This window comes from Ornithorhynchus anatinus, chromosome 3 (assembly GCF_004115215.2).
Source record: "Ornithorhynchus anatinus isolate Pmale09 chromosome 3, mOrnAna1.pri.v4, whole genome shotgun sequence".
NCBI classification, from domain to species: domain Eukaryota; kingdom Metazoa; phylum Chordata; class Mammalia; order Monotremata; family Ornithorhynchidae; genus Ornithorhynchus; species Ornithorhynchus anatinus.
Window position 1 is genome coordinate 132,822,716 of NC_041730.1, and position 144,179 is coordinate 132,966,894.

Consider the following 144,179-nt stretch of genomic DNA (forward strand, 5'->3'; position numbering starts at 1 on the left):
ATACTCTAATAATAATTATGGTACTTGTTAAGCACTTTATATGCGCCTAGCACCATTCTAAACGCTGGGGTAGCTGCAAGGTAATCAGGTTGGACACAATCCCTGTTCCATTTGGGGCTCACACTCTTAATCCCCATTTCACAGGTGAGATAATTGAGGTCCAGAGAAGGGAAGCGATTTGCAGACACTGTGGCATATGGTGAAGCCTGGTTTAGCAACCAGGTCCTCGTTATTATTATGGTACTTGTGAAGCGCATACTATGTGCTAAGCACTGGGGTAGATGCAAGTTAATCAGGTTGGACACAGTCCCTCTCCTATATAGGATTTACACTCTCATCTCCTTTTTAAAGATGAGGTAACTGAGGCCCGGAGAAGTGAAGTGATTTGCCCAAAGGCACCCAGCAGACACATAATAATAATAATAGTTCAGTAGTATTTATTGAGCGCTTACTATGTGCAGAGCACTGTACTAAGTGCTTGGAATGAACAAGTCGGCAACAGATAGGGACAGTTCCTGCCATTTGACAGGCTTACGGTCTAATGGGGGGAGACGGACAGACGAGAACAATGGCAATAAATAGAGTCAAGGGAAGAACATCTCGTAAAAACAATGGCAACTAAATAGAATCAAGGCGATGTACATTTCATTAACAAAATAAATAGGGTAATAAATATATACAATTGAGCAGATGAGTACAGTGCTGAGGGGATGGCAAGGGAGAGGAGGAGGAGCAGAGGGAAATGGGGGGAAAAGAGGGTTAAGCCGCGGAGAGGTGAAGGGGGGGTGGTAGACGGAGTAGAGGGAGAAGAGGAGCTCAGTCTGGGCAGGCCTCTCGGAGGAGGTGAGTTTCAAGTAGGGTTTTGAAGAGGGGAAGAGAATCAGTTCGGCAGAGGTGAGGAGGGAGGGCGTTCCAGGACTGCAGGAGGACATGGCCCAGGGGACAATAGTAATAATAATGTTGGTATTTATTAAGCGCTTAGTATGTGCAGAGCACTGTTCTAAGCGCTGGGGTATACAGGGTAATTAGGTTGTCCCACATGGGGCTCACACTTTTAATCCCCATTTTACAGATGAGGTAACTGAGGCACAGAGAAGTGAAGTGACTTGCCCACAGTCACACAGCTGACGAGTGGTAGAGCCGGGATTCGAACCCATGACATGGCAGTGCTGGGATTAGAACCCAGATCCTTCTGACTCCCAGACCTGAGCTCTAACCATTAAGCCACGCTACTTCTGACATCCAGGCCCATGCTCTAACCACTAAACTACTCTGTTTCTATGTACTTGTAATTAACTTTAAATGTCTATCTCCCCCACTAGAATATAAGCTCCTTGTGGGTGGGTAGTGTGTCTATCTATCAATCAATCCATCAATCATTTTTATTGAGCGCTTACTGTGTGCAGGGCACTGTATTAAGTGCTCGGGAAAGTTCAACACACCAACATAACAGACACGTTCTCTGCCCACAGTGAGCTTATAGTCTAGAGGGGGAAGACAGACATTAATAGAAATAAATACATTGTGGATATATAAGTGCTGTGGGACTGGGGCGGGGTGGGTGGTGAATAAAGGGAGCAACTCAGGCCAATGCAGAAGGGAGTGGTGAGAAAAGAGGAAATGAGGGCTTAGTCAGGGAAGGCCTCTCGGAGGAGATGTGCTTTCAATAAGCTTTGAAGGAGGGGAGAGGAATCGTCTGTCTGATTTAGAAAGGGAGGCCGTTCCAGACCAGAGACAAGAGCAGCAAAGTGTGTGGGCTGGGTTGTAGTAGGAGAGTAGCAAGGTGAGGTAGGAGCGGGCAAGGTGATTGACTGTTTTAAAGCTGATGGTGAGGAGTGTCTGTTTCATGTGGAAGTGGATGGGCAACAACTGGTGGTTCTTGAGGAGTGGGGAAACATGGGCTGAGCGTTTTTGTAGAAAAATGAACCAGGCAGCAGAGTAAAGTATGAATGGGACTGGGGAGAGACAAGAAGCCGGGAGGGCAGCAAGGAGGCTGATACGGTAATCAAGGCAGGAGAGGATAAGTGATCGGATTAACATGGCAGCAGTTTGGATGGAGAGGAAGGAGCAGATTTTAGTGATGCTGTGAAGGTAGAACTGACAGGATTTAGTGATAGATTGAATATATGGGTTGAATGAGAGAGACAAGTCAAGGATAACACCGAGGTTTCGGGTTTGTGAGACAGGAAGGATGGTGGTGCTGTCTACAGTGATGGGAAAGTCACAGGGAGGACAGGGTTTGTATGGGAAGATAAGGATTCTGTTTGGATGTGTTAAGTTTGAAGTGACAAGAGGACATCCAAGTAGAGATGTCTTGAAGGCAGGAGGAAATGCGAGAATGCAGAGGAGAGAGAGATCAGGACCGGAGATGTAGATTTGGGAATAATCCTCGTAGAGGTGGGAGTTGAAGCCGTGGGAGTGAAAGAATTCTAAAAGGGAGTCGGAGTGGATGAAGAAGAGAAGGGGACCCAGAACTGAACCCTGAGGGACCCTCACGGTTACGGGGTGGGAGGCGGAGGAGGAGCCCATGAAGGAGACTGAGAATGAACAGCCAGAGAGATGAGGAGAACACGAGATGACAGAGTGAGCGAAGCCACGGTTGGATAGCGGATCCAGGAGAAGCGTCCACAGCGTCGAAGGCAGCTGAGCGGTCGAGTCAGATTAGAATGCAATAGAGGCTGTTGGATTTGGCAAGAAATGAGATCACTGGTGACCTTTGAGAAGATAGTTTCTGTGGAGTGGCGGGGCTGGAAGCCAGATTGGAAGGGGTTGAGGAGAGAATTGGAGGAGAGGAACTTGAGACAATGGGTGTAGGCAACTCACTCAAAGAATTTGGAGAGGAATGATAGGAGAGAGATGAGGCGATAACTGGAGGGAGCCATGTACTCTCCCAAGTACAGTGCTTAGTACAGTGCTCCGCAATCAGCCACAAAACTTAACATTCATTCAATTCAATAGCATTTATTCAGCACTTACTGTGTGCAGAGCACTGGACTAAGCGCTTGGAAAGTACAGTTCGGCAACAATTGTACTAGGCTTTGAAGGGGGGGATTTCCCTGAGCTCATGAACGAGTGGCAGAACCAGGTTTAGAATCCAGGTCCATTTGACTCCCAAGCCCATGCTCTATCCCCTAGGCCACGCTGCTATTTTTAATAAGCACTGTACTAAGTGCTTATTATGTTCCAGCATTGTATTAACCACTGCCGTTAAGTACAAGATAAATCAGGTTGGCGTAATCCCTGTCCCTCAGAAGATTCAAAGTAGGAAAGTAGGAGGGAGGACAGTTTTTTTTTTTTTAAATGGCATCTTTTACGTGCTTACTACTAAGCCTGGGGTAGATACAAGTGAATCAGGTTAGACACAATGCCTGTCCCACATGGGGCTCACAGTCTTAATCTCTATTTTACAGATGAGGTAACTGAGGCACAGAGAAGTGATTCACTCCATGTCACACACAGCAGCCAAGTGGCAGAGCCAGGATTAGAACCAGATCTCCTGACTCCCAGAACCATGCTCTTTTGAGACTGTAAGCTCGTTATAGGTAGGCAATGTGTCTGTTTACCGTTCTTTCGTCCTCTCCCAGGCCCTTAGTCCAGTGCTCTGCAAAGAGTAAGCGCTCAATAAATATGATTGAATGAATGAATAAATTTGAATGAGTGAAAGAATGAAATTCTAGGCCCATCCTGACCTCACGGACTAAGCTCTTGAAGAGCTGAGCAAGACATCCTTCCTTGATACCAACCGCAAGTAAACATGTTGTTATCCTCACCAAGACTGCAGTTGCTACAGAAGGCCAATTGCATCAGAGGCTACGATTTGCTTTAAAGAGGAAATCTTACCCAAACCCACATTCCGACACCTTGTTGCCTTGAAATTCGATCTACCTGGGGGAGTCTCTCTTCTAGTGGAGCGGCCCAGAGCTGGAAAGGGTCAGGCAACTCACCTCCATGGGCTGTCCATTAAAGCATTCATTCAATCGGATTTACTGAGCACTTACTTTCATTCATTCATTCAATCGGATTTATAGAGCGCTTACTGTGTGCAGAGCACTGGACTAAGCGCTTGGAAAGTACAATTGGGCAACAGATAGAGACAAGCCCTGCCCAACAATGGGCTCACGGTCTAAAGGGGGGAGACTCGCTCCCTCTGCTCTTCCCCCCTCCCTGCCCCACAGCACTTGTGTCTATATGTACTTATCTATAATTCTATTCATCTATATTAATGATGTGTACATATCTAAAAATCTATTTATTTAATTGATGCTATTGATGTGTGGACAGACCACTGGACAATGCAACAATAAACAGACACGTTCCCTGCCCTCAGTGAGTTTACAGTCTAGAGGATGAGCTTAAGTCCAGATCCCCGGGAGGTAGAAACCAGATGAAAAGTCAGCAGGAGCAATTTAGCCTAGATGGAAGGGTTTTTGTGCTGGAAGATGATGCTAGTGAAGATGATGGTTATGATGTGATGATGATGGCATTTGTTTTAAGCACTTACTATGTTCATTCATTCATTCAATCGTATTTATTGAGCACTTACTATGTCACGAGCACTGTACCAAGCACTTGGAATGTACAATTCGGCAACAGATAGAGACAGTCCCTGCCCCGTGACGGGCTCACAGTCTAAAAAGGGGAGACGGACAACGAAGCAAAAAAGAACAAAACCAAAACAAGACAACACCATCAAGATAAATAGAATCAAGGAGATATACACCTACTCTGTGCCATGCACTGTTTTAAGGGCTGGGGTAGATACAAGGTAGTCGGGCTGTCCCAAGTGAGGCTCACAGTCTTCATCCCCATTCTAGAGATGAGATAACTGAGGCACAGAGAAGCCAAGTGACTTGCCCGAAGGCACACAGGAGGAAAGTGGTGGAGCCGGGATTAGAACCCAGATCTTTCTGACTCCCAGGCCTATGCTCTATCCCCTAGACCATGCTGCTTCATCATCATCATCATCATCATCATCATCATCTATGATATTTATTGAGGCCTTACTCTGTGCAGAGCGCTGTACTAAGTGTTTGGGAGAGTGCCTGGCACATAGCTTAACAAATACCATAAAAAAAGGGAGACAGGCTCTCCTCCTGACATAGGATATTTATTAGGCATTTTCGATGTGTAGAATACTGTAGTAAATGGTAGTTAAAGAGTATCTATTGACATCTCTGGAATGCAATACACTCTACTAAGGGCTTGGTTACTACACCAGATGCACAAGGCACATCCCCCGCCCACAGCAGTTTTGACTCAAATGGAGTGACTTATACTTTTAAGGGCTGGTGTGAATACAGAATAAACACATTGGAATACGGTTCCTGTCCTCAGATGGATTCACTTGCTTGGTGGGGGTCATTCACCAAGGGAAGCAGCAAGACGCAGGGGATAGAGCATGGGCCTGGGAGTCAGAAGGTCATGGGTTCTAATCCTTGCTCTGCCACTTTCATTCATTCAATTGTATTTATTCAATTCAATTCAACTGTATTTATTCAATTTCATTCATTCAATTGTATTTCTTGAGCGCTTGCAGAACACTGTACTAATCGCTTGAGAAAGAACAATACAACACTAAAGAGTGACAATCCCTGCCCACAATGAGCTCGCAGACTAGAGTGGGGGAGAGAGACATCAATATTCATTCATTCAATAGAATTTACTGAGCGTTTACTATGTGCAGAGCACTGTACTAAGCTCTTGGAATGTACAGTTCGGCAACAGATAGAGACAATCCCTGCCCAACAATGGGCTCACAGTCTAAACGGGGGAGAAAGACAGCAAAGCAAAACGGAACAAAACAAGTTGTCTGGGACAGACATCATCAAGATAAATAGAATCATAGATATAAACACATCGTTAACAAAATAAATAGAGTAATAAATAATATATACAAATATGCACTGTACTGAGGAGAGGGGAAGGGGGAAGAGCAGAGGGAGGGAGTCGGGGCGATGGGGACGGGAGGAGGAAAAGGGGAAGCTCAGTGTGGGAAGGCCTCCTGGAGGAGGTGAGCTCTCAGTAGGGCTTTGAAGGGGGAAAGAGAGTTAGTCTGGTGGAGGTGAGGAGGGAGGGCGTTCCAGGATAGCGGGAGGACGTGGCCCAGGGGTCGACGGCGGGATAGTCCAGAACGGGGAACGGTGAGGAGGTGGGCGGCAGAGGAGTGGAGCGTGCCGGGTGGGCAGTGGAAAGAGAGAAGGGAGGAGAGTTAGGAGGGGGCAAGGGGATGGACAGCCTCGAAGCCCAGAGTGAGAAGTTTTTGTTTCGTGCGGAGGTCGATAGGCAACCACTGGAGGTTTTTAAGAAGGGGAGTGACAGGCCCAGAGCGTTTCTGCAGGAGGATGAGCCGGGCAGCGGAGTGAAGAATAGACTGGAGCGGGGAGAGACTGGAGGAAGAGAGATCAGAGAGGAGGCTGACACAATTATCTAGTCGGGAAATGATGAGAGCTTGTACCAGCATGGTAGCAGTTTGGATGGAGAGGAAAGGGGTGGATCTTGGTGATATTGTGAAGGTGATATTGTGAAATGTGCTGTAGGGCTGGGGGCGAGGGGGAAGAGCAAAGGGAGCAGGTTAGGGTGATGGAGAAGGGAGTGGGAGATGAGGAAAAGCAAGGCTTAGTCTGAGAAGGCCTCTTGGAGGAGATGTGCCTTCAGTAGGGCTTTAATAAGAATAATAATAATAATAGTGATGGTATTTGTTAAGTGCTTACTATGTGCAAAGCACTGTTCTAAGCACTGGGGGGCATACGAGGTGATCAGGTTGTACCACATGGGGCTCACTGCCTTAATCCCCATTTTACAAATGAGGTAACTGAGGCACAGAGAAGTTAAGTGACTTGCCCAAACTCACACAGCTGACAAGTGACAGAGCAAGAATTAAAGCCCATGACCTCTCACTCCCAAGCCCGGGCTCTTTCCAGTGATCCACGCTGCTTCTCAATAATTATGCTATTTGTTAAGTGCTTACTATGTGCTGAGCACTGTTCTATTCACTGGGGTAACTACAGGGTAATCAAGTTGTCCCACGTGGGGCTCACACTTTTTCCCCATTTTACAGATGAGGCAACTGAGGCACAGAGAAGTTAAGTGACTTGCCAAGGTCGCACAGCAGACAAGTGGTGGAACCTGGATTAGAACCCACATCCTCTGACTCCCAAGCCCGGGCTCTTTCCACTGAGCCACACTATTGGAGGGCCTGAGGGGGGAGGAGGACCGTGCTGGGGGGTGTGTGATTTTCTGGCAGATTTAGGAGGGAGGACAGAGACAGGACGTGGGCCAGTGGTCAGTGGCGAGACAGGCGAGATGGAGGCCCAGTTAGAAAGTTTGCGGCACCAGAGGAGCCTGTCTGCTGGGTTGTCTTGGGCAGGTCACTTCGTTTCTCTGTGCCTCAGTTACCTCATCTGTAGAATGGGGACTGTGACTGCGAGACACATGCGGGACAGGGACTGTGTCCAACCCCATTTGTTTGCATCCACCTCAGCACTTAGTATCATAGTAAGTGCTTAACAAATACCATTATTACTATTATTACTTAGAAAAGAGCAGTAACTACGGAATGATAATAATAATAATGATGATGGCATTTGTTAAGCGCTTACTATGTGCAGAGCACTGCTCTAGGCACTGGGGAGGATATAAGGTGATCAGGTTGTCCCACGTGGGGCTCACGGTCTTCATGCCCATTTTTCAGATGAGGGAACTGAGGCCCAGAGAAGTGAAGTGACTTGCCCAAAGTCACACAGCTGACAAGAGGAGGAGTCCGGATTTGAACCCATGATCTCTGACTCCCTGGCCCGTGTTCTTTCCACTGAGCCACGAATGAGCCTCATCCTGGCACTACAGGACCAACAACCTGTGAGGAGAAGTTTGTTGATTTTGTGGGGTTTTTTAATGGTATTTGTTAAGCACTTACTATGTGCCAGGCACTGTATTAAGAAGTGGGGTAGATACAAGCTAATCAGGTTGGATACAGTCTAAGCTCCCCTTCCCCCATCTCCCACTCCCTTCTGAGTCATCCTGACTTGTTCCCTTTATTCATCCCCCCTTCCAACCCCACACCACATATGTCCATATCTCTCATTTATGTATTTATATTAATGTCTGTCTCCCCCTCTAGACTGTAAGCTCATTGTGAGCAAGGAATGTGTCTGTTCATTGTAGAGAAGCACCGTGGCTCAGTGGAAAGAGCCCGGGGTTAGGAGTCAGAGGTCATGGGTTCGAATCCGGCCTCTGCCACTTGTCAGCTGTGTGACTGTGGGCAAGTCACTTAACTTCTCTGTGCCTCAGTTACCTCATCTGTAAAATGGGGATTAACTGTGAGCCTCAGGTGGGACAACCTGATTACCCTGTATCTACCCCAGCGCTTAGAACAATGCTCTGCACATAGTAAGCGCTTACCAAATGCCAACGTTATTATTATAATATGGAAGATAAAGATGGGGAGAGGCAGATGTTATTATCCCCATTTTACAGAGGAGGAAACTCAGGCACAGAGCACTTGAGAAGCAGTGTGGCTTAGTGGAAAGAGCACAGGTTTGGGAGTCAAAGGTCGTGGGTTCTAATTCCGTCTCCGCCACGTATCAGCTGCGTGACTTTGGTCAAGTCACTTTTCTTCTCTGTGCCTCAATTACCTCATCTGTACATGGGGATTAAGACAGTGAGCCCCGTGTGGGACAACCTGATGACTTTGTACCTACCCCAGTCTTAGAACAGTGCTTGGCACTGTGGAAGAAAAATTTTACAGACTCTGCATTGTGTTCAGAAAAAGGTATGTCAGAGACAAGTTCTATTACTACTAGCAGTTCATCCGGCACTAGTAGGGAGAGGCGTTGAGCGGCAGAGATTCCCCTGCTAGTCAAGGCCAGCTCCACTTCAACCAATACAGACCTTCTTTATATACTATAAATACATTAATTTGTAATGATCAGAACAATACAGTAGGAGAAATACTTTAGGTTAGAAAGCAGTGAGTCCCTGGGGCGTTTTCCGTTTAGTCCTGGACCTCCTTTGATAAGGTGATGATAATAATAGTGTTGGTATTTGTTAAGCGCTTACTATGTGCAGAGCACTGTTCTAAGCGCCGGGGTAGATACAGGGTGATCAGGTAATCAGGTTGTCCCACGTGAGGCTCACATTTAATCTCCATTTTACAGATGAGGTAACTGAGGCCCAGAGAAGTGAAGTGACTTGCCCACAGTCACACAGCTGACAAGTGGCAGAGCCGGGAGTCGAACCCAGGACCTCTGACTCCCAAGCCCAGGCTCTTTCCACTGAGCCACGCCGCTTCCCAGTAGGGCCAGGGGCTTGATAAGTAGGGCCAGGGGCTTGATTGGTTGAAGGAAGTGGTTTTACCTTGTTATAATTTGCTGGACTGAGATGGAGCTTGGAAACTCAATTTGAGTCAATCAACCCATCAGGAACATCCAATGGTCAAGCGGGCCTTAGGCAGAGGGAAAGGTCAGAGAGAAAGGTGAACAAAACTAGGACCTTAACCGTTGTGCTTCCGCAGCGCATAGTAAGCGCTTCACAAATACCATCATCATCATCACTATTATTTAAGTGGTTTTCCCAGGGTTACAGAGCAGCAGGTGAGAGGCCGAGCTAGGATTAAATCCAGGTCCTCTGATCCGGACCAGATCTCTTTTCCCTGGGCCATCTCCCTGGGTGACAAGGCCTTGCCTGATAAATCTGACGTCTTCTCGTCCTGTTTCCCTCCCTATTGCCGCTTAAGCGCTGCTGGGTCACTTCTGCTCAGCACTCCCCTCAGCGCTCATCCACACACCGTTAATGATGGGCTTCCTGAGAAGTAGCCGCCTAATGGAATAATAGTACTAATAATTATGGTATTTGTTAAGCGCTTACAATATGCTAAACACTGTTGAAAGAACAAAGGACTGGGAGTCAGGAGACCTGAGTTCTAATCCTATACATGCCCACTTGCCGGCTGTATGGTCTTGAACAAGTCACTATACTTCTCTGGGCCTCAGTTTTCCTCATCTGTAAAATGGGGGTTCGGTACCTGTTATCAATATTCATCCATTCATTCATTCAATCGTATTTATTGAGCGCTTATTGTGTGCAGAGCACTGTACTAAGTGCTTGGAGTGTACAATTCGGTACCTGTTATCAATATTCATTCATTCACTCATTCAATCGTATTTATTGAGCACTTATTGTGTGCAGAGCACTGTACTAAGTGCTTGGAGTGTACAATTGGGCAACAGATAGAGGCAATCCTTGCCCAGCAACTGGCTCACAGTCTAAAAGGAGGAACTCAATAGGCAATCGATAATGGAGAAGCAGCATGGCTTAGTGGTAAGAGCACGGGTTTGGGAGTCAAAAGAAGTGGGTTCTAATCCCGGCTCTGCTGCCTGCCTGCTATGTGACCCTGGACAAGCCACTTCACTTCTCTGGGCTTTATTACCTCAACTGTAAAATGGGGATTAAGACTGTGAACCCCTCTTGGGACAAACTGGTTACCTTGTATCTACCCCTGTTCTTAGAACAGTGCTCAACACATAGTAAGCGTTTAACAAATGCCATAATTATTGTAATCAATCCTATATATTGAGCGATTACTGTGTGCAGAGCCTGTACTAGTCATTCATTCATTCAATCGGATTTACTGAGCGCTTACTATGTGCAGAGCAATGTAGTAAGCGCTTGCAAAGTACAGTTCAGCAACAAATAGAGACAATCCCTACCCAACAATGGGCTCACAGTCTAGAAAGAGGGAGACAGACAAGAAAACAAAACAAAACAAGTAGACAGGCATCAATAACATCAATATAAATAAATAGAATTATAGATCTACACACATCATTAATGAAAGAAATAGAATAATAAATATGTACATATATGCACAAGTGCTGTGGGGCAGGGAGGGGGTAAAAATAATCATTATTATTACAGTATTTGTTAAGCACTTACTATGTGCCAGGGACTATACTAAGTGCTGGGGTGGCTACAAGCAAATTGGGTTGGACACAGTCACAGTCATAGGGCTCACGGTCTCAATCCCCATTTTCCAGAAGAGGGAACTGAGGCACCAGGAAGAGAAGTGACTTGCCCAAGGTCACACAGGAGACAAGGGGCAGAGCTGGGATTAGAACCCATGACTTTCTGACTCCCAGGCCCGGGCTCTAGCCACTAAACCACGCTGCTTCTACTGGTTAGAGCAGAGGGAGGGAGTCGGGGCGATGGGGAGGGGAGGAGGAAAGGGGGAAGCTCAGTGTGGGAAGGCCTCCTGGAGGAGGTGAGCTCTCAGCAGGGCTTTGAAGGGGGGAAGAGAATGAGTTTGGAGGAGGTGAGGAGGGAGGGCGTTCCGGGACCGCGGGAGGACGCGGCCCGGGGGTCGACGGCGGGATAGGCGAGGACGGGGGACGGTGAGGAGGTGGGCGGCGGAGGAGTGGAGCGTGCGGGGTGGGCGATGGCAAGAGAGAAGGGAGGAGAGGTGGGAAGGGGCAAGGGGATGGGCGGACTTGAAGCCAAGTTCTCCCTCCCTCTTAGGCCGTGGACCCCATGTGGGACAGGGACTGCATCTGGTCCGATTGTCTTGTATCTGTCCCTGCACTTAGCACGGTGCTTAGCGTGTAGCAAGCCCTTAACAAATACCACAAGTATCATTATTATTAATTATGCTATTAATGCTTAATGCATTGGGAAGATTTCTCAAAATGGATGGATTGATAATTGGGGTGTTCTCTGTCACTTCTAGGAGGAAGAAAGTGCATTGGGGGGGGTTGTCAGATGAGAAATATTTTTGATTGATTGATGAATCAACCAAAACTAATTCTTCAGTAGCTACTGGGTGCAGAGTACTGAATTAGTACACTAGAGGGAGACAAGGTCATGGGTTCTAATCCCACCTACCCCACTAGTCTGCCGAGTGCCCTTGGCCAAGTCACTTCACTTCTCTGGGCCTCAATTCCCTCATCTGTAAAACGGGGATCGAAACTGTGAGCCCCACGTGGGCTTGTATTCATTTGCTTGTATTCATCCCAGCGCTTAGTAGTGCCTGGCACATAGTAAGCGTTTAGGAAAACACCACAATTATTATTATTATTCTTACGAAAGTGCTTAGAGAGTCAGTGGTATTTATTGTGGCTTACTCTGTGCACAAACAGATGGATTTTAGAGTAAATTAAACTCAAGTGGTCTTTGGCAGGCCAAATGACTCGATTTAGATGAGCATCTTTTGGACACATCATCGGGAGGACCGATTCTTTGGAGAAGACACTGATGCTAGGAAAACTCCAGGGAAAACGTGGAAGAGGCAGGCTGGCAGCTAGATGGACGGAGACCGGAACAAGGATAACGGAAGAACCATTGGCAAGCTCGCAGATTAAGGCAGAGGACAGGACGTTCTGGAGAAAGTAGATCCCTGGAGTGGCTCTGAATAATAATACTAATAATGTTGGTATTTGTTAAGCGCTTACTAGGTGCCAGGCACTCTTCTAAGCGCTGGGGTAGATACAAGGGAATCAGGTTGTCCCACGACGGGTTCACAGTCTTCAACCCCGTTTTACAGATGAGGGAACTGAAGCACAGAGGAAGTTAAGGGACTTGCCCAAGGTCACACAGCTGACAAGCGGCCGAGCGGAATTAGAACCCATGACGTCTGACTCCCAAGCCCGGGCTCTTTCCACTGGGCCACACTGCTTCTCAATCAGAAACGACTCGACTGCGCTTACTATTTGTTGCTGAGTTGTACTTTCCAAGCGCGTAGGACAGGGCTCTGCACCCATTAAGCGCTCAGTAAATAGGATTGAGTGAATCGTAATACTAATAGTGAGTGCAGAGCCCTGTCCTAAGCGCTTGGGAGAGTACGCTGTCAGTGAAAGTGTGTGGGAAATCTCCCCCTGGTGTTGCTCCACTGGGCAGTCCTGGGGATTAGGGGTGGCCGGGGGGTGGGGGGTGGGGGTGGGGAGAGAAGCAGCGTGGTTTAGTGGAAAGAGCCCGGGCTTGGGAGTCAGAGGTCGTGGGTTCTAATCCCACTCCGCCACCTGTCTGCTGTGTGACCTTGGGCAAGTCACTTAACGTCTCTTTGCCTCGGTTGCCTCATCTGTAAAAATGGGGATTAAAAAATGTGAGCCCCACGGGGGACAACCCGATTACCCTGTATCTACCCCAGCTCTTAGACCCTGTATCTACCCCAGCTCTTAGAATAGTGCTCTGCACATAGTAAGCGCTTAACAAATGCCATCATTATTATTATTATTATCTTCCCTCTCGTCCGGGGGGGGGGGGGGGGTCTCCCTCCTTCCCTCCATCTCCCCGTGGGCTGTTTGGGAGGGAACCCCGAGGGCGGAGCGGCGGGGCCGGGCCAGGGGAGGGAAGGGGAGGGAAGGGAAGGGAGGGGAGGGAAGGGGAGGGACCCGAGGGATTGAGTCACCGGGGCTTGGGCTGGGCCGGGAGCGCACAGAGGACCAGCGGGGCGCAGAGCGCAGAGTGCAGAGCCCACGGCGCAGGGAGCGGCCCCGGGGCGCAGAGCGCAGAGCGCAAAGTGTAGACCCCGGGGCGGAAGCTTTAAGGCGCAAAGTGCAGACCCCAGGGCCTAAGGTTTAGGGCGCAAAGTGCAGACCCCAGGGCGCAGGGAACAGAGCGCAGATCTCAGGGCTCAAGACGCAGAGTGCAGAGCTCAGAGGTGTAGAGAGCAGACCCCAGGGCGCAGAGTCCAGGGCTCAGGGTTGAAGACTCAGAGTGCAGAGCTCAGGGTTTAGGGCGCAGAGCCCAGGGCTCAGGGGTTGAAGACTCAGAGTGCAGAGCTCAGGGTTTAGGGCGCAGAGCCCAGGGCTCAGGGGTTGAAGACTCAGAGTGCAGAGCTCAGGGTTTAGGGCGCAGAGCCCAGGGCTCAGGGGTTGAAGACTCAGAGTGCAGAGCTCAGGGTTTAGGGCGCAGAGCCCAGGGCTCAGGGGTTGAAGACTCAGAGTGCAGAGCTCAGGGTTTAGGGCGCAGAGCCCAGGGCTCAGGGTTTAGGGCGCAGAGTGCAGAACTCAGAGTGCAGAGCCCAGGGCTTAGGGCTTAGAGCGCAGAGAGCAGGTCCCGGTGCCCCAGCCCCGCGGGCCGATGTCCGGGGTGGCCCCGGGCCCGTTGCGGTGGCCCTGCCTGTGGCCTTGCCTGTGGCCCTGCCTGTGGTCCTCCTGCTGGCTCGGAGGTAGGTGGAGCGGGCCGCTCTGTCCCCAACGGCCGGGACCCTCCCTCCCAACCGCTTACTACACTGTCCGGCGCCCAGCTAGCTGTCCATGCGGCCGGGGGGCTGGCCATCCGTCCGTCCGTCCGTCCGTCCTGTGTCTGTGTGTGATGGGGGGCAGAGGGGCCCGAGGCGCAGAGATCTCTCTCTCCCTCCCCATGGCCTAGGGGACGGTCTGGGAGTCAGAAGGACCTGGGTTCGAATCCCCCCTCCGTGACCTTGGACCAAGTCACCGCCCTTCTCTGGGCCTCCGTGACCTCACCTGGAAAATGGGGATGGAGACGGGGAGCCCCGTGCGGGGCAGGGACTGGGCCCAACCTCGTGACCTTGTAATAATAATGATGGTGGCATTTGTTCAGTCAGTCGTTCAGTAGTATTTATTGAGCGCTTACTATGTGCGGAGCACTGTACTGAGCACTTGGAATGAACAATTCGGCGACAGAGACAATCCCTGCCCAACAGGCTCACAGCCTGAACCGGGGAGACAGACCGCAAAGCAAAACAGAACCAAACCGAACAAGTAGTCTGGCGCTTGTTAAGTGCTTACTATGTGCCAAGCACTGTTCTAAGCGCTGGGGAGGATACAAGGTGATCAGGTTGTGCCACGTGGGGCTCACGGTCTTAATGTCCATTTTCCAGATGAGGTCATCGAAGCCCAGAGAAGTTACGTGACTTGCCCAAAGTCACACAGCTGACGAGTGGCGGAGCGGGGATTTGAACCCATGACCTCCGACTCCCCAGCCCGTGCTCTTTCTACTGAACCCAGAGCTTGACACCTAATAAGCATGTAACAAATATCATTATTATTATTATCTCTACTCTACTTTAATAATAATGGTATTAAGCACTTACTATGTGCCAAGCACTCTTCTAAGCACTGGGGTAGATACAGGATAATCGGGTTGTCCCACGTGGGGCAAACAGTCTTCATCCCCATTTTAAGGACGAGAGAACTGAGGCCCAGAGAAGTGAAGTGACTTGCCTAAAGTCACACAGCTGATAAGTGGCAGAGCCGGGTTTTCCCAGCCATTTAGTACAGCGCATTACTCTCAGTAATAGTAATAATAACGGTATTCATTCATTCTATCGTATTTATTGAGTGCTTTCCGGGTGCAGAGCACTGTACTGAGTGCTTGGGAGAGTGCAATAGAATAGACACACTCCCTGACCATAACGAGCTTACAGTTAAGCACTTATTGTGTGCCAGGTACTGTACTAAGCGCTGGGGTGGGCCCAAGCAAATCAGGTAGGACACAGACCCTGCCCCACTTGGGGTTCACTGTCTCAATCCCCATGTTGCAGATGAGCAAATTGAGGTACAGAGAAGTGAAGTAACTTCCTCAAGGTCATATCTTGTAACTATCTCAACACTTAGAGCAGTGCTTGGCACATTGTAAGTGCTTAATACCACAATCATTATTACAACAGACAAGTGGTGGAGGCAGGATTAGAACCCACACCCTTTTGACTCTCAGGCCCGAGCTCTACTACGACGAGCCAGTAGCCATGCGACAGAGGTCGTTACTACTACTACTGCTAATAATAATGGACTTGCTGTGTTAAGCACTGTTCTAAGCGCTGGGGAAGATGCAAGATAATCGGGTTGGTCACAGTCCCCGTCACAGTCTTAGTCCCCATTTTACAGATGAGGGAACGGAGGCACGGAGAAGCGATGTGACTTAGCCAAGGTCACACGGTAGGTCCGGAGCGGGTATGGGATTAGAACCCAGGTCTCCCGGCCCCCGGTCCCATGCTTGAGGATGAAGGACCCATAAGTTTTCGGAGACGAACGGAGATCTTTTCCCTGGAAGGTTCCAATCCCTCCAAACGACTTGATTTCTTCTTCTTCTCTTCTCCTTGGGTGTGAGCGGGGGAGACAGGGAAGCAGGGAGGGAAGGAGAGGAGAAACTGGACCAGGAGGAAGAGAAAGGTGATGGATGAATCCCTTGGGTGACCTGAGGTTCTGTCCCTCCCCAGTGAGGTCTGGTTCCTAGAGCCCGGGTCTGAGAGTCAGAAGGTCATGGGTTCTAATTCCGACTCTGCCACTTTTCTGCTGTGTGACCTTGGGCAAGTCACTGCATTTCTCTGGGCCTCGTTACCTCATCTGTAAAGTGGGGATTTGAGACTGTGAGCCCCAGGTGGGACAGAGACTGTGTCCAACCTGGTTTTCTTAGATCCACCCCAGAGCTTAATACAGTGTCTGGTAAATAGTAAACGCTTAACAAATACCATGATTATTACCATTATTATTATTATTATTATCCCCCTGGCCTGTGGGAGCCGGGAGAGCGGGGAGGGTCCTGTGCTGAACACCCGGAGAGGGGGGGTTGTGAATTCAAACCCCAAGTCCACTCCCCTGGCTCTATGGCTTGAGATGGAATCACCCCGAATGGGCCTTCATCAAATACCCAGAGGAGAGTAAACAAGTGTCACTGCACACCCAGGTGAAAAAAGCAGAAATCAGAAACGGGTGGTTCCCTATGATCCGAAAAGTCATCTCAGGGCAGGGGAGACAAGGGAGGGGCGACAATGGCCCAGCCTGAGGCCAGGGATCCCCAGGGAGCCGGTCTCCAGGAGGCTCTGCTTGCCCTGACCCCATTCCCAGCCTGTAATGGATAGCAATTATCATTATTATTACTATTATTATTATTATTAGAGCATGGGCCTGCAAATCAGAAGGTCACGGGGTCTAATCCCGGCTCTACCATTTGTCTTCTGTATGACCTTAGGCAAATCACTTCACTTCTCTGGGCCTCCGTTACCTCTTCTGTAAAATTAATTTTGTTAATGAGGTGTAGATCTCCTTGATTCTATTTATCTTGATGATGTTCTCTTGTTTTTGTTTTGTTCTGTTTTGTTTTGTTGTCTGTCTCCCCGGTTTAGACTGTGAGCCCGTCACTGGGCAGGGACTGTCTCTATCTGTTGCCGAATTGTACATTCCAAGCGTGTAGTACAGTGCTCTGCACATGGTAAGCGCTCAATAAATACTATTGAATGAATGACTGCGAGTCTTTTCTGGGACGGGGACTGTGTCCAGCTTGATTTCCTTGTATTCACTCCAGCTCTTAGTACAGTGCCTGGCATATGGTAAGCGCTTAACAAAAACCACGGTTATTATTATTGGAACGAGAGAGCTCTCCTCCTTCCTCTTGCTTCTCCTTCTTCATCATCCCCTGGAGTTCCCCCCCCCCCCCCGGTAACCTTTGCGGTCTGGAGGGTGGAAAGCTTGGGTGGCTGAAAGGCGAAGTTGGTGCTCTACATTCATTCATTCAATAGTATTTATTGAGCGCTTACTATGTACCAGGCACTGTACTAAGCGCTTGGAATGTACAATTGAAGGTACATGTGAGAAGCAGCGTGGCTCAGGGGAAAGAGCCCGGGCTTGGGAGTCAGAGGTCATGGGTTCCAATCCCGGCTCTGCCACTTGTCAGCTGTGTGACTGTGGGCAAGTCACTTAACTTATCGGTGCCTCACTTACCTCATCTGTAAAATGGGGATCAAGTGTGAGCCTCACATGGGTCAACCTGATTGCCCTGTATCTACCCCAGCGCTTAGAACAGTGCTCTGCACATAGTAAGAGCTTAACAAATACCAACGTTATTAATACAATTCGGCAACAGATAGAGACAATCCCTGCCCAGTAACGGGCTCACAGTCTCTTCTGTCCCAGCTCCTGCCTGGCTGAGGGGACGGTGGGTGGCTTCGGAAGGTCACTGAGCGACCTGTGGGAAGGAGGGGGAATGGCTACGTAGGAGACTGTCAGCACCCTCTGTTGTGGCCTGAGAGTCTGGGAGCTGCCTAGACGGCCTCCCCCAGAGTGGGGTCATCCTGCGGCCCCCGGGTCCGGCCAAGATCTGTGACCCCGGAGGAGGGCGGAGGTTGGATCAGCCCCTCCGGCCTGTTCTAGCTCTGGGCTTTTCACCCTGACCGCACCTCCCACCTTCTAGCAGCTGCCCACTAGCCTGTCCTGCCCCGGACTCTCCTTCCCCTGCTCCTTCCCCTGCTTCCACCCCCGTCGGACGGGACTCTTTTTCTTTACTTTTCTGTACTAAGCGCCGGTGTAGACGAAAGCTAATCACGTTGGATACAGTCCCTGTCCCACAAGGGGCTTAATCTCACGGTGAAGCAACGTGGCTTAGTGGAACGAGCCCGGGCTTGGGAGTCAGAGGTCGTGGGCTCTAATCTCGTCTCCGCCACTTGTCAGCTGTGTGACTTGGGGCAAATCACTTCACTTCTTTGTGCCTCAGTTATCTAAATATCTAAGACTGTGAGCCCCACGGGGGACAACCTGAAAACCTTGTATCTATCCCAGCGCTTAGAACAGTGCTTGGAACAAAATAAGCGCTTAACAAATACCATAACTATTATTATTATTATCCCCATTCTACAGATGAGATAACTGAGGCACAGAAAAGAGAAGTGACTTGCCCAAGGTCACACAGGAGGAACGTGGTAGAGCCGGGATTAGAACCCAGATCTTTCTGACTCCCTGGCCTATGCCCTACCCACTAGACCATGCTGCTTTTCCTTGTGTCTCATTGCCAGGCTCTGTCCTCCAAGGGAGGTTGGAATGATGAATAATTTGCTTATATTGCACCTATCCCAGCTCTTCCGTCCTGTCCTCTTAGGAGACAATAGAATTTAGTGAGATCTGCCTATTGTGTGCAGATCACTGGGCCAAGGGCTTGGACAGTGCAATAGACTTGTCTGCTGTATGATCGCTTCTCTAGGCCTCAGTTACCTTATCTATAAAATGGGTATTAAGGCTGTGAGCCCACGTGGGACTCCCTGATTACTTTGTCTCCACCCCAGGGCTTAGAACAGTGCTTGGCGCATAAGAAGCGCTTAACAAATATTATTATAATTAGAAGACACTATCCCGATTCTTTCCCTCATGGAGCTTCCAATCTAAGAGTGAAGGGGAGAGGAAAGGCAGGGAGCTGGAGAGTGCTGTGACAGGTTGTGATATTGCACTCACTGGTAACAGCATGGCCTAGTGGCAAGAGCATGGGCTTGGAAGTCAGAGGTCATGGATTCTAATCCTCTCCGCCCCTTTTCTGCTGTGTGACCTTGAGCAAGTCACCTCAATTCTCTGAGCCTCAGTTATCTCATCTGTAAAATGAGGATTTGAGACTGTGAGCCCCCATGTGGGACAGGGACTGGGCCCGACCCTATTTGCTTGTAACCACCCCAGAGCTTAATACAGTGCTTTGCACGTAGTAAGCACTTAACAAATACTATAATAATAATTATTATTATTATTATTATTATTAACTCTGATATAGTGTACTCTCCCAAGCACTTAGTACAGTGCTCTGCTCACAGTAAGCTCTCAATATATGCGATTGATTGATCAAGCTTCATTAACATTTCCTAAAGCAAAGTAAGCCAAACTGATGCGGAGCCCTGGCATGCTCTGCTGCTCTAAGGCATCTTCCCAGCTGTAAAGCTTCTTTTTTTATGATATTTGTTGAGAGCTTTTCATGTGCCAGATACTGTACTAGGTGCTGGGGTAAATACAAGATGATCGGGTTGGACCCAATCCCTGTCCCACGTGGGGCTTATGGTCTTCAGTGGCTTAGTGGAGAGAGCACAGGCTTCGGAGTCAGAGGTCGTGGGTTCGAATGCCGCCTCTGCCACTTGTCAGCTGTGTGGATTTGGGGAAGTCACTTAACTTCTCTGTGCCTCAGTTACCTCATCTGTAAAATGGGGATGAGTCATTCATCCTGTTGTATTTATTGAGCACTTACTGTTTGCAGAGCGCTGTACTAAGTGCTTGGAAAGTACAACTCCAGGCCTGAGGGCACAGAGACCCATCTATTGATATCTGTCCTCCCCCCCACCCCGGTCTGTCACCTGGTTGTGGACAGGGATTGTTGTATTGGACTTTCCCAAGCATTTAGTACAGTGTTCTGCACACAGTAAGCGCTTCATAAATAGGACTGAAACAAGACAGACCCTGCCCCCATTTCCCCTCTATCTACTCTAGTGCTTAGAACCGTGCTTGGCACATAGTAAGCACTTACCAAATGCCATCATTATCCAGCACTTAGAACAGTGCTTGGCACATACTATAATTGTTATTATTATTTTACAGATATTTATGATATTTGTTAACGCTTTTTATGTGCCAGGTACTGTACTAGGTGCTGGGGTAAATACAAGATTATTCATTCAATAGTATTTATTGAGCGATTACTATGTGCAGAGCACTGTACTAAGCGCTTGGAATGTACAAATCGGCAACCAATAGAGACGGTCCCTGCCCTTTGACAGGCTTACAGTCTAATCGGGGAGACAGATGGACAAAACAATACGAATAGCATTAACACATGTGGAGCTAATGATAATGATAATAGTGTTAGCAACTAATGATGATAATAATAATGATAATAGAATGGTTCCTCGGGGAGATGTTGAGAAGAAGAAGGCCGGCTCGGAGCCGAGAAGACAGATGAGCCAGAAGACAGAAGAGACAGATGATCAGGTTGGGCCAAGTCCCTGTCCCACATGGGACTCAGAGTCTTCATCCCCATTTTACAGATGAGGTAACTGAGGCCCAGAGAAGTGAAGTGACTTGCCCACGGTCACCCAGCAGACAAGGGGCAGAATCGGCATTAGGATCCAATTCCTTCGGACTCTCGGGGCCGGGCTCCATCTCACTGAGGACAGGTCATCCCCGCCCCTCCCCTTTCCCAGCCCATAGCCCATTACCCTATTTATTCATTACCCTATTTATTTTGTTAATGAGATGTACATCACCCTGATTCTATTTATTTGCCATTGTTTTAATGAGATGTTCTTCCCCTTGATTCTATTTATTGCCTTTGTTCTCGTCTGTCCGTCTCCCCCGATTGGGCTTAGACTGTAAGCCCGTCAAAGGGCAGGGACTGTCTCTATCTGTAACCGATTTGCACATTCCAAGCGCTTAGTACAGTGCTCTGCACATAGTAAGCGCTCAATAAATACTATTGAATGAATGAATGTACCTAGCTGGGTAGAGTCAGAGCTGTAGGAAATGATTTTCTCTCTGCAACCACGCAAAGGAATGTGATTCACAATGTGTGTGGGGCGAGGCCCTGGGCGAAGGGCCAGCTGTCCCGGGGCCAGCTCGCTGGATACCAGGCTCACTGGGTACCAGGTTCCCCGGGCAGGGGCCTTGGGGCAGGGAAGCAGCTGCGAGGATGCCGGGCAGGGTCATCTGGGTTGGTCGGGGGCGGAGGGCATCTCTCAGCATGGAAGGAACTCTGGGTCCAGGGGAGGGGGGCGGGAAAGGGTTGTGGGCAAGGATGTTGGCAAGTAGCCTTCCTCCTGCCCGCTCTGCTCATGTTACTCAGAGGGAAGGGGGTTTTGAGCAGTAGTAATAATAATAATAATGTTGGTATTTGTTAAGCACTTACTGTGTGCAGAGTACTGTTCTAAGCGCTGGGGTAGATATAGGGTAATCAGGTTGTCCCTCGTAAGGCTCACAGTCTTAATCCCCATTTTACAGATGAGGGAACTGAGGCACAGAGAAGTTAAGTGACCTTCCCACAGTTACACATCTGACAGGTGGCAGAGCCGGAATTCAAACCCATGACCTCTGACTCCCAAGCCCGTGCTCTCTCCACTGAACCACACATCCAGAGATGTGTGTGGAGAGGGACAGGGACCCAGAAATGCAGACACTGACCACCCTGAGATGGTGGTCATTCATTCATTCATTCATTCATTCAATCATGTTGCCTGTTTAGTTGTTTTGTTGTCTGTGTCACCCCCTCTAGACTGTAAGCCCATTGTGGGCAGGGCTTGTCTCTCTTCATTGCTATATTGTACTTTCCAACTGCTTAGGACAGAGCTCTGCCCACAGTAAATGCTCAATTAATGTGATTGAATAAATGAATGAGTGCAGAGCACTGTCCTAAGCGCTTAAGAGAGTACATATAAAAATAAACGAGTACATTCCTTGCCCACACAGTCTCGAATGGGGGGACACAGACACGAATAGAAATAAATGAGTGTCAGGTATGGACAAAAGTGCCGTGGGGCTGGGAAGGGAGATGAACAAAGGGAGCAAGTCAGGGTGACGCAGAAGGGAGTGGGAGAAGAGGTCAGTCAGTCAAATATATTTATTGAGCACCTACTGTTTGCAGAGCACTGTCCTAAGTGCTTGGGAGAGGGCAGTACAGTCCTTCACCAGGGCTCCTAGCAGTGGGCCAGGAAGAATGCCAGGCTGTGATGATGATGATGAGGATGATGGCATTTGTTAAGTGCTTACTAGGTGCAAAGCACTGTTCTAAGTACTGGAGAGGATACAAGGTGATCAGCCTGTCCCACATGGGGCTCACAATCTTAATCCCCATTTTACAGATGAGGTAACTGAGGCTCAGAGAGTGAAGTGACTTTCCCAGAGTCACACAGCTGACAAGTGGCTGAGCTGGGATTTGAACCCATGACCTCCGACTCCCAAGCCCGTGCTCTTTAATGCTGTGGATTCCATGCTGCAGAGCCAGGACCGGCCTGGACTGGACAAGCCATGGGGTCCCTTCAGGGCAGCCGCTGTCAGCCAGCTCCTGTCGGGCCTATCTTGCTTTTAGGTTGGGAGATGGGGGGACCCAGGCTGGGCCAGCCAGTGGCAGGGGGGTCTGGGCTGAGGTCACAGGGGTGGAGAATGGGGTCGGCAGAGCCACAGGGGCAGGGACAGCATCTGAGCGTGTGGTTGCTCTCATCGGAGCGCTTGCAGGAAGCAATGTGGCCTAGTGGCAAGAGCACGGGCTTGGGAGCCAGAGGACCTGGGTTCTAATCCTGCCTCCGTCGCTTGTCTGCTGGGTGACCTTGGGCAAGTCACTTTGCTTTCCTGTGCCTCAGTTCCCTCATCTGAAAAATGGGAATTATGACTATGAGCCCCAAGTGGGACAGGGACTGTGTCCACCCTGACTACCTTATATCTACCTCAATGCTTAGAACAGTGCTTGGCACAGAGTAAGCATTTAACAAATATTATTATTATTTTTATTGCCTCGGCCTCCTAAGGCCCAGAGCTGGCTCTGTGATATGAAACCTGAAACCTGATTTGCTTGTATCCACCCCAGTGCTTAGTACAGAGCCTGGCACACAGTAAACACATAACAAATATCATTATGATTATTATTGTATGACAGATTCATTCCATGCCCACAGCGAGCTGACAGTCAAGAGGTGGAGATGGACATTAATAGAAATAAATAAAATTACAGATGTGGATATAAGCTCTGTGGGGCCAGGACCCTCTCCCGTCCCATCCCCTCAGCACTGTACTCGTCCGCTCAACTGTATATATCTTCATTACCCTATTTATTTTGTTAATGAGATGTACATCACCTTGATTCTATTTATTTGCTATTGTTTTAATGAGATGTTCTTCCCCTCGATTCTATTTATTGCCATTGTTCTTGTCTGTCCGTCTCCCCCGATTAGACTGTAAGCCCGTCAAAGGGCAGGGACTGTCTCTATCTGTTACCGATTTGTACATTCCAAGCGCTTAGTACAGTGCTCTGCACATAGTAAGCGCTCAATATATACTATTGAATGAATGAATGAATGAATGAATGAATAAAGGGAGCAAGTCAAGGTGACGCACAAGTGGGTGGGAGAAGAGGAAAGGAGGGCTTAGTCAGGGAAGGCCTCTTGGTGGAAATGTGTCTTCAATAAGGTTTTGAAGAAGGAGAGAGTAATTTCCCATCAGATATGAAGAGGGAGGGCGTTCCAGGCCAGAGGCAGAACTTGGGCCAGAGGTCGGCAGTAAGATAGATGAGATTGAGGTAGAGAGAGAAAGTTGGCAAAGTGTGCAGGCACCGGCTGAGACCCTCTGGCGTAGGGGCCACGTGGCCCCCGGACAGGCTGCCGTGCCAGGGGGCCATCTGCCAACGTGAGGAAGGGGAGGTGATGCACGGCGGAAGTTGGCAAGGGGAAGACTTGCCGAGTGGCTGCCTGCCTGGCAACGTCAGTGATGAAGGAGGGGTCGAAGAGGGGCTCATTCAGCAGCTGATTTCCTACAATGGACACTGGTTCCCCTCCCTCCCCCACCAGCCCTTCCCTGCTTCCCATCCCTGATCGATGTCCTGACCAGCTTTCTTCTCTCTCCAGCGAGCATGGCTCATTCCTCTCGCCTCCTACCTCACGTGGACCAGTACGAGGTGGTGTTACCCCATCGACTGCCTCCCTTCCGGGCCAGGAGAGATCTCGCCTTGAAATCTGTAAGACTTGGCCACTGAAGTTCTCTGAAACAGTCCTCCTTCTCCCACAGTAGTCAGTCAATAAATCAGCTCTGTGCTAAGTGCTTGGGGGCAGGATCTCTGCCCTAAAGAAGTTTACAATCTAACAAAATAATAATAATATTCATTAAGCAGACACCATGCTCCAAAGCACTAATAAATACAAGATAGATTGGACACAGACCTTGTTCCAAGCAAAGAGGTAGGGAGAGCAGGTATCTTATCTAAATGGGAGGAAGCTGACTAATAATAATATTTGTGGTATTTGTTAAGCACTTATTATGTGCCAGGCCCTGTTCAAAGTGCTGGGGTTGATACAAGCAAGTAGGGCTGGGCACAGTCCCTGTCCCACTTGGGGCTCATTGTCTCCATCCCCATTTTATAGATGAGGTAACTGAGGCCCAGAGAAGTAAAGTGCCTTGCCCAGGGTCACACAGCAGACAAGTCACAGAGCTGGGATTAAAACCCAGGACCTTCTCACTCCCAGGCCTGGGCTCTCTCCACTACGCCACAGAGGGCTAATGACTTGCCCAAGGCCACTCAGGTGGAGTTGGAACTAGAACCTAGGTCTTCTGACTCCCAGGCCCGGGCTCTTTCCATCAGGTCAGGGGGACTTCCTGGGCAGAACTGGGGATGACTTGATTTCCCTGGATCTTATTTTCAGGCACATCCACTCGAGCTTGGTCAAAGAGGAGCCGATGAATGGTAGCCTTGTGACAATGGATTTGTGGTGGTCAAGGGGTCACAGGTGGACTCACGAGAGCCCCACCAGAGCTAAGCTCTGGTCATTCACCCAGATTGGGGGCTACTCCTTTATGGAATTGATTTTGCCCCCAGCCACCAAGAACTGGGGACCTCTTTCCGGGTGCGCCGGGCCGGGCCGGGCTGAGCCGGGCCAAGACAGGCCAGGGCCACCGTGGAGTCGACTTGGGCTGAGGCTCCGGGGCCAGGAAGCCAGTGGCCACCGCTGTTGAGGAACAGGGCTCCGGGGATAGGGAGTAGGGGAGCTCTGCCTGCCTTTCCCTCATGTTTAAGAAAACCCTACATCCATGCCTCCATTGTTCCTTGCCGTGAAATGAAGCAGACTTGGGCTCTCCCGTTGCAGGCATGTGCTTCATCAGTCTGGTCAATCTTTAAACCAAAGGGGCCGTCATTCTGGGGGGATCTCTCTGAGGATCTGTGCTGACACTTTCCTAAGACAGTGGGCTGTTTATCCATTTTATCTGCTCCTCCTTTTTATCCGTTTTCTCCTCCTGCTCCTTCTCTCTCCTCTTCCTCCTTCCTCCTCCTCTTCCCCCTCCCTTTCCCCTCTTCCTCTTTCTCCTCCTCCTCTTCCCCCTCCCTTTCCCCCTCCTCTTCCTTCTCTAGCCTCCTCTCCACCCTCCTTTCCCCCTCCATCCTTCTCCTTTTCCCCTTTCTCTTACACTGTCCCGGAACCTCCTCCCACTCCTCTTCCCCCACCTTCCTTTCCTCTGCCCACCATTAGATCACTTTTCTGCTAATCAGAGAGTAGGTGGGTGATGGCAAGGAAATGAAACTCAAAGCAGCCCAGATGTGTGCTTGGTTACCAACGGTGCTGCTTGAGGAAGGAAGGAAGCAGCAAAGATGAATTGATTTTTATCTGCTCCAGGAAGCCTTCCCTGGTTCTAATCTCTAGCCCTTCTGTGTCACAGTGACCTCAGGGAAACACAGGGAGAGGAGGAAATGAGGGCTTAGTCGGGGAAGGCCTCTTGGAGGAGATGTGCTTCTAATAAGGCGCTGAAGAGTACGAAGCGGGTGGCAGTTCCAGGAAAGAGGCAGTATGTGGGCGAGGGCTCTGTGGTGAGGCCGATGAGATCGAGGTTTAGGGAAGTAAGCAGGCTGGGTTGCAGTTCGAAAGAGATGAGGTAAAGTATAGGTGGGAGAGCGGACTGAGGGCTTTAAAGCCTTTGGTGACGAGTTTCTGTTGGACACAGAGGTGGTTGGACAGCCACTGGAGGTTCTTGAGTAGCGGGGAAACCTGGACTGAATCACTCTGCAGAAAAATGATCTGGGCAGCAGGGTGAAGTGTGGACTGGAGTGGGATGAGACAGGAGGCAGGGAGGTCAGGAAGGAGGTTGAGGCAGTAATCAAAGCGGGATAAAGATGAGTGCTTTATAACGTGGTTATTGTTTAAAGTGGAGAGGAAAGGGCGGACTTTAGTGACGTTGCAAAAGTTGAATGGGCAGGATTTGGTGACAGGTTGACTATCATCAGTGGTATTTCTTGAGTGCTTACTGCGTGCAGAACCCTATACTACAGACTAGGAAGAGTATAATACGACATAGTTGGTAGACATGTTCCCTGTCCACAGTAAGCTTACAGTCTAGTGGGGAAGACAAACTTTTTAAATGATTTTCGTTAAACGCTTACTATAAATCAAGCATTGTTCTAAGCACTGGGGTAGATACAAGTTAATTATCATCATCATGAGGGGTATTTAGTGAGCGCTTACTATGTACAGAGTACTGTACTAAGCACTTGGGAGAGTGCAATACAACAACAAAAAGACACATTCCCTGCCCACAAGGAGCTTACAGTCTAGAGGTGGAGGCAGACATTAATATAAATAATTTATAGTCTATAATCAAGTCCAACACAGTCCCTGTCCCACATGGGGTTCACAGCCTGAGTAAGAGGGAGAACAGCTATCGAATTCCCATTTTGCAGATGAAGGAACTGAGGCACAGAGCAGTGATTAAGATTGTGAGCCTCAGGTGGGACAGGGACTGTGTCCAAACTGATCAAGTTGTATCTACCCCAGCTCTTAGAAGAGTGTTATACACATAAAAAGCACTTAACAAATGCCATCATTATTTTTAAGTGGTTCACTTGTGATCACACAGAGCCGGAAAATGATGGACCTAGGATAGAATTCAGGACCTTTCCTAAGGTTCAGTGTGGCCTAGTGGATAGAGCATGAGCCTGGGAGGCAGAAGGTCAAGGGTTCTAATCCTGCTTGTCTGCTGTGAGACCTTGGGCAAGTCACTTCACTTCTCTGGGCCTCAGCTATCTCATCTGTAAAATGGGGGTTGAGACTATGAGCCCAACATGGGACAGGGACTGTGTCCAACTCGATTTGCTTGCACTCACCCCAGCGCTTAGTACAGTGCCTAAAAAAAATCATCATCACCATTGTCATCATCAACTGGAAGCAAAAATAGCATCAACTCCTAACCTGTTAGACTGTGAGCCACATGTGGGACAGGGATTTTGTCTGATCTTTTTATATGCTATCTACCCAGTGCTTAGTACAATGCTTGACACATAATCAGTGCTCAACAAATACTGTGATTGTTACTACTATTATGATGAGATAATATTCTATCCTATATAATTACTATGTAGTGTTATACAGTGATTGTAATAATAAAAAGGGGAAGAGATGTGTGGCAGGATTCCCTTGGAGAAATCCAATTCATACAGGGAATATGTGGGATTTATACCCTTTAAGCATTTTATATTCATCCCATCTCACCTCACCCTCAGCCCCACAAGCAGGGACTGTCTCTATCTGTTGCCGACTTGTTCATTCCAAGCGCTTAGTACAGTGCTCTGCACATAGTAAGCGCTCAATAAATACTATTGAATGAAAAGCACTTATGTACTTATCTGGAATTGCTTTCAGTATCGATCTCCCCTCTAGACTGTAAGCTCTTCATAGGCAGGGACCATGCCTACCATCTTTGTTTTCCTGTATTTTCCCAGGTGCTTAGAGTACGGTGCTCTGCACCCCGTAAGGGCTCAATAATAATAATAATAATAATAATGTTGGTATTTGTTAAGCGCTTACTATGTGCCGAGCACTGTTCTAAGCGCTGGGGTAGACATAGGGGAATCAGGTTGTCCCACGTGGGGCTCACAGTCTTAATCCCCATTTTACAGATGAGGGAACTGAGGCACAGAGAAGTTAAGTGACTTGCCCACAGTCACACAGCCGACAAGTGGCAGAGCTGGAATTCGAACTCAATACATATGATTAATTGATTGATTGGTGAGGCCGATCAAGTGAGGGGAAGGAGACTGTGACTTTGAGCTCAGTCTCACTAGACTCATACCCTCTAGAATGTGCGCTTGTAGTGGGCAGGGATTGTCTCTCTTTATTGCTGCACTGTACTTTCCAAGCCCTTAGTACGGTACCCTGCACACAGTAAGCACTCAATAAATACGATCGAATGAATGAATGAGAGGGGATCCATAGTCTACTTGTCCACTGAGGTCTTTGGGCAGATGCGAAAGTGTTTGAAGAGTCCACCCTCGCCTCCCCCACCACCCTCAAATTCTTTTCTGGTTTCATTCAGTCATGATACATATGTAATCATGTATTCCCCACCTCTATGGGGATCCTTAAGGCCTTGACTACACCCTTACAGTGGGGCAGTGCCGCCAGCTGGGCAACTCCCTGGGCAAAGTCCTGAGCCAAGAGTTCCCCGTCCCCCCATACCAGAGCCTCGCTGACCATCTGGCTCAGCCTCTGCCCTTTGGATAGAAGCTAGAACTCTCATGGAGCTTGACCCCTGAGTCTCAGAAAGTCATCTAGATGCTGCTGCTGCTTTTGTTGCTTTAGCTGCAGGGCACCAAATCAGCGCTCTGATGCCTAGATGCTGATGCTATGCTGCATTAATAATCCTAACAATAATTAGGGTATTTCGTAAGCTCCTATTAGGTGCCAGGCATTGTACTGAGTGCTGGGCTGGATCCAAGCAAATCGGGTTGGATCCAGTCCCTCTACCACATGGGGCTTCCAGTCTCAATCTCTATTTTAGAGATGAGGGAACTGAGGCCCAGAGAAGTGAAGCGACTTGCCCAAGGTCACACAGCAGACAGTTGGTGGAGCCCGGATTAGAACCCATGACTTTCTGATTCCCAGGACCCTGGTCTTTCCACTACATCATTCTGCTTCTCCCTTCCAATATGCATCATCATCATCATAATCATGCCCACTAAGCACTTACTATGTGCCAAGCACTGTTCTAAATGCTGGGACAGATACAAGTTATTGTTATTATTATTAATAATAGTAATCATTCATTCAATCGGTATTTATTGAGAGCTTACTGTGTGCAAAGGACTGTACTAAGCACTAGGGAAAATACAAAAAAATAACAGACACATTCCCTACCCACAACAAGCTCACATTCTATGGGGGGAGGCAGACATTAATATAAATAAATAAATAAATCACAGATACGTACATATGATATTTGTTAAGTGCTTACTGTGTGCCAGGCTCTTTCCACTAGGCCATGCTGTAAGCTCCATGTGTCTACCAACTCATTTGTAGTATCTCTCCTAAATTCTTAGTACAGTGTTCTGCACACAGTAAATGCTCAATAAATACCATTGATGGTGAAGATGATGATGATGATGATGATAACGGAGGGGACCGGATTTAGGAAGGTTCTAGCTTCCTGATGTTGTCGTCTGGGATTTTTTCCCTTGTTGTCCCAGATCTGGGTTTTAATCTCAGGTCATAAATTCTATCCCATCGCTGCAATTTGTCAACTGTGTAACTTTGGTCAAGTCACTTAACTTCTCTGTGCCTCAGTCACCTCGTCTGTAAAATGGGGATTAAGATTGTGAGCCCCAAGTGGGGTGATGTGATAAACTTGTATCTACACCAGTGCTCAGAACAGTGCTTGGCACATAGTAAGTACTTAGCAAATACCATAATTGTTTTCTGAGGGGGTGGGGGAGGGTCCTAGTGGCCGCTGTCCTGGTGCCACTGCCGGAAGTCCCACGTGGTGCTCCCTCAATCAGTCAGTAATATTTATTGAGCAGTTATTGTGTGCAGAGCAATGTACTAAGCGCTTGGGAGAGTACAGTAGAACAGGAAACAGGCACATTCGCTGCCCATAGTAAGCTTACAGTCTAGAGGAGGGAGTTTTGGCATGGCATAGTGGCTAGAGCACGGGCCCGGGAATCAGAAGGTCATGGGTTCTAATCCCATCTCAGCCATTTGTCTGCTCTGTGACCTTGGGCAAGTCACTTTGCTGTTCTGGACCTCAGTTACCTCATCTTTAAAAAGGGGAATAAGATTGTGAGCCCCATGTGGGACAGGAACTGTGTCCAACTCAATTTTCTTGTATCCAACCCAGCGCTTAATACAGTGCCTGGTGCTTAACAAATACAGTCACTATCATCATCGATTGCCTATGCACTCCCTCTTTTCCTACACAGTACTCTCTCCCATACAGTGGTCTCTTCTAGTCTGCACTATGCTCCCTCCTCATCCACACAGTGCTCTTTCTTTCCATATTGTGCTTCCTCCCTTCTCATACTGTGCTCTGTTTTCTCCTTACTTACATTGTTTCCTCTTTTCCTATACGGAGCTTCCTCCTTTCCCACATAGTACTCTCTTCCTTCCCATCCTGTGCTCCCTCCTTTTCCAAAATGTTTGCTCCCTTCCCATGCCATACTCCCTCCTTGTAATAACTGGCATTTATTGAGCATTTACTGTGTGTAGAGCACTGTACTAAGCACTTGGGAGGGTACAATATAGCAGAGTTGGTAGGCACGAGCCTTACCCACAACAGACATACAGTCTGTCCGTCCATCAATCAGTCAATGGTATTTATTGAGCACTTACTGGGTGCAGAGCACTGTACTTAGCGCTTGGGAAAGTACAGTACAACAGAGTTGGTAGACATGTTCTCCCCCGACAAGGAGCTTGCAGTCTAGAGTGGGGAAACAAGACATTAAAATAAATTACGGCGATGTACATAAGTGCTGTGGGGCTGAGGAAGGGGGTGCTTCGAAAGGACAGATCCAAATGCATAAAAAATAATAATGATGGTACTGGTTAAGCTCATCCTATGTGACAAGCACAGTGCAGAAAGGAGAGGGATTAGGGGAAATGGGGGCTAAATCGAGGAAGGCCTCTTGGAGGAGATGTAATTCGGATAAGGCTTTGAGGGTGGGGAGGGTGTTAATCTGTCATTCATGAAGGGGCAGAGAGTTTCAGGGGCAGAGAGTTTCAGACCAGAGGCAAGAAGTGGGAGAGGGGTCATTGATGAGATAAACGAGATTAAGGTAGAGGGAGTAGTTTGGCCTTAGCGGAGATAAGTGTGCAGGCAGCATTGTAGGAAGAAATCAGGGAGGCCAGATAGAAAGAGGCAAGGGGATTGACTGCTTTAAAGCCGATGGCAAGGAGTTTTTGTTTGAGGTGGAGGTAGATGGGCAGCCAGTGGAAATTCTTGAGGAATGGGGGGAACATGGACTGAACATTTTTGTAGAAAAATGATCCGAGCAGCAGAGCTAAGTATGGACTGGAGTAAGGAGAGACAGGGATGTTAGCCAGGAGGCTCAGGCAGTCATCAAGGCGAGATATGATAAGTGGTGGGATCGGCACGGTAGCGGCTTAGATGAAGAGGAAAGGGCGGATTTTAGTGAGGTGGTGAAGGTTGAACTGACAGGATTTAGTGACATTGAATATGTGGGTTGAATGAGAGAGATGAGTCAAGGACAATGCCAAAGTTATAGGCTTTTGAGACAGGGAAGATGGTGGTGCTGTCTACAGTGATGGAAAGTCATGGGAAGGGGAGGTGTTGGGTGGAAAGATGAAGAGTTCTGTTCTGGATGTGGTAAGTATGAGGTATCTAAGTAGAGATGTCCTGAAAGCGGGAGGAAAAGTGAGACAACAGAGAAGTAGACAGATGAGGGCTGGAGATGGAGATTTGGGAATCGTCCTCCTAGAGAGGTTAGTTGAAGCCAAAGGAGTAAATGAGTTCTCCAAGGGGGTGGATGAAGATGGAGAAATAGAAGGGGATCCAGTCCACACTGCGCTTCCTCCTATCTCACAGATTGCTCCCTCGCTTCCCACACTCTGCTTCTTCCTTTCCCCTCAACATTCACACCCGCCTTTCCTCTTGGTTCCGGTGCCCTGGGAATGTGTCTGTTACATTGTTAATAGCAATAATCATACTCATAATAATTTTAGTATTTGTTAAGCGCTTACTATGTGCCAGACACTGTACTAAGTGCTGGCGTGGATACAAACAAATTCATTCAATAGTATTTACTGAGCGCATACTATGTGCAGAGCACTGTAGTAAGCGCTTGGAATGTACAATTTGGCAATAGAGACAATCCCTGACCACTGACAGACTTACAGTCTAATCTTACAAACAAATCAGGTTGGACACAGGCCCTGTCCTGCATGGAGCTCCCAGTCTCAATTCCCATTTTTGCAGATGAGGTAACTGAGGTCCGGAGAATAATAATAATAATAATAATAATGGAATTTGTTAAGTGCTTACTATGTGCCAAGCCCTGGTCTAAGCGCTGGGGTAGATACAGGGTAATCAGGTTGTCCCACATGAGGCTCACAGTCTTCATCCCCATTTTACAGATGAGATAACTGAGGCACCGAGAAGTTAAGTTACTTGCACAAAATCACACGGCTGACAGGTGGCGGAGCTCAGACTCCTAAGCCCATGATCTTTCCACTGAGACACATTGCCCAAAGTCACAGAGCAGGCAAGTGGTGGAGCTGGCATTAGAATGCAAGTTTCCTGACACCCCCGCCCAAGACCCATGGTCTTTCCACTACACTAATAATGATAATGGTAATTGTTAAGTACTTTCTATGTGCCAAACACTGTTCTAAGTGCTGGGGTAGATGCAAGGTCATCAGGTTGTCCCATATGGGCCTCAAAGTCTTGATCCCCGTTTTACAGATGAGGTAATTGAAGCCCAGAGAAGTTAAGAGTTTTGGCCAAGGTCACACAGCAGAAAGGTGACAGAGCCAGGATTAGAACCCACGTCCTCTGACTCCCAAGTCCGAGCTCTTTCCACTAAAGCATGCTGCTTCTCCACTATGACTTGTATCCACCCCAGTGCTTACTACAGTGGCACACAGTAAGCATTTAGCAAATAGCATCATTATTACTGCTACTGCTGGCTTGCCCCCTCCTACCTCACTTGACTACTCTCCTACTACAACCCAGCCCGCACATTTCACTCTTCCAACTCCAATCTTCTCACTGAACCTTGATCTCGTCTAACTGGCCGCTGACCTCTTGCTCACATCCGGCCTCTGACCTGGAACCCCTTCCCTCATCATATGCCACAGACGATTACTCTCCCCACCCTTCAAAGCCTAATTGAAGCCACAGCGAATCATGATATTTGTGAAGCGTTTACTATGTTACAGGTCCTGTTCACTCATTCATTCATTCATTCAATAGTATTTATTGAGTGCTTACTATCTGCAGAGCACTGTACTAAGCGCTTGGAATGTACAGTTTGGCAACAGATAGAGACAATCCCTGCCCAATGACGGGCTTACAGTCTAATCGGGGGAGACAGACGGACAAAAACAAGACAACATAATCAAGATAAATAGAATCAAGGGGATGTACACCTCATTAACAAAATAAATCTAAGCGCTGGGGTAGATGCAAGCTAATCAGGTCGGACACAGTCCCTATACCACATGTGGCTCACAGTATTAATCCCCATTGTACAGATGAGGTCACTGAGGCCCAGAGAAGTGAAGTGACTTGCCCAAAGTCACAGAGCAGACAAATGGCAGAGCTGGGATTAGAACTCGGATCCTTCTGATTTCCAGGCCCCTGCTCTATCCACTAGAGCCTTTTCTGACAAAGCCCTCTTTTCCTTTTCTTCAACTCCCTTCTGTGTCTCCGTGACTTGCTTCCTTTATTCATCTCCCCTCCCAGCACCACACCACTTATGTCCATATCTGTCATTTATTTATTTCTGTTAATGTCTGTCTTCCCCTCTAGACTGTAAACTCACTGTGAGCAGGAAATGTGTCTGATATCTGTCATTTATTTATTTCTATTAATGTCTGTCTCCCCTTCTAGACTGTAAACTCAATGTGGGCAGGGAATGTGTCTGTTTTATTGTTTTAGTGTACTCTCCCAGGTGCTTAGTAGACTGCAGACTGCTCTGTACGTGGTAGGCACTCAATAAATATGATTGACCGACTGATTCACTCACTCAGTGGATGTAGAGGTAAACAGAGACAGCAGTGGAGGCAAACCTAGTAGAAAGAGCATGGGCCTGGGAGTCAGAGCACCAGGGTTCTAATCCCAGCTCTGCCAACTGCTTGCTGCATGACCTTTGGCAAGTCACTTCATTTCTCTGTGCCTCAGTTTCCTCAACTGTAAAATGGGGATTTATTCATTCATTCATTCAATAGTATTTATTGAGCGCTTACTATGTGCAGAGCACTGAACTAAGCGCTTGGGATGAACAAGTCGGCAACAGATAGAGACAGTCCCTGCCGTTTGACGGGCTTACAGTCTAATCGGGGGAGACGGACAGACAAGAACAATGGCAATAAACAGCGTCAAGGGGAAGAACATCTCGTAAAAACAATGGCAATAATGGATTTAATAACTGTTCTCCCTCCTACCTAGATGGTGAGCCCCCTGGGGGACAGCGACTGTGTCTGACCTAAGTAACTTGTACTAAACCCAGACATTAGAACAGTCTTTGTCCCATAATTAAGCTCTTAACATGTCTTGTCTTATGCTGTCCAGTCGTTTCCGACTCATGGCCACATCTCTCCCAGAAGGCCCACCTCCATCTGCAGTAGTTCTGGTAGTGGATCCACAGAGTTTTCTCGGTAAAAATCCAGAAGCGGTTTACCATCGCCGCCTTCTGCGCAGTAAACTTGAATCTCTACCCTCGATTCTTTCCCATGCCACTGCTGCCCAGCACAGGGGAGTTTTGACTCATCGCAGATGGCCTGCTACTCGCTAGCCCCTGGCCAAGCTGGGAATGGAATGGACAGACCTCTGCTTCACTCTCCCTCCTTGGAGTCGAGATTGGTAGAGGACTAGAAACTCTCCAGGTGTCATCTCCTGAGAGGAGGCTTAATGTGTACCAAAAAAAAAAAATTAAAAAGAAGAAGCAGGGAATGGGAGAAGTCATCTTTATCCCAAGCCCGTGTGGTTAGGGAACTCCCTGAAGGAGGAAGGAAGTTTTGCACGATCAAATGAAGTCGAGAGTGGACAGCAGAGACGAGCTGCAAAAGAGGAGGGGATTGCAGGGAGGCTCTTGTGTAAGGAGCTAAATACGATAAACAAAGCAAGTTATTTCACATTGTATGAGACACAGGGGAAGTCACGTAAGTCACCGTCCCTCGGTCTCGCCTATCCTGCCGTCGACCCCTGGGCCACGTCCTCCCGTGGTCCTGGAACGCCCTTCTCCTCACCTCCGTCAATCAAATTCTCTTCCCCTCTTCAAATCCCTACTTAAAGCTCACCTCCTCCAAGAGGCCTTCCCACACTGAGCTCCCCCCTTTTTCCCTCTGCTCCCTCTACCCCCCCTCACCTCTCCGCAGCTAAACCCTCTTCTCCCCCCTTTCCTTCTCCTCCCCCTCTCCCGTCCCACCCCCTCAGCACTGTACTCGTCCGCTCAACTGTATATATCTTCATCACCCCATTTATTTTGTTTATTTTGTTTATTGAGATGTACATCACCCTGATTCTATTTATTTGCCATTGTTTTTATGAGATGTTCTTCCCCTTGACTCTATTTATTGCCACTGTTATTGTCTGCCTGTCTCCCCCGATTAGACCGTAAGCCCATCAAAGGGCAGGGACTGTATCGGTTGTCGTCTTGTACATTCCAAGCGCTTAGTACAGTGCTCTGCACATAGTAAGCGCTCAGTAAATACTATTGATTGAATGAATGAATGAATAAGAGCTACACAAGTTGCCACAAGAGGCAGGCCAAAAGCTTCCCATCAGGGCAATTTAAGAGCCTAGTGAGTGGTGTCATAATAGTTGTGATATTTGTTAAGCGCTTACTATATGTCAGGCACGTACTAAGCTCTGGGCACTGTACTTTCTCAAGTGCTCAATAAATACCATTGATCAACTGATCGATAAATCGATAGGCTCCGTGCTAAGCCGTTAGGAGACCACAGCAGTAGTGGCTCACGGGATCCCTGCCCTCAGTAATAATAATTATGGTATTTGTTAAGCACTTACTGTGTGCCAGGCACTGTACTAAGTGCTGGAGTGGATACAAGCAAATCGGGTTGGACATAGTCCCTTATTCCACGTAGGGCTCACAGTCTTCATCCCCATTTTACAGATGAGGTAATTGAGGCACAGAGAAGTGAAGTGCTTTGCCCAAGGTCACACAGCAGACAGGTGGTGGGGCCGGGATTTGAACCCAGGTCTTTTGACTCCCAGGCCTGTGTTCTTTCCACTAGGTCATGCTGCTTCTCAGCAGTGCCCTTCTGGTTCCCAGTCCTACATAACAATAATGTTGGTTAATGTTTGTTAAGCGCTTACTATGTGCAGAGCACTGTTCTAAGTGCTGGGGTAGATACAGGGTCATCAGATTGTCCCACATGAGGCTCACAGTCATAATCCCCATTTTACAGAAGAGGTAACTGAGGCACAGAGAAGTTAAGTGACTTGCCCAAGGTCACACAGCTAACTGGTGAGAAAGTCACTGATGCAGTAAAGACTGTAAACTCCTTGAAGGCAGGGATTGTGACTGCCAACTCTCTTGTTCTGTCCTCTCCCAAGCACTTAGTTCAGTGCTCTGCACACAGTAAGCACTCAGTAAATACCTTTAAAACATAAAGGCTCCTCGCTAAGCCAGCTCACATCATCCGAAATCCTCCAGACTTTTTGCAAATCTTACTTCCTTTCCGGAGTCTATTATGGGGAAGGAGCCACCAGCTTGGAAATGACTAACCAAGGAGCTCGGCCTAGTGAATAGAGCACGGTGCTGGGAGTCAGAAGGACCTGGGTTCTCATCCCAGCTCCACCACTTGCCTGCTGTGTGACCTTGGGCAAGTCACTTCCCTTCTCTGGGCCTGAATCTGTGAGCCCCATGTGGGACAGGGACTGTGTCCAACCCGATTTGTGTCCACCCCAGCTCTTCGTACAGTGCCTGGCACACAGTCAGAGCTTAACCACCATTGTTATTATTATTATTAGATATTAAACTCCCAACTGGCTCCCCGGAATCCTGTCAGGTCCAGAGGCTCTCCCCGGGACAGAAGTGTCAGAAGAGATGGTTTTTGTGGAGTCTCCACCTCTCCCTCTGTTTTTGTCTCACTCCCACTGCGAGTTTTATTGAGCAAATTCTAGAGGTTTCTGAGAAACTGCTGTTATCTGTATCATTAAGATTCTTCACATTGTCACTGGCAGCAGTAATAATCGATGGTATCAGTCCCCCGAGGGCTATCTGCCGAGAGATCCAGATTTGACAGTTAGGGTTTGCTTACAGTTTGGAGTTTGGGCTCTGTCAGTTTCTCTACTCCTGGACTGAGGATTGATTTGCAGATTTTCTCTTTGATGTGGGCAGAGCTGACACTGCATTTAGTTAAAGAAGGGTTTCCTGGTTTCCTGTTAATGCGCCTGGCTCTTGATAAAATGTTGTGGTTGGTGGTGCAGAGTGAAATACGGGTGATCATCCTCCTTCATTTATAATGTCCTCCCCCCTCAAATCATTCTGAGCTGTGACAGGGTTGGAGCCTCCATTTCTAAGATTCAGATCAATTAAACCCCCAATCAGTGGTATTTATTGAACACTTACTATTTGCAGAGCTCTAGGCGCTTGAGAGAGTGCACTACATAGAGTTCATTCATTCATTCAATTGTTTTTATTGCGCACTTACTGTGTGCAGAGCACTGTATGAAGCATGTGGGACAATACAGTGAACAATAAGCAGACATGTTTCCTGCCCACGACGAGCTTCAACCGATCCATCAATCAAATTTATTGAACGATTTACTCTGTGCAGACACAGTACTAAGTGCTTGGGAGAGTGCAATACTACTATTATTTTTATTATTATTACAATGTAACAATTTAACAGACAAATTCCCTGCCCACAATGAGTTTGCAGTCTAGAGGGGAGCTTACTGAGGGAGCATCTCCTCCAAGAGGCCTTCCCAGGCTAAGCCTCTCCTTTCCTCTTCTCCCACACCCTTCTGCTTTGTCCTGACTTGCTCCCTTTAGTCATCCCCACCCCCCAGCCCCACAGCAATCATGTCTGTATCTGTCATTTATTCATTTCTATGAATGTCTGTCTCCCCTCTAGACGGTAAGCTCTTTGTGGGCAGGGAATGTATCAGTTTATTATTCTAATGTACTCTCCCAAGTTCATTCATCCAGTCATTCATTCATTCCTATTAAGTGCTTACTGTGTGCAGAGCACTGTAATAATAATAATAATGTTGGTATTTGTTAAGTGCTTACTATGTGCAGAGCACTGTTCTAAGCGCTGGGGTAGATACAGGGTAATCAGGTTGTCCCATGTGAGGCTCATAGTTAATCCCCATTTTACAGATGAGGTAACTGAGGCACAGAGAAGTTAAGTGACTCGCCCACAGTCACACAGCTGTCAAGTGGCAGAGCCGGGAGTCGAACCCATGACCCCTGCCTCCGAAGCCCAGGCTCTTTCCACTGAGCCATGCTGCTTAAGTGCTTGGGAAAGTACAATACAGCAATTAAGAATGACAATCCCTGCCCACAACGAGCTCACAGTCTAGAGGAGGGGAGACAGACATCAATACAAATGAATAGGCATCAATATAAATAAATAAAATGACAGATATATACATAAATGCTGTGGGGTGGGGAAAGGGGGAAGAGAAAGGGAGCAAGTCAGGGTGACGCAGAAGGGAGTGGGAGATGAGGAAAAGTGGGGCTTAGTCTGGAAAGGCCTCTTAGCACAGTGCTGTACACACAGTAAGCGCTCAATAAATACAATTGAATGAATGAATCAGTCAGTAGGTAGAGATTGAGCCACTGCTGGGAGCAGAGCACTGTACAGGGCACTGATGAGACTGGAACAGAATTCGAAAGCACAAATCCCTGCCCTCAATCATTCTAGCAGGACAGACACAAAACAAACTGTGCTTAGACTACTAGGCCCCGGGTGGGACAGCCACTCAAGCTCATTGTGGGCAGGGAACGTACCTACCAACTCTGTTATATTCACGTAATCGACGATACTTCCTGAGCACTTACTTTGTGCAGAGCTCTGTACTAAATGTTTTGGAGAGTACGATATAACAATATAAGACACATTCCCTGCCCACAACCAGTTTACAGTCTAGATGGGGAGAAAGGGTTTGGGCAGAGAAGCAGCGCGGCTTAGTGGAAAGAGCACGGGCTTGGGAGTCAGAAGTCGTGGGTTCTAATCCTGGCTCCGCCACTTATCAGCTGTGTGACTTCGGGCAAGTCACTTCACTTCTGGGCCTCGGTGATCTCATATGTAAAATGGGGATTAAGATTGTGAGCCTCACATTGGACAACCTGGTTACCTTGAATCTACCCCAGCGCTTAGAACAGTGCTTGGCAACAAATACCATTATTATTATTATCATTATGGGTTATGTGCAGGGAATGTTTCTACCAACTCTGTTACATTGTACTCCCGGCCCACATCTTGCCTCTGGCCTGTGATGCCCTCCCTCCTCATATCCAACAGATAATGACTCTTCCCCCCTTCAAAGACTTATTGAAGGCACATCTCCTCCAGGAGGACTTCCCAGACTAAGCTCCTGGAAGCTCCTAAGAGAAGCTCCTAAACTTCTCCTCCTAGAGAAGCAGCGTGGCTCAGTGGAAAGAGCACGGGCTTTGGAGTCAGGGCTCATGAGTTCGAATCCCAGCTCTGCCACTTGTCGGCTGTGTGACTGTGGGCAAGTCACTTAACTTCTCTGTGCCTCAGTTCCCTCATCTGTAAAATGGGGATTAAGACTGTGAGCCCCACGTAGGACAACCTGATTTCCCTATGTCTACCCCAGCGCTTAGAACAGTGCTCGGCACATAGTAAGTGCTTAACAAATACCAACATTATTAAGCTCCACTTTTCCTCATCTCCCACTCCCTTCTGCGTTGCCCTGACTTGCTCCCTTTGCTCTTCCCCTCTCCCCACCCCACAACACTTATGTCTGTAACTTTATTTATTTGTACTGACATCTGTTCCCCCCACTTCCTCTAGACTTGTAAACTAGTTGTGGGGAGGGAATGGCTCTGTTTATTGTTGTGTATTCTCCCAAGTGATTAGTACAGTACTCTGCACACGGTAAGCACTAAATAAATGTGATTGAAAGAATGAATACTCTCCCAAGTGCTTAGTACAGTGTTTTCACACAGTAAGTGCTAAATAAATACGACTGATTGATGGTTTGAAGCTAGGGCTAGGGCTTCAGAGGTCCCTCTGATGTGTGGGGCTGTGTCAGTCAGTCAGAGGAGAGGTATTATGCTCCTGGAAGGGAAAAGAAAGAAGAGAAAAATTTATTGGATCTCATTCTCTGCCCTTGCTCCAGTCCTCTTGTTCACAACCCCCTCCTTTCCCAAATTCCATCCTCCTCCATATTCAGCAGATCACAGGTCTCCTTATCTTCAAAGCTCTTCTTCAACCACATCTGCACTTCCAAGCCTGATTAATCTCTCATCTCCTCACTCAATATCTTCCGGAAACACCTAAAGGACTCACAACCCCTTGTGACAATAATGTGCATATGTTTTCAATCAATCAGTCCTATTTATTGAGCTCTTACTGGTGTACTGAGCCGTTAGGGGGTTACAACAAAGCAGAGTTGATAGACACAGTCTCTGTCCACAACAAGCTTAAAGTCTAGAAGAGGAGACAGACATTATTATAAATAGATCAATTACTGATATGTGCATAAGTGCTGTGGGGCTGAGGGAGGGATGAATAAAGGGTGCTAATTCAAGTAAAGGGATGATGCAGGAGGGAGTGGGAGCAGAAGAAATAAGGGCTTAGTCAGGGAAGGCCTCTTGGAGGAGGTGTGCCTTCATTAAGACTTCGTTTAGACTGTGAGCCCGTTGTTGGGCAGGGATTATCTCTGTTGAAGAATTGTACATTTCCAAGTGCTTAGTACAGTGCTCTGCACTCAGTAAGCGCTCAGTAAATACAATTGAATGAATGAATTAAGCTTTGAAGGTGGGGAAGAGTGATCTTCTGTTGGAAATGGAAAGGGGGTTGTTTCAGGCCTCCCCCTTATGTTTTATACTCCATTACTTCTTCCTATCTTTTATTTTAGTGTCCTTTCCACAGGTAGATCAGAGGTCCTCAAGGGCAGGGAGCAGCATGGTACAGTGGATAGAGCATGGTCCTGGGAGTCGGAAGGTCATGGGTTCTAATCCTGTCTTCGCCATTTGTCTGTGTGACCTTTGGCAAGTCATTTTACCTCTCTGGGCCTCATTTACCTCATCTGTATAATTGGCATCGAGACTATGAGCCTCACATGGGACAGGAACTTTGTCCAACCCGATTTGCTTATATCCACTTAGTACAGTGCCTGGCACATAGTAAGTGCTTAACAAATATCACAAATATTATTATTAATAATTCGATTGTACTCTCAGTCAATCATATTTACTGATGCTTACTGTGTGCAGAGCACAGTACTAAGTGCTTGGGAGAGGACAATTTAACTTAGATACTCCATGCAGTAGACCTTCAGTAATAATGCTCGGTGAATGCTATTGATCGCCAATGATTGATTGAAGGCTATGGCGGCAGTGTGGATGCTGAGATGTCGGATTGGCTTCTAGACCCTCCATCCCCTTTGCCTCCTATTCCCCCTACCCCCGGCCCCTGTTTCTGACTTTATTTTGTTTTCCTCCTCAATGCAGAACTCCTATCCAGAAAGCGTGCGCTACGTCATAGGCTTCAGACAAGACAATTACACCCTTCACCTCCGGAGAAATAGGTGAGGGCCTGGCTCCCTCTGCGGCCTGCCTCTGCTGCCTTTCTCAGGGCTTCTTCTGCCATCACTATGGGCTGACGCTGGGGCTCTGGGCGGCTGTGTTGAATGGGCCGGGGCTCTGGGTGGCCGTCTTGGATGGGCTGGGGCTCCCACATCCTGCCTCCGGCCTGGAACGCCCTCCTTATAACCTACAGACAATAGCTCTCCCCACTTTTAAAGTCTTATTGAAGGCCCCTCTCTTCCAAGAGTAATTCCCCAACTAAACCCGCCCTTCCTCTTCTCCCACTCCCTTCCGCCTCATCTTGACTTGCTCCCTTAATTCATCTCCGCTCCCAGCCCCACAACCCTTACGGCCATATCTGTCATTTCTCAATTTATATTCATGTCTGTCTCCCGTCTAGAGGGTAAACTCACTGTGGTCAGGGAATGTGTCTGTTTATCATTGTATTGTGTTCTTCCAGGTGCTTAGTCCAGTGCTCTGCACATAGTAAGACCTCAATAAATACTATTTAATGAATGAATGAATGAATGAACAAGGGCCTTGCTATGACACCTTGCTCTTTTCCTGACTCAGTTTCTCCAACTGAGAATAATCTCTGCAGGTAGGCCACCTACAGAGTCAGAGCTGTGACCAGGAGAGCCTCTAGGAGGTGGTGGGGAGGGAGGGAACAGCTGAACACAGACCCTCTCTATTGGAAGCTTGTTGGGGGCAGGGAATGGGTCTGCTTAATGTTCTATTGGACTCTCCTACGTGCTTAGTACAGTGCTCTGCACACAGTAAGCACTCAATAAATACGATTGAATGAATGAATGGATGAGTGGAAGCTGGGCCAGACCCCACGGGGACCTGTGTGATGAGCATCTGTTTTACAGGGACCTGATGGGACCACGCTACACTGAGACCTACACGTTGCCCAACGGCACCGAGGTGACAGAACAGCCGGACACTCAGGTAAGACCGGGAGGTACTCCTAGGTACAGGTCAGGGAAGAGTGGACATTTTGCGGTGGGGTCGACAAAGGTTCTTTCCCTGGACTGAGGGGGCTGTGGGCTGTCCAACCAGAGCCCTGCGAGTACTCAATCGATCATTCATTCAATCAAGTTTATTGATCCCTTAATGTGTGCAGAACACTGTGCTAAGCCCTTGGAAGGGTACAATACAACAATAAACAGACACATTCACTGTCCACAACCATCAGTGGTAATAATAATAATCAGAATGAACAGTCACGGTGAGAGTCTAAAGCGATGCCGTCTACCGAAGATGGGTCCATCAGTGGATAGAGCCCAGGCCTGGGAGTCCGAAGAAACTGGGTTCTAATCCTGACTCTGCCCCATGTCTGCTGTGGGACCTTGGGCAAATCACTTCATCTCTCTGGGCCTCAGTTCCCTCATCTGTAAAACGGGGATTAAGACTGTGAGCCCCATGCGGGACATACGATGTCTGTTTACTTGTTTTGATGTCTGTCTCCCCCCTCTAGACTGTAAACCCCTGTGGGCAGGGATTGTCTCTCTTTATTGTTGTACTGTACTTTCCAAGCACTTAGTACAGTGCTCTGCACACAGTAAGGCCTCAATAAATACGATTGAATGAATGACTGACTGACAGGGACTGTGTCCAACCTGATTACCTTGTATCTACCCTCGCGCTTAGAACAGTGGTTGGCACATAGTAAGTGCTGACAAAATACCACAGTTATTATTACTGTTATTATCACTGGAATCTGGCTAATGTCCCTCAGCCTGTGGAGTGGAGTCTGATGGGGGGTGTCGCTCAGCACTGTGCCCCAAACTCCACCAAATGTCCCTCACTTCTCTCTGGTTCTACCCTCAAAGGCAGGTCTGCCCTTCCCTGCCATCAGTTCTTAGTGGGGAGGTCCCAACTGGTTCACTTTATCCCGGGCAGTGTCTGAATAATTCGGGGTGTTCCTGGCAGAGGGTCACCCGGGGTGAGGGTGGGGATGATGTCACTTCTGCCCACCCTGCTCCAGGTGGATCGCACACTCCTCTAGTCAAAGATCAGCATCCGTTCAGACATCTGTGCTCTGAAAATCTCCTCATCTGACTTCCTGGGGTCGGAGCAGCTGGGGCAGCCGGGGTAGCCTGCCTCTCTCTTCTGCTTGCTGCTTTCTCTGTCTTCCATAGTCTGAGGCTAAACCCTCTGTGGCCCCCCGAGTCAGCGCAATCTGCCTGAGAATGATAATAATAATAATAACTGTGGTATTTGTTAAGCACTCAGTATGGGCCAAACACTGTATGAGGTGCTCGGGTAGGTTCAGGATAACCAGGCTGGACGCAGTCTCTGCTCCACATGCAGTTCCCAGTCTTGGTAGGAGGGAGAACAGGGATTTTGTCTCCAATTTGCAGATGAGGAAAGTGAGGCCCAGAGAAGTTAAGTGATCTGCCCAGTGCCACTCAGCAGGTCCGTTTTAGAGCCTGGATTTGAACCCTGATCATTTTATGTGTATATTAACGTTTATCTCCCCCTCTAGACTGTCAGCTTGCTGTGGGCAGGGAATGTGCCTGTTATATTCTTCCATTGTTTTTTAGAACCTGGATTTGAACCCTGATCATTTTATGTTTATATTAATTTTTATCTCCCCCTCTAGATTGTCAGCTTTCTGTGGGCCGGGAATGTGTCTGTTATATTTTTACACTGTTCTCTCCCAAGTGCTTAGTACAGTGCTCTGCACATAGTAAGCCCTCAATACAGACGATTGACTAACTTTGACTCCCAGGCCAGTGCTCTCTCCCCTAGGCTATGCTGCTTCTTGCCCACTTTCCAGAGGTAATTGGGTTTCTCTTCCACCCTGGTTTATGAGCTATTCTTTTATTCATTCATTCCTATTTATTGAGTGCTTACTGTGTGCAGAGCACTGTACTAAGCACTTAGAAAGTACAATTTAGGAATAAATCTTAATTATAAGCAACCACTAAACCCTTGTGAACTACAGAACCATGTGGCTTAGTGGAAAGAGCAGGGGTTTGGGAGTCAGAGGTCTTGGGTTCTAATCCCGGATCCGTCACTTGTCTGCTGTGTGACCTTCGGCAAGCCACTTAGCTTCTCTGGGCCTCAGTTACCTCATCTGTAAAATGGGAACTAAGACCGTGAGCCCCATGTGGGACAACCTGCTTACCCTATGTCTACCCCAGCGCCTAGAACAGTGCTTGATACATAGTTAGTGCTTAACAGATACCATAATCATTATTATTATTATTATTAACTGCTTCCAAATCTATGCTCTTACCCCAAATGCTCCCAAACCTTAGAATGCAACTACTTCCAGCAGCACTGCATCAATTGCTCAGTGCAGTATCGTGCCCTCAGTAGGCAATCAATAAATCCCACGACGGCTAGCACTCGTGACACCTGGTCCTCTTTCTGTCTCCGGCCCAGGATCACTGCTTTTACCAGGGGCACGTGGAGGAGCACAACGACTCGGCAGCTAGCATCAGCACCTGCCGTGGACTCAGGTAAGTGCCCACCACCCACTGGGCACCTGTTTCTCCCACAATCAGCTCTCTCCTGCCCACTTATCCACTCTTCTCTCCTGTTGCACCTCAGCTCACATTCTCTGTTCCTCTCAAACTACCCAACACACTTTGCCTCATTCACATCGCTCCTGTCACTGACTTCTTGATCACACCCCGCCCTTCTGCCTGGAATTCCTTCCCCTTTCACATCTGACAGATGACTGCTCTCCCCATCTCTAAAGCCCTTCAGAGCCCTTGAGAAGCAGCATGGCTTCATGGAAAGAGCATGGGTTTGGGAGTCACAGGTCATGAGTTCTAATCCTGACTCTGCCACATCAGCTGTTTGACATTGGGCAACTCACTTAACTTCTCTGTTCTTTGGTTTCCTCATCTGTAAAATGGGGAATAAGACTGAGCCCCATGTGGGACAACCTGATTACCTTGTATCTACCCCAGAGCTTAGAACAGTGCTTGGCACATAGGAAGTGCTTAACAAATGCCACCATTATTATTAATTTCTCTGTTCCTCGGTTACCTTATCTGTAAAATGGGGAATAAGACATCCACCCTTTCCTCTCCATCCAAACTGCTATTGTGCTGGTATAATCTCTCATAATATCCCGGCTGGATTACTGTGTCAGCCTTCTCTCTGATCTCCCTTCCTCCTGTCTCTCCCCACTCCAGTCTATTCTTCATTCCGCTGCCCAGCTCATCTTCCTGCAGAAACGCTCTGGGCCTGTCACTCCCCTCCTCAAAAATCTCCAGTGGTTGCCTATCAACCTCCGCACGAAGCAAAAACTCCTCATTGCCTATCAACCTCCGCACAAAGCAAAAACTCCTCACATTTGGCTTCAAGGCTCTCCATCCCCTTGTCCCCTCCTACCTCACCTCTCTTCTCTCTTTCTACCGCCCACCCCACACGCTCCGCTCCTCCGCCGCCCACCTCCTCACTGTCCCTCGGTCTCGCCTATCCCACCGTCGACCTCTGGGCCACGTCCTCCCAATGTCCCGGAATGCCCTCCCTCCTCACCTCCGCCAAATTAACTCTCTTCCCCCTTCAAAACCCTACTGAGAGCTCACCTCCTCCAGGAGGCCTTCTCAGACTGTGCCCCCCCTTTTTCTCTGCTCCCTCTCCCCTCCACCCGACCCTCTGCTCTTCCCCCTCCCCCTCCCCTCAGCACTGTGCTCATTTGTATATGTTATTTATTACCCTATTTATTTTGGTAATAAGGTGTACATCCCCTTGATTCTATTTATCTTGAGGATGTTGTCTTGTTTTTCTTTTGTTCTATTTTGCTCTGCTGTCTGTCTCCCTGGTTTAGACTGTGAGCCTGTTATTGGGCAGGGATGGTCTCTATCTGTTGCCGAATTGAACATTCCAAGTGCTTAGTTTAGTGCTCTGCACATAGTAAGCACTCAATAAATACTGTTGAATGAATGAATTAATGTGGGACAAGCTGATTACCTTGTATCTACCCAGAGCTTAGAATAGTGCTTAGCACATATCAAGAGCTTAACAAATACCATTATTATTATTATTATTATTATTAAATCACATCTCCTCCAGGAAGCCTTCCCTGATTGATTTCTAATCACCCCAGCTGCCACTTCAGCCCTTCCAGGCCACTGAAACACTTGAGCACTCACTCCCCTCTAGAGTATAGGCTCATCGTGGACAGGGAATGTGTCTGTTTATCATTCTTTTTGTTTTCTCCCAAGCACTTAGTATAGGGCTCTGCACACAGTAAGTGCTCAATAAATACCCTTGAATGAATGAATCACTGTAACCTTGTGGCACTATATATGTATTTTTATATCTATATTATTCCTAAATATATATCCAATACCATGTATAATATAGGCTCTGTTGCTTTCCTCCCATCTGTAATTTAATGTCTGTTTTCCCTGCTAGGTGGCCAGCTCTTTAGGAGCAAGAATCACATTTACTAATTCCACTGCATTCTCCCAAGCCCCTAATACAATGCTCTGCAAACAGTGGATGCTCAATAAATACTATTAATTAATTGACTGGTTGGTAATAATAATGATAATGATGGCAGTAATAATAATGTTGATATTTGTTAAGCGCTTATTATGTGCAGAGCACTGTTCTAAACTCTGGGGTAGATACAAAGTAATCAGGTTGTACCACGTGAGGCTCACAGTTAATCCCCATTTTACAGATGACGTAACTGAAGCACAGAGAAGTTAAGTAACTCTCTCACAGTCATACAGCTGACAAGTGGCAGAGTCAGGATTCGAACCCATGACCGCCGACTCCCAAGCCTGGGCTCTTTCCACTGAGCTACACTTAAGCACTTCTTGATGAATTGATTGATTGACCTACTGGCCCAGGCAGAAGCTTGCCAGCCCGGGGACTGGCACCTCAACAGAGCTGAGTGAAATTTGGGCAGGAAATAGCCTGAGCGATTGGGATTCGCATGTAGAATCAGTCAGTCCATCAGTGAAATATCCTGAGCATCACTAATGTCAGTCCTCTGTTAAGTAACTGTAAGAATGCAATAGAAGTGAGACCTCTCTTCAAAGCCCTCAAGGAGCTTAGAAATCTAAGGCATCAGACATTTACAGCAGCAGCAGTAATAGTAATAATATTCATTCATTCATTCCGTGGTATTTATTGAGCGCTTATTGTGTGCAAAGGACTGTACTAAGCATTTGGGAGCCTACAAGTGCTTAGAACAGTGCTCGGCGCATAGTAAGCACTTAACAAATGCCATTGTTATTGTAACAACAGACATGCATTATTATTAGTATTGATTATATTTATTGAATGCTTACTGTGTGCAAAGCACTGTACTAAGCAGCTGGGAAGGTACAGTATAACATCAAACACATTCCCTGCCCACAAAGAGCTCACAGTTTAGAGGGGGAGACAGGAACTAATATAAATCAATTAAATTAAATTTAATACATAAACCATCTTGAAACTAACCTGGGCGAACATGTTGGGTGAGTGGGGTGGAGGAGAATTAATTAATTCATTCAATCATATTTATTGATCATTTACTGTGTGCAGAGCACTGTACTAAGCTCTTGGAAAGTACAATTCAGCAATATTCATTCATTCAGTCAGTCATATTTATTGAGTGCTTACTATGTGCAGAGCACTGTACTAAGCGCTTGGAATATACCAGAGAGGCAATCCCTGCCTATAATGGGCTCACAGTCTAGAGGGGGGATAGACAGACATCAATACAAGTAACACAGACATCAATATAAGAGTCCAAGAATCAGAGCACTGTACTAAGTACAGGTGAGAATTAGACACGGTTTCCGTCCTTCTGGAGGGAATCACGATCTAAAAATATAATTGGGGAGAAAAATAATTGGATCCCAAAATATCAGGAATAGTGAAACATTAAAGCACAACAGGGACATAGCCAAAAAATAAAATTGAAATGGGTTGGGTGCCGTGGCTGGAGGAGCAGCTTAAGGATTCCTGGGGCTCAGAGTTCAGGGCATCCCCATCATCTTAGAGAAGCAGTGTGGCTCAGTGGAAAGAGCCTGGGCTTAGGCGTGAGAGGTCATGGGTTTGAATCCCCGCTCTGCCACTTGTCAGCTGTGTGACTGTGGGCAAGTCACTTACTGTAAAATGGGGATTGAGACTGTGAGCCTCATGAGGGACAACATGATTACCCTATATCTACCCCAGCACTTAGAAGAGTGCTCTGCACATAGTAAGTGCTTAATAAATACCAACATTATTATCTTCATTCAATAATATTTATTGAGTGCTTACTATGTGCAGAGCACTGTACTAAGCACTTGGGATGTACAAATCGATAACAGGTAGAGACAGTCCCTGCCCTTTGACGGGCTTATCTTCCCAGGGTTCTGAGGAGGACCCATGCTGTGGGTGCGTGTGGGAGCATGTAAAACGAAATAGTACAAAAGTGGGATGAAAATAGCTAAATAAATCATTCCATGTTCAAATGACTATAATAATAATAATACTAATAATGATAGCAACTGTGGTATCTGCTAAGCGCTATGAGCCAAGCACTGATCTGAGCACTGGAGATATAGGTTAAACAGATCAGATAAAGTCTCTGTTCCACATGAGATTCATAGTCTCAGGAGGAGGAGGAGGGAGAATGATACTTAAATTTCATTTTATAAAAGGGGAAGTAGCGTCTAGAAAAGTTAAGTGACTTAGCCTGGTTCCCCCATTGGGGAAGTGGCAGAGCAGAATTAGAACCCAGGTCTCGCAACTCTCAACCTTGTGCTTTTTCCCGCTTGGCTATGCTGCTTCATGTATGCACGTATGCAGATGGTACTAGCTCTGTGCCCTGCCTAAGTCCTGTGCAATGAATTTTGTAGATGATGAATAAATCTCGTTACTACGAATAATAATTATAATAGTATTCGTTAAGCGCTTACTATGTGCCAAGCACTGTAGTATATGCTGGGGTAGATAAAGGATGATCAGGTCCCTCACAGGGCTCACACATCAAATTAGGATAGACAACAGATATTGAATCCCCATTTTGCAGTTGAGAGAACTGAGGCCCAGAGAAGTGAAGTGACTTGGCTAAGGTCACACAGCAGGCATGTGGTGGAGCTGGGATTAGAACCCAGATCCTCTGATTCCCAGGCCTGTACTCTTTCCACTAGGCCATGCTGCTTCCCTCAGCACTAGTACGACCATAAGCTCATCGTGGGCAGGGAAGTTGTTTATAGTTGTATTGTACTCTCCCAAGAGCTTAATGAAGTGCTCTGCCCACAATAGGTGTTCAGTAAATACAACTGAATGAATGAATACTACGGCAGGACTTCATCAGTGGAGAGAGACAGTTGGGAGGGAGCACAGGAGCACAGTTCACAGAGAATTAGGGAAACAATTTTTAAAAACTTGCTTTTTTTAGGCGGTGGAGGAAGTAAAGTTTAAAGAGGTTGAGAAGGTCTGGCAAGAGGTCAGTTGACAGGTATATGGCAGGGCAGAGTCATTAGAGAGAGCTGACACGTCCAAAGAATTAAATCACTTCTCTATTCTGGAATCTCTGTGACTCATATAAGCCCCTTGACTTAAGAGGCTGAATCATTCATCTCTAATTGATGGAGGCCACATTTCTGGGGAGCTTTGAAAAAAACCAGAATCTGACCAAAGTTCAGGGGACAGTTCCCCTTTAGGAAGATTGTTCTTATGAGAAAATCGGTTCCTACCTCCAACGCTTGGCCTAAAACTCCATTTTCAGGAACAAAGCATGAATTTCTCCGATAACAGACGGTTCACAAGCCAAAGAGAGGCGGGTTCGCTTTTTCATTCATTCATTCATTCAATAGTATTTATTGAGCGCTTACTATGTGCAGAGCACTGTACTAAGCGCTTGGGATGAACAAGTCGGCAACAGATAGAGATAGTCCCTGCCGTTTGACGGGCTTACGGTCTAATCGGGGGAGACGGACAGACAAGAACAATGGCACTACAGCTTCCCCAGCGATGCGGCTGTGTCAGGGTAGGGGAGATGATCCAAAACCTCTCCCACACAATGCCAGAATTGTAGTAATAGCATTTAGTAAGCGCTCACTGTGTGTTCAACACCACTTCAGAACTATAGGGCCGGAGACCGCGGGAAGATGCCCTCACCCTGTGTAGCCACTGATAACAATAATAATAATAATAGTAGTATTTGTTAAGGGCTTATTATATGCCAGTCACTACTATTATATTTTTGTTACCCTATTTATTTTGTTAAGGAATTGTACATCGCCTTGATTCTATTTAGTTGCCATTGTTTTTACGAGATGTTCTTCCTCTTGACGCTGTTTAGTGCCATTGTTCTCGTCTGTCCGTCTCCCTCGATTAGACCGTAAGCCCGTCAAACGGCAGGGACTGTCTCTATCTGTTGCCGACTTGTTCATCCCAAGCGCTTAGTACAGTGCTCTGCACATAGTAAGCGCTCAATAAATACTATTGAATACTAAGCACTGGGGTGGATACAAGGAAATCACATTGGACACAGTCCCTGTCCCACATGGGGCTCACTCTCTTGATCCCCATTTTACAGATGAGATAAGGGAGCCACAGAGAAATAAAGTGATTTGCCCAAGACCACACAGCAAACAAACGGTGGAGCCAGGATTAGAATCCAAGGCCCGTCACCGACAGGGCTGAGAGGGAGGGATGTGTTCATAGAGTTTAATCCCGCTGTTCTCCTCGCTTTGAGATGTGTCTCTCGCAGCACCCAGATCCATAGCGTTGGTGACTCACTTTGTGAGCAACAACCACTTCCCTTCCACATTCAACACTGAGCAATTTTAAGACTTCAAAAATCCCAACCTTGGATTTTTTTCTCCCTAGATCAGAATGAACTCCCGGCCGAGGCCCCGGGGGGCTTGGCCCAAGTCTGCTTTGTGGGGGAAGAATGTTCTTTTAAAATCAGACCTGGCAGGGCTTGGGGTGGGTTTCTCTGGCTTCTTCATCTTGACAGCATTGTATTTTGCATTGAGTTTGGAAATAGAGTGGTTTAGGGGAATGAACACAGGCCTGGGAGGCAGAGGAACCGGGTTCTAATCCCGGCTCTGTCGCTTGCCTGCTGTGAGACCTTGGACAAGACATTTAACTTCTCTCTGCCTCAGTTTCCTCATCTGTAAAATGGGGATGAAACATCCATTCACCTTGGGGTCTCATGTGCATCGTCAGTGGGCGAGCGGACTAGTGTCCGAGGGTCAGTCCCGGACCCAGGTCAGTACCTCTTCCTCCTCCTCATCGATGGTATTTATCTACCGTTCACTATGTGCAGAGCATTGTACTGTGAGAAGCAGCGTGGCTCAATGGAAAGAGCATGGGCTTGGGAGTCAGAGGTCATGGGTTCGAATCCCGGCTCTTCCACTTGTCAGCTGTGTGACTGTGGTCAAGTCACTTAACTTCTCTGTGCCTCAGTTACCTCATCTGTAAAATGGGGATGAAGACTGTGAGCCTCATGTGGGACAACCTGATTACCCTGTGTCTACCCCAGTGCTTAGAACAGTGCTCTGCACATAGTAAGCGCTTAACAAATACCAACATTATTATATTATTATTGTCTTGGATAGTACAATACAACAGAGTTGGCAGACACGTTCCCTGCCCACAGTAAGTTTACAGTCCAGAGGGGGAGACAGATATTAATGTACATCTAAATAAAATGGTGAGTAATATATAATTTAAAGATATGTCCATAAGTACAGTGGGGTTTGAGGGTGGGGCCAGTATCAAATGCCCAAAGGTCACAGATCCAACTGCACAGACGATGCAGAAGGAAGAGGGATCCCCTTAATCAGAGAAGAGGAGATGTGACATTTGACGGGGGAGAATGGTGGTCTGGCTCCTCCGGTCACTGACCGCATGGTATAAAGGGTTGAGTCTGGGCCTGGGAGTCAGAGGAGGTGGGTTCTAATCCCGGCTCTGTCGCTTGCCTGCTGTGTGACCTTGGACAAGTCACTTCACTTGTCCGGGCCTCATTTACCTCATCTATAAAATGGGGTTTGAAACTGTGAGTCCCTCATTGGACAGGAACTGTGTCCAACCCCATTTGCTTGTGTCCACCCCAGCACTTAGTACAGCACCTGACCCCTAGTAAGCGCTTAACAAATGCCACAGTTATTATTATAATTCTTATTATCCCTTGGGGCTGTTCCCAGGACCTGGGTGAAATTGACCCTGGGGTCTGGGACCGGGGTCTGGGACCGGAGTTTGAACTGAGCAAGCTTCAGTCAGGGAGGGAGGGAGGAAGGAAGGGGGACAGCGGCACAGGCCACTTCATTCCATTTTACTTCATGCGCACACACTCAGTCACTCTAACATGTACACAAATATCCACTCCCTTTCATGCAAGTACACAGACACAGACCCACATGTGCACAAACCCATGCCTACATGCCAAACACACACACCATCTCCTCCAAGAGAACTTCCCAGACTAAGCCCCACTTTTCCTCATCTCCCACTCCCTTCTGTGTCACCCTGACTTGCTCCCTTTGCTCTTCCCTCCTTCCCACAGGACTTATGCGTATATCTGTCATTTTGATGTCTTTTTATTTGCATTGATATCTGTCTCCCTCATCTAGACTCATTGTGAGCAGGTTCATTGTGAGCGGGGACAGTCTCTCTTTATTGCTATATTGTACTTTCCCAAGCGCTTATTCCAGTAAGTGCTTAATAAATACAATTCAATGAGTGAAACCTGCACACACACCCATATACACACACACACTCACACCCACACACACACGCTCACACATGTTCATTCTGGAATCAGCTAAACGGATTATGCTCTTCCAGTTGTGTTTCCTGAGGAGGAAGCGGGTCCGATTCCTGAGGAAGTGATGATGCCAACATCTGTGCTGCCCGGGGAGGATGGGAAGGGAATCCTGTTGTGGCCCACCCCCGGCCCTGCGGGTGGATTTCACTGCCTCAGCAGGAGGAAAATTTGAACAGTTTCTGCACTTTTCTGAAGCGATATTGCTATTTCTGGGTCAGATCAGCGGCCCATCCAGTCTAGGGGCCTGGCTCTCACAGTGGCGCTGCGTTGTGGGCAGGGACTGTGTCTGTTTCTTGTTGTATTGAACTCTCCCAAGCACTTAATATGGTGCTTTGCACACAGTAAGCACTCAATAAATGTGATTGAATAAATGAGTGTGGGGAGGAAAGGTGTGGTGCCTTCTAGCCGCCAGTCCCATCCCAGTGGCTATTCCCACTCTTATCACTGATCTACCCCTCTCTGTGTTATTATTATTAATAATAAATAATAAATGTAATAAATAATAATAATATTTGTTAAGCACTTACTATGTGCCAGGCACTGTACTAAAAGTCGGGCAGATACAAGACAATTGGGTTGGGCACAGCCCCTGTCCCACTTGGGGCTCACAGTCTGAATTCCCATTTTCCAGATGAAGGTACTGAGGCCCAGAGAAGCAAAGTGACTCGTTCAAGGTCACACAGCAAACAGGCGGTAGAGCTGGGATTAGAACCTGAGTTCTGCCACTCCCAGGCCCGGACTCTTTCCACTAGGCCACACCGCTTCATTCTGGACTTCTCTGCCATTTCTGCCATTCATTTATCCAAACCCACGATGAACCTACAGCCTTTGTCCTGCACCAACTACCTGGGGAAAAACTTCAGGCTGCAGCTCTGGACTGCCTTTCTTGAACACCCCTTTCTCCTTCCTACTTAGATCGTGAGCCCTGTGTGGGACCAGAACTGTGTCCAACCTGCTTGTCTTGTATCTATCCCAACATTTAGAACAGCGCTTCACCCACAGTAGGCACTTAACAAATACCACAATAATAGTAATTATGATGTTATCACCTGCCAAGCTCAGAAGTCATTTTCTTGTTCGAGCTGGGGATGGGAGGATTGTCAGTGTGGGACCTCTTGCACCTTCCAGTTTCAGGGAGGGCCCCCCCATATCTGGAGGAGGTGTGGGGGTAGGGGGGATTTTATGAACCACTGGCCTACCACACTCCATGACACTGGAGACTTCCACCGCATCCTCTGTGCTTTCCTCTGCTCGGACGGTGGCCCTCATCCTTTCAGTCTGTCCTTATGCCCAAGCCTGTTTCCTGCCATTTTAGAGGCTCGTTGGAGAACCTAGACTGTGAGCCCTTCAGGGCATGGGGAGCACATCTAATGCCCTCCTGTGTTCTCTTTCCAAGGGCATTGTAAAGTGCCCTGCATGCTGTAGGTGCTTAATAAATACGATTGAATGAATAAATAAATGCTATTAATAATAATAATAATAATGTTGGTATTCGTTAAGCGCTTACTATGTGCCAGTGTCTCACGTCTTCATCCCCATTTGACAGATGAGATCACTGAGGCACAGAGAAATGAAGTGACTTGCCCAAGGTCACACCGCTGACATGTGGCAGATCCGGGATTAGAACCCACGACCTCTGACTCCCAGGCCTGTGCTCTTTCCACTAAGCCACATTGCTTCTCTATTGATGCCTGTCTATGCTATTGATGCCAGTCTACTTGTCTTGTTTTGTGGTCTGTCTCCCCGCTTCTAGACTGTGAGCCCATTGTTGGGTAGGGATCGTCTCTATTTGTTGCCAAAGTGTGCTTTCCAAGTGCTTAGTATAGTGCTGTGCACGCAGTAAGTGCTCAATAAATGCGATTGAGTGAATGAATGAAATACGATGACTACTGTTAGTACTACTATATAACGAAAAATGAAATGAAAGATTGATCTCAAGCTGTAGTAGAAGGACAGATGAAGTTGGAGTTGAATATGTGCCCTTCCTAGTAAATCCCTGTTTTACTCTGTTTCCGAAGCCAAAGAGTCTGTCAGCGTGATTAATCAAAGGCAAAAAAATTGGGAATCCAGGATTCCAGTTGCAAGGATTCATGTACTAGGGATTGTCTCTATCTGTTGCCGAATTGTACATTCCAAGCGCTTAGTACAGCACACAGTAAGCACTCAGTAAATATGAATGAATGAATGAATGAATGAATGAATGAATGAATGAATGTACTACACACAGCCAGAAAACACACACACTCCCCTCTTGACTGTGAGCTCGCTGTGGGGAGGAATCTGTCTGTAGTTATGTTGAGCTCTCCCAAGCGCTTAGTAAAGTGTTTTGCATGCAATAGGCGCTCAATAAATACAATTGAATGAATGAATGAACTCGGTACACATAGGCCCAATACGAGAAAATAAGCTGTGAGAAATAAGCTCCCCCTTTCCTCTTCTCCCACTCCCTTCTGCGTCACTCTGACTTGCTTCTTTTATTCATTTCCCCTCCTAGTCCCTCAGCATTTATGTCCATATCTGTCATTTACTTATTTCTATTCATATCTGTCTCCCCCAACTGTCGACTGTATGCTCCTTTTGGGCAGGGAATATGTCTATTTATTGTTGTATTGTACGCTCCCAAGCACTTAGTACAGAGCTCTGCACACAGTAAGCATTCAATAAATACGACTGAGTGAATGAGTGAGAAATACATTCCGCCCATACCATCACAGCCCAATCTTTTCAGGAATTGCCATTTTAATATATCTTACAGTATATATCTTACAGTAAAAGATGTTAAAAAAACAATTAACGATATATCAATATCGAATCCCAACTCTGCCACTTGTCGGCTGTGTGACTGTGGGCAAGTCACTTAACTTCTCTGTGCCTCAGTTCCCTCATCTGTAAAATGGGGATTAAGACTGTGAGCCCCACGTGGGACAACCTGATTCCCCTATGTCTACCCCAGCGCTTAGAACAGTGCTCGGCACATAGTAAGCGCTTAACAAATACTAACATTATTATTATTATTATTATCAGAAGGACCTGGCTTGAGTCACTTTGTTGTTGCTTTGAATTGTATGACAATATTTGTTAATTACTCAAAGCAGCATGGCTCAGTGGAAAGAGCACAGGCTTGGGAGTCAGAGGTCGTGGGTTCAAATCCCGCCTCTGCCACTTGTCAGCTCTGTGACTGTGGGCAAGTCACTTAACTTCTCGGTGCCTCAGTTACCTCATCTGTGAAATGGGCATTTAGATTGTGAGCCTCACGTGGGACAACCTGATGACCCTGTATCTACCCAGCGCTTAGAACAGTGCTCTGCACATAGTAAGCGCTTAATATATACCAACATTGTTAAATAGCCTTTTAAACAGGCCCTTTTTTTAGAAGAAAATAAAGCGGGCTAGTACACTGCACTTACTTGCAAAGCTATTTTAAAATGTGCCTTAAAATCTGTTTCCAGGGGCTTCTTCCAGACGGGTTCGACAATGTATTTAATTGAGCCGCTGGAGGACAGAGAGGAGGGACAACACGCCGTGTACAAAGAAGAGCATCTCAGGGAGAAGCTAGTAACCTGCGGTGTGTCCAACACCACTCTGGATCATGACGTGGAACCGAGAGTGGCTGCAGCCTACAGGCCTCGGGATTGGGTGAGCCATCCCAGATCGGATTTTGGGTCGATTGACTTGGAATCCCTAGGATCCTCCTAGGAGAAGTAGCATGGCCTAGTGGAAAGGACCCAGACCTGGGAGTTAGGCGATCTGGGTTCCACTTCTGGTTCTGCTGCTTGCCTGCCACGTGACCTTGGGCAAATCGCTTCACTTCTCTAGGCCTCAGTTTCCTCATCTGGAAAATGGGGACTAAGTACCGTTCTCCCTTCCCCTTGAATTGTGAGACCAGTGGGGGACAGGCGGTGAAGTCTAGTGACTAGAGCACAGATACCCCTTAAATATTGGTTTATCTGTTAAGCGCTTACTATGTGCCAAGAGCCCGGGCCTGGAAGTCAGAAGGTCATGGGTTCTAATCCTGTCTCTGCCCCATGTCTGCTGAATGACCTTGGGCAAGTCACTACACTTATCTATGCCTCAATTACCTCATCTGTAAAAAATGGGGATTAAGAGTCCCCAATCGGGGAGAGGGATTGTGTCCAACCTGATTAACTTTTATCTACTCCAGTGGTTAGAACAGTGCTTGGCATGTAGTAAGTACTTACCTGGTACTAGTAATTATTACTAGTATTATTAGAGGAGGAGACAGACATTAATATAAGTAAATAAATGAATTGCAGATATATACCTAAGGCCTAAGAATGGGCCCACGATTCCAGGGAGAGTAGTGTCGGGGAAGGAGATGGAAGCCTGCACACACACGTGCACACAAACACACCCGCACCCCCCCCACACACATACACGTACATACATACACAATTTGGAGGGAGCAAATGTCCTGGGGACTCTGGTGGTCAGCGTCCACCAAGACCTTATGCTGGTCCTTTTGGGGAAACGCGTTCTCTGTCTTTCGTTTCAGAAATCGGGGTCCGTTCCGAAGGAAACCCGCTACGTGGAGCTGTTCGTGGTGGTGGACAGCATGGGGGTGAGAGGCAGCGGAGGTTGGATGGGGAGGCCGAGGGAGGGTTAGGAGGCCCAAGGAGTCACCTGAAAGGAAATCTCTTTTGGATTCTTACAGTACCAGAAGATCGGAAACTTGAACAAGGTGCAGGACCGGGTAAAGCAAATCGTCAATCACGTGGACAAGGTAACAGCCATGGCTGGTCCACTGTGGGCAGGGAATGGACCTGTTTTTGTGTGTTGTACACTTCCAGGCATGGTGGATAGAGCATGGACCTAGGAGTGGGGAGGCCATGGGTTCTAATCCAGGCTCTGCCACTTGTCTGCTATGTGACCTTGGGCAAGTCACTTCACTTTTCTGGGCCTCGGTTCCCTCATGTGGAAAATGGGGATTGAGACTGTGAGGCCCTTGCGGGACAGGGACTGTGTCCAACCCAATTTCTTATATCCCCCCATCGCTTAATACAGAGTCTGGCACATAGTAAGGGCTTAACAAATACCACAGTTATTATTAGTACAGTGCTCTGCACCTAGTAAATACTCAATAAATATGATTGACTTCTAGTCCGTGCCCAGCTTTGGAGGCAGCTTTGGGCCTATTCATTCATTCATTCAATAGTATTTATTGAGCGCTTCTATGTGCAGAGCACTGTACTAAGCGCTTGAAATGTACAAATCGGTAAAAGATAGAAACAGTCCCTGCCCTTTGACGGGCTTACAGTCTAATTGGGGGAGACAGACAAAAACAATAGCAATAAATAGAATCAAGGGGATGAACATCTCATTAAAACAATAGCAAATAAATAGAATCAAGGTGATGTACATCTCATTAACAAAATAAATAGGTCCTTAGAGGAGATCTCCTCCCTCCTCGCAAGTGCCACCCCCTCCACCTGTGCCTCCGACCCAATTCCCGCTCACCTTATAAAAACCATCGCCCCTGCTCTCCTCCCTTCCTTAACTTCTATCTTTAACCGCTCACTCTCCAATGGCTCCTTCCCCTCTGCCTTCAAACATGCCCATGTCTCCCCCATCCTAAAAAAACCCTCTCTCGACCCCACTTCCCCTTCCAGTTACCACCCTATCTCCTTACTACTCTTCTCTTCCAAGATCCTAGAACGAGTCATCTACATTTGCTGCTTACAATTCCTTAACTCCCATTCTCTCCTGGACCCCCTCCAATCTGGCTTCCGGCCCCTCCACTCTACCGAGACTGCTCTCTCTAAGGTCACCCGTGACCTCCTTCTTGCCAAATCCAATGGCTCTACTCTATCCTAATCCTCCTTGACCTCTCAGCTGCCTGTCGACCATCCCCTTCTCCTCCACACCTTATCTCACCTTGGCTTCACAGACTCCATCCTCTCCCGGTTCTCCTCTTATCTCTCCGGCCGGTCATTCTCCGTCTCCTTCGCAGGCTCCTCCTCCCCCTCCCATTCTCTAACTGTTGGGATTCCTCAAGGGTCAGTTCTCGGCCCTCTTCTGTTCTCCATCTACACTCAGTACCTCGGTGCACTCATCTGCTCTCACGGCTTCAACTACCATCTCTATGCAGATGACACACAGATCTACATCTCCGCCCCTGTCCTCTCCCCCCTCCCTTCAGGCTCGTATCTCCTCCTGCCTCCAACACATCTCCACCTGGATGTCTGCCCGCCGCCTAAAACTCAACATGAGCAAGACTGAGCTCCTCATCTTCCCACCCAAGCCCTTTCCTCTCCCTGACTTCCCTATCGCCGTGGACGGTACGACCATCCTTCCCGTCTCTCAGTCCCGCATCCTTGCTGTCATCTTTGACTCGGCTCTCTCGGTCACCCCACACATCCGATCTGTCACCAAAACCTGCCGGTTTCACCTTTATAATATAGCCAAGATCGGCCCTTTCCTCTCCACCCAAACGGCTACCTTACTGCTACGGGCTCTCGTAATATCCCGGCTAGACTACTGTGTCAGCCTTCTCTCTGATCTCCCTTCCTCCTCTCTCTCCCTACTCCAGTCTATTCTTCACTCTGCTGCCCGGCTCATCTTCCTGCAGAAACGCTCTGGGCATGTCACTCCCCTTCTTAAAAACCTCCAGTGGTTGCCTATCGACCTCCGTGCGAAACAAAAACTTCTCACTCTAGGCTTCGAGGTTCTCCATCCCCTTGCCCCCTCCTACCTCTCCTCCCTTCTCTCTTTCCACCGCCCACCCTACACGCTCCACTCCTCTGCCACCCACCTCCTCACCGTTCCCCGTTCTTGCCCATCCCGCCGTCGACCCCTGGGACATGCCCTCCCGCGGTCCTGGAATGCCCTCCCTCCTCACCTCTGCCAAACTAATTCTCTTCCCCTCTTCAAAACCCTACTTACAGCTTACCTCCTCCAAGAGGCCTTCCCAGATTGAGCTCCCCTTCTCCCTCTAATAATAATAATAATGTTGATATTTGTTAAGTGCTTACTATGTGCCGAGCACTGTTCTAAGCGCTGGGGTAGACACAGGGGAATCAGGTTGTCCCACGTGGGGCTCACAGTCTTAATCCCCATTTTACAGATGAGGGAACTGAGGCACAGAGAAGTTAAGTGACTTGCCCACAGTCACACAGCTGACAAGTGGAAGATCTGGGATTCGAACCCATGACCTCTGACTCCAAAGCCCATCCTCTTTCCACTGAGCCACGCTGCCCTCTGCTCCTTCTACCGCCCCCCTTCACCTCTCTGCAGCTAAACCCTCTTCTTCCCCCATCTCCCTCTGCTCCTCCCCTCTCCCTTCCCATCCCCTCAGCACTGTACTCGTCCGCTCAACTGTATATATTTTCATTACCCTATTTATTTTGTTAATGAAATGTACATCGCCTTGATTCTATTTATTTGCTATTGTTTTAATGAGATGTTCATCCCCTTGATTCTATTTATGGCTTTTGTTCTTGTCTCCCTGTCTCCCCCCAGTTAGACTGTAAGGCCATCAAAGGGCAGGGACTGTCTCTATCTGTTTGTACATTCCAAGCGCTTAGTACAGTGCTCTGCACATAGTAAGCGCTCAATAAATACTATCGAATGAATGAATGAATGAAATACAGTTGAGCGGATGAGTACAGTGCTGAGGGGAGGGGAAGGGAGGGGGGAGGAGCAGAGGGAAAGGGGGGAAAAGAGGGCTTAGTTGAGGGAAGGTGCAGGGGGTGTAGAGGGGGAGCAGAGGGAGCAGAGGGAAAAGGGGGAGTTCGGTCTGGGAAGGCCTCTCGGCGGAGGTGAGCTCTAAGTAGGGTTTTGAAGAGGGGAAGAGAATTAGTTCAGGGGCTTCCTGGTGATACCCCCATTTCCCAAATAGCAGGCTTGGGCAGAGAGTTCTGGGGCATCCACAGGGAACCTCCATCTCCCCTTGAACCCCCAAGAGAAGCAGTGTGGCGTAATGGCTAGAGCATGGGCTTGGGAGTCAGAGGTCGTGGGTTCTAACCCAGCTCCCCCACTTGTCTGCTGTGTGACCTTAGGCAAGCCACTTAACTTCTCCATGCCTCAGTCACCTCATCTGTAACATGGGATTAAGACTGTGAGCCCCAAGTGGGACAACCTGATAACCTTAAATCTACCCCAGTGCTTAGCACGTATTAAGTGCTTAACAAATACCACAGTTATTCTTATTAAGAGGGTGAATCCATCAATAGTCAGTAGTACTCACTGAACATCTTCTGTGTGTGCAGAGCACTCTGCTGAGTGCTTGGGAAAGAAAAACAGAGAATATAGAAATGATCCCTGTCCTCAGGAGCTTACAGTCTAGTGGGAGAGATGGCACTAAAATAAATTATAGGTAGGAGAAGTAGGGCACTAAAATAAATGATAGGTAGGGGAAGTAACCAACTTTAATGATGCATAAGTAAGTGCTCTGGGGGTCCTGTAAGTATCCAAATGCTTAGGTGCAGAAATGATGAAGTGGCAGTGGAGAGGGACATTAGGGAAGGCCTCCTGGAGGAGAGGTGATTTCAGGAGGATATGGGGAATTAAGCGTTTGGCAATGATGTGATTTTGGAAGAGTCTGGGGAGATGAGCAATTTGGGGGAAGATGTGAGTTCAGAAGGGCTTTGAAGTTGAAGTGAGTTGTGAAGGGGGAAGGTATTCCTGGCTCTGGGGAGATGGGGATGAGGGGAGGTCAGGGAGGGGGAAGACCTGAACAAAGAATGAAAAGCCATAAGGACAAAAAGCCCAGTGAGAGGAATAGTTAGAGATGAGAAATTGCCTGCTCATTAATCTGGCAGAAAGGGATGACCGACCCTCCCTAGCAGTTACCGGTCTTCGATTTGCATTTCCATTTCCAAAGGGGAATCCTTTCTCCTTGCCTCAAGCTTCCCAGCACATCTGGAGCCTGTGCTGGGGAAGGTGAAGGGGGGAGGGGGTGTCAAAAGAGAAGCTGCATGGAGTAGTGAATAGAGTACAGGCCTGGGAGTCAGATGGTCATGAGTTCTAATCCCAGCTCCAACTCTTGTCTGCTGTGTGACCTTGGGCAAGTCACTTCACCTTTCTGGGCCTCAGTTACCTCACCTGTAAAATGGGGATTGAGACTGTGAGCCCCATGTGGAACAGGAATGGTGTCCCACCTGATGTGTTTTATCCATCCCAGAACTTGGCACAGAGTGAGTTCTTAACAAATACCACAATTAAAAATCCTACCAGAGGCAGATCTCTCAGAAGAGCTAAGCAGGCTATGGGTGTCTCACCCAGCAGACACTTGGATGGGATATTACATAATAATAAATAAGAATGGTATTTGTTATGCTCTTATTATGTATCTCACACTGAAGTAAGTGCTGGGGTAGATACAAGATAATCAGATCGGATACTGTCCCTGTCCCACACAGAGCTCACAGTCTTAATCCCCATTTTACTGATGAGGTTACTGAGGCACAGAGAAGTAAAGTGACTTTCCCAAAGTCACCCAGCAGACAAGTGGCAGAGCCAGGATTAGACCCAGATCTGCCCTCTATCTGTAAAATGGGGCTTGAGACTGTGAGCCCCACGTAGGACTGGGACTGTGTCCCACCCGATTTGCTTGTATCCACCCCAGCGCTTAGTAGAGTGTCTGGCACAGAGTAAGCGCTTAACAAATACCACAGTTAACTATCATTATTACTGTTACACCAAGGAGATCCTGGAGTTGTATGATCCCTCTAGGCTGCAAGCTTCTTGAGGGCAGAGATCATGTCTGCTGACCCTATTGTAATAATAATGTCTGTCTCCTCCTTTAATAATAATAATGATGGTATTTGTTAAGCGCTTACTTATGTGCCAAGCACTGTTCTAAGCATAAGCTCCTTGTGGGCAGGGATCATGTCTACCAACTCTGTTTTATTGTACTCTCCCAAATGCTTAGTACAGTGCTCAATGCAAGCACCAAGCACTCAAGAAATTTGATTGATTAATAAATTTGGTATTGATTAAGTGCTTTCTAGGTGTCAAGCATTGATCTACGTGCTGGGACACATTCAAGTCAAAATGATAATGATAAGCATAATAATGTTACTTGGTAAGCGCTACTATGTACCATGAACTGTTCTAAGTACTGGGGTAGATAGAATTTAATCAGGTTGAACACAGTCCCTATTACACATGGAGCTCATACTCCTAATCCCTGTTTTACAGTTAAGGTATCTGAGGACCAGAGAAGTGAAATGACTTGCCCCAAGGTCACCCAGCAGAAAAATGGCAGTGCCACATTTAGAGCCCAGGTCCTTCTGCTCCCCAGACCCATGCTGTATCCACTAGCCATGCTGCTTCTCAAGACAGTCAAGTCAGACACAATCCTTGTCTCACAAAGGACTCACAGTCTAAGGGGGGAGGAAGAACAGGTAATGAATCCCCATTTTACTGGTGAGGAAACTGAGACCCAGAGAAGTTAAGGGACTTGCCCAGCATCACCCAGTAGAAGAGTGACAGAGCTGGGATTAGAACCCAGGTCTTTTGTCCTCTCCCCAGCACTTAGGACAGATGTTCTGCATAGAGTGAGTGCTCAATAGTGTTCAGGTGTGAAGCTCCCCTCTGCCTTTGCAAACCCTAGAGGAGTCAATTGCTTGGGGCCTGGTTTATGTCTTCAATTCTGACCCTCAGGGGTCTTAACTGGTCGGTTCACCTCCCCCAGCTTTATCAGAACCTCAATTTCCGGGTGGCTCTGATTGGCCTCGAAGTGTGGACTTTTTCAGACAAGATGGTGGTGAGCTCCAGCCCGGACATCACGCTCAGCAATTTCATCAACTGGCAGGGGAGGGATCTCAAGAGGAAGCACAAGTTTGATAATGCCCAGCTGATAACGTAAGCACGAAATACCGGGCGGGGAGGTGGCAGAGACATGCCAGCGGGGCCAAATGTGAAGATTTGGGGGGTGGGGGAAGGTTTTGGGGGCTGGGGGCTCTGAACTAGACCCCTGGGATCCTTCTAAGTGGCCCCTCACTGTCTCTTTGCAGTGGGAAGGAGAACAGTAAGGATTCCTACTCTACATGGAGAGGGCTTGAGGGGGAAAATGAGCTCAGGAAATACCACTTGCCCACAATTCCCCACCTGTCCAGGAAAATGGACAAGAGGGGCATAGGGCGAGGGACCTTCCCTTCATGAAAGGGAAATGCAAATCACTTATGGATGAATTACCCAGCCTGGCAGAGAATTCATTCATTCATTTGTATTTAATGAGTGCTTACTGTGTGCAGAGCACCTTACTAAGTGCTTGGGGAGGACAATACAACCATAAACAGACACATTCTCTGCCCACACTAGTTTACAGTCTAAAGGGACGAGCTCACATTCTAGAGAGAGGAGAGAGTGAAAGCCTAAGAGGCAACAGGGGTTGTAAGAAGGAGAATCGATTAGTTTGGAGCAGAGAATGTGTCTGTTGTTCTACTGTACTCTCCCAAGTGCTTAGTACAGTGCTCTGCACACAGTAAGTGCTCAATAAATATGATAGACTGACTAGGAAGAGCCGCCATTGTACAGGATCATCACCTTGTTCACCCATCAATCAATGGTATTTATTGAACGCTTACTGTTTGCAGAGCACTGTACTAACCGCTTGGGAGAGTACAATAGAGAAGGAAGGCACAATGTCTGCCCTCGAGGACATTTATAATCTAGTTCCTAAGGATCAGGGACCTAGGATCAAGGTCCTAAGCTCTTCTCTTAGTTCCTGGGCCAAATTTCTCCCAATAAACATAAAATGGGATCTTTATAAACACTAAATACCTGACCAATAGCAGAGCTAGGATTAGAACCCAGGTCCTCTGATACTCAGGCCTATGCTCTTTCTTCTAGGCCACACTGCCTCCCAAGTGCTTAAAATGCAGTGTTCTGCATACAGTCAGCACTCAATAAATACCATCGTTTGATGGGTCAATTGATCGAGAACCTCTGTCGGCTTCCTTCCCAGAGTTCACAGGATCGTCGGGTAACTGGTGTCTTTTCCTCTCCCAGGGGTATAGATTTTCAGGGAACCACAGTGGGTCTGGCCCAGGTGTCCACTATGTGCTCATTGGAGTCTGCAGCAGTAAACCAGGTGAGACTTTGCCATACTCTGTGTCCCAGGAAGATTCCAGAAGCCAAAGTGTCTGAACTCGAAAAGCAAGCCTTCAGCACCTGCTCAGAAAGTAGGGCTAGAAGGAGATGGTGACTCCAGAAGGTTGGGATTTTGCTTTTTGATGGACTCCAGCAGGACAAAGCCCGAGAAATCCAAGGTGCTTAAAGGGATTTTGGAGATAGTTGTCTTCACTTAGAAGTGTCTGAACCAGGATAGGTCTTCTGAGGAAAAAACTTTGCTCTATGTTTTATTGACATGCTAGAAAATATTTTGAAAAGGAAGGTGACTCCAAATCATTCCCCAAAATGTAAATAGTCCATCCAAAGAATAATTATCATTATTATGGTATTTGTTAAGTGCTTACTATGTGCCAAGCACTATTCTAAGTGCTGGAGTAGATATGAAGTAATCAGGTGGGGCTCATAGTCTTCATCACCATTTTAAAGTTGAGGTAACTGAGGCCCAGAGAAGCTAAGTGGCTTGCCCAAGGTCACATAGCAGACAAGTGGCAGAGCCAGGATTAGAATTCAACATCCTCTGACTCCCAAGCCCGTGCTCTTTCCACTAAGCCACACTGCTTCTCTGAATAAACATGTCTTGAGCAAGTGACCGATTAAAACAAAACCGGCATGCTGCTTTCATCTCTGGGTGAAGAGTGGCCTGGTAAATTTTCAGCTAATTTGCAAGGCTACTTTATACAAGGTATTGGCTAAATTCTATCCTCCTTCATGTTGCCTAGGACCACAGCATTAATCCAATTGGGGTGGCATCTACCATGGCCCACGAGATGGGACACAATCTCGGGATGACTCATGATGAAAACGTCAACAGCTGCTTTTGTACAGAATCGAAGGAGAACGGCGGGTGTATTATGGCAGCCAGTCTTGGGTAAGGAGACCCAAAAAGAAGACGAGATGAATCATAACCCCAAAATACCAGCTCCCTCCCGTCTCTCGACTGTAAGCTCGTCTCTAGACTGAAAGCTAGTTGGGGGCAGGGAATGTGTCTGTTTATTGGGATATTGTACTCTCCCAAGCGCTTAGTACAGTGCTTGGCACATAGTAAGTGCTTGATAAATACGCTTGAATAAATGGCGCAGACAGATCATTCAATAGTATTTATTGAGCGCTTACTATGTGCAGAGCACTGTACTAAGTGCTTGGAATGTACAAATCGGCAACAGATAGAGACAGTCCCTGCCCTTTGACGGGCTTACAGTCTACCATTGCACTGAAAGGGTCCAATCTCAGATGGATCCTCCGTGATTCTGCCAAGGCTTTCTCAGAAGGGAAGATCTCCACAGTTATTAGGGAACATCCCTTGCCCACATCCTGCCTCTGGCCCAGAACTCCCTCCCCAGTTCGTATACGACAGACCACTACTCTCTTCACCCTCGAAGTTAAAATCAAAGATCCCCTTTTTTCTTTTAAATCCTATCTATTAAGTGCTTATTACGGGCCATCCATTGTTCTGGTTGCTGGGGTAGATACAAGGTAATCAGGTTGGACACAGTCCCTGTCCCACATGGGGCTCACAGTCATAATCCCCAATTTACGCATGAAGTAGCTGAGCCACAGAGAAGTTAAGGGATTTCCCCAAGGTCACCCAGCAGACAAGAGGCAGAGCCGGGATTAGAACCTAGGTCCTTCTGACTCCCAGGCCCAGGCTATATCCCCTAGGCCACGCTGCTTTTCTACTAGGCCTTCCCCGACTAACCCCTCGTTTCCCCTACTCCCTCTCCTTTCTGTGTTGCCCTTTCACCTGGATTTGCATCCTTTTATTCACCCCACCCTCAGCTCCACAGCACTTATATACAGAGCTGTAATTTATTTATTGATATAAACATCTGTCTCCCCCTCTAGACGGTAAGCTCCTTGTGGGCAAAGAACGTGTCTACCAACTCTATTATATTGTGCTCTCCCAAGAGCTTAGTGCAGTTTTGTTTTATTTTGTTGTCTGTCTCCCCCGCCCCCTTCAAGACTGTGTGCCCATTTTTGGGTAGGGATTGTCTCTATCTGTTGCCAAACTGTACTTTCCAAGCACTTAGTACAGTGCTTTTTACATAGTAAGCACTCAATAAATATAATTTAATGAATGAATGAATGCTCTACAAAAGTTAAGTGCTTAATAGATACAGTGATCGGTTTATGTAACTGAGCTATAAATGGCCAACGGTTTCAAAAAAGAGCACTAGCATTTAGTACCATGCTTAGTTTAATGCTCTGTATACAGGCAGTGTTCAGTAAATATGATTGATTGATGATGGTTTGTTGGAGAATTTCTCTGGAAGTCAGAATTCTAACACATCTCTCCTGTGACCATTTACCGTACTCACTCCAATGGCTTTTTCCCTACTGCTTTCAAACATGCCCATGTCTCCCATATCCTAACAATAATAATTGTTATTATTATTAAGATCAGAGGTCTCTGTGGAGGAACAACACAGATTTACAGGGAGGAAGTGGGTGGGAGAGAAGCCAGGTGTGGAGATTGTGGTCAGATAGAGGGATTTCAGAGTTGCTGAAGGTAGAGATTGTACAGTGAGTAGAGATGATGAAATCAGATGTGTGTCCAAGTTGGTGAGTAGGTAGGTGGGGTGGAGCAGGAGGTCGGTGGAGTTGAGGAGTGATAGAAAACGGGCAGCGGAAGGCTCATCAGGGGGAATTGTGAGAACCTAAGTGCTTAGAGGGTAGGAATCAATTTCTCTCTTATATTATACTCTCCCAATTGCTTAGTACAGAGCTTTGGACCCAGTAAGAGTTCAATAAATATGATTGATTCATTGACTGACTGATTGATAGGTGACCCAGCAGAGGGAGGAAATGAGAGTGTGGAGATGAGAGGTTAGTCAGGGAAGGCTTCAGCGGAGGAGATGGGATTTTAGTCGGGTTTTGAGGATGAGGAGATGTGAAATACAAAGCTCCCCATTAGAAGGGATTAATATATCAAGGTAAAAGGTGCCAGCTGCCAACTGGAAGCACCAAACCACTCTGACCCGGAGCTAAGAGGGCAGCCACTGAGAGAGCCAGCTGGATTGGTCTGGGAGAAAAAGAGGAGGAGCGGGAGACAGATTGAGAGGCCACTTCTCACTTGTGAAAGGCTAAAGTCTGGATTGACCGTATCCACTCAGCCATCCGGACTCACGTCCAATCCCTCTTTAGCATTTTCCTCCTCCACCTCGCCCCCCTCACCATCCTCCCTATCCCCCCTGGCTCTTGTAGCATTGTGGGAAGGAAATGTGTCTGTTTATTCTCTTGTACTCTCCTAAGCGCTTAGTACAGTACTTTGCTCAATAAATTCGATGGAAGGAACAGATGAACGAATGAATCTTCTCCCCTGCAGCAATGTGTACCCCCGGATCTTCAGCAGCTGCAGCCGAGACAACTTGCAGAACTTCATCAGTAACCCCCGGACGGACTGCTTGAAGAACGTCCCCGATCTCACCAGGCTCTTCGGAGGTCCGGTGTGCGGAAATAAATTCCTGGAGCATGGAGAAGAGTGTGATTGTGGCACTCCTCAGGTATGGGCCCCTTCTCCATGATGATGATGATGATGATTGTGGTGTTTGTTAAACACTTACTATGTGTCAAGCCCTGTTCTAAGTGTGGAGATAGATACAAGTTAATCAGGTTGGATGCAGTCCCTGTACCACATGGGGTTCACAGTCTTCATCCCCATTTTCCAGATGAGATAACTGAGGCCCAGAGAGGTGAAGTGACTTGCCCAAGGTCACACAGCAGACACGTGGAGGAGCCAGGATAGGGGAAGGAGCGTGGCGTAGTGGGTAGAGCCTGGGCCTGGAAGTCAGGAGGTCACGGGTTTTAATCACGGATCCACCACTATATGCCAAGCACTGTAACAAGAGTTAATAATGATATTATGGCATTTGTTAAGTGCTTACTAGGTGCCAAGCACTGTTCTAAACATTGGGTAGATAGAAAGTTCTCAGGTTGTCCCACGTGGAGCTCACAGACTTAATCCCCATTTTACAGAAGAGATAACTGAGGCACAGAGAAGTGAAGTGACTTGCCCAAAGTCACACAGCTGATAAATGGCAGAGACAGCATTAGAACCCATGACTTCTGACTCCCAAGCCCGTGCTCTTTCTACTAAGCCACACTGCAGTAGATACAAGCTAATCAGATCCCAGATGGGACTCACAGTCCAAGTAGGAAGGGGAACAGGTATTAAATCCCCATTTTACAGATGAGGGAACTGAGGCACAGGGAAGTTAAGTGACTTGCCCATGGTCACACAGCAGAAAAGTGGAGGAGCTGGGATTAGAACCGATAACCTTCTGACTCCCAATTTCATGGTCTATCCACTAGGCAATGCTGTTTCTCTTTGAATGTACAGTTAAATCAATCAGTGGTTTTAATTGGCTCTCACTGTGTGCTGAGCACTGTACTAAGCACTTGGAAGAACAATTAACAGATTGGGTAGACATTTCAACTATACATAAATGCATATTTGTAATTGTTGATGATATGGGTCACATGTCTGCCACATGACGCTGGGCAAGTTGCTTCACTTCTCTGTGCCTCAGTTATCTGTAAAATGGGGATTAAGACTGTGAGCCCCATGTGGGACAACTTGGTTACCTTGTATCTACCTCAGAGCTTAGAACAGTGCTTGGCAGATAGTGCTTCATTATTATTATTATTGTTAATTTGAATCTACCCCGGCATTTAGAACAGCGCTTGGCACATAGTAAGCATGTCACAAAGACCATCATTATTAGTATTATCATTATTATTAATCTGAATCTACCCCGGCATTTAGAACAGCGCTTGGCACATAGTAAGCATTCAACAAGTACCATAATTAAGTACCTAAGGGCCCAGGGTGAACGAACCATTTTCTTTAGGATTAAATGGAGGGAGGAGGGTGTAAAGTGAGGGGTTTTATTTTAAAGCAAACTTGTCTCCCGGTAAAAATGAAAGAGTAGAGAAATCCTTTCATTCATTCATTCATTCAATAGTATTTATTGAGCGCTTACTATGTGCAGAGCACTGTACCAAGCGCTTGGGATGAACAAGTCGGCAACAGATAGAGACGGTCCCTGCCGTTTGACGGGCTTACGATCTAATCGGGGGAGACGGACAGACGAGAACGATGGCAATAAATAGAGTCAAGGGGAAGAACATCTCGTAAAAACAATGGCGACTAAATAGAATCGAGGCAATCTACAATTCATTAATAAAATAAATAGGGTAACGAAAATATATAGAGTTGAGCGGAGGAGTACAGTGCTGTGGGGATGGGAAGGGAGAGGTGGAGGAGCAGAGGGAAAAGGGGAAAAAGAGGGTTTAGCTGCGGAGAGGTGAAGGGGGGATGGCAGATGGAGTAGAGGGAGAAGAGGAGCTCAGTCTGGGAAGGCCTCTCGGAGGAGGTGAGTTTTAAGTAGGGTTTTGAAGAGGGAAAGAGAATCAGTTTGGCGGAGGTGAGGAGGGAGGGCGTTCCGGGACCGCGGGAGGACGTGACCCGGGGATCGACGGCGGGATAGACGAGACCGAGGGACGATGAGGAGGTGGGCGGCAGAGGAGCGGAGCGTGCGGGGTGGGCGGTAGAAAGAGAGAAGGGAGGAGAGGTAGGAAGGGGCAAGGTGATGGAGAGCCTCGAAACCTAGAGTGAGGAGTTTTTGTTTGGAGCGGAGGTTGATGGGCAACCACTGGAGTTGTTTAAGAAGGGGAGTGACATGCCCAGATCGTTTCTGCAGGAAGATGAGCCGGGCAGCGGAGTGAAGAATAGACTGGAGCGGGGCGAGAGAGGAGGAAGGGAGGTCAGATAGAAAGGAGGAAGGGAGGTCAATGCATATTTCCCTGGGAAATCGGATTGGGAATGATGGGGTGTGGGTGTGTTTGAAAAGCATGTTTCTGCTCAGCAGCAGGAGGAGGAGGAGGAGTGAGGGTGCAGGTTGTGAGGGTCCCTGTGATTGTGGGTCTCTTCCATCAGGAATGCACCAACACCTGCTGCAATGCCACCAGCTGCAGACTGGCAAAAGGAGCCCAATGTGCCCATGGGAGCTGCTGCAGCCTCTGCAAGGTGATCAAGCCCTCCAACATCATTCATTCAGTTGTATTTACTGAGTGCTTACTATGTGCAGAGCACTGTACTGAGCGCTTGGAATGTACAACAGCTTGGAATTCGGCAACAGATAGAGGCAATCCCTGCCCAATGACGGGCTCATAGGCAGTCTCAGCCAAGCGCCATCGAGAGGGATGCCAGTCAGAGTCTCTGATGCAGGCAGTGGGTGGAGGGAGGGGTGGAATGAGCGCACACAGTCACACACACACACACACACACACACACACACACACACACGATCCACCCTTAAATCCATGTTGGCATTTCTCCAGTTGAAGCCAGCGGGAGAGATTCATTCAGTCATACTTATTGAGCACTTACTGTGTGCAGACCACTGTCACACACTCAACACATACACACACACAAATGGTATGCACGTGCACACAGCCCTTCACACACAACACCATCACCACCATACACGCAAACACACACACTCACTCATATACACCTGATACACCCTTGAGCCGGCCTTGGCATTTCTCCATTTGGAGCTGCTGGGAGAGAGCTCACTCTCTCTCCCTCTCCCTCTCCCTCCGCCCCCCGCCCCCCACCCCCAGCCCCACCGTTGAGCTAGTGTTCTCTCACACACTCTCTTGCTCCATCTCTCGCTCCATCTCTCACTCTCTCCGTGTCTCTCTCTCACGCCCCAGCCCTGGCCAGGGGTTGAGCAGGCGCCGGGCTTGGTTTCCCCCAGATGAAGCCAGTGGGTGAGATCTCTTCGTCGCGCACAGACATACACACACTGTCCCCTACTCCCAGCGAGGATTTGAGCAGGCACCGGACTCGGTTTTCCCCCCAGATAAAGCCGGTGGGGGAGCTGTGCCGGAGCGAGCAGAGCGACTGCGACCTGGCGGAGTACTGCACGGGCCTGGCCCCCGACTGCCCCCAGGACGCCTTCCGCCAGAACGGCCTGCCCTGCCCCGGCGGCTACTGCTACAACGGGCTCTGCCCCAGCCTCGCTGACCACTGCCGGGCCATCTGGGGGACAGGTAGGGAAGGCGGCGGTCCCAGCCCCATCCCGTCCCCCATCCCGTCCCTCCCCACCCGGCTCCGGCGGCATTCCGGACCCCCCTCACTGGTCCCTCACTGTCTCATCCAGAAAAAATCATATCGGGGTAGCTCATTCATTCATTCAATAGTATTTATTGAGCACTTACTATGTGCAGAGCACTGTACTAAGCTCTTGGAATGTACAATTCGGCAACAGATAGAGACAATCCCTGCCCACTGATGGGCTTACAGTCTAATCGGGGGAGGCAGACAGACAAAAACAATAGCAATAAATAGAATCAAGGGGATGTACATCTCATTAACAAAATAAATAGGGTAATAAAAATATATACAAATTTAGCAGCTCCCTCACAGCTCTTCTGTCTCCAGGCTAGAGAGGTAGCCTCGCTTAGGGAAAAGGCCTCAAGACCAGCATAAAGTGATCCAGCTTCTAATCCCCACTCTGCCACTTGCCCACTGTGGGACCTTCAGCAATCCATTTATTATTATTAACAATAATAATAATTATGGTATCTGTTAAGCGCTTACTGTGTGCCAGGCACTATACTAAGCACTGGGGTGAGTAGAGGCAGTTCAGATTGGACACACTCTCTGTCCCATGTGGGGATCACAGTCTCCATCCCCATTTTCCATATGAGGTAACTGAGGCCCAGAGAAGTGAAGTAATAATGGTGGCATTTGTTAAGTGCTTACTATGTGCCAGCACTGTTCTAAGTACTGGGGTAGATATAAGGTAATCAGGGTGTCCCACGTGGGGCTCACAGTCTTAATCCCCATTTTACAGATGAGTTAGCAGAGGCAAAGGGAAGTTAAGTGACTTGCCCGAAATCACACCGCTGGCAAGTGGCAGAGGCGGGATTAAAACCCACAACCTTCTGACTGCCAAACCCGTGACCTATCCACTCCACCATTCTCTGGACCTCATTTTTTATCTGTAAAATGGGCATGAGACACCTGTCTTCCCCACTCTTAGACTGTGAGCCCCAGCTTGGACATGGACTGTGTTAGATGTGATTCTCTTATATCAGCCCCAGTGCTTGGAAAACTTCATCCTGGATCTACCCCGGTGCTCAGCCCACCACAAGGATTTAACATATGTCACTATTATTATTAATATTATTACTTTTATATGGTATTTGTTAAGCAATTCCTGTGTGCCAGGCTCTGTACTCTGTCGGCATCTTGTCTTATGCCGTCGAGTCATCTCCAACCCATAGATACGCCATGGACATAGGTCTCCCAGAACGCCTCCATCCGCAATCCTTCTGGTAGTGGATCTATAGAGTCTTCTTATAGATACAAATTAATCAGGTTGGACCCAGTCCCCGTCCCACATGGGGCTCACAGTCTTAATCCCCATTTTCCAGATGAGATAACTGAGGCCCAGAGAAGTGACTCACCCAAGGTCATACAGCCAACAAGTGGCAGAGCTGGGGTTAGAACCCAAGTCCTTCTGATTCCCAGGCCCCAGGCTCTATTTACTAGGTTATGCTTTATCAGCGATAGATTAGCAGAATGTCGCTCACTTTTTGGCCTCGGTTGGCTACTCTGAAACCAAATCCCCCGTTCTATCTTCCCTCAGACGCCCAAGTCGCTCCATCCGAATGCTATCAGCTCCGCACTTCCCTTGATTTTCAAGGCTGCTCTGCGACACGTAGCCCTGCACGGTAAGTACTATGTCAACTGCACAGGCACAGAGCAAGGTTTATTTCCTCAGCCCCAGGGAAAAATGTGCCCTCAATGGGATCTTCATTCATTCATTCATTCACTCAATAGTATTTATTGAGCACTTACTATGTGCAGAGCACTGTACTAAGCGCTTGGAATGTACAAATCGGTAAGAGATAGAGACAGTCCCTGCCCTTTGACGGGCTTACAGTCTAATTGGAGGAGACAGACAGACAAGAACAATGGCAATAAATAGAATCAAGGAAGTGTGCGGGCTGGGTTGTAGTAAGGGAGAAGCGAGGTGAGAGAGGAGGGGACAAGCTGATGGACTACTTTGAAGCCAATGATGAGGCGTTTTTGTTTGACGCAAATGTAGATGGGCAACCACTGGAGTCTTTGGAGGAGTGGAAAAACATGTCCACCATTATTACCACTTGCAACTGGCATTTTCCCCTATCAAGTCTTATCCAGTTTTCGTAAGAACATTTTTTTCCCATCCGTTCAAGTAGCACCAAATTCTCTTTCTGTCTTCCAAAGTTTTAGCCACCTTGTCCAGGCTAATAGTTCTGCCAACCTGCTGAGCTTGTCCTACTTCTCAGGCTTGAGTACCTGAATATATAGCTGACAGAGAAGTGCCCAAGTGGCAGAAGAGGGTGAGGAAATGAGAGTTAATCAGGGAAGACCTCTTAGAGGCAGTGTGAGTTCAGAAAGTCGTTGAAGATGGGGAGAGCAATGGTCTGCCAGGTATGAAAGGGGAAAGAGAGAGTGCGAGGCAGGAGGGAGGATTTGAACAAGACATCAATGGGGATAAGATAAATTATTAATAATAATAATCGTGGTATTTGTTAAGCGCTTACTGTGTGCCAGACACTGTTCTAAGTGGGATACGTGCAAGATAATAGGTTTAGACACAATTCCTGTTCCACACTGGGCTCACAGTCTTAATCCCCATTTTGCAGATGAGGGAACTGAGGCCCAGAGAAGTGAAGTGACTTGCCCAAAGTCACAGAGCAGAGAAGTGGTGGAGCCGAGATTGGACCTATGACCTTCTGACTCCCAGGCCCGGGCTCTATCCACTACACCATGCTGCTTCTCATCTAGAAATTAGAAATTGTAAGCCCCATGGGGGAAAGGTATGTTGTCCTAATTCAATCATTCAGTCGCATTTATTGAGCACTTACTATGTGCAGAGCACTGTACTGGGCACTTGGAAGAGTGTAATGAGACAGTAAACAGACACATTCTCTGCCCACAACTTAATCCATCCCGGTGTGTAGCACGCAGTAAACACTTAATCGGTGCCATCATTATAAAGTCAGAATTCAGCATAAGGGGTGAAGGTTAAGGGATGCCCCCGGGCAAAGAGCCGCAGCAGCTGTGCAGCCCTGCAGCTGTGCAGCCCAGCTCCCTTGCAGCCCCATGGTCTTTGTCTCTGTCAGGGCGGACTGGTGCGGTCCTCTATTCTGCTCCGTGGGACATGGAAATGGGCCGCTTAGCTGCTCCATCACCTTGGCGAGAACAACGTGCACTGTGGCCATCTTCCAAGACGAACTAAGAAAGGACTTTGAGATGGTGCCAAATGGCACCAAGTGTGGCGAGCAGAAGGTGAGGCTCAAGGGGAGCAGGTGCCAGACTTCACTACAATTATGGTGATAATTATGGTATAATTATGGTAGATGTAACCACTTACTATGTGCCAGGCACTGTACTAAGCACTGGGGTGGATACAAGCCAGTCGGGTTGGACACAGTCCCTGTCCCAGGTGGGGCTCACACTCACTCCCCATTTTGCAGATGAGGTAACTAAGGCCCAGAGAAGTGAACGTCCCAAGGTCAGGCAGCAGACAAGTGGTGGAGCTGGGATTAGAACCCATGACCATCTGATTCTCAGGCCCGGGCTCTAGCCACTAGGCTGTGCTGCTTCTCGTCCGAGAACTGCCAACTCCCAGAAGATCCTCAAGACCACTAGGGGTCCTGGGCTGGGGGTGCACAAAAAGGGCAAGCTCGGCCTGTTGGCCCAAGGCAAAACAGTTGGTCTCTAATAATAATAATAATAATAATAATAAATTGAGGTATTTGTTAAATGCTTACTATGTGCCGGGCACTGTACTAAGAGCTGGGCTAGATACGAGTTTACCAGGTGAGACAAAGTCCCTGCCAACATGGGACCCACAGTCTCAATCCCCATTTTGCCGATGAGGTAACTGAGGCCCAGAGAAATGAAATGACTTGCCCAAGGTCACACAGCAGACATGTGGCAGAGTCGGGATTAGAACCCATGACCTGACTACCAGGCCCGGGCTCTTGCCACTAGGCCATGCTGCTTCTCCAATGTCCAAAACCTAAGTCCTGAGTCAGGACTTGGGCAAATGTGGAAAGCTCCTGGTAGATTGTAAGCTCCTGTGGGACCGCAACTTCTAGGTAGATTGTAAGCTCCTGCGGGACCGCAACTTCTACTTTCATTATCCCACACAGTTTAGTGAGTGCACACAACAGGTGATCCTGATCCTCAGCGCTTAAAACATAGTAAGTGCTTAACAAATACCATCATTATAAACTTAAACAGCAGGGTCTAGTGGATAGAGCTCGGGCCTGAATGTCAGAAGGACATGGGTTCTTATCCCGGCTCCGCCATTTGTCTGCTGTGTGATCGTGAGCCAGTCACTTCACTTCTCTGGGCCTCAGTTCCCACATTTGTAAAATGGGGATGGTGATAGTGAGCCCCTTGTGGGACAGGGACTGTGGCCAAACCGATTAGCTTGTATCTACCGCAGCGCTTAGTACGGGGCCTAGCACATAGTAAGCACTTAAAAAAATACCATAAAAAATACTGATGATAAAATAATGGTGATGATTGTTGATGGTGGTGCTGGTAAGGACAGTGATGGGGGGGGTGGCAGAGGTTGTGATGGTAGTAATGGTGATGGTGGTGATGATTGTAGTGGTAATAACTGACAATGGTGGTAGAGGTGATAGTGGTGGTCGTTGTGGCCAGGGAATATGCATGTTTATTGATGTATTGTCCTTTCCCAAGTGCTTAGTACAGTGCTCTACAGCGCTCAGTAAATACAGTTGAATTGAGTTGGTATTGATGATGGTGGTGATGATAGTGGTGATGATAATGGTGAATGATAATAATGGTGATAACCGATGATAGTGATGGTTGTAGAGGTGATGATACTGGTGATGATGATGATGATGGTGATGATTCATATGGATGCTATTGATGCCTGTTTTCTTGTTTGGTTGTCTGTCTCCCCCCCTTTGAGATTATGAGCCTGTTGTTGGGCAGGGTTTGTCTCTATTTCTTGCTGAATTGTACTTTCCAAGCGCTTAGTTCAGTGCTCTGCAAAGAGTAAATGCTCAACAAATACAAATGAATGAATGAATGATGGTGGTGGTGAGGATGATGGTGGTGGTGATGGTGTTAGTGAAGATGGTGGTAGTGGTGGTGATAATATTGGTGATAACTGATGATAGTGATGGTTGTGGTGGTGATGATACTGGTGATGGTGGTGGTGATGAGGATGAGGCTAGGATGATGTGCTGGTGGTGATGATGGTGACTGATGATAATGATGATGGTGGTGTTTGTGGTGATAATACTGAAGCCGTATTTATTTTGTTAATGAGATGTACATCACCTTGATTCCATTATTTGCTATTGTTTTAATGAGATGTTCATCCCCTTGATCGTATTTATTGCTATTGTTTTTGTCTGTCCGTCTCCCCCGATTAGACTGTAAGCCCGTCAAAGGTCAGGGACTGTCTCTGTTACCGATTTGTACATTCCAAGAGCTTAGTACAGTGCTCTGCACATAGTAAGCGCTCAATAAATACTATTGAATGAATGAATGAATGAAGATGGTGGTGGTGATGGTGGTAGTCGTGATGATGATGGTGATGATGATGATGATGTTGGAGGTGATGGTGGTGGTGGTGGTGATGATGGTAGTGGGTGTTAACTGACAATGGTGGTAATGGTGGTGGTGGTGATGAGGATGAGGCTGAGGATGATGCGCCAGTGGTCATGATGGTGATGATGATGATGATGGTGGTGATGGTGGTGATGATGATGTTGATGGCCTTGGTGAAGATGGCAGTAGCGGGGATGGTGCAAGTGCTCAATAAATACAATTGAATGAATGAATGAATGGTGGTGGTGATGGTGGGGATGATGATGACCTTGCTGAAGATGGTGGTAGTGGTGATGGTAGTGATGGTGGTGATGATGATGGTCTTGGAGAAGATGGCAGTAGCGGGGATGGTGGTGGTGGTGATGGTGGTGATTGTGGGGATGATGATGGTCTTGCTGAAGATGGTGGTAGTGGGGATAGTGGTGGTGATGATGGTGATTGTGGGGATGAGGTTGATGATGATGATGACGTTGATGGCGATGGTGATGATTGATGATGTAGTGTAGAATCTTCCCAAGGAGAGCCATTAAATAACGTGGGATTCAGATTTGGCTGAAAAGTCAGGGGTTCTAATTGTTTCTCTGTCCCCTCGTAGGTCTGCTACCAAGGAAGATGCCAGGACTTGCTGGTCTACGGTCCCAGGAACTGTTCTACCAAGTGCAACAACCGCGGGGTAGGTAACATAACCTAGATTTGGGATAGGCTGGGGCTGCCAAGGCCAATTTCACCAAGCCTACTTCTGGCTTTGCCCAGAACCCTTTCTTTCCCTGACCAGTACCTGGGCCTTGGTTGGAATGACAGAGATTGGGGTTTTTCCCAGTAGGATTCCAGTTTCTCCCTTCATCAGGATTCTGTTTCCCCCAAGGTTTCTTTCCGAGGTCACAGGAACACTACCCTAAGATCATGCTTTAAGATCCCCATTCTGTTCTTTTTTGACAGGGATGCTCCCCTCATCCTAAGGCTTCTTTCTCTTCTTCTTTCTTTCCTTTTCTCCTTTCTTTTCTCCTTTCTTTCCACCATTTCTCCCTCCTTCCCTTTTTCCCTCCTTCTATCTAATCAGTGGTATTTATTTAGCAATTACTGGGTGCAGAGTACTGTTCTAAACACCTGGGAGAGTACAGTAGAGTAAGTCAACCTAACCCCTGGCCTCAGTGAGTTGACAATCTAGTAGGAGCTTCCTCCTTTACTTCTCTCCTTCCTCCCCAGCTCCTTCCTTCCCTTCTCCCTCTCAAGGGAGAGATTATAGATCACCAGATCTGGGAAAAATCCCAGACAGCCATTTTTGGTCTTCCACTGCCCATCCCTAGTCCTGGGCCTGCTCTACATTTTAAGCGCCATTGAAGAAGGGTTTACTCTTCTCCTTAGAAAAGCTTTCCTGATGTTCCTTTTTTTAAACCTTAATCTTTTGCTGCTGGCTGTCTTCTTGTTACTCTCCCAAACTTTCTCTTTCTCTCCTAAGTATTTACAACTCCTCAGAGTGGCTACAATGATCTATAGATCCTCAGATAATTAGCCACTTTTTGTTTCACAGATACTCTCGACACCTGTAGTTTCCTCCCTTTCTCTTCCATTTTGCTTTTGGGCTTCCTTTATTTTAGTCTCAAGTATTGCTAGGGTCTCAAAATCTCCTTTGATTTGTTCTCCAGAGCTCTAGTCTCCTCTCTGCATTTTACCTCGACTATTTCCTTTGTCATTCAACTCCTCTTTCTTGCCCATGCCAATTTGATGTCCAGTTTCATTCATTCATTCAATCAAATTTTTTGAGTGCTTACTCTGTACAGAGCACTGTACTAAGCAGTTGGGAGAATACAATAAAATAGTAAACAGACACATTCCCTTCCCACAACGAGCTTACAGTCTAGGGGTGGGGGAGACAAGCATTAATATAAAGAAAATAAATTACAGATATGTACATAAGTGCTGTGAGACTGGGAGAGGGGGAGAAGAAAGGAAGCAAGTCAGGGTGATGCAAAAGGAAGTGGGAGAAGAGGAGAGGGGGCCTTAGGGAAGACCTCTTGGAGGGTATGGGCCTTCAAAAAGGCTTTGAAGTGGGACAGAATCATTGTCTGTCATATTTGAGGAGGGAGGGAGTTCCAGGCCAGTGGCAGGACATGGGTGAGGAATTGGCGGCGAGATAGAAGAGACTGAGGTACAGTGAGAAGGTTGACATTAGAGGAGCAGAGTGTGCAGACTGGGTTGTTGTAAGAGAGTAGCGAGGTGAGGTAGCAGGGAGCAAGGTGACTGACTGCTTTAAAGCCGATGGTGAGGAGTATTTGATGCGGAGGTGGACGGGCAACCACTGGCGTTTTGTGAGGAGTGATGAGACACATCTGGAACATTTTTATAGAAAAATGATCTGGGCAGCAGAGTGAAATATGGACTGAAGTGAGGAGAGACAGGAGACGGAGAAGTTAGCAAGGAGGCTGATGCAGTAGTGCAGGTGGGATAGGATGAGTGACTGGATTAATGTGGTACAAGTTTGAGAAGAAAGGGTTGATTTTAGCAATGTTGTGAAGGTGGGTCCGATAGGATATAGTGATGGATTGAAGATGTGGTTTGAATGTAAGAGAGGAGTCAAAGATAATGCCAAGGTTATGGACTTGTGAGAAGAAGAAGAAGAAGAAGAAGAAGGCTGGTGGTGCTGTCTACAGTGAAGGAAAGTCAGAGGAGGACAGGGTTTGGGTTGGAAGATAAGGAGCTCTGTTTTGGACATGTTTAAGTTTGAGGTGACGGGAAGATATCCAAGTAACGATGTCTTGAAGTCAGGAGGAAATGCGAAACTGCAGAGAGGGAGAGAAGTGGCTTCTAGGATGCTTCTAATTAGGATGTCCTGTGATAGGCTGTCTCTACAGAAAGCTCAATCTAACATTTAGTCCATACGTATCACATGTATGGAACCATCAGATCTGTTCTTCTTCCAATTGACATAGAGACAGAGTAACTGGGGAGGGGAATGCAAATGATTTATTTTGAGAGGTGTTTTCCAGCGAAATAATTTTCATGTGCTCTTCTTCAGTCTGTACTCTCTTCATACACTTAATTTTCCTAGCAAATCTAGGGAGAGATGTAGGAAGAGATAAATTTTTTGAAAATTTAGATTTTCTACCTACTCTCTCACTGAAGAGAGCTAGAAAAAACAATTCAAATAGCTAAAAATAAAAAGAAATTCATTTAAATTCATAAGGAGAGCACCAGCTGAGCCTGTAAACTTGTTGAGGGAAGGGAATGTGGAGACCGAGGCACAAAGAACTAAAGTGACTTGCCCAAGGTCACATAAGTGCTTTGATTCTGTGCCCAAAGGTCACAGATCCAAGTGCATAGGTGATACAGAAAGGAGAGGGAGCCAGGGAAAAGAGAACTTAACTGGCAAGGCTTGGTGGAGGAAAAGTGACCTTAATAATGCTTTGAAGGTGGCGAGAGTGGTGTTCTGGCGTATATGGAAGGGTAGGGAGTTCCAGGCTAGTGGGAGGAGGTGGGAAAGGGGTCGGTAGCGAGATAAACTGCAATCGGGGAGCTGTGAGTATGTTGGAGGTAGAGGAGTTAAGTGTGTGGGCTGGGCTGAAATAGATCAGTGAGCTGAGGTAAGATGGGGAGAGCTGATTGAGCGTTTTTAAGCCAATAATAAAGCCGTTTTAAATTAATGAATCAAGGTACTCCATTCTTTCCATAAAGAAGCTTGCTCTTGTCAGGAAGCCAGCTCGTAATTTTGACTGGACGGTCAAAGACTCCTCAAGATTCTCTCGGTCTTGGGCAGGATCACTGCTGTTGCATTTTTTAGACACCCAAGACCAGATCTTGGAAAGCAGCATGGCATAGTGGATAGAGCACGGGCCTGGGAGTCAGCAGGTCATGGGTTCTAATCCTCGTTCTGCCTCTTGTCTGCACATGATCTTGGGCAGGTCACTTCACTTCTCTGGGCCTCAGTGACCTCGTCTGTAAAATGGGGATTGAGACTGTGAACCCCGTGTGGGTCAGGGACTGTGCCCAACCCGATTGGCTTGTATCCACCACGGCACTTAGTAAAGTGTCTGGCACATAGAAATAATAATAATAATAATGTTGGTATTTGTTAAGCGCTTACTATGTGCAGAGCACTGTTCTAAGCGCTGGGGTAGATACAGGGTAATCAGATTGTCCCACGTGAGGCTCACAGTTAATCCCCATTTTACAGATGAGGTAACTGAGGCACAGAGAAGTGAAGTGACTTGCCCACAGTCACACAGCTGCCAAGTGGCAGAGCTGGGAAAGCACTAGAAAGCACTTAACAAGTAAGCACTTTAAAAATACCATCATTATTATTAATGACATACTAGTAGCACTGTACTAAACCCTGAGGTGGATTCAAGCAAATCATGTTGGAAACAGTTCTAGTGCCATGTGGCACAGTCTTAATCTCCATTTTACAGATGAGGTAACTGAGGCCCAGAGAAATGAAGTGATTTACCCTAGATCGTACAACAGGCAAATGGTGGAGCGGGGATTAGAACCCATGACTTTCTGACTCTTGGGCCCATGCTCTACCCACCCACTATAAAAAAAATGGTGGTATTTGCTAAGCGCTTACTCTGTGCAAAGCACTGTTCTAAGTGCTGGTGGATACAAGGAAATCAGGTTGTCCCACGTGGGGCTCACAGTTTTAATCCCCATTTTACAGATGAGGTGACTGAGGCACAGAGAAGTGAAGTGATTTGCCCAAAGTCACACAGCTGGCAAGTGGCAGAGCAGGGATTCAAACCCATAAACTCGGACTCCCAAGCCCGGGCTCTTCCCACTGTGCCACGCTGCTTCTCATATTTGTTAAGCGCTTACTATGTGCAGAGCGCTGGGGTAGACACAAGGGGATCAGGTTGTCCCATGTGGGGCTCACAGTCTTAATCCCCATTTTACAGATGAGGTAACTGAGGCACAGAGAAGTTAAGTGACTTGCCCACAGTCACACAGTCAAGTGGCAGATCCGGGATTCGAACCCATGATCTCTGACTCCAAAGCCCCCTATGCCATGGTGTTTCTTAATATTACAGTGGAGCTGGTAGATCCGATCCCAAGGAACTGAAGTCTAGAAGAGCTTTAAGGATACACATTTGGGTTTTCTGAAAACCCAGGATCAGTCTGATGATCAGTTATCTTGTCTTCAATTTCAGGTTTGCAACCACAAAATGGAGTGTCACTGCAATGCAGGATGGGCTCCACCCTTCTGTAACCAGAAGCAAACAGGTCTAAGACCAAGTACGTTTCATCCCTCCCCCTTTTCTCTCCTTCCCCCATCCAGCTCCTTAAGCTTCCTCCGTGGTCTGCTCATGCAAGCAAGTATCTCATATCATTGATTTAAGCCGTCTTTCCCCGCTCCATCTTCCGTCCAAAAAGAAAGAAAATGGGAGCCCAGGAGAGCAGAAAACCTCTAGGCTTGGCCACCATAGTTTCCATGACCAAACAGATTTTCTAGTAGGCCCTGGGGAACTTTGAAGGCTTGAGGCAGTAACATGACACACTTCCTCTTCATCTTCAGCCCAAACTGTGTCTTCCACTTTGGCTGCCACCGAACAGACTGTTGTCCACAGTACACTTCATCCAAACGCCTTCTCGGGCCAAACCGGTTTCCGTGTGAATATAGGCGCGTCCACACCTGGAACCACCAACCTGTTGCACAAGGAAACAGCGTACTGGTGTAACGTAGCCACCAATCTTTTTCATATTGGACTCTGACCATCTCGAAGCCCTCAGTTAGGAAGAAACTCTGAAAGTGAAGGCTCTATCCCAGAAACAGCCTTGGGGTGTGGTGTGTGCCCTGGGGGCATCGGGGAGCAGTGGGGAGGGGTATGTAGAGCATTCCAAGTCAGAATTTACCCCTGAGCCGAAACCACTGGATACCGAGAAAGCGGAAGAGTCCCAAGCATTGGCTAGTCGGACTCTGATAACAGATGCGTTCTGGGCTGAGACTTTAACCACAAGGAAAGCGGGATTTAGCCTGGGTCCAGAAACTAAATTCCAGACATAAAGAGATGGGATGGGGCCAGAAGCATATGCAGGTTCAGTGTTGGGCCAACTTTCTTTAGAGGAAGACCTAGTAGATCAGCGGTATCCAACATAGTAGTGAGGACCCTTCCTGATTTGAAAGTTGGGCAGCAATGGCCTCTTACTTGGCATCTCTCTCACATTCAGAAGTGTGCCCAGAGCTAAGATGATACTGTCCCAGAACTCACAGATTAGGACACTTAAGAGGATTGTGGCACAGCCATAAGGAGAAATGGGCGATTCTGGTCTTCCCCTTACCCCTCTCTCCTATGGACTTCTGGGAGTGGTGAGAGCGGGGGTCGGGGGCAGGGTGACAGGGTTGAAGGCCCTCTGCGACCTGATCGAATCATCTCCTGGTGGGTGGTATCATCCTGGACCCAGAAGCTGTGCCTTCTTCAGCCCCCCAGGCCCCTCCTCCTACTGGGCTCTGGGACAAGAATCAAATATGCCCTCCTTTTTTTATGGTACTTTTTTAAGCGCTTACTATGTGCCAGGGCACTGAGCTAAACGCTGGGATAGATTCGAGCTAATCAGTTTGGACCCACATGGAGCTCACAGTCTTAATCCCACTAAGGGAACTGAGGCACAGAGAAGTGAAGTGGCTTGCCCAGGGTCACATAGCAGACAAGTGGCAGAGCCGGGTTTAAAACCCAGGCCCTCTGGTTCCTAGGCCCATGCTCTTTCCACTAGGCCATGCTGCTTCCCATCTGCTTTCTGTGGGGCATTTTTGGTCCTATTCTATTGTCCAGCAGCCTAGAGAAGGGGACTGAGGCCAAAGGGATGTGGGGCAAACCGGACTCCAAGAGAAAACTGTGAGCCCCTTCTAACCTGGTATGTCTCCACAGCAGGAAAGAGCACCGTGGTGGTAATCCTGGTGATGGTGTTGGCCATGGTGGCTGTATTCATCATTTTCGGGGTCATCTTCTTCAGGAAGAAAATCATTCCCAATCTCCAGAAAAGGTAAGGAACTTTGGGAAAGAAGATAATGATGATGATGAAGATGATACTACTGATGGTGATGATAATCTCGTTGTGGGCAGGGACTGTGTCTATTTATTGCTGTATCGTACTCTCCCAAGTGCTTAGTACCACACGCAGGAAGTCCTCAATAAATATCACTGAATGAATGAGTGAATAATAATATTTGATTTGCAATTTGCTCCCTTTTCTCACCGCTCCCTCAACCCCACAGCACATATGTATATCCATCGTTTATTGATACCGATGTCCATCTTCCCCTCCGGACTGTAAACTCTTTATGAGCAGGGAATCTATCTACCATCTCTGTTATATTGTACTCTCCCAGGTGCTTAGTATGGTTCGCTGTACTCAGTAAGTGCTCAGTAAATGTGATTGATTTGGTAAGTGCCTACTACGAGCCAAGTGTTGGGGGTGGAGACAAGATAATCAGAAAAGACGCAGTCCCTGCCCGACCTGGGGATCATAGTCTAAGAAAGAGAGAGAATAGAGATTTAATGCCCATTTTATAGAGGAGGCTACTGAGACCCAGAGAAGTGAAGTGACTTCCCCAAAGTCACCCAGCAGACAAGTGGTAGAACAGGGATGAGAAGCCTAGTCTTCTGACTCCAAGGTTCAGCTCTTTCCCATAGGCCATGGTGGGTTGTTTTGACAGATCCCCTTTCTGCTGTGTTGCTGAATCTTGGCAGATTAATGTTGCCGATGTAACTACTCGTATGACCTCAAGAGGAGAGGTGGGGAGAAATGTCGGATGTTTGCAGTTCTGAGAAAACAGTGACGAGGTGGCCCAGATAAGAAGCCACACATCCTAAATCCTTGTAGGACATTCTTTGTTCATCACTTAGTTTCCTTTGCCCACCTACTCCCTTGTTCCGTTCGACTCTCAGCTTCTCGAGGGCAGGGATCGTGTCTATCAAATGCATTGTATTCTCCCAACCTCTTAGCGTAGTGCTCTGCACACAGTCAGTGCTCAAGGAATACCCCAGATTGATGGATTGGTGCCCTACGTGTCCAGAGGAACATGGCAGGCAGTGACGGGAGACTGAGTGGAGCCGGGCAAACCACTATCACTAGAATCCATTCTTCTGCACTGGGTCTTTCCTGATCGGGGACTCCATCTGTTCATCCAGTTTCCATTCAGATAGTGTAGGTGCTTCCTGACACCTCTGGAGGCTGAAGGCACCTTTCCTCTTCTCCCACTCCCTTCTGAGACACCCTGATTTGTTCCCTTTGCTCTTCCCCCTCTCCCAGCCCCATAGCACTTATGTCCATCTCTGCCATTTTATTTATTTGTATTCACAACTGCCTCCCCTGCCTCTAGACTATAAGCCCACCGTGAGAAGGGAATGTGTCTATTGCTATATTGTACTCTCCCAAGTGCTTAATATGGTGCTCTGCACACAGTAAGTGCTCAACAAATACAACCAAATGAAAGAATGCATTCTTTTTGGGCATTTTTTTAGGCATGGACGAGTGGAATCCAGTGTCTTTGTGCGTTTTGGCCTGTCCTCTCGGATCTCTGGAGATGAGATTACTAGAAAAGTGTCCCTGGGTGGGGTGAGAGGTTGTGAGGTAGCACCACTGAGGAGGAAGGTCTTAGAGGCTTAAGTTGCGGAAAATGGAAGGGACTTTCTTTCCCTAGAGCTTTGCCCTGCCCTGCTTGGGAATGAGTTTTAGAGATTCTTCAACTCTTCTGGACACACTTTAACTGAAAGCTTACCTCCTCCAGGAGGCCTTCCCAGACTGAGCCCCCATTTTCCTCTGCCCCTCCTTCCCTATCCATCGCCCCAACTTCCTCCCTCTGCTCTACCCCCTCCCCTCCCCACAGCACTTGGGGATATAGGTACATATTTATTTTATTAATGATATGTATATATCTATAATTCTATTTATTTATATTGATGCCATTGATGCTTGTCTACTTGTTTTGTTTTGTTGTCTGACTCCCCGCTTCCAGACTGTGTGACTGTTGGGTAGGGATTGTCCGTATTTTTTGCCAAAGTGTACTTTCCAAGCGCTTAGTACAGTGCTGTGCACACAGTAAGCGCTCAATAAATGTGATTGAAGGAATGAATGAATGAACTGGAATAGTGAAGGGACTGGAATGGAAAACAAACTCAAGATTTGACCTTTCTGTAGATCCTGGATCTTGCTTAATGGAGCAGCATGGCCTAGTGGAAAGAGCACGGGCCTGGGAGTCAGAGGGCCTGGGTTCTAAGCCCTGTTCTACCACTTACCAGCTGTATGTGACCTTGGGCAAGTCACTTAGTGTCTCTGTGCCTCATTTACCTGATCTGCAAAATGGGGATTAAATACCTGTTCTCCTGCCTACTTAGATTGTCAATCCTGTGTGAGGCAGGGACTGTGTCTGACCTGATTGTCTTGTATCTCCCCCAGTGCTTAAAACAGTGCTTGACCCATAGTGAATGCCTAACAAGTACCCCAATTATTTGATTACTATTGCTTCCATTAATGCAGTGCTTCCAAACACTCTGATAAAGTGTGTGTGTGTGTGTGTGTGTGTGTGTGTGTGTGTGTGTGTGTGTGTGTGTATATTTACTGCACAGGTACATAAAAGAGGTAAAACAGAGAGGCAAAGTGGTTTAGTGGAAAGAACGCTAGACCTGGGGGGTCAGGAGGTCCAGGTTCTAATCACAGCTCTGCCATTGATCTGTTGAGTAACCTTAGGCAAGTCCCTTAACTTCTCAGGGCCTCAGTTTCTTCATCTGTTATATTGTACTCTCCCAAGCACTTAGTACAGTGTTCTGCACTCAGTGAAGTACTCCAGAAATGTGACTGATGGATTGACTGATTAAAATGGGGCAAGGACACCTCCTCCCCCTCCGCCTCATGGATCCAATCTGACTGCATTGTTACAATCAGTCAGTCAGTGGTATTTATTCAGCACGCACTGTGTACAGAGCTCTCTACTAAATGCTTTTTTTTAAAAAAAAAAAAAAGTATTTCTTAAGCGCTTACTATTGGGTCAGGTGCTGTTCAAGTCCAATACAATAAAGATGGTGGACACAATCCCTTCCACCAAGGAGCTTAAAATCCAGCGAGGGAAATGGATATTAAAATAAATTACAGAAAAGGCAAGTGGAGAGTATAAGGAATTGGACATAGGTGCTGTTTGGCTGGGGGCGGGGGTGGGATGAGAATCAAAGTGTTTAAGGGGTACACAGCCAAATGTATAGGCGACACAGCAAACAGGGACAATAGGGTGGGGAAATGAGGAGTTAGGTGGGGAAGACCTCATGGAGGAGATGAGATATTAGGAGGGCTTTGAAAGTGGAGAGTATGGTGGTCTGTCATATGTGAAGAGGGAAGGAGTTCCAGGCCAGAGGCAGGATGTGGGTGAGGGATCGGTGGCGAGATAGATGAGGTCGAGGTACAGTGAGTACGTTGGTGTTAGCGGAGCTGAGCGTGTGTGCTGGGCTGGGGGGTACGGGCAAGGTGATTGAGTGCTTTAAAGCCGATGATAAGGAGATTCTATTTGATGTGAGGTGGACCACTGGAGGTTCTTGAGGAAGGGGGAGATGTGAAATGAACTTTTTTTAGAAAAATGATCCCAGCCACAGAGTGAAGTATGGACTGAGGTAGGGAGAGACAGGAGGCAAGGAGGTCAGCAAGGTGGCTGATGCAGTAATCAAGGGGTAAAATGATAAGTGCAGATCAGCATAGTAGCATTTTAGATGGAGAGGAATGGGTGGTGGTGCAAAGGCGGAACTGACAGGGTGTGGTAACAGATTATAGTCAAGAGGAGAACAGGGTTTGGGTGGGAAGATGAGTTTGGTTAAGATTATTTCATTCATTCAGTCGTTCATTCAGTCGTATTTATTGAGTGCTTACTGTGTGAGCACAGTACTTGCATTGTTTCTACCCATGTACATTTGATAGAGTGCTTTGGAACATAGGAAATGCTGAAAGCGCTTAGTACAGTGCTCTGCACACAGTAAGCGCTCAATAAATACAATCGAATGAATGAAAGAATATTAATATTATCCACACCTTTGGCGAAATGGTTGACCAAGTCAGAGGGTGGAGAGAGAGAGAGAGAGAGCTCCTTCAGAGCATTTCTGGTGATTGCCAGAGTTCTGTAATGAGCTTCTTAGAAATCAGGGCTACATAGGGCTTCTTAGAAATCAGGCTCACAAGTTCAATTCCTTTCTCCAGAAACATGGCCACCAAGACCATCTCTGGCCTTTCGAACCCACTGTTCCAGGAGGGCAGCACCAACGATCCGGCGAAGAGCGCCGTCCAGCAGTCCAGCATCGGCTCCCCGGCGCTGGTCTCCACCACCTCCAACATCAAAACTTCCAACACCGCTTTTGTTGCAGTTACTACCAGCCAACATCCCCCAGCGGTAAGTCTCAGCGGGGCGATGAGCCCCTTGTAATAATAATATAATAATTATAATTATGGTATTTGTTATTAATAAAAATAATAATAAAATAATGATGGTATTTGTTAAGCACTTACTATGTGCCAACCACCATTCTAATCACTGGGGTAGATACAAGGTAATCAGGTTGTCCCATGTGGGGCTCACAGTCTTAATCCCTGTTTTACAGATGAGGTAACTGAGGCTCAGAGAAGTCAAGTGACTTGCCTAAGGTCACGCAGCAGACAAGTGGCGGAGCTGGGTTTAGAACCTATGACCTTCTAACTTCCAGGCCCGTGCTCTATTCGCTACGCCGTGCTGCTCCAGCTGTCATTCGGGAAGATTCAGTGAGAGGCAGCGTGCCCTGGGGAAAAGAGCTTGGGCCTGGAAGTCAGAGGATCTGGGTTCACCTCCCAGCCCCGCAACTCATCTTCTGTGTGACCTTGGGCAAGTCACTTCACTTCTCTAGTTCACCATTATCTCACATAGAAAATGGGGATTAAGATTGTGAGCCCCATGTGGGACAGGGAACTCACTCTGGTCAGAGCACTGTACTGTATCTTGAAGAAGCAGAATGGCGTAGTGGATAGAGCATGGGCCTGGTAATCAGAAGGTCACGGGTTCTCCTCCTATCTCTCTGGCGAACCAATCTCTGTCTCTTCTGCGCATTCCTCCTGCTCCCCGCCCTCTAACTGTGGAGGCCCCTCAAGGCTCAATTCTGGGTCCCCTTCTATTCACCATCTATACCCATTCCACTGGGAAACTCATTCCTATGGATTCAACTACCATATTATGCAGGTGATTCCCAAATCTCCAGCCCTGATCTCCCTCCTCTGCAGTCTCATATTTCCTCCTGCCTTCAGGGCATCTCTACTCAGATGTCCTGCTGACACCACAAACTTAAACTGAACAGAATTCTTCATCTTCCCGCTCAAACCCTGTCCTCCCCGTTACTGTAAACAACACTACCATCCTCCCTGTCTCACAAGCCTTGGCACTAGCCTTGACTCCTCTCTCTCATTCAACCAACATATTCAATCCATTTCTGAATCCTGTCGGTTCAACTTTCACTAAAATCCGCCATTTCCCCTCCATCCAAATTGCTACCACGATAATCCAATCACTTATCCTATCCCTCCTCAATTACTGCATCAGCGTTCTTGCTGATCTCCCTGCCTCCTGTCTCTCCCCACTTCAGTTCATACTTCACTCTGCTGCCTGGATCATTTTTCTACAGAAATATTCAGGTCATGTTTCCCCACTCCTCAACAACCTCCAGTGGTTGCCCCTCCAACACTGCATCAAAGAGACACTCCTTACCATCAACTATAAAGCACTCAATCACTTTGTCCCCTCCTACTTTACCTCCCAGATTTCCTACTATAACCCAGTCCTCACACTTGGCTCCTCTAATGCCCACCTACTCACTGACCCTCCATCTCATCTATTTCACCACTGACCTCTCGCCCTTGTGTCCTGCCTCTGACCTGGAACACCCTCACTTTTCATATCCGACAGATGATCACTGTTCCCGCTTTCAAAGCCTTATTAAAATCACACCTCCTCCAAGAAGCTAAGCCCTCATTTCCTCTTCTCTCACTCCCTTCTCTACATGCTCTTATACTTGGATTTCATCCTATATTCACCCCTCCCTCAGCCCCCCAGCACTTACGTACATATCCATAATTTATTTACACTAATGTCTGTCTTCCCCTCTAGCTCACTGTAGGCAGGGAACTTGTTTACCAATTCTGTTATATTGTACTCTCCCTAAATACAACTGATTGATAGAAATCCCTCTCTCTGACCATAACCTTCTCACCTGCCTCATCTCTCACACTCCCTCCCCCTGCAAATCTTCGCTACTGCCCCACAGAGACCTCCGCTCCCTCGATCCCATCCGTCTTTCCAATAGCATCTCTCCTCACCTTGCCGCCCTCTCCTCTCTTCCCACTCTCGACGAGCGGGTCTCCGCTCTCAACTCCACCCTCTCTACTCATCTCGACTCTCTCGCCCCCCTTTCCCTCCGCCTCTCTCGCTCCACTAACCCACAGCTCTGGATCACCTCCTCCGTCCGCCTCCTACGCTCCTATGCTCGAGCTGCTGAGCGCTGCTGGCGAAAGTCCAAGCACCGAGCCGACCTCACACACTTCAAATTTATCCTTTCCTGCCTTAACTCTGCCCTCTCCTCCGCCAGGCAAAGCTTCTTCTCCTCCCTCATCGACACCCATGCCCGTCACCCCCGCCGATTGTTCCGGACCTTTAACTCTCTCCTTAGGCCCCCTGTTCCTCCCCCTCCCCCATCTCTCACCCCCAATGATCTGGCCACCTATTTCCTCACGAAAATCAACACGATCAGGTCTGAGCTCCCCAAAGTCACCCCTCCGCCTCTCCCCTCCCCCCCACCAACCCCCTCCCCTACTTTCCCATCCTTCCCTGCAGTATCCTCAGAGGAGATCTCCTCCCTCCTCGCAAGTGCCACCCCCTCCACCTGCGCCTCGGACCCCATTCCCTCTCACCTTCTTAAAACCGTCGCCCCTGCCCTCCTCCCTTCCTTAACTTCTATTTTTAACCACTCAATCTCCAAGGGCTCCTTCCCCTCTGCCTTCAAACATGCCCACGTCTCCCCCATCCTAAAAAAAACCCGCTCTTGACCCCACTTCCCCCTCCAGTTATCGTCCTATCTCCCTACTACCCTTCCTTTCCAAAATCCTAGAACGAGTCGTCTACAATCGATGCCTAGAATTCCTTAACTCCCATTCTCTCCTATACCCCCTCCGATCTGGCTTCTGTCCCCTCCGCTCTACCGAGACTGCTCTCTCTAAGGTCACCCGTGACCTCCTTCTTGCCAAATCCAATGGCTCCTACTCCATTCTGATCCTCCTTGACCTCTCTGCTGCCTTTGACACTGTCGACCATCCCCTCCTCCTCCATACCTTATCTCACCTCGGCTTCACGGACTCTGTCCTCTCCCGGTTCTCCTCTTACCTCTCTGGCCGACCATTCTCGGTCTCCTACGCTGGAGCCTCCTCCCCCTCCCATCCTTTAACTGTTGGAGTTCCTCAAGGGTCAGTTCTCGGCCCTCTTCTGTTCTCCATTTACACTCACTCCCTCGGTGAACTCATCCGCTCTCACGGCTTTGACTACCATCTCTACGCAGATGACACGCAGATCTACATCTCTGCCCCTGTCCTCTCCCCCTCCCTTCAGGCTTGCATCTCCTCCCGCCTCCGGGACGTCTCCACCTGGATGTCTGCCCGCCACCTAAAACTCAACATGAGCAAGACTGAGCTCCTCATCTTCCCTCCCAAACCCGGTCCGCTCCCAGACTTCTCTATCACCGTGGATGGCACGACCATCCTTCCCGTCCCGCAGGCCCGCAATCTCGGTGTCATCCTTGACTCGTCCCTCTCGTTCACCCCACACATCCTATCCGTTACCGAGACCTGCCGGTTTCACCTCTACGATATCGCCAAGATCCGCCCTTTCCTCTCCACCCAAACGGCTACCTTACTGTTACGGGCTCTCGTTATATCCCGGCTAGACTACTGTGTCAGCCTTCTCTCTGACCTCCCTTCCTCCTCTCTCGCCCCGCTCCGGTCTATTCTTCACTCCGCTGCCCGGCTCATCTTCCCGCAGAAACGATCTGGGCATGTCACTCCCCTTCTTAAACAACTCCAGTGGTTGCCTATCGACCTCCGCTCCAAACAAAAACTCCTCACTCTAGGCTTTGAGGCTCTCCGTCACCTTGCCCCTTCCTACCTCTCCTCCCTTCTCTCTTTCCACCGCCCACCCCGCACGCTCCGCTCCTCTGCCGCCCACCTCCTCACCGTCCCTCGGTCTCGCCTATCCCGCCGTCGACCCCTGGGTCACGTCCTCCCGCGGTCCTGGAACGCCCTCCCTCCTCACCTCCGCCAAACTGATTCTCTTTCCCTCTTCAAAACCCTACTTAAAAATCACCTCCTCCAAGAGGCGTTCCCAGACTGAGCTCCTCTTCCCCCTCTACTCCCTCTGCCATCCCCCCTTTACCTCTCCGCAGCTAAAGCCTCATTTTCCCCTTTTCCCTCTGCTCCTCCACCTCTCCCTTCCCATCCCCACAGCACTGTACTCGTCCGCTCAACTGTATATATTTTCGTTACCCTATTTATTTTGTTAATGAATTGTACATCGCCTCGATTCTATTTAGTTGCCATTGTTTTTACGAGATGTTCTTCCCCTCGACGCTGTTTAGTGCCATTGTTCTTGTCTGTCCGTCTCCCCCGATTAGACCGTAAGCCCGTCAAACGGCAGGGACTGTCTCTATCTGTTGCCGACTTGTTCATCCCAAGCGCTTAGTACAGTGCTCTGCACATAGTAAGCGCTCAATAAATACTATTGAATGAATGAATGAATGATAGGAAAGGGCAAGGGGATTGAATGCTTTAAAGCCTATGGTAAGAAGTATCTCTTTAATTCAGAGTGGGATGATCAACCACTGGAGGTTGCTGAGGAGTGGGAAAACTTGGACTGAACGTTTTTGTAGAAAAATGATCCGGGCAGCAGAGTGAAGTATGGACTGGAGTGGGGAGAGACAGGAGGCTGGGAGGTCAGCAAGGAGGCTGATACAATAATCAACCTGAGATAGGAAAAGTGCTTGGATTCACATGGTAGCAATTCGGACGAAGAGGAAAGGGTGGATTTTAGCAATGTTTTGAAGGTTGAACAGACACAATTTGGTGACAGATTGAATATGTGGGTTGAAACAGTGCTGGTGCTTAGAACAGTGCTTGGCACATAGCACTTTACAAATACCATAATTATTATTAGGTGTGTTGCTTAATGAATACCATCGCTTGACTGATTAATGAACACCAAAATTAAAAGTTACTGAAATGCCTAATGCAGTATATCACCAGATCGTAAACTCCTTGTGGGCTGGAAGTATGTCTACCAATTCAGTTGTGTTGTGCTCTCCCAAGTGCTTAGTACAGTGCCCTGCACACAGTAAGGGCTCAATAAATACAATTGAATGAATGAATGGAATCATGGCCTCATATGCTCTCTTGCAGGCTCCGGCAGCCGGACCCAATGTCCCTTTCAGATTGCCAGTTTACTCCAGCTATCCTCCTGGGAACCAGGTAACCACTTTGCTTTCCGTGGTGGCCATTGGCTCAGAGCAGCAGAATTCCCCCAGGGACCGTTCTTCCTCTTGTGTGGACTATGTTCACCAGGAGGTGAATGCACTCTTATAACAAGCAGGGGCTTAAATAAATTTAGCAGTTCCAGGATCCACAGCCCCTGAGGGGGCTGGAGAAGCAGCTTGACCTAGTGGCTAGAGCACAGGCCTGGGAGTAAGAAGAACCTGGGTTCTATTGCCGGCACTGCCACGTTTGCTGTGTGACCTTGGGCAAATCACTTCATTTGTCTGGGCCTCAGTGACCTCATCTGTAAAATGGGGATTGAGACTGTGAGCCCCACTCGGGACAGGGAGTGGGTCCAAGTCTATTTGCTCGTATCCACCCCAGTGCTTAGTATAATGCCTGGCACATAGTAAGTGCTTAACAAGTACTATTATTATTATTTCAATAATTATAATAATAATCCCAGCTCCACCACATGTCTGTGTGACCTTGGACAAGTCACCTAACTTATCTGGGCCTCAGTTTCCTCATCTATAAAATGGGGATTAAAAGTGTAAGCCCCATGTGGGTTAGGGACTCTGTCCAACCTGATTAACTTGTATCTACTTCAGTGCTTAGAACAGTGCTTGGCACACACCAAGCGCTTAACAAGTACCATCATTATCATTACTATTAACCCGTGGGGGGGTCCCAGTGGGAGGGAGTCAGGAGTGAACCCCTACCTCTATGAGGCGAGGTCTAACTGGGCTTTGAGGAGGCTCCCAGAGGGCTGTAGGGGTGCCGATGGGGGAAAATGGGGACCCACGTCATATGTCAATGCAAGAACCCCTGCTCAATTTAATCCATGGCAGCAGTTTAACAACTAATCCAATGTGCATCTGAAAGGTATCGGCTACGCCATTTTCGAATGGGATTCAAAGAGAGCCTTCCTTCATTCGTTCATTCAATCAGTATTTACTGAGCGCTTTCATCAGAGGGCATTAAGGGATCAGAGCTCTTCATTCATTCATTTGGTAGTAATTATTATGGTAATTGTTAAAGCACTTATTATGTTGCTTACTGTGTGCAAAGCACTGTTCTAAGTGCTGGGGAAGATACAAGGTGATCAGGTTGTCCCACGTGGGGCTCACAGTCTTCATCCTCATTTTACAAATGAGGTAACCTAGGGCACAGAAAAGTTAAGTGACTTGCCCAAAGTCATACAGCTGACAAGTGGCTGAGCTGGGATTTGATCCCATGACCTCTGACTTCCAAGCCCGGGCTCTCTTTCCACTGAGCCACCCTGCTTCTTATAAGTTATAAGTTATGGTACTAGACAAGTACTGTTGTAAAGCCTGGGGTAGATACAAGTTAATCAGGTTGCACACAGCCCCTGTCCCCCATGAGGTTCACACTCTTAATCCCCATTTTGCAGATGAGGTAATGGAGGCCCAGAGAAGTGAAGTGACTTGCCCAAGATCACACAGCAGACAAGTGGCAGATCCGGATTAGAACCCATGACCTTCTGACTTTTAGGCTCATTCTCTATCCACTAACCCACTCGGAGAACTGACTGAGTAGCTAGCGTATGTGGAGCTCTATACAAGGTGCTAGAGAACATAATGTTAAAAGTAAAAGTTGTGGTCCCTGTCCTAGAGGAGCTTATAATCAAATGCACTGAGGTCTTAGAAACCCTATTTCTGTGGGAAATCAGGCTGGAAAAAAAATATAAATGAGCACACCTGTGATTAAAGATATCAGTTGCTATCCATTGAATAAGAGAGTTAACCTAACCCACAGGGTAGTAGCAAATCACGAGGGCAGTAGAAATAAGCTGTTGTTCTTCTGTAATGAAATAGCCAAGGAACCTCCAGTTCCCAGTGGGGAAAGTGGCCTGGGAGTCACTTACGGGACAGGTCACATGTGATAACTCTCTCATTCTCCTTTCTTGAATTAGATCCGACCTGCTCCGCCTAACAAACCTCTTCCAGAGCTGAAGCACAAACCGGTAAGACAAGATTCTTCAAAAGCCAGAGGCCCCCTGATTTTCCTAGTCCGGAGCCTCTCACTTCCTCTCCCCAGTTTCACCCACCTCCCTCAAGAAGGGCCCAGCTTAAAATCTGGAGGCCCAGAAAGTCCACCCCATTTGTGAGGAGAGCCAAGCCTTCATGGAATGGTTTGGTTCGACTGTCTCTGTTAAAACAACCTGGGCTCTGGCACAGATCCCAAAATGTAGGAGCCTTCTTGATGTGGAAAGAATGAGAGGACCTCTCTCACTTTATTTTTTCTCTCTCATTCTTTTTTCTCACACTTTTTTCTTTCTTTCTCCCTCTCCCCCCCCCTTTTTTTCCCTCTCCCTCTTTCTTTTTTATCTCTCTCTTTCCTCTCTCTTCCTCTCAGAATATCCCTCCCCTCTGCACTCTTCTCTGCTCCTGGACACGGTGGCCCTTCACAAGAGACCCCTATTGAGGCCCCACTTGACAGTGTCCCAATGTACAGTGAGGTGTGTCTGAATCAGAGTCTACCCCAGTGCTGTGCACAAGCGCTCAATGTGGCCTAGTGGCTAGAGCCTGGGCCTGGGAGTCAGAGGACTTGGGTTCTAATCCCAGCTCCACCACTGGTCTGCTGTGTGACTTTGGGCCGGTCGCTTCACTTCTCTGTGCCTCAGGTCCCTCATCTATAAAATGGGGATTAAGACTGTGAGCCCGATGTGGGACATGGACTGTGTCCAACCTGATTACTTTGTACCTACCCCAGTTGCCAGACATAGTAAGTGCTTAATAAATACCATAAAAAATTTAAGAAAGCCCTCAAGGCTCCAATGGGCTTCTTTGTCCCTGAATCAGTTGGGTTTCTGGAGTGGCAGCTGATATGTAGACCTCCCAAAGGGTCAAAAATTGTAGCTGAAAAATTGAGAACATCCGTCTGTGACTGGAACAAATTTCTAACCCCACTGTTCTTTGCAGGGAAACAAACCGACTTCGGCTCCTCCTCCGATCCCACCTGCCAAAGCTCCTGCGTTAATGTCACAGCCCGCTCAACCCCAGGTGAGACTGGCCCCAGAAGACAGGTGCCAATTCGGGTAGCCGATTCAGGCAGGCATGAAGCCTCTCGCCAATTTCTCCCAACAACTAGTGTTTGTGGGAAGTGGAAGAGAAAGCTGATTTGATTTGGTTTTAGTACAGAAGACTCTTGCCTTAATGAATGATTTAGTGGATTGGACTCCCTTCCTCCCTGTGTATTATCAGAGAAAAAGGATCTTCCCAGGGCCTATAAAAACATTATCGTTAGTATTGAGAACCTACTATGTGCAGAGCACTGTACTGTTGTTGTGTTATGCTGTCGAGTCGTGTCCGACCCATAGCGACGCCATAGGCACATCTCTCCCAGAATGTTCCACTTCCATCTGCAATCATTCTGGTAGTGGATCCATAGTGTTTTCTTAGTAAAAATCCAGAAATGGTTGACCATCGCCTCCTTCCATGCAAGTTTATTGAATCTCTGTCCTTGACTCTCTCCCAGGCCTCCCCTGCCCAGCACAGGTGAGTTTTGACTTGTAGCAGATTGCCTTCCACTCATTAGCCACTGGCTCAAGCTAGGAAAGGAATGGGCAGGTCTCTGCTTGACTCTCCCTCTTGTCGTCGTGACTGGTAGAGGACTGGAAACTCTCCAGGTGCAACCCTGAGAGGGGAAGCACTGTACTGAGCACTTGGAATAGTACAATAGCTTTGCTAGACACAATCCCTGCCCTTAAGGACCTTGTAAATTATTTGAAAGTCTATCTCCCCCACTAGATTGCAAGTAGGAAAGAAGCTCCTTTAGGGCAGAGATCATATCTACCAATGCTACTGTATTGTATTCTCCCAAGTGCTTAGTCCAGTGCTCTACATGCACGATAGGTTCAGGAAAAATGATTGATTGAGTGAAATGTATACGAGTTAGTCCGTAAGTAATAGGGGATGTTATCAGTTTTCTTCCTCAGTCCCTTCTGATTTGTTGCCGAATTGTACATTCCAAGTGCTTAGTACAGTGCTCTGCACACAGTAAGCTCTCAATAAATACTATTGAATGAATGAATGAATGAATTTGTCTTTCAGCTTGTGAAACTTGGGGGGGTGGTGTCTGTACACCGAAATACACATTAGTGATCATGGGATTAATGTTTGTGTACCCCTCTTGAGTGTAAGATCATTTTGAGTAGGGAACATGTCTACCAACTCTGTTAAACTGTCCTCTTCCAAGTGCTGATACGGTGCTCTGCACAACGTAAGCACGCAATAAATACCAATGATGGATTGATTCATTGATAGTGGAAGTCCACCCAGGGTGGGAGTCTTCTGGGAGAGATGGCTTCAAAAAACAACTCTGAGAGCTGGCATATGTTTTGTGTTCATTTGCAAGGCTTTTTCATCATAGAAATACAAGTATACCTCTAGAGAGAGAGAGAGAAGCTGTGTGGCTTAGTGGAGAGAGCATGGGCCTGGGAGTCAGAAGACCTGAGTTCTAATCCTGGCTCTGCCACTTGTCTGCTGTGTAACCTTGGACCAGTTACTTAACTTCTCTGTACCTCATTTACCTCATCTGTAAAATGGAGAGCCCCATGTGGGACATGGACTTTGTCCAACCTGATTATCTTGTATCTGTCCCAGCATTTAGTACACTCCCGGGCACATAGTAAGCACTTTCCAAATACCATTGAAAATCTTTCTGACTGGTTCATTTGACACCAATAAGCAGACATAGTTACACAGCAGGTGCTTTTTCAAGCGAGTGGAATATCAAACAATCAATCATATTTATTAAATGATTACTAGGGGCTGATCACTGTACTATGAACTTGGAACAATACACTAGAGTTGGTAGATATACTTCCTGCCTGCAACAAGTTTACAATCTAGAGCCTATCAATGTAGTGTTTAATTTTATTTCCAGTAATTTGCAAGAAAATGAAAACCTCTTTCTTCCCTCAAGGGTCAATATAAAGAGGTTCCCATAGCATCAATCTGTGGTATTTATTGAGCGCTTACTATGTGCAGAGCACTGTACTGAACTCTTGGGAGACTGTAATGTAACTGAGTTCATAATAATAATAATGTTGGTATTTGTTAAGCGGTTACTTTGTGCCAAGCACTGTTCTAAGCGCTGGGGGAGATACAGGGTAATCAGGCTGTCCCACGTGAAGCTCACAGTCTTCATCCCCATTTTACAGATGAGGTCACTGAGGCCCAGAGAAGTGAAGTGACTTGCCCACAGTCACCCAGCTGACAAGTGGCAGAGTCGCGATTCAAACCCATGACTTCGGACTCCCAAAGCCGGGCTCTTTCCACCGAGCCACGCCACATTCCCTCCCCAAAACAAGCTTACAGCCTAGCGGGAGAGATAGACACTAATGTAAATATACCTGGTGGAACTGCCTGCATTCTCAATGGCTGGGGGTTCACTGGGCCTAGCAGAAAGAGCACGGGCCTGGGAGTCAGAGCAGGTGGGTTCTAATCTTGTCTCTGCTGTGTATGACCTTGGGCAAGCCACTTCATTTCTCTGGGTCTCAGCTTCCTCATCTCTAAAATGGGGATTAAAACTGTGATCCCCATGTGGAACAGGGACTGTGTCCAACCTGATTACCTTGAATCTGCCCCATTGCTTAGAACAGTGCTTGGAATATCGTAAGCACTTTAAAAAAATTTTTTTTTAAAAAGAGTCAGTCTCAGCTGGGAAACTTGATTGTGCTACCCTCCACAGGGTTGAGTTTTTTAAAAATGTGCAATTTCTTTTCCTTTACTTAAGGGAGCCGTCTCTAAGGTGCCCCTGAAGCCCCCAGCCCGGCAGAGGTGACCACCCAGACGAACCCCAAGAAGGAAAGACAACCGAGAGACCCCAGCTTTGCATGATTTGAGCAAGTTGACGTCTAGCTTGGACAGCGCCATGATGTTTACCTTAGGCAGTTCTAAAATGTCTTCTTAGGATCTCAGCCATTTCCACTGAAACCTTCAAACAACTGTGCCTTAACACCAATAATGGGACATTTACAAGCACCAACAAGTGTCTACGCCTGCTGGACAGGAATTTGGGCCATGGTACTAGAGGAATGTTACCATTTTCATTACAACTGGAGGGGGTTTTGTTTGTTTTTAATGATATTTGTTTAGCACTACTTGCCGGGCACTGTACTAAGCGCTGGGGTAGATATGAGCTAATCAGGTTGGACACCGTTCCCGTCCCACATGGGGCTCACAGTCTTCATCCCCATTTTACAGATGAGGTTACTGAGGCCCAGAGAAGTGAAGTGACTTTCTGGAGGTGACACTGTAGTTAAGTTGCAGAGCCGGGGGATTAGAACCCAGATCCTTCTGACTCCCAGTCCCATGCTCTATCCATTAGGCCACACCGTTGTTTTTTTGGAGGGCCAAAAAGAGAGGGAAAATCCTGCTATAATCCAAAGTCATTTTTCTATCACTTAGGATCACTGGCATTGCCTCTTTCTTTTCAATCAGTACCGTGCAAGTGCTCGGTACAGTGCTCTGCACAGAGTAAGCGCTCGATAAATACCATGGATTACTCACAGCCCAGGGGAATTACCATCAAATTCTGCTCCAGAAGACTTTCGAGTCCCAGCATGTAATTTTCCTTGCAGGTTAAATTCCTTTCCTCTGTAGCATCCACAGGCTCCATCTGTAAAATAATAAAGGTCTGCTCTTTTCAACACAAATCAACCCTGGCTCTTTTCACTCTTGACCTGCCTGACTTCTAAATTGGGAAGTAAGGTGGGGTGAGGTGAGGTCCCTGCTTAATATACCCTTAGAAATGCAGGAATCAGGCTTGTAAATTCCCATCCTCCTAAATGCCCCAAGTGGAATATCATTTTCCGCATCAGGGACGCAACGCCAAATATACCTCTGTGCTTGCTCATAATGTTCCCCAGCGTCAAGAGTAGTGAGATGCAAGTGTTCATTCCAAATTCTGCCTCTAAACCTCAATCGCTCAGGTGTTTTCAACTAAAAAGCAAAAGCACAAAAATGCAGCGAACTTTCATATCTAGCCCCTCTGTCTTCTTCAGAAGCATCTTACAGTTCAGGTACGATCATTTCAGGAGCAAGACAAATTATATATTTGTATATATTAATATAGAAATAAGCAATACAGGTATATATGTGCCAGTCATCTTTTGTAAATCCTAGCCCCAAGAACAGCTCTCTGTTTTGCTCTCTGGCAAGCCTTGGGACCTATTTGAAGTAAGTTCTTGAAACTCAGTCCTCTATAAGCAAGGATTAGGGAGGCAGTGAAAAATACTCAGTCTCTCTGAGCCAGCAGACCCAATTTGAAGTGTATCATCGCCCTGGGGAAATTTTAGCAAATAGCCCCCATCCCAAGAGTCAATGCACACAAAAAAGATTATTCATATTTAGTTTTTTAAATGTTTAAAAAAATTGTTTATGGTATGCACAGATTCCAACGGAGATACAGGATACGTATCCAGTACCATTTGCAAAATTCTCATCAAATTTCTATGTAAGCATGATTTTGGATTCAGAAAATGGGTCCAGTGGACCCAGAGCTGGGGCTAGCTCCCCTGACGAAGTGGTCTCTGGAAGAAGAGTTTAATGAGTCAAAGTTTGTGAATTCCCACAGAATGTCCTTTCTATGAGACATAGTGATTTTCAGCAGGAAGGTCATCTCTTGGAAGGGACACTTCTATCTGCAACTTAAGACCCCAGGAGTGCCTTATCTGGGTTTAGGGAGGAAGGTACAGCAGGGAGATAACAGGAGTATTGAGGTGGGAACCAATCAATCCATCAATCAATCAGTCATATTTATTGAGCCCTTACTGTGTGCAGAGCACTGTAAGAAAAGCTCAGTCGAGTACAATAAAACGGACACATTCCTGGCCCACAGTGAGCTTGCAGTCTAGAACGGGGAGACAGACATTAATATAAATACATTACAGAAGTGGACAGAAGTGCTGTGGGGCTGAGAGGGTCGGAGTGGTGAATAAAGGGAGCAAATCAAGGTGATGTATTAGGGAGTGGGAGAAGAGGAATTGCAGGCTTAGTCAGGGAAGGCCTCTTGGAGGAAATGTGCCTTCAAAAAGGCTTTGACAGGTTGGGAAGAATCATTGTTTGTCAGATATAAAGAGGGAGAGCATTCCAGGCCAGAGGCAGGACGTGGGTGAGAAGTCGGCAGCGAGATAGACGAGACTGAGGTACGGTGAGCAGGTTGGCATTAGAGGAACGAAGTTCCAGGTGCAGCAAGCCTGTGACACGGAAGCCTCAGGTCTGAAGTCATGATTAAGTTGTCTTGTTTTTGTCTGTCTGTCTCCCCCGATTAGACTGTAAACCCGTCAATGGGCAGGGAACGTCTCTATCTGTTGCCGAATTGTACATTCCAAGCGCTTAGTACAGTGCTCTGCACATAGCGCTCAATAAATACTACTGAATGAATGAATGAATGAGTGAAATCACCACCCACTCTTAACTGGTCTAGCGGGCATTTCTCCAATGCTGCTCTCACATTCTCGGTTCATGAGGACGGAAGACACTGTCAGTATTTGTTTATATTAAAGCCCCTTGGATTTTCTCTGTTAAATTCTTAATGGATAGATTGCTCTGAATAGAGGGAGAGCATTTTGGATCCTTTTACTGTAAGCCAACTTTTGATGTGTGTTTTTATTACACTGCGCTGTGTGAAATTGAATGTTGATTCTTTGGCTAAGATTAAGACATTGAATGCTTTGGAAAATTAAAAGATTGAAAAGAGGTCAGCACATACATTGTTTGGTTTCTGTAACAGAATACGACCTTGCCGGGCAATTGTTCCTGAAAGGCAGGCTTCAGACATTTGGCTACCCTGAGTGGGGGGGGGGGGGGGGGCGGGGGAATGTGGGGTCCCTTGCCATCCTGACATTACGCTATGTGTGTTGAGCCTTGTGAGTTTGCTTTAGGTGCTCAGTCATCTCTCCCCCTCCTACTTTATTCATTCATTCATTCAATAGTATTTATTGAGCACTTACTATGTGCAGAGCACTGTAGTAAGCGCTTGGAATGTACAAATCGGCAACTGATAGAGACAGTCCCTGCCCACTGACGGGCTCACAGTCTTAATGGGGGAGACAGACAAAAACAATAGCCATAAATAGAATCAAGGGAATGTACCTCTCATTAAAACAATAGCAATAAATAGAATCAAGGTGAGGTACATCTCATTAACCAAATAAATAGGGTAATAAAAAAATAAATACAATTGAGCGGACAACACAGTGCTCAGGGGAGAGGAAGGGGGGGGCGCTTAGCTGAGGGGAGGTGAAGCAGGGGGCAGAGGGAACAGAGGGCAAAGGGGAAGCTCAGTCTGGGAAGGCCTCTTGGAGGAGGTGAGCTCTAAGTAGGGCTTTGAAGAGGGGAAGAGAATTAGTTTGGCAGAGATGAGGAGGGAGGGCATTCCAGGACCGCAGGAGGATGTGGCCCAGGGGTCAACGGCAGGATAGGCGGGGACGGGGGACAGTGAGGAGGTGGGCGGCGGAGGAGCGGAGCGTGCAGGGTGGGCAGTAGAAATAGAGAAGGGAGGAGAGGTAGGAGGGGGCAAGGTAATGGAGAGCCTTGAAGCCCAGAGTGAGAAGCTTTTCTTTTGTGCGGAGGTTGAGAGGCAACCCCTGGAGGTTTTTAAGAAGGGGAGTGACATGCCCAGAGCGTTTCTGCAGGAAGATGAGCCGGGCAGGGGAATGAAGAATAGACTGGAGCGGGGAGAGACAGGAGGAAGGGAGATCAAAGAGAAGGCTGATACAATAATCCAGCAGGAATATTATGAGAGCCTGTACCACTAAGATAGCCGTTTGGGTGGAGAGGAAAGGGCGGATCGTGGCGATATTTATCTTGCTGATCTCCTATGACAACCCAATCCATACACGTTGATCCTCTAACATTAAGCAGCACACTGTACCTCGACCTCATCTGTCTCATCGTTGACCCCTTGCCCACATCTTCCCACTGTCCAGGAACTCCTTCCCTCTTCAAATATCACAGACCAACACTCTCCCCACCCTCAAAGCCTTACTAAAGTGGTGTCTTCTCCAAGAAGCTCATTTCCCCCATTGTCCCTCTCTTCTGCATCACCTAGGAATTCAGATATTAATAATAATAATAATGACTGTGGTATTTGTTAAGCACTTACTATGTGCCAGGCACTGTAATATCTGGGGTGGATATAAGCAAATCAGGTTGGACACAGTCCCTGTCCCACATGGTGCTCACGGTCTCAAACCCCATTTTACAGATAAGGGAATTGAGGCATGGAGAAGTGAAGTGACTTGCCCAAAGTCACACAGCAGACAGGTGGCAGGGATAGGATTAGAACCCATGACCTTCTAGCGTCCACCCGAGCACTTTGATATTTATTTGCCCCACCCGAGCCCCATAGCACTTAGTTCATGTCCTTATACTCTGCCATTTTCACTTCTAGATTATAAACTCCTTGTGGCAGGGAACATGTCTACCAACTCTACTGTACTATACTCTCCCAAGTGCTTAGTACATGCTCTGGGCACAGTAGCCGCTCAATAAATGCCATTAATTGATTGATTGATTCTCCAGAACCTAGAGCGTTTCCCCTGGGGGATTCCGGACTGTCAATCGATCCATCAATTATATTTATTGAGTGCTTACTACGTGCAAAGTACTGTACTAAGTCCTTGGGAGATTCCAATAGAACAGAGAAGCAGTGTGGCTCAGTGGAAAGAGCCCAGACTGGGGAGTCAGAGGTCATGGGTTCTAATCCCAACTTGTCACCTGTGTGACTTTGGACAAGTCACTTCGTTTCTCTGTGCCTCAGTTCCCTCAACTGTCAAATAAGGGATTAAGACTGTGAGCCCCACGTGGCACAACCTGATCACCTTGTATCCTCCCCAGCGCTTAGAACAGTGCTTTGCACATAGTAAGCACTTAACAAATGCCATCATTAATTAATCAGCAGAGTCGGTAGACAGGTTCCCTGCCCACAGCGAGCTTCCAGGCTGCATCCACCTCTTTGGACCACCCCTCTACGTCTCCGTTGATGCAGGCACCATTTCTAGTTCTACCCTCACATGCTGCCAACCCCTCGTTCATGCCCTCTCTCCTGCCCAGAACTCTTCCCCGTTACCGATCTGGCAGACCAACACACTCCTCGCCCTACCAAAATCATGTGTCTCTGAGGAAGCCTTCCCTGATGAAGCTCTCAATCGGTGATATTTATTGAGTGCTTTGTGCAGAACACAGTACTAAACCCTCCTGCTCCTACCTTATGTCCCCTCTCTATTGGCTCACTTAGTCCCACCTCTAAGTATTTAAATACTCAAAGTAATCACCAGACCACGGCCCCCCAGCACTGATGTACATACCCTTATACTTGTTTGCTTCCTCCAGTGGCTGTCCACTTCCGCATCAAAGAGAAACTCCGCACCATTGCCTTTAAAGAACTCAATCACCTTGCCTCCTCCTATCTTTCTTGGCTGATTTCCTTCTCCAACCCAGCACGCACACTTCATTACTCTAACACCAACATAATCACTGTATCCTGATCTCCTCTACCTCACCACCGACACCTCACCGACATCATGCCTCTAGCCAAAACTCCCCCCCTTCACATGTGACAGACCATCACTCTTCTCACCTTCACAGCCATATTGAAAGCACTTCTTAAAGAAATCGACCCTGAGTAAACATTCATTACCCCAACCCCCATCCCTTCTATGTCAGCCTTGCATTTGGATTCGGTACCCATCATTCAATCAATCGATCATATTTACTGATTGTTTACTATGGGCACACCATTGTACTAAGAGCTTGAGAAAGGACAATCTAACAGAGTTGGTAACGTGGCCTCTGCCCTCAACAAGCTTATGGCTCAGTGGAAAGAGCACGGGCTTTGGAGTCAGAGGTCATGAGTTCGAATCCCAGCTCTGCCACTTGTCTGCTGTGTGACCTTGGGCAAGTCACTTCACTTCTCTGTGCCTCAGTTACCTCATCTGTAAAATGGGGATGAAGACTGTGAGCCCCACATGGGACAACCTGATTCCCCTGTGTCTACCCCAGCGCTTAGAACAGTGCTCTGCACATAGTAAGCGCTTAACAAATACCAACATTATTATTATTATTAGATGGGGAGACGGACATTAATATAAACAAATAAATTACACATATGTAAATAAATGTTGTGATGTTGAGGGCGGGTGGAATAAAGGGTGCAAATCCAAGTGCGAGGGTGATGCAGAAGAGAGTGGGAGCAGAGGAAATGAGGGCTTAGTCAGGGAAAGCCTCTCTTCTAGACCGTAAGCCTGCTATGGGCAGGGATTGTTTCTTTATTGCTGAATTGTAATAATAATTTTGGAATTTATTATACACTTATGTGCCAGGCACTGTACTGGTTAATAAAGCAGTGTGGCTTAGTGGAAGGAGCACAGGCTTAGGAGTCATAGGTCTTGGGTTCTAATCCCAGCTCCACCACCTGTCAGCTGTGTGACTTTGGGCAAGTCACTTGACTTCTCGGTGCCTCAGTTACCTCATCTGTAAAATGGGGATTAAGTCTGTGATCCTCACTTGGGACAATCTGATTACCCTGTATCTACCCCAGTGCTTAAAACAGTGCTTGATGCATAGTAAGGGCTTAACAAATACCAACATTATTATTGTTATTATTAAACCTGCCCTCAGACCCAGAGCACTTACGTATATATCCGTAAATTATTTTAATATCTGCCTCCCCTTCTAGACTATAAGCTCTCTGTGGGCAGGGAACATGTCCACCAGCTGTTATATTGAACTCTCCCAAGTGCTAAGTACAGTGCTCTGGGCAGTAAAATGTTCAATAAATATCACTGTTTAATTGATTCCCTTACCTGTAATTTTATGTACCGTTTACCTGCTAGACTGTAAGCTGGGTGAGAGCAGGGCTCATGTCTATCAACTGTATTGTACCGTACTCTCCCAAGAACTTAATAAGTGCTATGTACAAAGTAAGCACTCAATAAATATCACTGATCGATTGAATCAGTGAGAGGGATTCTGGGTGCCTTCAAAATTCTAACCACCATGACCCTGTGGTCTGCCTTCTCTGGCAATCTGTCAGTCAGTGGTATTTACTGAGCACCTATTGTGTGCAGAGCATTATTAAACTCAATATGTCTAAGATTGAGCTCCTTATCTTCCCTCCCAAACCCTGTCCTCTCCCTGACTTCCCTGTCACTGTGGATGGTACGACCATCCTTCCCGTCTCTCAAGCCCACAACCTCGGTGTCATCTTTGACTCGGCTCTCTCGTTCACCCCACGCATCCAATCCGTCACCAAGGCCTGCCGGTCTCACCTTTACAATATTGCCAAGATCCGCCCTTTCCTCTCCACCCAAACGGCTATTTTACTGGTACAGGCTCTCATAATATCCCGGCTGGATTATTGTGTCAGCCTTCTCTCTGATCTCCCTTCCTCCTGTCTCTCCCCGCTCCAATGTATTTTTCACTCTGCTGCCTGGATCATCTTCCTACAGAAACGCTCTGGGAATGTCACCCCCCTCCTCAAAAACCTCCAGTGGTTGCCTCTCAACTACTGTATCAAGCAAAAACTCCTCACTATTGGCTTCAAAGCTCTCATTCATTCATTCATTCAATTGCATTTATTGAGCGCTTACTGTGTGCAGAGCACTGTACTACGTGCTTGGAAAGTACAATTCGGCAACAGAGAGAGACAATCCCTAGCCAACAACGGACTCACAGTCTAGAAGGGGGGAAGACAGACAAAAAACCAAAACAAAACAAGAAGACAGGCATCGGTGTCACTCTGCAGGGAGGTGGGGAAGGACTTGGCCAAGTGGAATCACCGTCACCGTGAGTTCCTCAGGCTACGCGCGAACTAAATAACAGGTGGGAAACCCTGAGCCCACAGTCCTTTTGCTTCTCAATCACACAACAAAGGCTTCAGGTGCATATAAAAATGAGTATGGGCACTCATCGTCCACCAGAATGGAGAAAAACACTCCACACAAATCTAACTCCACACCAGAACATCCACCGGAGGTTAGCCGATGATTATCTCTTCCTCGGTTCAGGTTCCAAGGGAACATGGACAAACCATTCTTCCTCCCTTCTCCCCGATCCCTCTCCTCAACAGACAGAGCAATGATCCACCCAGCCCCCGAATGTTGTTGCATTAGGCAGCTCTCTGGATGCCACCCGCACCTTCTGCCTGCCAGCCAGTCAGGCAGGGACCCCGGGAATCTCCTTGCCCCCTCCAACCTCACCTCCCTTCTCTCCTTCTACTGCCCACCCTGTACACTCCGCTCCTCTAGTGCCTCTAACCTCCTCACTGGGCCTTGTTCTCTCCCGTCCCTCCATTGATCCCTGGCCCACATCCTCCCGTGTTCTGGAATGCCCCCCTCCTCACATCTGCCAAACTAACTCTCTTCCCCTCTTCAAAGCCCTACTGAGAGCTCACCTCCTCCAAGAGGCCTTCCCAGATTGAGACCTCTGCCCCTCCTCCCCTCCCCAACACCCCGACTCCCTCCCTCTGCTCTACCTCCTTCCCTGCCCCACAGCACTTGTGCATATTTGTACATATTTATTATTCTACTTATTTTATTAGTAATGTGTATTTGTCTATAATTCTATTTTTCTATTTTGATGCTGTTGATGCTTGCTACTTGTTTTATTTCGTTGTCTGTCTCCCCCTTCTAGACTATGAGCCCGTTGGTGGTTAGGGATTGTCTCTACCTGTTGCTAAATTGTACTTTCCAAGTGCTTAGTAGAGTGCTCTGCACAAAGTAAGTGCTCAATAAATATGATTGAATGAATGAATAAGATGCTTTGGAGAATTCAAAAGAATTAGTAATAATAATAATGATGATGCTAGTTTTTGTTAAGCGCTCTCCGAGTCGGCGGGCTTTGGCACCTTCCCGCTACAATTAGGTTTGTCCCTTCGTCCGGCTCCTCCCATCCCCTACCAACCCCCCAGCAACCTCCCTAGCATTAGCTCACACCTTTGTGTTACAATAAATCCCGGCTCTGCCTCTTGTCAGCTGTGTGACTGTGGGCAAGTCACTTAACTTCTCTGTGCCTCAGTTACCTCATCTGTAAAATGGGGATTAACTGTGAGCCTCACGTGGGACAACCTGATTACCCTGTATCTCCTCCAGAGCTTAGAACAGTGCTCTGCACATAGTAAGTGCTTAACAAATACCAACATTATTATTATTATTAATCAATCAACCAGCACTTTTTTAAATTTTATTTTAATGGCATTCATTAAACAGTTACTATAAGACGGATACTCTACTGAGTGCTGAGATAGATATAAGATAATAGGGTTGGACATAGTCCCTCTCCCACATGAGGCTCACAGTCTTAATCCCCACTTTATAGATGAGGTAACTGAGCAGAAAGAAGTTAAGTGACTTGCTCAAGGTCACACAGCAGACAAGTGGCAGAGCTGGGATAATAATAATAATAATAACAGTATGTGCTTAAAAATGTGCCAGGCACTATACTAAGTACTGAGGTGGATACAAGCAAATTGGGTTGATCACAGTGTCTCTGTCCCACATAATAATAATAATAATTGTGGTATATGTTAAGCACATACTAAGTGCCAGACACTGTTATAAGCACTGGAGTAGGTATAAGATAATCAGGTTGAAAACGGTCCCTGTCCCACATAGAGCTCACAGCCTTAATCCCTATTTTTCAGATGAGGTAACTGAGGCCCAGAGAAGTGAAATGACTTGCCCAAGGCCACACAGCAGAAAAATGGCAGAGCCAGGATTAGAACCCAGTTTCTTGACTAAAAGCCCTATGATCTATCCATTAAACTACGCTGCTTCTCATCGTTGCATGGCCTTGGGGAAACAACACAGGGCTGGGAGTAGGGAGATTTAGAATCTAATCCTGCCTCCACCTCTTTCCTGCTATGTGAAATTGGACAAGTCACTTACCTTCTTTCTCTGTGCCTCAGTTACCTCACCTGTAAAATGAGGATTAAATTGCTGTTCTTCCTCCCGTTTAGTCAGTGAGTCCCCACTGAGAATGTGTCTAATCTGATTTTCTTGGGTCTTCCTCAGTGCTTAATACAGTGCTGGGTACACGGTAAATGCTTAACAAATACCACGACTGGTTTTGAGCGTAATATTTAATTATTAATTATTGTTTGTAATTATTTGTGATTATTAATAATAACAGCCAATCAATCAATAGAGAACCTGCTGTCTGCAGAGCACAGTACTAATCACTTGGGTGAGTACAATGGAGATAGTAGGGCACAATCTCTGCTCAAAAGGAGCTTGCAGTCTAGCAGACGAGACATTAGCAGAAATTACAGACAGGTAAACCGAGGTTCCCTGGGAAATTAGCATTGAGTAAGAGCTCTGGCTCCAGCAGCAGCGTGGCCTAGTGGATGGAGCATGGGCAGGAACTGTGTTCTAATCCCAGCACTGCCACTTATCTGCTGTGTGACCTTAGGCAAGTCATTTCACTTTTCTATGCCTCAGGTATCGCCTCTGTAAAATGGGCATTAAGATTCACCCGCTTACCAATTGTCCAACCCAATTACCTTGTTTCTACCTATGTGGTTAGTACAGTGCCTAGCACATAGTAAGCACTTAGCAAATTATTATCATTATTATTATGTGAGAGCACTTTGGGCAGGGAATACCTCACAAGGTGTGAGTGCTCTGCACACTGTCAGTGCTCATAAATACCATTGATTGATTGATGGATGGATGGTGAGGGAGAGGTGCTTTCCAGCTGTCCCCAAGGGCCCTCTCTGAATCAATCCATTAATCAAACATATTTGTTGAGCACTTAATAATAATAATGTTGGTATTTGTTAAGCGCTTACTATGTGCAGAGCACTGTTCTAAGCGCTGGGGTAGATACAGGGTCATCAGGTTGTCCCACGTGAGGCTCACAGTTAATTCCCATTTTACAGATTAGGTCACTGAGGCCCAGAGAAGTTAAGTGACTTGCCCACAGTCACACAGCTGACAAGAGGCAGAGCCGGGAGTCGAACCCATGACCTCTGACTCCCAAGCCCGGGCTCTTTCCACTGAGCCACGCTGCTTCTCTTATGCAGAGCACAGAAATAAGAGCTTGGGAGAGTTACAGTATAACAGAATTGTTAGACACACTCCCCGGCCAGTAAGGAGCTTGCAGTCATTCATTCATTCATATTTATTGAGCGCTTACTGTTCATTCATTCAATCTTTCAATCTTATATATTGAGCACTTACTGTGTGCAAAGCACTGTACTAAGCACTTGGAAAGTACAATTCAGAAATAAAGAGAGACAATTCCTTCCCACACCGGCCTTACAGTCTAGAAAGGCGGAGACAGATATAAACACAAATAAATAGGCAACAATATAAATAAATAGAATCATAGATACATACATATATACACAAGTGCTGTGGGGCAGGGAGAAGGGGGTAGAGAAAAGAGAGTGAATTGAGGTGACACGGAAGGGAGGGAGAGCTGAGGAAAGAGGGGGCTTAGTCTGGGAAGGGGTCCTAGAGGAGGTGAGCCTTCAAAAGGGCTTTGAAGGGGGAAGTGTGATTGTTTTCCAGATTGAGGAGGGAGGGTGTTCTAGGCCAGAAGTAGGACGTGGGCCAGGGTCGAAGGCGGGGCAGAACAAAATGAGACCCAGTGAGAAGGTTAGCGACACTAGTGGAGTGGAGTGTGTGGGCTGAGCTGGAGAAGGAGAGAAGGGAGGTGAGGTAGGAGGGGGAAAGGGAATGGACAGCTTTGAAGCCATTAGGGAGGAGTTTTTGCTTCATGCGAAGGTTGATAGGCAACCACTGGAGGTTTTTGAAGAGGGGAGTGACATGACCAGAGCGTTTCTGTAGAAAGATAATCCGGGCAGCAGAGTGAAGTATAGACTGAAGTGGGGAGAGACAGGAGGTTGGGAGGTCAGAAAGGAGGCTGGTGCAGTAATCTAGTTAGGATAGGCTGAGTGATTTCCATGTTCAGAGCGCCATATTAAATGCTTGGGAGAGTACAATAGAACAATAAACAGACACATTCCCTGCCCACAACGATGGTACAGTCTGAAACCAGTAGAACTAGGAGAGTGGCCCCTCTGTTTCATCATTGAAAAGGTCATGTTTTCACTGTACCCAATTTTTCCAGTTGATCGATGGCAATATCAAAGATAAAACTGTGAAACCTAAGAATATTTTTTTGGCATCCCTTTAGGATGTTCTGGGCCTCATGAGGAATAAGTGTTGCTTCCAACCCAGCGCACCTGCCAGGAGTAATGCAGACACGTCCAAAACAAATCCCTGCCCCAGATTAATCCAGTGCTGGCAGATTTGCGTTACATGTCGAGTTCAAATGTGAGAATTGTATACAAGCAGGCGAAAACTCAGCGGCCAACATTTACCTCTTGGAAAAGGGGAATTTTCAAACGAGATCAAGCTAGCAACAACAGGCTAGCTTGATCTCTTTTGAAAATTCCCCTTTTCAACACAGAATCATCAACACAGTTTGCGATTGAGAGCTAAATGGGAACCCTTTCTGCCGCAGGGCTTTGTGCAGTAGAAACTTAACTATAATAGTAATCCCTTTTATTGCGTAAGAGAAAATTGCTTACCCTCACTCTTCACCCAACTTTGAAAGGTTTTGTCTCAAGAACCTCACCTTCACATTAATTCCCTGAATTGTTCATATAATAGTAATAATTTTAATAATAATAATTGTGGTATGCTTACAATGTGCCAAGCACTGTACAAAGTGCTGAGGTAGATACAAGATAAGCAGGTCGGACACAGTCCCTGTCCCACATGGGGCTCACAGTCTAATTCTGAGGAAGAACAGATATTTAGTGTGCATTTTGCAGAGGAAGAAAATGAGGCATAGAGAAGTTAAGTGACTTGCCCCAGGTCACATAGCAGGCAAGTAGTAGAGCCGGGATTAGAAACCAGGAGCTCTAATCCCCAGGCCTATGCTTTTCACTTACATGCAGTCATGTGCACGTTAAATACACACTGTTATGTACAATAACTTGCATTAGGGTATCAGAAGCAGCGCGATGTAGTGGATAGAGCATTGGCCTGGGACTCAGAAGATTATGGGTTCAAATCCTGGTTTCCCATTTGTTTGCTGCATGACCTTGGGCAAGTCACTTCACTTCTTTTTACCTCAGCTACCTCATCTGTAAAATGGGGATAGAATCCCCGCTTAGGACCGTTCCTCAATTTGCTCTATCTGGCCGCCAACCTCTTGCCCATATCCTGCCTCTGTCCTGGAACACCCTCCCTCCTCATATCCAACAGATAATTGCTCTCCCCAACTTCAAAGCCTTTTTGAAGGCCCAACTCCTCCAAGAAGCCTTCCCTGACTAAGCCCTCCTCTCCTCTTCTCCCACTCCCTTCTGTGTCGCCCTGACTTGCTCTCTCTGTTCTTCCCCTTTTCCATCCCCACAGAACATATGTATAGACCTGTAATTTATTCATTTATTTATGTATATTAATGTTTATCCCCCTCCCCCAGACTGTGAGCTCTTTGTGGCAGGGAATGTTTCTGTTCATTGTTGTATTGTACTCTCCCAAGTGCTTAGTACAGTGCCTGGCACATAGTAAGCGCTTAACAAATACCATTATTATTATTGTCATTATTATCTGTGGGACCTTTGATGGTCACAAAACCCACAGTTATATAGTCCAGAGACTATTAAACAACCATTTCAAAAACCAGCTTCAGTCCGAGGCCTTCAGGGACTATTCATTCATTCATTCATTCATTCGTTCATTCATTCAATCAATCATATTTACTGAGTCCTTACTGTGTGCAGAACACTGTACTAAGTGTTTGGAAAGTACAATTCAGCAATAAAGAGAGACAATCCCTGCCCACAAGGGGTTTACAGTCTAGAAGGGGAGAGGCAGACATCAAAACAAGTAAACAGGCATCAATATAAATAAATATAATTATAGATATATATTTATATATGTAAGTGCTTTGGGGCAGGGAGCTGGGGGGGAAAGGCAAAGGAAGCGAGTCGAGGCGATGGGGAGGAGGGAGGATCTGAGGAAAAGGGGGCTTAGTCTAGGAAGACCTCTTGGAGGAGATGAGCCTTCAGTAGGACCTTGAAGAGGGGGAAGAGTGATTGTCTGGCATATTTCAGGAGGGAGGGCATTCCAGGACAGAGGTAGGACATGGGTCAGGGGTCGATGGAGGCACAGGCAATATGAAGGCCCAGTGAGGAGTTTAGCGGCACCAGAGGAGTGGAGTGTGTGGGCTGAGATGTAGAAGGAGAGAAGGGAGGTGATCGCGGTAGGAGGGGGCAAGGGGATGGACAGCTTTGAATCCAATCGTGAGGAGTTTTTGTTTAATATGGAGCTTGATAGGCAACCACTGGAGATTTTTGAGGAGCGGAGTGACATGCCCAGAACTTTTCTGTAGAAAGATAATCCGGGCAGGAGAGTGAAGTATGGACTGAAGTGGGGAGAGACAGGAGGTTGGGAGGTCAGAAAGGAGGCTGATGCTGTAGTCCAGTCAGGATAGGATGAGGGATTGTACTAATGTGGTAGCGGTTTGGATGGAGAGGAAAGGGTGGATCTTGGGAGATGTTTTGAAGGTGACACCGGCAGGGTTTGGTGACAGATTGGATGTGTGGGGTGAATGAGAGACCAGAGTCAAGGATAAAAATAATGATGGTATTTGTCAAGCGCTTACTATGGGCCAAGCACTGTTCTAAGTGCTGGGGGAGATACAAGGTAATCGGGTTGTCCCAGACGGGGCTCAGAGTCTTAATCCCCCTTTTACAGATGAGGTAACCTAGACACAGAGAAGTTAAGTGACTTGCCCAAAGTCACACAGCTGACAAGCGGCAGAGCCAGGATTAGAACCCATGACCTCTGACTCCCAAGCCCAGGCTCTTTCCCCTAAGCCACGCTGCTTCCCTTACGACACCAAGGTTGCGGGCTTATGAGGTGGAAGGATGGTTGTGCCGTCCACAGTGATGGGAAAGTCAGGGAGAGGACAGGGTTTGGGAAGGAAGATAAGAAGCTCAGTCTTGGACATGTTGAGTTTTAGGTGGTGGCAAGACATCCAGGTGGAGATGTCCTGAAGGCAGGAGGAGATGCAAGCCTTGAGGGAGGGAGAGAGAACAGGGGAGGAGATGTAGACTTGGGTATCATCCATGTAGAGATAATAATTGAAGCCATGGGAGCGAATGAGTTCACCAAGGGAGTGAGTATAGATGGAGAACAGAAGGGGACCAAGAACTGACCCTTGAGAAACCCCTATAGCTAGTGGATGGGAGGGGAAGGAGAAGCCCGCGAAGGAAACTGAGAACAAATGGGCAGAGATAAGAGGAGAACCAGGAGAGGATGGAGTCAGTGAAGCCAAGTTTGGATAACGGGTTGAGAAAAGAGGATGGTCCACAGTGTCAAAGACAGCTGAGAGGTCAAAGAGGACCAATTTCCATCCAAGATAGAACTGACTGTGGAACTTGAGAACTCCTTCTTTACCCCGAGGCAGGCAGGCAGTCAGTTAGTCAATCATATTTATTGAGCACTTACTGTGTGCAGAACACTGTTCTAACCACTTGGGAGGGTTCAACAGAACAATACAATAGACACATTCCCTGCCCTCAACAAGTTTACAGTCTAGACGGGGAGGCAGACAATAATATAAATAAATGAATTACAGATTTTTTTTGTATGGTATTCTTTAAGTGCTTACTAGGTGCCAGACACTATACTAAGTGCTGGGGTAGATACAGGTTAATTAGGGTGGACACAGTCCCCATCCCACATGAGGCTCACAGTCTTAATCCCCATTTTACAGATGAGGGAAATGAGACACAGAGAAGTGATTAGGAGACAGGACCGACGGTGGAGCTTTGACTACCCTGAGACCCCCTTATTTCTCCCTAGGTGGAAGATACTTGACAACCACTCGGTGGTATTTATTGAGTGCTTACTTTGTGACAAGCACTGTACTAAGCATTTGTGAAAGGATAGTAGTATAAACATGCTCCCTGCCCCCAAGGAGTCTGTATTTAGTCGGGGAGACAGAGCAGAAGTACTACTCCTAATCAAAAAACAAAAACTCCTCACCATTGGCTTTAAAGCAGTCCATCCCCTTGCCCCCTCCTACTCACCTGGCTACTCTCCTACTACAACCCAGCCCACACACTTCACTCTTCTACTGTTAACCTTCTCACTGTCCCTTGATCTCATCTATCTCACTGCCGACCTCTCGCCCACATCCTACCTCTGTGGGCATTCCAAGCCTTCCCTCCTCATATCAGACAGATAATTGCTCTCCCCCATTTCAGAAGCTTTTGAAGGCCCATCTCCTCCAAGAAGCCTTCCCTAACCATGCCCTCTTCTCCTCTTCTCCCGTCTGCACAGCTCTTACTTGCTCCTTCATTCATCCTCCCTCTCGTCCCCACGGCACATATTCATTCAATAGTATTTATTGAGAGCTTACTATGTGCAGAGCACTGTACTAAGTGCTTGGAATGTACAATTCGGCAACAGATAGAGGCAGTCCCTGCCCAATGACAGGCTTACAATCTAATCGGGGGAGAGACACAAAAACAAGACAACATAATCGCAGTAAATAGAATCAATGGGATGTACACCTCATTAACAAAATAAATAGGGTAATAAAAATATATACATATGAGCACAGTGCTGAGGGGAGGGAAAAAGAGAGGGGGAGGAGCAGATCTATATATCTGTATATTTCTGTAATTTATTTATTTATATTAACATCTTTCTCCCCCTCTAGACTGTGAGCTCATCGTGGGCAGGAATGTGTCTGTTTGTTGTTATATTGTGCTCTCCCAAGCTCTTAGAACAGAGCTTTGCACACAGTAAGTGCTCAATAAATACGATTGAGTGAATGAATGAATGAATGAATGAAAAAATACTTGTGCTCAATATTAAATTGCCTCAATACACACCAATGATCAATCAGTTGTATTTTTGGAGTGCTTACTGGGTGCAGAGCACTGTACTAAGTGTTTAAGAAAGTACAATATAAGATACAATATACAATATAAGTACAATATAGGCATGCTCCCTGCCCAAAGGAAGTTTGCAGTCTAAAGGGGGAGACAGACGTTAATATAAGTAAATAAATTACAGGTCATGGGTTTTTATCCCAGCTCAACCACTTGTCTTCTGTGTGATAAATCACTTCACTGGGCCTCAGTTGCCTCATCTGTAAAATGGGGATTGAGACTGTGACCCCCACGTGGGACACAGGCTGTGTCCAACTTGATTTGCTTGCACCTACCCCAGTACTTAGTACAGTGCCTGGCATATAGTAAGCGCTTAACAAAATACCATAATTATTATTATTTTTGGTATTCATTAAGTGCTTACTTTGTGCTAGGCACTCTACTACGTGCTGGGGTAGCCACAAGCTAATTAGGGTAGACACCGTCTATGTCCCACATGGGGCTGGCTCACAGTGTTAATCCCCATTTTATCGATGGGGTAACTAAGGCCCAGAGAAGTGAAGTGGCTTGCCCAGGGTCACACAGTAGACTAGTGGCAGAGCCGGCATTGGAACCCAGGTCCTTCTGACTCCCAGGCCCGTGCTTTACCCACTGGGCCATTCTGTTCTCTATCTGTAAAGAAGTGCCATGGAGCTGAGGGTGGGGTGAATAAAGGAGGCAAATCCCGCGCAAGGGTAACGCAGAAGGGAGAGGGAATGGGGGAATGAGGGCTTAGTTAGTGAAGGCCTCTTGGACGATGATCATGATGAAGCACCCATAACCTCTCAGTCCATCAATCGATAACATTTAACTGGATGCCCACAATATGCAGTGCACTGTACTGAGCGCTTGGGAAAGTAAAATAGAGTTGGTTGGTCGCAACCTATCCCTTCTCTTGAGTTGCACTACAGATTACAACGCTGACTTTTTACCACTGTAGGATCTGGGAGGCTGCCAAGTCAACGTTACTAAACATTTGGGTAAGCTAGAAAACCAATCTGTGTGCTGGTTATTTTGTTTTGTCCCCACCCTAGAAAAGAATACTAAGCCCGGGGGGGGGGAATGAATTGATCGTGGTCGGCATGTAATAACTCATCATGCTCATCTCTGTCCCAGGCGCGATCCCGGGGCAGGTTCCAGGGACAGAAACCACCCACCCTCTGTGTTACCCAATCAGGCCAGCCTTCCAAGGAGTTATGTTGTCCACAAGCTCACCCCGAAGTGGGGACAGGAAGGGAGACACAGTGCTCATCCCAGTGGGAAGGGAAGGGGAATATAGTAGAGGTAAAAAATCACAATGTCTATCCCTTTTTTGAAGGTATTTAAGTGCTTATTATTAATTATTATTCATTATTAATTATTATAGTATTTGTTAAGAGCTTACTATGTGCCAAACACTGTTCTAAGTGCTAGGGTGGTTACAAGGTAATCAGGTTGTCCCTCATAGGGCTCACAGCAATCCCCATTTTAGAGATAAGGTAACTGAGGCCCAGAGAAGTTAATGCCACACAGCTGACAAGTGGTGGAGCCGGGATTAGAACCCAAGTCCTCTGACTCCCAAGCCTGTGCTTTTATCACTACTACTAATAATAACAGTAATAATTATGTTACTTGTTAAGCACTATATGCCAAGCACTGTTCTAAGCACTGGGGCAGATACAAGTTAATCAGGTTGCACACAGCCCCTGTCCCCCATGGGGCTCATTCACACTCTTAATCCCCATTTACACATGAGGTGCAGAGAAGTGAAGTGATTTGCCCAAGGTCACACAACAGATATTGGCAGGGCTGGAATTAGAACCCAGGTCCTTCTGACTTCCAGACCTGTGCTCTCACCGTGCTAAACTCTGGGCACTGTGCTAAGCGCCGATGCTTAACATCGCTGATACTTTCAAGGAGGTTACAGTCTACTGGGCTAGTGTTCCCTAGTGAACCCCAAAAACTCTGCCTACTTTAATTTCCTCAGCCCTATCCAAGAAAATTGAGAATCAATCAATCAATCAGTGGTATTTATTAAGTGCTTAGTGTGTTTAGAGCACTGTACTGAGGGCTTGGGAAAGTGATAATAATAATTATGGTATTTTTTTAAGCACTTACTATGTGCCAGGCACTGTACTAAACGCTGGGGAGGATTCAAGAGAATCGGGTTGGGCACAGTCCCTATCCCACCTGGGGCTCACAGCCTAAGGAGGAGGGAGAACAGATACTTAATTCCCATTTTACAGTTGAGGAACCTGAGACCTAAAGAAGTTAAGCGACTTGCTCAAAGTCACACAGCAAGTATGTGGCAGAGTCAGGATTAGAACCCAAGTCCTCTGGCTCCCAAGCCTGTGTTCGTTCCACTAGGCCCTGCTAATTGTGCTGCCTACATTTATTTCCTCTGTAGAATCTCCAAAACATCCACTGCCTTCAAACAGAAAGACATTTCCTGATGGAAAACTTCCAGCCTGGATCAATGATCATTCTGAAAGGTGAGGAGTTCTTTTTTTTTTTTAATGGCATTTGTTAAGTGCTTACTATGTATCAAGCAATGTTCTAAGCACTGGCGCAGATACAAGATATTCAGGTAGGACATAGTTCCTGTCCCACGTGAGACTCATAGTCTTAACCTATCACTGTTCTGCTCCTTTTCTACAACAATAATAATAATAATAATAATAATGGTATTTGTTAAGCCCTTACTGTGTATCAAGGACAGTTCTAAGCACTGGAGTATATACAAGTAATCAGGTTGTCCCTTGTGGGGCTCACAGTCTTGATCCCCATTTTATAGATGAGGTAACTGAGGCCCAGAGAAGTAAAGTGACTTCCCCAGGGTCACGCAGCAGACAGGTGGCGGAGCAGCGATTAGAACCCACATCCTCTGACTCCCAAGTTCGTGCTCTTTCCACTAGGCCATGTTGCCTCTCTGCTTTCAGTTCCTCCTTTATGAGGGGCTGGTGAAAACGACTAATAGGATAGCAATCCGGCTTCTTTCATTTCAAAACCAGTTTTGCAAACAAAAAGGAAGAAGTAATTCATGTAGTTTTCTTTCAGGCAAAACACAAGCTGCAATCATTGTGCACATCTAGAAAATTGTATTCAGCAGTTATTAAAGGAAAAAGTAGAGGTCTTGATAGCCCTCCAGGAAACTGTTCAGGTATAGCTTAAATCTTATTATCAGTAACAATAATTGAGTTTGTTAGGCACTCAGTATGTGCCCAAACCTTGTGCTAAGTGCTGGAGAAGCTACAAGATAATCGGATAAGACTTAGCCCCCTCCCCCTCTTCCCTCTGCTCCCCCCACTTTCCCTATGCTCCTTCTCCCCTCTTCCCCCTCTCTGCTCTTCCCCCTTCCCCTCCCCTCCGCACCGTGCATATTTGTATATACTTTTTATTACCCTTTTTATTTTGCTAATGAGGTGTATATCTTCATGATTCTATCTTCCCCTCTTCAAAACCCTACTTAAAGCTCACCTCCTCCAAGAGGCCTTCCCAGACTGAACTCCCCTTTTCCCTCTGCTCCCTCTATACCCCCTTCACCTCCACTCAGCTAAACCCTCTTTTCCTACCTTTCCCTCTGCTCCTCCCCCTCTCCCTTCCCCTCCCCTCAGCACTGTACTCCTCCACTCAACTGTATTTATCTTCATTACCTTATTTATTTTGTTAATTAAATGTACATCGCCTTGATTCTATTTATTTGCTATTGTTTTAATGAGATGTTCATCCCCTCGATTCTATTTATTGCTATTGTTCTTGTCTGTCCGTCTCCCCCAGTTAGACTGTAAGCCCGTCAGAGGGCAGGGATTATCTCTGTTACCGATTTGTACATTCCAAGCACTTAGTACAGTGGTCTGCACATAGTAAGCGCTCAATAAATACTATTGAATGAATGAATTTATCTTGATGACGTTGTCTTGTTTTTGTTTTGTTCTATTTGCTTTGTTGTCTGTCTCCCCGGATTAGACTGTGAGCCCGTCATTGGGCAGGGACAGTCTCTATCTGTTGCCGAATTGTACATTCCAAGTGCTTAGTACAGTGCTCTGCACATAGTAAACGCTCAATAAATACTATAGAATGAATGAATGATTAGACGGTAAGCTCACTGTGGGCAGGGTGTCTGTTTATTGTTCTACTGTACTCTCCCAAGTGCTTAATACAGCGCTCTGCACAAAGTAAGCGCTCAGTAAATACAATTGACTGATTCTCTATGGAGGAGGGAGAGGAGGAGGAGGGGGATGGGGACGGGGAGGGGAATGGGGATGGGTAAAGGGAGGGAGATGAAGAAGGGGTGAAGGAGGATGATTTCTTGAGAGTCCCTTTGGTGTGATGCACTGTACTAGGCAGTTGGGAAGTACTGAATGGCAAAGTGGCATATTCACTAACTACAAAGAACTTTCACTTTAACAGGGGAGGCAAACATAAAAATATTGACAACTCAAATAGTCGGACAATTGAATACACGCATATGAGTTAGTGCTAAGAGGGATCCACAGCACTTGTACATATTTGCATATATTATTTATTACTATATTTTATTAATGATGTGTATAGGTCTAAGAATCTATTTATCTTGATGGTATTGATGCCTGACTTCTTGTTTTGTTGTCTGTCTCCCCCGTTTAGACTGTGAGCAGCGTGGCTCAGTGGAAAGAGCACAGGTTTGGGAATCAGAGGTCATGGGTTCAAATCCCGGCTCAGCCACTTGTCAGTTGTGTGACTTTGGGCAAGTCACTACACTTCTCTGTGCTTCAGTAACCCCATCTGTAAAATGGGGATTAAGACTGTGAGCCCCATGTGGAACAACCTGATCAACTCGTATCCTCCCCAGCACTTAGAACAGTGCTTTGCACATAGCAAGCACTTAACAAATGCCATCATTAATTAATTAATTAATTAAAATGGGGACTAAGACTGTGAGCCCCACGTAGGACAAACTAATTACCTTGTTTCTACCCTAGAGCTTAGAACAGTGCTCGGCACATAGTAAACACTTAACAATAGCATCATCATTATTATTATTATTATCTGTTGCCAACTTGTACATTCCAAGCGCTTAGTTCAGTGCTCTGCACACAGTAAGTGCTCAGTAAATACGATTGAATGAATGAATAAGTGCATTAGTACTAAACTCCTTGTGGGCAGGCATCAGGTCTACCGACTCTGTATTGCATTTTCCCAAGTATTCCTAAGTATTGCACTTTCCTAAGTGCTCAGTACGGAGCTATGGCAGGAAACATTGCTGTGGTTATTCTGCTGTATTGTACTCTCCCCGAGCGCTTAGTACAGTGCTCTGCACACAGTAACTACTCAATATATACCACTGATTGATTGATTGAATAATAGGGCTCAGGTGGCTGGAAAATGCACTGGAGAAAGTTTGTTTGTGGAGTTAGGATTTTAGGGGGATTTAAATGTGAGGAGAGCCATGGTCGTTCTGATGTCTGGCGGGGGGGATGAAGGCATGCAAGCCTGGGAAAATAGCATGTGCAAGGGGATGACGAGGTGGGGGAGAGTCAAGAGCGAGTACAGCTTAGTACAGTGCTCTGCACCCAGTAAGCACTCAATAAATACAATTGACTTACTGACTGTTCGAGGAGCTGAGACCTAGAGTTAGGGAAACAAAAACAAAGGCAGAGTGCAGATAATTAAGATAGGGCCAGATGTTGTACAGCCCTGAACCCGATGGGGACAAATTTTTGTTCGGTGTGAAAGGACACAGGGAGCCAGTGGCGGGTTTTGAGGAGAGGCGAGACATGGGCTGAGTGACATTTCAGGAAGATAATAATAACTGTGGTATTTCTTAAGTGCTTAGTATGTGTCAGGCACTGTATTAAGGACCGGGCTGGTACAGCAGCAAAGAATCCCATGGACAGGACCGGTGAGAGGCTGTTGTGATATACTCAAACTGTGGCAAGACCAGTCAAGAAAATGGGGTTAAAGACTGTAAGCCAGCCCTATGCGGGTCATGGACTGTGTCCATCTTGATTATTTTGTATCTACCCCAGCACTTAGAACAGTGCCTGGCACATAGTAGATGCTTACCAAACTCCAGAAAAAAAAATCAATCAATCAATTGGTGGTATTTACTGAGCTTATTGGGTGCAGAATACTGTACTGAGCGCTTGGGGAAGTCAACACAATTTAGTTGGTAGACATGATTCCTGCCAAAAAGGAACTTGCAGTCAATAATAATTGTAATTTATAATTATGGTTTTGTTAAGCGCTTACTACGTGTCAGGCCATGTTCTCAGCTTTGGGGTAGATATGAGTTACCAAGGTCACCCCGCAAACAAGTGGCTGAGCTGAGATCAGGACCCAGGTCATCTAACTCTCAGTACCAGGCTGGCCACACCTAGAGGAATTTATTGAGTCAATGGAATTTATTGAGCGCCTGTTATGTGCAGAGCACTGTATTAAGCGCTGGGGAGAGTACAACAGAACAGGTAGACACGCTCCCCACCCATAACCAGCTGACAGTCCAGGCTCGAGAATGTAGCCTTTCTGTCGGAGGCTATTCATCAGCGAATCCTGTTACAACCTCGTGCTAATCGCTGAACTCTGTTTTCTCTTTTGAAGATTTTGCAGAAGAAAATTGGCAGATTAGAGCACCTCGTCCGGCTGAAAGATCTGAGAATTGACAAATCTCACAAGACACTTGAACAACCCCAAAGGACAAAGGAACATCAGATAGGAATGCCATCCTGAAATTTGGGTGGGATTTCATCCACCCTGACCAACAGAATAGTTTCTAACTTAGAGAGGAAGCAAGTCTGTCAGACTCAGTTTACCTCACCTTAATTTTGCTATCCAAAGGGATGGTGTGACTTTTCCTGAAGTTTCTCCAGAGGAATCAACTAGACCAGTGTCATAGAAGACTGCGGACAGTTTCTTCTAAGGGAACCCTCTTTTCTTGTCAGAAGCCACTTACTGCTCCAATGTCACCAAATCCTACAGACTGTTAGAACTTTCAGGTGAAAATTCCTCATCTCTGCTTCTCAAGGTCCAGTTAGGAAACAAGACATCCAAACAGGACTTCTACAAAACCTCATTCTTCATAGACAATCAAGGGAGGGTGTTTCTTTAATATTACTGATTCTGTTTCTCTTCCAGTTTTTAGCACAGAAGTTTTGTAGTAGAAAATTGCACTTATGGACCCATAATTAAAATTAACAATATAACTAATTTATCCAATTGAAACCTTCATTCCAATTTCTTTCTAAGAGTGATCACCAGAATTGTACCCTTAATTAGAACAGTCCTTCATTTTATATGTATCATAAAAGTTGAACCCACCAAGAAATAGCTGAGAAATAAGGAGAAAGTGATTCCTGAACAATTTCCATGTTTTTGTTTTTTAGTATTTACTACTAATAATAATAATAATAATTGTGGCATTTGTTAAGTGCAAGGCACTGTTCTAAGCACTGGGGTAGATAGAAGATAATAGGGTTGGTCACTGTCCCTGTCCCATATAAGGCTCACAGTCTTAATCCCCATTTTACAGATGAGGTCACTGAGGCCCAGAGAAGCAAAGTGACTTGCCCAAGGTCACACAGCAGACATGTGGCGGAGCCAGGATTAGAACCCTCGTCCTCTGACTCCCAGGCCTGTGTGCTTTCCACTAGACCATCCCGCCTCCCTAAAAGAGGGACATTGAAAAGAGGACATTGTATATGTGGGAAAACAATTTGGACTAAAATCTGGAAAATGCCTCCCCGGTTCCTTTAAAACTCAGTACCTAATGAACACGAGTCTCCTGAAGAACCAGAACCAGATTGGGATGGACGGCATGTTTGAGCCACCGTCCACAGTCCCCAGGGAGACAAAACCTCCGCATTATATACCAGGGGAATGTCCTGGCAGCAAGGGAATGAATTCTCCATGTACAGAGGAAGAGCAGCATGGCCTAGTGGAAATAGCGTGGGCCTAGGAGTCAGAGGACTTGGGTTCTAATTCATTCAATAGTATTTATTGAGCACTTACTATGTGCAGAACACTGTATTAAGCGCTTGATCCCAGCTCTGCCATGTGTGTCACCTCGGGTGAGTCACTTCACTTTTCTGGGCCTCAGTTTCCTCCTCTGGAAAATGGGGATTCAAGACCTGTTCTTCTTCCAACTTACACTGTGAGCTCTGAATGGGATAGGGAGTGTGTCTAACCTGATTATCTTGTATCTTCCCCACCTCTTAAAACAGTGCTTGATTCATAGTAAGCGCCTAACAGAGACCAGTTATTATTATCAATAATAATAACAATGATGACGATGATGATGATAAACGGAGTTGGGATGAATTCTTAACACCCTAAAAGGGAAAGTCCCGACCCAGTTGAACAGTGGCATTTATTGAGCACTTACTCCATGAGGAACACTGTATTCAGACTTGGAATAGTTAATAATGGAGTAAATAGACACAATCCCTGCCCTCAAGGAGTTTACAGCCAAGCGTGGGAAACAGACATTAAAATAAGTTACAGGTAGGCAAAGCAACCATACCTACATAAATCAACGGTATTTATCGAGCATTTACTATGTACAGAGCACTGTACTAAGCACTTCAGAGTTGGTAGGGTTGATTCCCTGCCCACAACAAACTTATAGTTTAAACCCTTGGGAGAGTACTATGCAACAGAGTTAAGAGACACATTCTCTGCCCGCAAGGAGCTTACTGTCTACAGGAGTGAATCTAGAGAAGATTGGACCACACTGCAGCTCTGTAGTACAGTGCTAAGTGCTTAGTATGGTGCTTTGCACACAGTAAGTGCTCAATAAATACGATTGAATGAATGAATGTAGACCTTTAATTTGGTGCGGACCTTTTTACCACACTGCCATCGCACTCTGTTGGACAGTCTCTGTTTTCTGCTTCCTTGTCTATCACTGCATCATCGGTCAATATGCTGCCTAAATAATTAGAATCCTCTGTCTCCCAGGCCTCTCCTTTATCCACTAGGACACGCTGCTTCCTGGTGCCATCCTGTTGCTCGTCCCTTCATTCAGTCAGTCAGTTGCATTTATTGAGCGCTGTGTGCAAAGCACTGTACTGAGCACTTGTTGAGAGTACAATAGAACAATAAACAGACACTTCTCCTGTATCTAACACACAGCAAAGATCACGTCCAAGGTGCCATGCTGGGGTGTATAGAAACACTGTGACTCAGGAAACATCTGATCAGTAATACCCTTCAGGAGCTAATCCAAGAGGACTCAGGCTAATCAATCAGTGGTATTTACTCCTCTAATAATAATAACTGTGGTATTTCTTGGGCGCTTACTAGGTCCCAGGCACTGTACTAAATGCTGGGGTAGATACAAGATAAATCGGGTTGGGCACAGTCCCTGTCCCACAGAGGGCTCCCGGTTTCAAATGAAGTAATTGAGGCACAGAGAAGTGAAGTGACTTGCTCAAGGTCCCACAGCAAAGTGTCAAAACCAGGAATAGAACCCAAGTCCTTCTGACTCTCAGCCCCATACTCTATCCACTACACCACCATGATGATGTCGGTATTCGGTGCTAACTCCGTGACAAGCACCATGCTCTAGGTGCTCAGGTAGATACAAGAGAATCAAATCATGCTGATTCTCTAAGCTCCCTATATATAAAACTATATATATAAACTATATATATAAACTATATATATAAACTCCCTATATTCATTCAATAGTATTTATTGAGCGCTTACTATGTGCAGAGCACTGTACTAAGCGCTTGGGATGAACAAGTCGGCAACAGATAGAGACAGTCCCTGCCGTTTGACGGGCTTACGGTCTAATCGGGGGAGATGGACAGACAAGAACAATGGCAATAAATAGAGTCGAGGGGAAGAACATCTCGTAAAAACAATGGCGACTAAATAGAATCAAGGTGATGTACAATTCATTAACAAAATAAATAGGGTAATGAAAATATATACAGTTGAGCGGACGAGTACAGTGCTGTGGGGATGGGGAGGGAGAGGTGGAGGAGCAGAGGGAAAAGGGGAAAAAGAGGGTTAAGCTGCGGAGAGGTAAAGGGGGGGTGGCAGAGGGAGTAGAGGGAGAAGAGGAGCTCAGTCTGGGAAGGCCTCTTGGAGGAGGTGAGTTTTAAGTAGGGTTTTGAAGAGGGAAAGAGAATCAGTTTGGCGGAGGAGAGGAACTATAATGAGGCAAAGGGGGAAGAGGGGGAGGAGGGGGAGGAGGCGGAGGAGTGGGAGGAGGGGGAGGTGGGGGTGGGGGTGGGGAAGAGTAGAAGAAGAAATTAGTAATTCCCAGAAACTATGATCAAGAAGAGGGGAATGTTTACTCAGCTGCTTTCTTCCTCCAGTCACAGCATGCTTGACTTTTCTCCCCTTTTTTCTCAGGAGCACAGAGGGACAAGAGGTCAAGTTGAAATAATAATAATAATAATAAGTTTGTTATTTGCTAAGCCTTACTATGTGCCAGGCACTGTACTAAGCACTGGGGTGGATAACAAGCTAATCAGATTGGACACAGTCCCTGTCCCGCATGGGGCTCACAGTATTAATCCCCATCTTTCAGATGAGGTAACTGAGATATGGAGAAGTTAAGTGATTTGCCCAAGACCACGCAGGAGACAAGTGGCAGAGCTGGGATTAGAACCCATGATCTCCTGACTCCCAGGTCCAGGATCTATCCACTGTGCCACCACGATGATGTTGGTATCCAGTGCTTACTCTGTGACAAGCACCGTGCTAGGTGCTCAGGTAGATAGAAGAGAATCAAATTGGACACCATCCCTTGTCCCTCCCAGGCCTCATCATCTAAAAAGCTGGGAGATCAGAGATTTTATCCCCATTTTGCAGATGAGAAAACTGGGGCACAGAGAGGACAAATGACTTGCCCAAAGTCACACAGCAGGCAAGTGTCGGTTTCCTAATTCCCCGTCCCATACACTTCCCAGGGCCACAGATCAGTAGCGGTAATGGTATTTACTGAACACCGACTGCGTACCAGACACTGTTCTAAATGCTTTTGAGTTACAACAGGAGCACAGAGCATGTTCTCTGTCCATGAGGAGCTTCCACTCTAACGGGAAACTTTCTGCTCATGAACAGTGCTCTGGACATAGTAAACACTCAAATACCATTGATGAAGATAATGAGGCAGATAGTCATAGTAATTATGATAATTATTAGTAATAGTAAGGAATAGTTAGTAATTAGAGAAGGAGCATGGCTTAGTGGAAAGAGCACAGGCCTGGGAGTCAAAGGTCATGGGTTCTAATCCTCTGCCACTGGTCTGTTGTGTGACCTTGGACAAGTCACTTCACTTCTCTCAGTTACCTCATCTGTAAAATGGGGGCTAAATTTTGAGCCCCACATGGGACAACCTGATTACCCTGTATCTACCGCAGCACTTAGAACAGTGCTTGGCACATGGTAAGGTTTAACAAATACCATAATTATTATTATTTTTAATTGTGGTATTTGTAAAATGCTTACTATGTGTCAGGCACTGTTCAAAACTCTGGGGTAGATACAAGTCAATCGGGTTGGACACAGTCCTTTTCCCATATAGGGCTCACAAGTGGATCATAGTGGATTGAGCCTGGGCCAGGGAGTGAGAAGAATCTGGCATCTAGTCCCAGCTACTCCACTTGTCTGCTGTGTGATCCCAGGCAAGTCACTTAACTTCTCTGGCCCTCAGTTACCTCCTCCATAAAATGGGGATTAAGGCTGGTAGCCCTATGAGGGACATGGACTGTGCCCAGCCCAATTATCTTGTACCAACTCCAGCGCTTAGAACGGTGCCTGACACATAGTAAGTGCTTAAAATGGGAAAGTGTCTGTTTATTGTTAAATCATTCTCTCCCAAGTGCTTAGTACAGTGCTCTGCATGAAGAAAGTGCTCAGGAAATATGATTGACTGACTGAATCTTTCTTCCTGGTCAGTCAGGGGAGCCGAGAATAGAGTCTGGCTGAGGGGAGGGGGAAAGAAAATCTGGAAGCAGACAGGGTCTGTCTGGGTTAAGACCTTGGTAACTGCTCCCAAATGCATCCTCAGCCAGAAACTTTTACAAATCTTGATCGAGAATTTGCTAGGCTACCAAGTGGCCCTGAACTCGAGCCTATTTTGGGTATTTGTTTCGATATTTCATCACTTTTTTTTCCTTCAGTGGTATTTGTTAAGTCAGGCGGTCAGTCTATTGTGGTTATTGCAGAGCATTGTACCAGGCACTAGGGAGAGTATAATATTATAAGAGACAAATTCTATGCCCACAATGAGCTTACAGTCTAAAGGGGGGGACAGGCATTAATTGAAATAAATAAATGATAGATATGGATGTAAGTGCTGTGGGGCTGGGAGGGGGGGATGAATAAAGGGAGCAAGTCAGGGCGACGTAGAAGGGAGTGGGAGAAGAGGAAAGGAGGACTTAGTCAGGGAAGGTCTCCTGGAGGAGATGTGCCCTCAATAAGGCTTTGAAGGCGAGGAAAGTAATTGTCTGTTGGATATGAAGAGGGAGGGCATTCCAGGGCAGAGGTGGGACGCGGGCGAGATGTCGGTGACGAGGTAGGCAAGAACGAGGTAGAGTGAGAAGGTTGGCATTAGAGGAGCGAAGCGTGCAGGCTGGGTTGTAGTAGGAGAGGAGTGGAGTGAGGTAGGAGGGGGCAAAGCGATGGAGAGCTTTAAAGCCTATAATGAGGAGTTTCTTTTTGATGTGGAGGTGGATTGGCAACCACTGGAGGTTCTTGAGGAGTGGGGAAACATGGTCTTAACCTCTTTTGAAGTAAAATGATTCAGGAAGCAGAGTGGAGTATGGACTGGAGTGGGGAGAGACAGGAGCCTGGGAGATCAGCAAGGAGGCTGATATAGTAATCAAGGTGGGAGAGGATAAGGGATTGGATTAATGTGGTAGCAGTTTGGGTGGAGAGTTGTTAAGCACTTACTATGTGCTGGACACTGTACCAACCACTGCGATAGATATAAGATAATCAGGTTGGACACAGTCTATGTCCCACATGTGGTTCCCAGTCTTTATCCGTATTTTACAGATGAAGCAACTGAGGCACTGAGAAGGTAAGTGACTTGCCCAAGGTCACTCAGCAGACAAGTGGCGGGGATGAGATTACAACTCAGGTCCTCTGACTCCCCGGCCCATGCTTTTTCCTTTAGGCCACCCTGCTTCTCCTGATGTGTCTGTCTCTAATCTCTTCACCCCACTTAAACTCTTAGATTGCGAGCCCCTTGCGGAACAGGGATGATGTTCAATTCCCACTGCGAATTCTCTCCCAGTGCTTAGTTTGGGGCTCCGCACTCAGTAAGTGCTTAATAAATCCCACTGATCAATCGATCATCGTATGCTGTGCTAAGCGATGGGACGATACAAGATAGATCAACTCTTGCATGGGTCTCACAGTCTAAGAGGAAGGGAGAACAGCTATCTTCTGCTTAAATTATAGATGTGGAAACAGCAGTTAAGAGAGGTGACACAACAAGCCAGTGACAGGGGCTAAAATTCAGGTCTGCTGACTTTCAGTCTTGTGGTCTTTCCTCTTGACCTCACTGCCTTCCACAGCGAAAACTATTCCTCTGTGGTTCTTTCTCAGGGGCCCCAGAAACAAGACCCGAGAAAGACAGATCAGTGAGATTTGGAATTCAAAGCAGCGTTTCCTAATGGAAAGAGCATAGGCATGGGAGTCAGGAGTCCCAGATTCAAATTCCAGCTCTGCCGCTGCCCGGCTATGTGGCCTCTGGCAAGTCACTTATCCTCTCTCTGTGCCTCTGTTTCCTCATCTGTAAAATGGGGATAAAATTCCTGTCCTCCCTCTCCCTTAGATTATGAGCCCTGTGTGAGACAGGGACTGTGTCTGAATCTGACAATCTGGTATTGACCCCAGAACTTGAGACATATTCATTCAGTCGTTTTTATTGAGAGCTTACTGTGTGCTGAGCACTGTACTAAGTACTTGGGAGAATATGCTATAACAATTAACAGATATATTCCCAGCCCAAAACGAGCTTACAATCTAGAGGGGGGTTTATAGCTTAATAAATGCCATTATTCATTATTATTAAAAGCAATCAGAGCTTCACCTGGATGCTGATAGTTGGGAGAGGCAATCAAAAAATTCTTTCAACCAGAGGATCGGAATGATTTGTCTGCAGAGGTGAAAGAAACCGTTTGCCTGAGGTTCAGGAGGTCAGAGTTCAAGTCCCAACTTCACCTCTTGTCTGCAGTGTGACTTTGGGCAAGTCACTTCTCTTCTCTGGGCCTCAGTGACCTGCTCTGTAAAATGGGAATTAAAACTGTGAGCTCCATGTGGGAAAGGGATTGTGTCCAACTTGATTCCTCTGTGTCTTATCTCAGTGCTTAGAACAGTTTGCCAGATAGTAAGCGCTTAATGACTACCATCATTAGTTTACCTTGATGACGTCTCTCAAGCTCGAACTACGTCTCTGCATGCTCTGTATGCACTCAGTAAACGTTGATGATGGTGCCGGTGATGATTATGTCGATGATGATTAATCTCCTAGCCCCAAACTGTCTTCCATTAAAAACCAACAAGCAAAGTTTCATTCCCCTAGGCAGGTTTTCTAGTGAAGTGGCAGGGAGCCCGGAAAGTTGCTCAGAGGTCGAGGAGCCGGCTGGAGAGAAGAGGAGGGAGAGGGAGAGAGTCAGTTGCTGAGGCTGGACTGGATGCCCAGACACCCAGCCTACCCGTGTGCCCCCCTGGCCCCAAACACACACGTGCACATAGGCATGTACCCGTGCCCATACATGCACACGCAGAGCTCTGGAGCCCTTGGCCTCTGGCGGTCTCCCCATCCCCACCCCATCCCCCTCCACCCCAGTAACCCCTTCTGGCTCAGGACCACCAAGTAATAACAATAATAATAATAATAATAATAATAATGGTAATAGTTAAGCACTTGCTATGTGCCAAGCACTGTTCTAAGCGCTGGGGTAGGTACAAGGTAATGAGGTTGTCCCATGTGGGGCTCACAGTCTTAATCCCCATTTTACAGATGAGGTCACTGAGGCTCAGAGAAGTTAAGTGACTTGTCCAAGGTCACACAACAGACAAGTGGAGGAACCAGGATTAGAACCCATGACCTCTGGCTTCCAAGCCTGGGCCCTTTTCACTAAGCCAAAAGGCCCTCCTCTTAGTGAAGAAGTGGCATTGAGGAGAGAAGATCAAGGCACAAAAGCAGATTTTAGCTATCTGTGCTCTCTTTATGCACTCTTGGGAAGCAGTGTGGCCTAAAGAGGGAGCATGGCCTAGTAGAAAGAGCCTGGGCTTGGGACTCAGAGGACATGGGTTCTAATTCTTTCTCCGCCACTTATCTGCTGCGTGACCTTGGGCAGGTCACTTCACTTCTCTGTGCCTCAGTTCCCTCATCTGTAAAATGGGGATTAAGACTGTGAGCCCCACGTGGGACAACCCGATTATCTTGTATCTACCCCAGCACTGAGAACAGTGCTTGGCACATAGTAAGCACTTAACAAAAACCACCATTACTATTATTATTATTAGTGGAAAGAGTTCAGGCCTCAGAGTTCGAGGACTGGCGTTCTAATCCCAGCTCTGCTAGGTGCCTGCTGTATGACTTTGGGCAAGTCACTTAACCTCTCTGTGCCTCCCTTTCCTCTCTGTAAAATGGCAATTCAATACTTATTCTATCTTCCACATTGACTGTAAGTTCCATGAGTGATTGGGACTGTGTCCAACCTGTTTATCTTGTATCTACCCCACTGCTTCATACAGTGCCTGGCACATAGTAAGTGCTTACCAAATACCATCATAATTATTATTATCATTATTATTATTATTTCCCAAATTGCTTTATTCACTCTTCCCTAAGCCAAACTTCTAGCTGTTCCTCACTCTCTTCTCTCCTATCTTCCTCTCCTGGTTCACACATTTCCCCTGGCTTGGAATTCCCATCCCTGCCCCTGCCCCCCAACCCCAATCAGACAGACCTCAGGTCTCCCCACATTCAAATCCCCCTAAAATCCCACCTCCACTAACAAACTTTCTCCATTTAATCAATCAATCAGCACAGGCAGGGAATGTGCCCGTTATATGGTTTTATTGTCAATCAGTCAAACATATTTATTGAGCCCTTACTGTGTGCAGAGCACTGTACTAAGCTCTTGAGAGAGGACAATGTAACAGACACATTCCTTGCCCTCAGTGAGATTACAGTCTAGGGGGGAGACAGACATTAAATATTGTGCTCAAGTGCTTACTACAGTGTTCTGCACAAATTAAGCACTCAATAAATGCGACTGATTGATTGGTATTAGTTGAATATTTCCTGTGTGCAGAACACTGTACTAAGTTCTTAGGAGAGTACAATGCAACAGAGTTGGAAAATAGGTTCTCTTCCCTCCAAAAGCTTACGGTTCAAATGTCCCCTCCCAAGCCCAGTTCCCGCTGGACCCCTTGGGCCCCCACTGACCTCACCTCGGTCCCATCCAAGCTCTGCCAGCCTCCACCATGGCTCTCTGAATCATTTGGAACCGATCGACAATGAAGACTACTGAAAGAAGAACTTGGCCTAGTGGCTAGAGCACAGGCCTGGGAGTCAGAGATCATGAGTTCTAATTCCCCTCTGCTACTTGTCTGCTGGGTGACCTTAGGCAAGTCACTTCACTTCTTTGGGCCTCAGTTACCTCATCTGTAAAATGAGGATTAAGACTGTGAGCCCTAATGGGACAGGGACTGTGTCCAACCCGATTTGCTTGGATCCACCCCAGCTCTTAATACAGTGCCTGGCACATAGTAAGCACTTAACAAATACCATTATTATTATTATTACATCCTGGGGACTTTCTACCTTGCGATCTGCCAAAATAGCCCTCACCTATTCCCACATCAGGCCAAATTTTTTTTTTGTTAAGTACTTACTATGTACTAAACCCTGGGGTAGATAATGTAGACTGTAAACTCATCCTTAAGACCGTAAGCTCATGAAGGGCAGGGAACGGATCTGCTAATTCTGTTGTACTGTGCTTTCCCAAGCATTTAGTACAGTACTCTGCATATGGTAAGTGCTCAATTCATTCGATAAATACAACTGATTGATTGATAAGAGCTAATCAGCTTGGACACAGTCCATGTCCCACATGGAGCTCACAGTCTTAATCCCCTTGTGAGGTTAAGGGATCTGAGGCCTAGAGAAGAGAAGTGACTTGCCCAAGATCACACAGTAGACAAGTGGCAGACCTGGGATAAGAACCCAGGTTCTTCTGACTCCCAGGCCCGGTTTCTCTACACTAGACCATGCTGCTTTTCCTCACATGCACTCATGAGGTTGAAAAGCTTGACCACAGAGGTTTTAGCATAGAATTAGTTTTGCTTCCATGAGCAAAACCGCACTCCAGAATTTTCACCAGTAAGTAGTCAGCACTGCTTAAGTCTACAAAATCCCCTCTCTCTCCCCCTTGTTAAACTTTGACCAAAGACAGTCTTGTCTAGACTGTAAGCTCATTATGGGCGGGCAATGTGTCACCTAATTCTACTGTACTGTGCTGTTCTAAATGCTTAATACAGTGCTCTGCACATAATCAGCCCTCAATAAATCCACTGATTGATTGATTCTCTCAAGAGCCATGATATCATTCACCTGGCTTCTTACTTCAGTATGGAATTTATCACACACAAATGACAACATATTGATTGGTTTGAAAATGTTGACTTTCCTTCTTCTGTCACAACTGTGTCTCCTCCGATCCCACTCCTAGCCATATCATCCCTTGGAAAAGCAGTGTTGCCTAGCGGATAGAGCACGAGCCTGGGAGTCAAAAGGTCATGGGCTCTAATCCCAAATAGTCCACTTGTCTGCTGTGTGACCTTGGCAAGTCACTTCACTTCTCTGGGCCTCAATTCCCTCAGCTGTAAAATGGGGATTAAGACTGTAAATCCGAAGTGGGACAGGGACTGTGCCCAACCTGATTTGCTTGTATCCACCCCAGCACCTAGCACAGTGCCTGGCACATGGTAAACACTTAACAGATGACATGATTATTATTTACAGTCTTCCTAATGCTTAAGCATACAGGCCCACTCAACTCAACTTGACAGGGTTGTGCATATTTCTGTTTGCCTGCCCTGTTAGAGGGTAAGCTCCTTGTGGGCAGGAAACATGTCACTTCATAGTCCTGTAATAATAATAATAATAATAATGGTGGTATTTGTTAAGTGCTTACTATGTGCCAAGCACTGTTCTAAGCGCTGGGGTAGGTACAAGCTTATCAGGTTGACCCATGTGGGGCTCTCAGTCTTAATCCCCATTTTACAGATGAGGCACAGAGAAGTTAAGTGACTTACCCAAAGTCACACAGCTAAGTGGCAGATCCAGGATTAGAACCCATGAACTCTGACTCCCAAGCCCAGGCTCTTTCCATTAAGCCAGGCCGCTTCTCCCACTGTGCTTCCCACTGTACTAGAGTACAGTGATACAAACCAATACAACACAAATGGCCTCCAGAGCCTTAAACTGGGTTCTGATTGTCTGGTGGAAGGTTGCCCATAGAAAGAACCACTGAGTGTCCTTTTCCCTGCCACAGGCAAGCACTCTACCTCGCTCTGTCAGGGGGAGAGGGGATAGAAATAGGAGAGAGGGAGGGAGGGAGGGAGGAAGAAGAAAGAACGGGAGAGAGAGAAAAGATGGAGGGGGGAAGGAGAGGGGAGCAATGTAGAGAAGGAGGAAAAGAAGAAGGGATCGAGGGAGGAAAAGAAGGTTGGAAAATGGGAAGGAGAGAGTGTGGAGGGGGAGAAGGGAGAGAGGGAGGAACAGAAGGATAGAGAGAAGGAAGGAATGAGGGAGGGAGGAAAAGGAGGGAGGGAGGAGGGAAGGAGAGGGGAGAAAATTAGGAAGGAAAGAGATGGAGGGAAGGAGGAAAAGGAGGGAGGGAGAGAAAGAGGGAGGGAAAGGATGGAGAGTGAAGGAGGGAAGGCGGAAAAGAAGGATGGAGAGAGGGAAGGAGGGAGGAAGGGAGGAAAAGGATGGAGGGAGGGAGGAGAGGGATGGAGGGAGAGAGGAAGGGAAAGAAGGATGGAGGGAGGGAAAGAGGGAGGGGAAGAAGTCTACTTAGCCTAGATAAGTGATTCATTGAGATTCCACTCCTATGATGAGGTTGGGGGTCGGGGGGAGAGGGAAACTAAAAGCTCATTAACCAGGAAATGACTCAAATGATTCTGACAGCCTCTAGCTCATCAAAAAAACATTCAAATCCTTCCCCTTTCACTGGGATGAAATCAAATTTCTCCAGACCGCTGGGAGCAGAGCCAAAGCTTTATGACCCCAGGAGGCTCCGCGCCCATGCTACTCCATCCGCCCGCCCGTCTCTCCATCCGTCCGTCTGTCCGGACCCTGGGCTGACGACCCCCACCTCAGGTCTGCATCTCCCCCTCAATCTCGCCACAAGACTATGCTATCCGCTACTTGCCCAGTCGAGTCGCCATGTCTCCATAGTGCTTTGCACACAATAAGCACTCAATAAATACGATTGAATGAATGAATGAATGAATACGCTGAATGGGAGAGAGTGAAAGAGTCTACCACCTCTGTTGTATTGGACTCTCCCTAGTGCTTAGTACAGTGCTCTGCACACTGTAAGGGCTCAATTAATACCATTGATCGATGGGTTGATAAAGGAGGGAAAAAGGTGTTTCAGGTCCCAATCTGCCCCTCGCCTGCTGTGTGATCTTGGAAGCAGCATAACCTAGTGGAAAGAGCAAGAGCTTGAAAGTCAGAGGATCTGGGTTCTAATCCCGGATCCACCGTTGCCGGCTGTGTGACCTTAGGCTAGTCATTGAACTTCTCTGGGCCTCAGGCTCCTCAACTGTAAAATGGGGATTCAATACCCATTTTCTCTCCTATTTAGATTCATTCAAGCATATTTATAAAGGCTTACTGTGTGCAGAGCACTGTCTTAAACACTGTACTAAGACTGAGCCCCATGTGGGACTAGGGTCTGTGTCCAACCTAATTCACTTATACCTACCAGTTCTTAGATCGTTGCTCGACACCTAGTAAGCACTCAACAAATACCACAAAAAACCCAAAAAACCCACAACTTCTCGGTGCCTCTCAACTATCAGCTTTTCCTCTGGGCTTTAAGCTCACTGTAGTCAGGGAATGTGTCTACCAACTCTGTTATCTTGAGAAGCAGCTTGGCTCAGTGGACAGAGCCCAGGCTTGGGAGTCAGAGGTCGTGAGTTCTCCTCCCAGCTCCGCCACTTGTCAGCTGTGTGACATTGGGCAAGTCGCTTAATTTCCCTGGGCCTCAGTTACCATATCTGTATAATGGGGATTAGGACTGTGAGCCCCACGTGGGACAATCTGATTATCTTGTATCTATCCCAGCACTTAGAACAGTGCTTAGCGCAGAGTAAGCGCTTAACAAAAGCCATCATTATTATTACTCTTCCAACTGCTTAGTTAAGTGCCCTGCATATAAGCCTTGTGTCTACCCCAGCACTTAGAACAGTGCTTGGCACATAGTAAGAGCTTTACAAATACCATAATTATTATTATTATTATTAAATAGCTTTGATCGATCAATTCTCTAGGTCTCAGTTTCCCAAAATGGGGATTCAATACCTGTTTTTCTTCCCTCAGATTGTGTCTAATCTGGTTATCTAGTATCTAAGCCAGTGTTTAGTACAGTGCATGGCACACACAAAGCACATAACAAATATTATTATTATTGTTCTTATTGTTATTGTTGTGGTCATCATCATCCTAATCATCACTATCAATCATTCATTCATTCAATTATATTCATTGAGCGTTTTTTGTGTGCAGAACAGTGCACTAGCATGGAGTAACAGATAGAGCACAAGCCTGAATGTCAGAGGGTTGTGGATTCTAGTCCCAGCTCCGCCACTTGTCTGCCGTGTGAACTTGGGCAAGTCACTTCACTTCTCTGTGCCTCAGTTTCCTCATCTGTAAAATGGGGATTAAGTCTGTGAGCCCCACGTGGGACAGGGACTGTGTCTAACCTGATTAGCTTTTATCCTCCTCAGTGCTTAATACAGTGCCTGGCACAGAGTAAGCACTTAACAAATACCAGAACTATGATTGTTATTATTATTGGGAGACCACAGTAGAAGAATAAAACAGACAGATTCCCTGGTCATAACGAGCTTCCAGGCTGGGAGATGGGGTGTGAAGCTGAAGCCTGCTCTGAGCGGCCTGGCCGCTGCGGTTTCGGCAAGGCAGCCTTCCAGCCAGCTCAGACGGGCAATGAGTCATTCTCGGATTTCAGGGTCAAACCCTGGTTGGATTCCTTCTACTCTGCACTTATCTCCGGGCGAGAGTGGGGTTGGGGCTGGGGTTGGGGATGGGGGATGGGGAGGGGCGGTGTGGCGCTCTGGCCCATGGAAACCACTGGTCCATCCCTGGCAGTCGGCAAAGCCGTTTCTCTGATGATGGGCTGGACATTCTTGCTCCCGTGGTGATGGGCACTGGCTTCTTCCCTCCCAGACCGGGTGGGATCATACCACCATTACCAAAAAAAAAAAAAGATGGTACTTATTAAGCACTTACCACATGCCAAGCACTGTTCTAAGCACTGAGATAGGTAAAAGTTAATCAGGTTAGACACAGTCACTGTTCCACATGGGGCTCACAACCTTAATCTTCATTTTACAGATGGAGGAACTGAGATTCAGAGAAGTAAAGTGATTTGCCCAACGTCACACAGAAGACGTGGAGGAGCTGGGATTAGAACCCAGGTTCTTCTGACTTCCAGGCCCAGGATCTAGCCACTGGGCCACGCTGCTTCTCCCTCACGACAGCACCTCGTAACCTTCCCCTCCTCTCTCGCTCCACTGCTCCGCTCAGCCCTCTTGGAGGACAAGGAAAGTGTCAGAGAATAGTGGGGTCAGGAACACTGAACAGCACAGCCCCCACCCCCCACCACGCCTTTCCTGGCCCCCAACCCTCTCGAATGCAGGAGAGAGAAGGGAGGGGGAAATTCCTGGTCCATGAGGTGGGCAGGGAAAATGTCTACCAACTCTGTTATATTATGCTCTGCACCCAGTAAGTACTCAATCAATACTCTTGATTGACTGATGGATTGATAAGGTGTGGCGGGGAGACCATGGCTAGCAGCATGAGTACAGGAGTACAGGCTTGGGAGTCAGAAGATCATGGGTTCTAATCCCAGGTCCGCCATTTGTCTGCTGTGTGATCTCGGGCAGGTCACTTCACTTCTCTGGGCCTCAGTTACGTCATCAGGAAAATGGGGATGAAAACTGTGAGCTCCCTGTGAGACAGGGACTGTTGTCCAACCTGATTTGCCTGTACCCACCCCAGCGTCTTAGTAATAATTGTTTTATTAGTTAAGCGCTTACTATGTGCAAAGCACTGTTCTAAGCAGTAGGGGGTTACAAGGTGATCATGTTGTCCCATGTGGGGCTCACAGTTTTAATCCCCATTTTACAGATGAGGTAACTGAGGCACAGAGAAGTGAAGTGACTTGCCCAAAGTCACACAGCTGCCAAGTGGCAGAGCGGAATTCCAACCCATGACCTCTGACTCCCAAGCCTGGGCTCTTTCCACTGAGCCATGCTGCTTCTCAGTACAGTGCTTCTTAGTACAGTGCCTGACACCTAGTAAGTTCTTAACAAATACCACCGTTGTTGTTATCATTATTAGCTAGTCAGACTGCCTATTTTGCAGAGTGGAAAGAGCCCGGGCTGGGGAGTCAGAGGTCGTGGGTTCTAATCCCAGTTCCGCCACTGATTAGCCGTGTGACTCTGGGCAAACCACTCTGGACCTCCGTGAACTCATCCGAAAAATGGAGATGGAGACTGTGAGCCCCACGTGGGACAACCTGATTACGTTGTATTTACCCCAGCGCTTAGAACAGTGCTTGGCACAGAGTAAGCGCTGAACAAATGGCATCGTTATCTCCCGGCCGTCGGGGGGAATGGGGACTTGCAGAAGGGTTTTGCTCCCATCTGGTGGCGAGACTAAGTCCTCACCTGCTCCAGGCATTTGTATTCATTCTTACAGTCAGTCAGGTTTATTGAGAGCTTACTGTGTGCAAAACACTGTCGTTAATAGAAATAATAGAAATAAATAAAATGACAGATATGGACTTAAGTGATGTAGGGATGGGAGGGCGATTGAATAAAGGGAGCAAGTCAGGGCAATGCAGAAGGGAATGGGAGAAGAGCAAAGGAGGACACAGTCAGGGAAGGCCTCTGGGAGGAGATGGGCCTTCAATAAGGCTTTGAAGGGTGGGCGAGTCATTGTCCCTCAGCTATGAGCCGGGAGGGCATTCTAGGACAGAGGCAGGATGTGGGCAAGAAGTCGGTGGCGAGATGGATGAGATGGAGGAACAGGGAGAAGGTTGGCATTAGAGGAGCAAGGTTTGTGGCCTGGCTTGGAGTAGGAGATATAGCGAGATGAGGTAGGAGGAGGCGATTCTATTTATTTTTATTAATGATTTGTATATAGCTATAATTCTATTTATTTATATTGACGCTATTGATGCCTGTTTATTTGTTGTGATGACTGGCTACTTTTAGACTTGAGCCTGGTGTGGCTAGGGATTGTCTCCGTTGCAGAATTGTACTTTCCAAGTGCTTAGTACAGTACTCTCCATACAGTAAGCACTCAATAAATATGATTGAATGAATGAATGAAAGGTGATGGAGTGATTTAAAGCCAATGGTGAGGATAATAATAACAATAATAATAATAATAAGGAGCAGGGACCAGGCAGAGAGAGAGAAGCCACGGGTTGGCCTGAACTCAGAGATAGGCCACAGGTCAACCAGACCAGGTGCTTGGGCACCTGAGACTCAGCCCAGGGTATCTAGAGTCTTTGTTTTTTGTATTCTTTTAAAATATTATTTGTTAAGCACTTACTATGTGCCAAGCACTATACTAAGCACTGGGTTTCTTCCACTCTGAAGCAGCGTGGCTCAGTGGAAAGAGCATGGGCTTTGGAGTCAGAGGTCATGGGTTTGAATCCCGGCTCGGCCACTTGTCAGCTGTGTGACTTTGGGCAAGTCACTTAACTTCTCGGTGCCTCAGTTACCTCATCTGTAAAATGGGGATTAAGACTGTGAGCCCCACGTGGGACAACCTGATTCCCCTGTGCCTACCCCAGCGCTTAGAACAGTGCTCGGCACATAGTAAGCGCTTAACAGATACCAACGTTATTATTATTATTATCACTCCCTTTGTGTTGCCCTGACTTGCTCCCTTCATTCATTCTCCCCTCCCAGGCCCAAAGCACTTATGTCCATTTCTGTTATTTATTCATTTCTATTAATGTCAGTCTCCCCTTCCAATAATAATAATAATTGTGGTATTTGTTAAGTGCTTACTGTGTGCCAGGCATTGTGCGGGTAGGTACAAGCAAATCAGGTTGGACACAGTCCCTGTTCCACATGGTGCTCACAATCTCAATCCCCATTTTACAGATGAGGGAACTGAGGCCCAGAGAAGAGAAGTGACTTGCCCAACGTCACACAGCAGACAAGTGGTGGATCCAGGAGTAGAACTCATGACCTTCTGACTCCAAGGCCCCTGCTCTATCCACTATGCCATGCTGCTTCTCTAAACTGTGAGTTCATTGTGAGCAGGGAATGTAGCTGTTTACTGTTATATTGTACACGTCCGAGCACTTTGTATGGTGTTCTGCAGACCGTAAGCACTCAATAAATACTTGAATTAATGAATGAATGAATACTACAACCTAATCAGGTTGGACACAGGCCGTTCCCCATATGGAGCTCAGTCTTAATCTCCAATTTACAGCTGAGGGAACTGAGGCACAGAGAACTGAAGTGACTTGGCCAAGGTTACCCAATAAACAAGTGACAGAGCTGACATTAGAACTCAGGTCCTTCTGACTCCCAGGCCTGTGTTCTATCCACTAGACCACATTACTTCTCAGTTTCTTAGTTTCTAGGAGGAAGAGCAACTCAGGAGGGACCTGTCGAGTAATTGAAGGCAGTGTGGCTTAATGGAAATAGCACAGGAGAGTCAGGAGACTGGGATTTTTTATTCCAGTTCTGTCTCTGGCATAGATTGTCCTATGTGACCTTGGAAAATCTCTGTGCCTCATATTCATCATCTGGAAAATGGGTCTGAGACAACTGTTTTTCCTCCTTCTTACTCTGTGAGCCCCCTATGAGGCAGGGACTGGGCCAGGCCAGATGATTTTGTATCAACCCCAGAGCTTATCACAATGCTTGCCACATAGTAAGTGCTTAATAGTTTCCATGGCTAACTGTTTGTTGTCAAGGCACTCAGGCAGGGCTTTGACTTTCCCTGCCTCCCAATCCCTTGAGCAAGAAGGATGCTTTCCTTAGAATTAAAGTGACTTCAGAGAGCAAAATACATTATCATTTCGTAGAACCAGGTTCTCCCCTCTTGAGGGTGACCTTCTCCTCTAATCAATCGATTGTATTTTTTTTGAGGGCTTACTGTGCACAGAGCACTGTACTAAGTGCTTGGAAGAATAGAATATAACAGAGTTGGTAGACACATTCCCTGCTAGTTCTTCCGCCCTTTGGGGAGCAGTGTGGGCTGGTTGAAAGAGCAAGGGCCTGGGAGTCAGAGGACCTGGGTTCTAAATGACACTCCATCTGCCTGCTCTGTGACCTTAGGCAAGTCACTTAACTTCTCTGGGCCTCAGTCTCCTCACCTGTAAAATGGCGACTCAGTACTGTTCTCCATTCATTCATTCATTCATTCAATCGTATTACTGAGCGCTTACTGTGTGCAGAGCTACTTAGCTATTTAGCTTCATCCTACTTACACTGTGAAAGCTGTGTGGGGCAGGAACTGTGTCTGACCTAATTATCTTGTATTTTCCCCAGAGTTTAGAGCAGTGTTTGACATATACTAAGTGCTTAACAAAAACCGCAATTATTAAATTATTATTTCTGACACGGAGTGGTGGCGAGCACAACAAGGTTGATAACTCTCAACCTTGAATTTCCTCCCTCTGTGACCTTTAATTACATTCTCCTTACATCCCTTTTCTCCAGCACAGTTGGCCACAGCAGCATGTTCGGCTAAGCGGCCCGTTTTAATTTTACCACGAAAAGGACAAATCGAGTGGCACACCGAAAAGCCGCAAAATGTCAATTCCTCTTCCAAGGTCCAGTGTCCCTAATCACTGTCTACTTTGTAAGAGCGGTTGCATTCCAGGCCTCCTTATCACA

General features: G+C 47.1%; 1 protein-coding gene and 1 non-coding gene across 3 annotated transcripts; one reads left to right on the forward strand and one right to left on the reverse strand.

Moving 5' to 3' along the window:
* Positions 1–13,420: 13,420 nt before the first annotated feature.
* ADAM8 (ADAM metallopeptidase domain 8) lies at positions 13,421–101,280 on the forward strand. 2 transcript variants are annotated; one of them, XM_029058999.2, is made up of 24 exons: positions 13,421–14,155; positions 24,296–24,405; positions 42,055–42,131; positions 43,002–43,080; positions 45,526–45,602; positions 57,316–57,502; positions 58,380–58,445; positions 58,539–58,607; positions 64,521–64,690; positions 65,840–65,921; positions 66,682–66,830; positions 69,285–69,462; positions 71,898–71,987; positions 72,829–73,018; positions 74,623–74,707; positions 76,148–76,313; positions 79,219–79,296; positions 83,765–83,849; positions 85,481–85,595; positions 89,790–89,979; positions 95,046–95,114; positions 97,054–97,104; positions 98,063–98,143; positions 100,881–101,280. In XM_029058999.2, exons 1-24 carry the CDS (start codon positions 14,068–14,070, stop codon positions 100,926–100,928), a joined length of 2,580 nt encoding a protein of 859 aa, XP_028914832.1. In that variant the 5' UTR covers positions 13,421–14,067; the 3' UTR covers positions 100,929–101,280. The 2 variants fall into 2 exon arrangements, with proteins under 2 accessions (XP_028914832.1, XP_028914834.1); XM_029059001.2 differs by having other exon boundaries at positions 85,484–85,595.
* LOC114810474 lies at positions 98,649–98,787 on the reverse strand. The gene has a single exon (XR_003758173.1). It is a non-coding gene; the product is annotated as a small nucleolar RNA SNORA7 (small nucleolar RNA).
* Positions 101,281–144,179: the final 42,899 nt, after the last annotated feature.

Excerpts from the sequence above, each read along its gene's own strand:
- ADAM8 (XM_029058999.2), top strand. The coding sequence starts at position 14,068 with ATGTCCGGGGTGGCCCCGGGCCCGTTGCGGTGGCCCTGCCTGTGGCCT. Across the intron at positions 66,831-69,284 it reads ATTATGGCAGCCAGTCTTGG|CAATGTGTACCCCCGGATCT; the intron begins GTAAGGAGACCC and ends TCTCCCCTGCAG. Across the intron at positions 73,019-74,622 it reads CCGGGCCATCTGGGGGACAG|ACGCCCAAGTCGCTCCATCC; the intron begins GTAGGGAAGGCG and ends ATCTTCCCTCAG.